The sequence below is a fragment of the Pseudorca crassidens genome, chromosome 15 (assembly GCF_039906515.1).
Source record: "Pseudorca crassidens isolate mPseCra1 chromosome 15, mPseCra1.hap1, whole genome shotgun sequence".
NCBI lineage: Eukaryota > Metazoa > Chordata > Mammalia > Artiodactyla > Delphinidae > Pseudorca > Pseudorca crassidens.
In genome coordinates this window covers 55312987-55457165 of record NC_090310.1, presented here as the reverse complement: position 1 = coordinate 55457165, position 144179 = coordinate 55312987, and the positions used below count along the sequence as shown (strand labels likewise).

Below are 144179 nucleotides of genomic sequence, written 5' to 3'. Positions count from 1 at the left end.
TGATATCAGCTGGGGTGACAGGATGACTTGGTCATATGTCATTCATCATCCAACAGGTTAGTCTGGGCTTGTTTTACTTGATGGTAGAAGAGGCTCCCAGCACCAGAGGTAAGCCCCATTGCAATGTACTTTTCAAGCCTCTGTTTGCATCCTATTTGCAATATAACATTGAACAAAGAAAGTTACATAGCCAAGTCCAGATTCAAAACACACAAAAAAATTGACTCCATCTCTTGATGGGAAAAGTTACAGTACACTGAGACTGTTTTTTTCCCAATAAATCATTGTGTGTGTGTGTGTGTGTGTGTGTGTGTGTGTGTGTAGGTGGGTTGGGGGGGTGATGGGGTGAGGTGATGGTAGAGATTTTCAAGGGGAATGCTGCAGACAAGCCAGCTAGTGTTGATAATATAAATGAACTGAATTCCCTATAATTATTTTGAAACTTCCACTTGGCCTTAGCAATAAATGCACAACCACAATGATGGGGGTATGTAAAGCTATAGAGATACAATGGAATGAGATCATGTATGTAAATGACCAGTTGAGTCCTCCCAGTTTGCCTCAGATGGTCGTGAAAGGTTAGTTAGCCATTTCCTGGTCTCTGCATATTTCCATTATGAACATTGCCCCAGGTTTTGTTTTAGAAGCCCTGGCAGCTTCTGAAAACCAACTGTTTCATTGGAATATGTTGTGCAAATGAGATCCTGCTGTCTGCTAGTCATAAATGTGTCGTTTCCAAGAATGGGCCCTCCAAAACAGTAGGTTTTAATGCTCTTTGGTTAAAAATAACTACAAAAGACTAGAATTGTTGTTTCCATCAATTACTGGATAGATGAATCTAGAACAAAGACCAAATGCATCAGCAATTTGGCCTCTTAGAATTTTTGCTTGGGGGTATGTTTTGTTTGTTTGTTTGTTTTTAAATAAAGAGAGACATGAACTCTCAATAGAATCATTGTGTAATGACTAAGATCATGGACTGTGGAGCCAGAGTTCAGGGTTCAAATTCTGACTTTTCCACTCACTGTGACCTCAGACAAATTAGTTAGCCTATCTGTGCCTCGGCTTTCTTATCTTTAAGTGGGATGCAATAATGTAATCTACCCCTTATAATTGTTACTTGGACTAAATGAGTTAATATTTCTGAAGTTCTGAGCCCTGCTTGGTATAGAACCAATGAGGCACAATCTGAAGCCTTCTTAGAGATGCTGGTGTGTCACGAGGACGATTATTTGTGTCCCTAGGCATCATCAAAAAGACTATCACCAGGACTTCCCTGGTGGCGCAGTGGTTAAGAATCTGTCTGTCAATGCAGGGGACACAGGTTCAAGCCCTGGTCCAGGAAGATCCCTCATGCCGTGGAGCAACTAAGCCCGTGTGCCACAACTACTGATCCTGCACTCTAGGGCCTGAAAGCCACAGCTACTGAGCCTGTGCACCACCACTACTGAAGCCCACACACCTAGAGCCCATGCTCCGCAACAAAAGAAACCACCACAATGAGAAGCCTGCACAATACAACGAAGAGTAGTCCCTGCTCGCCGCAACTAGAAAACCCGCAGGCAGCAACGAAGACCCAACACAGCCATAAATAAATAAATAAATAAATTTAAAGAAATTACATAGATATTGAAAAAAAAAAGACTGTCACCTTTTTTCTTCCTGATTGACAGCAGCAGCAGCAGCTCAGGGAGAGGAGGGTAGTGGAACAGTTCTCAGCCTATTTGCAAATCGCTATCTGCTATATAAGGCTAGGGGGAAGAGGTGGACAGTGTCAATACTGTGGTTTAGGGAATGTCAGAGGATTTCAGTCATCAACTTTCTCAGTTTCCTCTTCCCATAAGCTGTGTTTTTGAGTGACATCAAGCATTAATAAACTGTTATGAAATCACAGTCTGTATCCATCAACCCACACACATGTAAGCCAGCTTTGGCTTTCTTGAGCTATCCATCAAAAAAGTAGTTACATTCAAAAGAATAAGTAGCTGACATTAAAAAGAATAAGTATCTGATATAATTATTCAAGAGACTTTATTAAATAAGCCAATTCTCTACTTCACATTCTTTAAAAGAATTTCAAAGAACACAAGGTAAGTTTAAATGATTCTACAGAGAAATGAGCAAATTCCTTAGTGTCAACATAGGAGCACTTAATTAAATCACACATACTTTGTTTAAGATTGATAAAATCATCCATCTGCTCACCCAAAATGCACATCTCAACCATCATCTCTCCTCATCATCCCTCCTGTGGACAGAGTTAACACAAATATTTGTTGAATGAAAGAATGAATGGCTTCCTCCATATAACTAACCTCACAAAACACTTTATCAGGAACAATTACTCCCTGAACTCAGAGTCTACAGATTTTTTTTTTTTTTAATTTTTGGCTGTATCGGATGTTCATTGCTGTGCACGGGCTTTCTCTAGTTGGGGCGAGCGGGGGCTACTCTTCGTTGTGGTGCCAGCTTCTCATTGCAGTGGCTTCTCTTGTTACAGAGCACAGACTCTAGGCGTGCATGCTTCAGTAGTTGTGGCACCCTGCCTCAGTAGTTGTGGCTCGTGGGCTCCAGAGTACAGGCTCAGTAGTTTTGGTGCATGGGCTTAGTTGCTCTGAGGCATGTGGGATCTTCCCAGACCAGGGTTTGAACCTGTGTCCCCTGCATTGGTAGGTGGATTCTTAACCACTGCACCACCAGGGAAGCCCCTACAGATATTCTTGAAGGGTGGACAGAGTGGAAGGGAGATTTAACCTAGCAAAATAGATCCAAAAACTATCTCAGGAAAGTGCTCTATTCCAACAGATCTGTAATCACTAATATTCTAAGGATGGGGAAACCTCAGAAAAGTGAAAATAAGTATTTTTTTTTCTACTGAATAGCTATCATCATTTGTAACCTCACTGTCTTTGTCTTTTGGTTCTATCCCTCTCCCCTTCGCCCCTCAGAAAAGGAGTTTCCCTCATGCTTTGTTGCCTCACTGACCACATCTTACAAAAATAATTTTTAAGAAAAACTAAGTGTATCCTTTTAAATAAGATTTCTTTCTGGGTTCTGTGAGGTTTCATGAAATCTCTATAGCATTGAGCTCTGGCCACATGAATTTCTTTTCTGGAAAAGATGAATTGCATTGGAGGAAGAAGGAAAGGCTAGCTCTAGACTCAATTAATGGGGTTGAGACTTTTGTTATTTTTAAGAAATAAGCTGTTGCAAAAACAGTAAGATTCAGGCATCTTGTTAAGGTTATTGCATTTGCTGGTGAGAATGTATCTTTCTACATTTGTGTCTAACCTGAGTGCTCCAGTAGCTATCACTGCTCACAGACTGCTCCAAGCTTGATAGCACAAAACAACCACCATTTTTTATAATTATGAATCCAAGGGATCAGGAATTCAGAAAGGGCACAGAGGGATATCTTGTTTCTGCTCCATAGGGCTTGGGGCCCCATCGGGGAAGATTCAAACATAAGGGAGTGACTTGACATTTTGAAGTTGACATTATTTGGGGCTTTTCTTACTCACATACGTGGCAGTGCTTGTTGGCTGAGAACTCAGCTGGGCAGGGCTGGGCTGGGACACCAGCATATGGTCTGTCCTCGTCTCTGGGTTTCCTCACAACAAGAAGGCTGGGTTCTAAGAGCGAGTATCCCAAGAGAACCTGAGCAAAGCTATGCTATTCTTTATGATCTAGCCTTAGAGGTCACACAGAGTTAGTTCCACCATAGTCACATGCTCACCCAGATTGAAGGGCAGGGAACACAGGCTACATCTCTTGAGGGAAGGAGTGTCAGTTACATCGTAAGAACGAGGGAGAAGAGAGATGTTAATTGTGACCATGTTTGGAAAATACAAGGTGCCATACTGGGCATAAAGTGTATCTTAATTTTTCTCATATGGTAGTGTAGAGACTAAGAATATCTCTGGCCTATGAATTTGTTTGCTTAGTTTAAACAAAAATAATTAATTTTTTTTCCCTATAGACTGGTGAAGGGAAAAATATAACCCTTTGTTTATTGATAAAGAGACAAGATAAAGTGAGAATGACTGGTAAGTACACATACTTTGATAATAAAAAGTATCCTTTAAACCTGGAAATATATTAAACCTAAACTGAGAGCGGTTAGAGTGAGTGGGATGGGAAACTTGGTCAGATCAACAGCAGACTTGGGGAGAAGCTTGGGTAAAACAAAATTTGGCAAAGCCAAGAATCACTGAAGCAGGAAGTCTCTCTGAAGAATCACTTCCAAACTAACAAATGAATCCTTAGGTTAAATGTAGCACTAATGCCTAATATCCTTTTTTCCCTCCCAGAACCAAATTTTCTACCTGTTTAGAGGCTCCATGCAACCACTCTTTGCAGCTGGCTGAAAGAGAGTTTTCTGTCCCTATTTCTCCTGCTCTTCTTTCTCCTCCTGCTTTCTCTGGCACCCAACTCTATTCTAAATTCATTCTCAACTCCAAAGGGGCAAGCACCTCTGGTGAGTTGCTGGGTGATGGTGCTTTCTCAGCCCACTGCATTTCCTATAAATTTCTGCTGGTAAACGCAAACACTATAGGGGTTCCTACAATCACCTGAAAATGTGTACAGTGACAGAGCTCCTCCTTCCAAATTAATTTGGGATGTTTATAAATTGTGATATCAAGGGAATAACCCCAATAACAATGTGGTGGGTGGAATTATGGCCCTCCAAGATATCTATGTCCTTATCCCTGAGACCTCTGAATATGTTCCCTTACCTGGCAAAGGGAATTTGCAGGGGTGACTCTTCCAACCTTCTTCCTTCTCATGTCTTTCTTAGCCTAGGGAATGGTGCCAGTGTCTCCCCATTCACTCAAGCCAGAGTCATTCTAGTTTACTCTTTCCTCCCTTACAGGTACTATAGGTGAATGGCTTAATTCCCAAAAACTTTCTCTTCTATGGAGAGAAACACTTTCTAACACTCCAATAAATAGAAATCCACAAGTGGTTTTGCAAAAACTTTTGCTTTCTTGTTAAAAGGAACACACTCCAGGGACTTCCCTGGTGGTGCAGTGGTTAAGAATCTGCCTTCAAATGCAAGGGACAAAGGTTTGATCCCTGGTCCAGGAAGATCCCACATGCCATGGAGCAACTAAGCCCATGTGCCACAACTACTGAGCCTGAACTCTAGAGCCCATGAGCTGCAACTACTGAGCCCACACGCCTAGAGCCTGTGCTCTGCAACAAGATAAGCCACCACAATGAGAAGTCCATGCACTGCAGAAAAGAGGAGTCCCTGCTCTTTGCAACTAGAGAAAGCCTGCAGCCAAGAAAACAAGTAAAAAATAATAAAGTGATAAAACAATCTTTAAAAAAACCCCAAAGGAACACACCCTGTCTTTCTTATTTCCTCTTTCTGTCCCTGAACACAGACAAGATATCTGGAGAGGCAGCAACCATCTTGTGACTATGAGGTGACAAATATTAAGGAAAGGCCAAGAGAATCACAAGGACACCAACCTTGGTATTGCTGAATCACCGAATTGATATTGTTGAATTAAAGGTGGCAGTGGCCTCAGTGTAGACTCCTTGTTATAAAAGAAAAATAAACTCCTCTTTTGTAAAGCCATGTTACTTGCAATCAAAAGAAATCCTGACACACCTTCATACCCTAATCCAATCAGTCATCACATCCTCTGCACTCTACCTCCCGAGGTTTTCTCTCATATACTTCATTCTATCCCTGCTGTCTCTGCCTTAGTTCACACGCCTATGGAGCCACCTCATTAACCTCCCTACTGGCTTCCTTGCCTCTAATCTTTTCTCCAACCTATTCCTGTTTATTGCTAGAACTTGAATCATTCAGAGATCTCCAATTTCCCATCATGTAAAGTCTTAATTACTTAGAATGGCCTCCAGTGATTTTTTTGATCTGGTCCCTACATATCTCCCCATGACTCAGGCAGTCTAGGCTGAGGCCCAAGGCTTTGTATTTCTAACAAGCTCTCTGATGATGCTGATGTTACCATCATCAACAAAAAGTGGACAAACCACTTTTTGAGTAGCACTGGTGCAGGGTACTTTTCCTTCAGAGCATTTACTTCATTTTGTAATGATAGATTCTTTTTTAAAATTGTATTTTTAATTAATTAATTTATTTATTTAGTTGCACTAGATCTTAGTTGTGGCAGGTGGGCTCCTTAGTTGTGGCTCACCAGTTCCTTAGTTGCAGCTTGCTGACTCCTTAGTTGTGGTGTGCAAACTCTTAGTTGCGGCATGCATGTGGGATCTAGTTCCCTGACCAGAGACTGAACCCAGGCCCCCTGCATTGGGAGCTGAGAGTCTTAACTGTTGTGCCACCAGGGAGGCCCCAGGTTCTTTCATTCCTTAATTCAGTGGTTCTCAAACATTAGTGTCCCTCAAAATCCTCTGGAGGGCTTGTTAAAACACAGAATGCTGGCTTCCACCCCAGAATTTCTGATTCAGTAGATTTAGGGTAGAATTTGCATTTCTAACAAGTTCCCAGCTGATGCTGAGAACTTGAGAACCACTGCCTTAGTACAGGGTTTCTCATCCTTCTTTCGATTGATATTTTGAGCCAGATAATTCTTTACTATGGAGAGGTTGTTCTGTGTATTATAGGACATTTAACAGCATTCCTGGCCTCTACTTACTGGATGCCAGTAGCAACTCCTCCATTTGTGACAAAAATGTCTCCAGACATTCTCAAATGTCCCCTGGAAGGCAAAATTGCCCCTCGTTGGAAACACTATCTTGGAGTGACTATTTGATCTATATCCATCTCCTTTAATCTCTAAGTTTCACAAAAGCAGAGCCTGTTTCTTGTATTCCCATTGCCTACTGTAGGCACTCAACAAATGAATGAATCTAATTTCAACCGAGTTTAAGACACTTTAATGCTTCTTCTTTTGTGCAATCCCTTTCTTGATCACCAAAAAGTATGAAAAGAAATATTCCTGCTGCTACCCTACCCTGAACAGCAAGGACATGCTGGTCAAGTTTCCTTTGACCAGGAACATAGAAGTTGAAGACATTCCCCGGTCTCCAACTTTTGTTTAGAAGGGGTGGTCCATTGGGGCATTATATCGATTGTCCCAGAGAGGGAAGAGAAAGAGATTTTCTTTTTCCAGGATAAGATGGAGGATGATGTTGGATTTCCCACTCTGACCACATTAAACTCCACCTTCCCATTGGGAGAAGAAGAGGAGGTGGAGCCAGCCCCTGTCCATGCGAGATTTCCCAAGAGGTGGCAGGACCTCAATGGGACAGATTTGTGTGGATGGACATCTATGGAGGATGGAGTGGTAGTGAGGATCTCAGCCAATAAGCCTGGGGTCACCAAGCTGCTCCCTGGCCTATCCAGAATGGCAGCGCTCAATCGGTAATGACTATGTTTCCAGTCTTTTTCTGTACTCTTATAGTATATCCATACTTTAGCAGTGACATTCTAGACATAATATCTTAACCAAAAGCACAAGTCAATAATGAGAATTTTATGAACCATGATAGGCTTCTAGAAAGAGGATACTTTTGGTCAGAACACTGCTCCTCTCCCAAAATAGCATCATATAGAGGGCTACATATGACATCAAAATGCAGGTGGTCCAGTAGTAGAGATAGAGAGGTTAGGATTCAGAACCCTGTCAGGCAGCAGGTAGGAGTTGGGGAGCTTGCAGAATTGATATCAGTCTGTTCCTGCTCATGCATGTTTGACTTCCTCTGACTTCCTCCTCCTGCCACGTATCACTAAATCTTGGGCAGCTTGGTGAGCTTGCACTGCTCCAGCCAGAGTAATTAGGGAATAAATTGTTCCATGCTGGGTTGCCTTAGACCACAAACATCTTGCTCTATGTGACGGCCAGGTCTTCAGGTCAGGTTTTGTGAATGCCAGAGGGTAGTTGAAGACTTGTTCATTTACCTGTGAAGAGATTAACAATCATTGTGTTTTCAGGACTGTGAGAAAGAAATTCTCACAGGCTGTGTAGTGGAGCAGAACTTTCTGGTTCACTGAGAGTGTGGGTGTGATTTTATGGTACTTTCTGGATTAATTGACTATTTGTAGTATGTTATAGAAGTTACTTGAGCTAACTTAAGAGACAAGGGGGAATTTATACCTATATTATACCCTATATCAGCATAATTCACAGACCCGGAGCCGGATGTAGGAAGGCTTTAGGAAGGGAGGGATTCTCAAGAGAATCTTGTTATTCACATAGCCCAGCACAGATATGAAGAAGTAAATTATTCCGTTTTTTAGTTGTAGGGAATTGTAGGATTTGGGCATGCCCAATTTCACAGTATTACTCCAGAGATTTGAATAGTCTATTGAGATTTGTTATTCATCACCGTTTCATACACCCAGAGTCAGAAGTGTGAATAAATTCCTGGACAAATTTAAAGCTTATTTTGATTTACATAAATATAATCCAGGCCTTTCACAACAAACTTAACCAATTCATGTTTCAAATGTTGTATATTTACATTACATGCCATGTAAGTATTTGTGTCCTAAGCAGAAGGATAGTTGATTTTCCAACAGTGATCTCAGACTGTTGTTCTTCTCAATAACTTCATGTGTTGCTTCCAAAAGTCACTGTCCAGGGCTTCATTTAAACTCCTATCACATTGACCCAATCTTAATCTGTAAATATTTGTAAAAGAATTCTTCCCCAAATGCTTTTACCAAAAGTCTTGTTTAGTTTCTGAAACAAACAACAAAAATAAGTGGTTTTTATCAATTGCTGCTGTAACAAATTACCACAAATTTAGTGGTTTAAGATAACAGAAATTTAGTACCTTTCAGTGTTGGATGTCAAAAGTCTAAAATGGGTCAGCAAGACTGGATTCTTTCTAGAAGCTCTAGGAAAGAATCTCTTTCTTTCCTTTTTTCAGCTTCAAGGGGCTGCCTGCATTTTTTGGTTTGTAACCCCTTGCTCCATCTCCGAAGCCAGCAGGGTAGCATCTTCAACTAACTCTCTTTCTCTCTCATTCTCTCACCTCTGCTTCCATCCTCACATCTCCTTCTCTGACTCTGACCCTCCTACCTCCCTATTATAAGGACCTTGTGATTACATTGGTCCCACTAAGATAATCTCTCCATCTCAAGATCTTTTCAATATAGAGAGTGGTTCCTGAGGGGCAGGAATTATCTTGACCAGGAAAGAGGGCATCATAAAACAAAGAAAGAAAGAAAACAAGCAAAAAACCTAGAGGATAGGTGTTTTCGGGGTGAATGATAGAGATAAAGCTGTAAATATGGGGATGGAAAGCTGAGGTACCCATCCTTGAAAGCGTTCATTTTTTCTGGGTTGACAGAGGTCAGAGAGGTGGGAGAACAGTGGTTTCAGAAGAATGGTGAAGGTTTGGAACAGCCTCTATGGGAGTGAAGGAGGGAGCTGACCAGGCCCCAGTGAAGGATTAACTGGGGTGCTGAGATCCACCTAAGTCTCCTTGAACACTCATTTGGCTACTACCTGTGCAGCTGTGTAGCACCTGGCAGTCGGTGTGTAGGGACCAGAAATGTGAATATTGGCTCAATCCATGAAGTTTCTCCTAATTTCATTCCCAGCAACACAAACTCCTCTTTTAGTTCTTCTGATTACATGCTGGGGAAGAGACTGTTGTTTGACCTCCATTATTCATTCTCCCTAACTTTTAACTGGGCATGTGGCTTTGTTGAGCAAAGATTACATTTCCATGCTTCCTTTGCAACTACATATGACCATGTGACTAATGGAATATGCATGCAAGTAAGTGTCCTTTAAGGATCGGGTATGGCTATCTTTCTCTCTTCTTGTTTCTCCCTGGATGGAATGCAGATACAATGGCTTGAACCCAAGCAACCATTCTGGATAAGGAGGGAGAAGCCTATATGTTTAGATGACAAAGCAACAAGATAAAAGGAGTTTTAGTCCCAGACAATCACTGGACCACCTGCCTCTGGACTTCATTTACATGAAGAAAACTCTTCTATTATTTTTAAATAAATTTTCTGTTATATATAGCTGAAGCTAATACTAGACTGTGCATACTTACTGCTCTCTTGAAGAGCTTCACATACATTTATATACTGTCAATTCCAGATGCATCTGTATTCCTCAACCTCCTGTTTAAGCTTATTCTAATGTCTTTTTTAACAGATACCCATGGTTTGACCTGACATCAGCTCTGCTTGTTCAAATCTCTGACTAATGGTTTATTATATTTGGTGCAATTCTGCTTATATTTTACTTCTGATTAAATTGTAATGGAAAGTCCCTTGATCCTTCCTCAACTATTTTTAACACAGCATTATTTTCACGGTGCTATTCATAACCATGCCATCATATGTTACATTTTATTAATTAAATTATACAACATTGATTTATCACCTTCTATGTACTCTTTAGTGGTGGACACCAGGGAGACACAAAAATCAGTAAAACATGGAGTATTCCATTAAGAATTTGACAATCCAGTGGGAGAGAGGAATACAAAGCAATTAACATAATAAAAAAAGAAGCAAGGATGCCATATTTTGTATGTTTTGTGTAAGTGTGCAATATTTAAAAATTTTTTTCTGAATTCACCACTGAAGTTTATAAGACTGGAATTAGAAGTTGAGTTTCCTGATTCCCAATATCCTAGCCATAATAACAAATTCCACACTTGGCTGCTATCCCATGTTTCATAACAACATCTCAAAAAACAAAATCTTATTTATTTAAAAGTTTCTTGTTTTTTTTGTTTGTTTGGTTGGTTGGTTGGGTTTTTTGTTTTTTTGGGTTTTTTGTTGTTGTTGTTGTTGTTTTGCTGCACCATACAGCTTGCAGGATCTTAGTGAAAGCAATGAGTCCTAATCATTGGACCACCAAGGAACTCCCACTTTAAAAGTTTAAAGTAAAGAAAATAAAGAGTTTGAAAGAATTAGAGTCTATTTATGTTCATTCATTTATTTACCATATGTCAGGCCCAGAGGTACATGTTGGGATAAATTGACAAAAACGACTGATGTGGTCCTGTCTTCACAGATATTAAAAATAAATCTCCCATGTAAACATAAAATTCTAACTGTGATTATAACATTTCCAAGGTGAGGTACATGGTACCCAGAGAGGATATGATGGGAGCATTGATTCTAGTTCAGGCAAGCACGGAAGGGGCTGGGGAAGGGAGTCAAAGGGTGGTGCAAAAGACACAGGCTCACTGAATGGATACAAAAACAAGACCCATATATATGCTGTCCACAAGAGACACAGTTCAGACCTAGGGACACACACAGACCAAAAGTGAGGGGATGGAAAAAGATATTCCATGCAAATGGAAATCAAAAGAAAGCTGGAGGAGCAATACTCATATCAGATAAAATAGACATTAAAGTAAAGAACATTACAAGACACAAGGAAGGACACTACATTATGATCAAGTGATCAATCCAAGAAGAAGATATAACAATTATAAACATATATACACCCAACATAGGAGCACCTCAATACATAAAGCAACTGCTAACAGCTATAAAAGAGGAAATCAAGAGTAACACAATAATAGTAGGGGACTTTAACACCTCACATACAACAATGGACAGATCATGCAGACAGAAAATTAATAAGGAAACACAAGCTTTAAATGACACAATAGACCAGGTGGATTTAATTGACTTTTATAGGACATTCCATCCAAAAACAGCAGATTACACTTTTTTCTCTAGTGTGGAATATTTCCAGGATAGATTATATTTTGGGTCACAAACCAAGCCTTTGTAAATTTAAGAAAATTGAAATCATACCACGCATCTTTTCTGGCCACAATGCTATGAGATCAGAAATCAGTTACAGGGAAACAAAGGTAAAAAACACAAACACATGTAGGCTAAACAATAAGTTACTAAATAACCAAGAAATCACTGAAGAAATCAAAGAGGAAATCAAAAAATACCTAGAGACAACTGATAATGAAAGCACAATGATCCAAAACCTCTGGGATGCAACAAAAGCAGTTCTAAGAGGGAAGTTTATAGCAGTATGATCCTACCTCCAGAAACAAGAAAAACCTCAAATAAACAATCTAGCCTTACACCTAAAGGAACTAGAAAAAGAAGAGCAAATAAAACCTAAAGTTAGCAGAAGGAAAGAAATCATAAATGTCAGAGCAGAAATAAATGAAATAGAAACAAAGAAAACAATAGCAAAGATCAATAAAACTAAAAGCTGGTTCTTTGAGAAGATAAATAAAATTGATAAACGATTAGCCAGACTCATCAAGAAAAAGAGGGAGAGGACTCAAATCAATAAAATTAGAAATGAAAAAGGAGAACTTACAACAGACACTGCAGAAATACAAAACATCATAAGAGACTACTACAAGCAACACTATGCCAATGAAATGGACAATCTGGAAGAAATGGAAAAATTCTTAGAAAGGTATAACCTTCTAAGACTGAGCCAGGAAGAAATACAAAATGTGAATAGACCAATCACAAGTAATGAAATTGAAACTGTGATTAAAAATCTTCCAACAAACAAAAGTCCAGGACCACATGGCTTCACAGGTGAATTCTATCAAACATTTAGAGAAGAGCTAACGCCCATTCTTCTCAAACTCTTCCAAAAAATTGCAGAGGATGGAACACTCCCAAACTTATTCTATGAGGTCACCATCACCTTGATACCAAAACCTGACAGATACTGCAAAAAAAGAAAATTACAGACCAATATCACTGATGAATATAGATGCAAAAATCCTCAACAAAATACTAGCAAACAGAATCCAACAACACATTAAAAGAATCATACACCATGATCAAGTGGAATTTATCCCAGGGATGCAAGGATTCTTCAATATACTCAAATCAATCAATGTGATACACCATATTAATAAATTTAAAAAGAAAAACTGTATGATCATCTCAATAGATGCAAAAAAAGTTTTTGACAAAATTCAACACCCATTTATGATAAAAACTCTTCAAAAAGTGTGCATAGAGAGGACCTACCTTAACATAAAAAAGGCCATATATGACAAACCCACAGGAAACATCATTCTCAATGGTGAAAAACTGAAAGCAATTTCCTCTAAGATCAGGAACAAGACAAGGATGTCCACCTCGCCACTATTTTTCAACATAGTTTTGGAAGTCCTTGCCACAGAAATCAGAGAAGAAAATGAAGTAAAAGGAATACAAATTGGAAAAGAAGAAGTAAAACTGTCACTGTTTGCACATGACATGATACTATACATAGAAAATCCTAAAGATGCCACCAGAAAACTACTAGAGCTGATCAATGAATTTGGTAAAGTTGCAGGATACAAAATTAATGCACAAAAATCTCCTGCATTCCTATACACTAACAACGAAAGATCACAAAGGGAAATTAAGGAAAAAATCCATTCACCATTGCAACAAAAAGAATAAAATACCTAGGAATAAACCTACCTAAGGATATAAAAGACCTATGCTCAGAAAACTATAAGACACTGATGAAAGAATTCAAAGATGACACAAACAGATGGAGAGATATTCTGTGATCTTGGATTAGAAGAATCTATATTGTGAAAATGACTCTACTACCCAAAGCAATCTACAGATTCAATGCAATCCCTATCAAATTACCAATGGCATTTTTTACAGAACTAGAACGAAAAATCTTAACATTTGTATGGAGACCAAAGAGACCCTGAATAGCCAAAGCAGTCTTGAGGGAAAAAAAATGGAGCCAGAGGGCTTCCCTGGTGGTACAGTGGTTGAGAGTCTGCCTGCTGACGCAGGGGATGAGGGTTCGTGCCCCAGTCCAGGAAGATCCCACATGCTGTGGAGCAACCTGGCCCGTGAGCCATGGCCACTGAGCCTGTGTGTCCGGAGCCTGTGCTCCGCAACGGGAGGGGCCACAACAGTGAGAGGCCCACGTATTGCAAAAAAAAAAAAAAAAAAAAAAAAATGGAGCTGGAGGAATCGGACTCCCTGACTTCAGACTATACTACAAAGCTTCAGTAATCAAGACAATATGGTACTAGCACAAAAACAGAAATATAGGTCAATGGAACAGGATAGAAAGCCCAGAGATAAGGGTCAACTAATCTATGGTCAACTAATTTATGACAAAGGAGGCAAGGATATACAATGGAGAAAAGACAGTCTCTTCAATAAGTGGTGCTGGGAAAACTGGACAGCTACATGTAAAAGAATGAAATTAGAACACTCCCTAACACCATACACAAAAATAAAACTCTTAGAGGAAAACATAGGAAGAACACTCTTTGACATAAATCACAGCAAGTTCTTTTTCAATCCACCTCTTAGAGTAATGAAAATAAAAACAAAACTAAACAAATGGGACCTAATGAAACTTCAAAGCTTTTGCACAACAAAGGAAACCATAAACAAGATGAAAAGACCACCCTCAGAAGGGAGAAAATATTTGCAAATGGACAAAGGATTAATCTCCAAAATATATAAACAGCCCATGCAGCTCAATATTAAAATAACAAACAACCCAATCCAAAAATGGGCAGAGGACCTAAATAGACATTTCTCCAAAGAAGACATACAGATGGCCAGCAAACATATTAGAAGCTGCTCAACATCACTAATTATTAGAGAAATGCAAATCAAAACTACAATGAGGTATCACCTGACACCTGTTATAATGGGCATCATCAGAAAATCTACAAACAATAAATGCTGGAGAGGGTGTGGAGAAAAGGGAACCCTCTTGCACTGTTGGTAGGAATGTAAATTGATACAGTCACTATGGAGAACAGTATGGAGGTTCCTTTAAACACTAAAAATAGAATTACCATATGACCCAGCAATCCCACTACTAGGCATATACCCAGAGAAAACCATAATTAAAAAAGACACATGCATCCTAATGTTCATTGCAGCACTATTTACAATACTCAGGTCATGGAAGTAACCTAAAGGCCCATCAACAGATGAATGGATACAGAAGATGTGGTACATATATTCAATGGAATATTACTCAGCCATAAAAAGAAATGAAATTGGGTCATTTTTAGAGACATGGATGGATCTAGAGACTGTCATACAGAGTGAAGTAAGTCAGAAAGAGAAAAACAAATATTGTATATTAATGCATATATGTGGAATCTAGAAAAATGGTACAGATGAACCAGTTTGCAAGGCAGAAATAGAGACACAGATGTAGTGAGCAAATGTATGGGCACCAAGGTGGGAAACCTGGGTGGGGGGTGAATTGGTAGATTGGGATTGACATATATTCACTAATATATATAAAATAGATAATTAATAAGAACCTGCTATACAATAAATAAAAGAACTGGAGCTGTGGGCAGGAAGGAGATCACCTATAGAGAATGTGTAGAAAGGGGTAAGAAGTGAGTTTTCAATTCACCAATCCTGAATGGCCTGGTAGGATAGCATGAACTTGCAGAGGAAAGTGTGCCAGACTGGCCAGGGAAAAAGGAAGAAAACCAAGAGCTGGTAGAGACCTGAAAGCCAATCAGGAGAGCATTTCAAAGAAAGAGTATTCAACAATGTCAAATAAGGTGAGGCTGAAAACTGCCTATAGCGATGACTCAAGCTCAGATCTTTTGATGGAGTGATGAGGGTGAAAGCCAGATTGGAGGGAACTGAGGAGTGAATGGTAAGAAAATGGAAGCAGAGTATAGAAAATTCTTTTGAAAAGTTTATAAAGGGGACGAAGAGTTAAGGCAAAATCTAGAGAAGGATGTAAGGCTGAGGGATGGTTGGTTTTGTTTTGTTTTGTTTTGTTTTGTTATTATGGCAGACATGCATAGACAGAGCAAACAGAAAATCCATAAATAGACTCATACAAATGGAAATTTAGAATATGATAAAGGTGGCATCTCAAATCTCTCAAATCTTTTTAATATAAAGATATTAAAATATCTTTTAATAAATGGTGTTGGGATGCATAAATAGCCATGTGGAAATTATAAAACTGGATCCACATCTCATATCATATACAAGAATAAATTCCAAATGGACTGGATGTAAAAAGGAAAGAATGTAAGTTCTAGAAGAAAACGTGTGTGAATTCCTTTATATTTTCAAGGCAGGAAACGGTATTTGTAACTCAAAATCTAGATGCAATAAAAGAAAAGATTGATAAACAGAATTATTTAAAAAGAAGAAACTTTTGCATGGCTAAAAACACAATAAGCAAGCAAACAAACAAAAAAAATTATAAACAAAGTCAAAAGACTAATGACAAACTTGGAGAAAACATTTGCAACATGTATTATATATATTATGTGTATTACAGGTAAAGGAATGGATATATAGGTGTAGATGTGAAGGATCAGTTGACAGGGAGCAATTGGCCAGAGAAAGGGAGCAGGGAGAGAAGATCGCTAGGGTGACCAACGTCCTGTGAGACTGTGGGAGAGAGGACAGGGCAAAGAAAGACAAAAAGGGACTGTTAGCAACTTCTGTGTTAAATGGAGGGAAAGAGGAGCAGGTGGTCCGGATCTTGATGGTATTGGATGTTTAATAGCATTAGGAAGCAAGTTAGCAGCTGAGAGGGAGAGGAGAGAAATTTGAAATGAAGGGGAGGAGCCTGCACTGACCAGAGAAATGCAAGGAAAGACCACACCCTGTTGGGTGAGTGCAGTTTTTGAAGGTGAATTTACAAAGGAGCCATTGTACTCCATGAGTGACTTTCCCTGGCAGTCTTTGAAAACTGAGTTATTTGACTTTCTGTTGTCTCCTCAGGGAAAAGAAGTTCTTTCTAATTCAACTCCATCTTTGTGAGAAACTTTTTTCTGGAATTTCCTGGTGGTCCAGTGGTTAGGACTCAGCCCTTTCACTGCCAGGGTGGATTCGATCCCTGGTCAGGGAACTAAGATTCCACGGCCAAAAAAAATAAATAAATAAGAACTTTTTTCCTGGAGAACCAGAAGGAGGGAGGAAAAGAAGTACCAGTCAGCAGGAAGCAGTTAATTTACATGAAAAATATTATGTCCAATTCATTAAATTTCCCCAGTAAAACAGGTGAGCAATATCAGCCACAGAGAGAGGCAGAGAAAGAAGATCCTGGGAGGAACGTTAGGGACAACTCTTAGAAGACTAGCAATAAGTTTATCTTATCACTTTTAAATCAGAGCAGGCTCTCACTGCCTTTTTTATTTTTGTGTATGGTCAACTTTATTCTTTTTTTTTTAACATCTTTATTGGAGTATAATTGCTTTACAATGGTGTGTTAGTTTCTCCTTTATAACAAAGTGAATCAGTTATACATATACATATGTTCCCATGTCTCTTCCCTCTTGTGTCTCCCTCCCTCCCACCCTGCCTATCCTACCCCTCTAGGTGGTCACAAAGCACCGAGCTGATCTCCCTGTGCTATGCGGCTGCTTCCCACTAGCTATCTATTTTACGTTTGGTAGTGTATATATGTCCATGCCACTCTTTCACTTTGTCACAGCTTACCCTTCCCCCTCCCCATATCCTCAAGTCCATTCTCTAGTAGGTCTGTGTCTTTATTCCCGACTTAGCCTTATGTTCTTCATGACCTTTTTTTTCTTTCTTAGATTCCACATATATGTGTTAGCATATGGTATTTGTTTTTCACATTCTGACTTACTTCACTCTGTTTGACAGACTCTAGGTCCATCCACCTCACTACAAAATATCTCAATTTCGTTTCTTTCTTTTTTTTTTTTTTTGCAGTACACGGGCCTCCCACTGCTGTGGCCTCTCCCGTTGCGGAGCACAGGCTCCAGACGCGCAGGCCCAGCTGCCATGGCTCACAGGCCCAGCTGCTTCGCGGCATGTGGGATCTTCCTGGACTGGGGCAAGAACCTGCGTCCCCTGCATCAGCAGGCGGACTCTCAACCACTGTGCCATCAGAGAAGCCCTCGTTTCTTTTTATGGCTGAGTAACATTCCATTATATATACGTGCCACATCTTCTTTATCCATTCATCCAATGATGGACACTTAGGTTGCTTCCATGTCCTGGCTGTTGTAAACAGAGCTGCAATGAACATTTTGGTACATGACTCTTTTTGAATTATGGCTTCACAGGCAAATTATATCAAACATTTAGAGAAGAGCTAACACTTATCATTCTCAAACTCTTCCAAAATATAGCAGAGGGAGGAACATGCCCAAACTCATTCTACGAGGCCACCATCACCCTGATACCAAAACCAGTCACAAAGAAACAAAACTACAGGCCAATATCACTGATGAACATAGATGCAAAAATCCTCAACAAAATACTAGCAAACAGAGTCCAACAGCACATTAAAAGGATCATATACCATGATCAAGTGGGGTTTATTCCGGGAATGCAAGGATTCAATATATATAAATCAATCAATGTGATACACCATATTAACAAATTGAAGGATGATCATCTCAATAGATGCAGAGAAAGCTTTCGACAAAATTCAACAGCCATTTATGATAAAAACCCTGCAGAAAGTAGGCATAGAGGGAACTTTCCTCAACATAATAAAGGCCATATATGACAAACCCACAGCCAACATCGTCGTCAATGGTGAAAAACTGAAAGCATTTCCACTAAGATCAGGAACAAGACAAGGTTGCCCACTCTCATCACTCTTATTCAACATAGTTTTGGAAGTTTTAGCCACAGCAATCACAGAAGAAAAGGAAATAAAAGGAATCCAAATAGGTGAAGAAGAAGTAAAGCTGTCACTGTTTGCAGATGACTTGATACTATACATAGAGAATCCTAAAGATGCTACCAGAAAACTACTAGAGCTCACTGCCTTTTGTGACATGGCTGGCTGAGTAAATCCTTGTCCAGAGCTCAAAGTCCTAATTCTTCCTAATGCTATTAATCTCCGAGATGATTCTCTGAAGGGGCTGGTACATGGGGTGTGTCTGCCTCTCAACTGGCTGGATGACTGACTGTGGGGCAGTAAACATCTAAATAAACATCTACAGTTTGCTAGTTCCCGCCTTGCCCGTCCCCCAGCCCCATGCATTCTATAGATTAAATGTGCATTCATGTTTTTCTGTTATGAAAACCTTTTCTCACCCGGGCTGGGGGGAATGGCCCTTAGTTTGGCAGTGTTGGAGCTTAGGGGATGGTAGGCTATATGTCCAGAGAAAGAATGTGGATTTAGTGAGTTCTTTTTGTACAGGGGAAAAGGCATGCTTATTGAGGACCTAATGATCCTTAATCAAAGCAGAATATTGACCCATTGTCTGTGGAAAGGATTAGGAAATCTGTAGTAACAGTATAATTTCAAAGAAGAAAAACAAAACAAAATAAAAACAGTCTTCTGGGGTTCGAAGGAAGGAAAAGCCTCTAAGTGTCCTGCCTGGGAAGCTCAGGTCTACATCTGAGCACTGCCCGAGTCCAGTTCTGTGCTGGGAAACTGCTGTTCCCAGGTGGGGAGGGAGGAGACTTCAGGGGAACCCAGCCAAAGCTGGAGGTTTCCGTGCAGTTGGAAAGCAGCTTGTCAGCCTGTCCTTGTTTATGTAGGGACACGCTGACCTGGAAGGTCTAGAGCCCTTGGGATCCTAGGGTGGCCCAAGGCAAGATGGTCTATGTCTCTCTCCTGGGCAGGCCCCTCACACCTCTGGACTCGAGGACCAGGGGCCTTCTAGGCATTATTCCTAATGATTCAACTTCGAACTGACTGCCAGGGTGGAGAGTTGATGGGAAAGTACTTTCATTCTAAGGAGGGCTCCACATGTTTCAAAGGAATGAATTTCTAAAGGTGGAACTTCACATACAAAGTGATGAAAGATACTCTGAGGCAGAATGTTCTACCTTGAGCTGTTCAAATGACCTAATAGGTAGCCTCCCATTTCACCCTCCTGAGAGGTTGGCTTTGCCCTTTGGAACTTTAGGAACAACTGACTCATTGTCTTATTTGGAGGTTAATGGATTTCAGTCTGCTCAAAGGACATCCTGATAATGGGTATTTATAACTGGACATTATCAGGGAACAGTAGGTAAGAGCTTCTCTTTTTTTCAGAGAGCAGGGAGGGAGCCATGACAATCACTTTGATAGCAAAAGGAGGATATGTTTACCACATTGCCCTAAGGCCTTGGAGAAGATGGGTTTTATTATCTCCTTTTTATACAACAGGAGCATCGGGAACCACAGGAACTGTGAGGCTGCTGATCCTGGAGGGTCACTGCAGATTACAAGCAAACACTGCCTCTCTCACGAAGGAGGGAGCCAATTTAAGAGAGTAAACCCAGTGAAACGGATGTCTTTAAATTTTTATCCTCAACATCAACTGATTTGGAGCATTTACGCTTTGTAATTACGTACTTCTCATTTATGCTTTGTTAGTGATTTTCCCTCTCTTGTCCTTTAAACGGGCCACATTAGCAACGAGGCACTCTGACGTGGGGGATCTATGGCACACACAGGGATGTTTCTAAAACACACAAAGGATTTGGGTCACAGGTATCCAGTACAGGACTGCATCTGCTCTATTTTAATAATGTTTCTAAACAATGCTTATGAGTTCAGTGTGCTCCAGTTCAATTTTGTTTAATTAAAACTTACTTTTAAATTATTCTCTAAAGCTGGGAATAGTAACTCTGGTTCCTTTTAGGATAGTCAATCGCATTCTTCACAGTTTATGTATTTTAAACTGCATCTTTTTAGCCAGCTGTAGGTCGGATCTTAACAAAAGGCACCGCGAAACAGAGGAAAGCTTCAAGTGAGCTTTATTAGGGAGCGCTCCCGGGCGAGGTTCACTGGTCCGAGAGAAAGGGGCCAGAGAAGTCGCACCCGGGCGAGGGTTGGGCAAGATTTTATAGGGGAGGAAGGGAAAGGGGTGTGGTGAATCTGGGAGGGTGCAGGGTATTCCTTATTTGGTGGTCTTTTCGGGTATCCTGGGGGACCGTTAGTCCCGCCCCTCGAAAGGCGGGAAGGCTGGGCTGGGTTCAAAGTCCCCAGGTCAGTTCCTGGAACTGGGTGGTCCGGAATGTCTCCAGGGCAGTTTCTGGAACTGGGTGGTCAGGAGAATTTCGTTCTGATGCAAGCTGTGAATCTGATTGTGTTCCCCTGCCTCGGGCCAGTTGGCCTTACACCAGCTACTTGCGAGCTCTGTCACAAGTTACCTACATTCTCTGTGCCTCAGTTTCCTCATATGTAAAATGGGCGTAATAATAGTACCTTACTCACAGCATTGTTATAAATGATTAAGTGAGGAAATCCATTTCATTAATGCTCAAGCACAGTCTAGAATTCTCTACCAAACCTAGTTATTATTAACACATTATAGTTGTATTGAGTTACCAATTGAAGTTTGTAAAAAGAAATCTAAAAAGTATGGATGTTTATAAAGTAAAAACTGATATTATTCACTCTTCACTCAGCCCCACCCTATTCTGCTTCCTAGAGATACTTCCCAGAGATAACCGGTGTATATTGACTGCAATTTTTCTATGCACGTTCATGCAACTGCCTTAGAACTTTGCTTGTCCCATCTAACAACTAACCACGGATATCCTTCCAGAACAGATCCTGTGGAGCCACCTCTTTACATAACATGGCTATTAGCTCCTTGTCTGATTTGTTTGTGGCTCCATTATGTGTTTAGGTGCCTTTCACATTTCTCTGTAGTCAAATTCTTACTCTTTTTCTCACACCTGATGGGGTTTGTAATGGTTAGGAAGACCTTCTCAGTGTTTAGTGTTTAGAAATACACTTCCCAGGACTGGAAAACAAAGAGTTGCACAACTCAAGGGAACTTTTGGAACGTACAAAGTGGACCATACTGAACTCAGGTCCACTTGCCCGACTCGCAGCAGAGCCAATCTACTGACAGGAGGTTGGGTGAAGGAAAGTACATCATTGATTGCAGGGCACCAAGCAAGGGAGTAGGAAACAAGCCTCAGATCCAGTCCATCTTGGTCTTTGATTTAGGGGGTTTTTTAAAGGGAAAAACAAAAAGGCTGGGACTAATCACTGTTTCGTGATGTTTCTGTGACAGTTCCCAGTTTTGGGAGTCAGCATGTTTCCAGTCTATGATTCTCAGGCCAGGTCATCCATGGCTCGGGGGTCTGTGGGTTCATCTTGCCCTGGAGAAACAACCTGAGTTTGTACATTAATGGTGCTGTCTATAATAGCAATTTTAGTACATTAACGATGTTATTGACAACAGCAATTTTAGTCATCTGACTCTGCTTGATTAGTGTTCAGTTAGCACAGGGCTGAGGTCAGAGGGGACAAGAAAGGGAATAAACTTTTAGATAGAGAGCTTAATCATAAACTTGGTAATGGAATTCGGTTTTAGGGAGACTCAGTTTTGAAACCAAGCAGGGCTCTGCAAGGGTCCCCCAGGTGATGCCAAAAGCTCAGCTTCCCTGTATACCGGTGCCGAATCGAATCTCGGAGACCAAGTTTTGAGTGAGGTAGAAAAGGATAGCTTTATTACTTTGCCAGGCAAAGGGGGACACAGCGGGCTCCTGCCTTGAAAACAATGTGTCCCCACTTGGAGAGGATAGTCAGAAGTTTTACAGTAATGGTTCAAAGAGGGATGATCAGCTCGTGGACATTCTTCTGATGGGTTGGTGGTGAGGTAAGTAGGAGTCAGCATCATCAACCTTCAGGTTCCAACTGGTCTGGGGTCTACATGATTGTGGGCAGCATACCATTGTTAATCATTAACTTCTCCCACCTGGAGGGAGTTTCAGTATCTGCAAAACAGCTAAAAGATATTGTTGTGTGTATCCTTTGATGGGGACTGAGGACCTTGCCCTAAGGCTGCACTATTGCTTCTCTTGACTGTTTGTTTCTCCCTTGTCTCACATCCTCCCTTCCCTAATTAACAACTGCTTGAATCTGCCCCTTGGAACTTAGGGAAGGTCATGGAGGCTGACTGAAGGCTATTTTCTGTAATCAAAGAAATGGAGGACACAGAAAGTCTTTGTGTCCAGCAGCCCCATAGGGCCCTGCTCTGTATCACAGGTACAAAAGCCTTTCTGCGTTCCCCATTCTTTATTGGTAAAAAAAGACCTCAGCTTCCTAGATCTTCCCTGAGTTCCAAAGTGCAGATTCAAATAGTTACTAGTTAGGGCACACAATAGTGCATCAATAAAGCAGAGTCCTAGTTCCTCCTCCGTGGATATACAGAACAATCTGATACAATCTCTATGTTCGACAGGAACTAAGGCCCCCGTCCAGCTGGAGGATGGTAACTTCAAGCCCAGCACAAGAGTTCTGGAACACCACCCTGTTACCTCACCACCAACCAATCAGAAGAAAGTCACACACCTATAGCCCTCACCCCAGCTTTGGTCTTTAAAAACTTTCCTCCAAACCACTGGGGAGTTTGGGTCTTTTGAGCACAAGCAGCCCATACCCCTTGCTTAGCCCTTGCAGTAAACCTCTCTCTGATCTGAACTCTGACGTTTCAGTTTGTTTGCCCCCACTGTGCTTCGGGCACATGTACCTGGTTGACAACAGTTTCAACATTAAATTTTGTGATCCATTAATGTGAGTGTATTTTACTTTTTACTGGAAGAGGGCAAATGACTGAAATGCTTTTTGGTGTCATGGGGAATGCTATCTTCAGCTAAGGATGAGAAATGCAGGCCTGAGGACACCACAGTCTGCACAGGTCTCTGAATTGCACCCCACGGGCTTCCTCTAGGTCATGGTGTTGGGAGGAAGGAGAAGGTCGGTAATATGGTGCCTGATGTTTGAACCTGTGATTTAACCATCATGGTGTGTAAGAAAGTGGTTTTACTTTATCTCCTTATTTCAGAAGGTCATTGTCAAAGATAATGACAAGCAAAATAATTGGAGACTCAAAAGTGACTGATAAAGCCAGCCAAAGCCAGTAGTTCTTTGCAAGGTCCACCAAGTCCACTGCATACTTGCTCACATCTGGGCATTGAGACTTATTGTTGAGAATATCACTCAAAGGCATATGTCAAAAAGACAAGTGGATATTTAATTTTTTTTTTTTTTTGGCCGCCCTGTGCGGCTTGGGGGATATTAGTTCCCTGAAACTGGCCCCCTTGCAGTGGAAGCATGGAGTCTTTATTTTTGTATTTTTTAAATATTTATTTATTTATGCCTGCGTTGGGTCTTTGTTGCTGTGCACATGTTTTTTCTAGATGCAGCGAGCGGGGGCTACTCTTTGTTGTGGTGTGCAGGCTTCTTATTGCAGTGGCTTCCCTTGTTGCAGAGCATGGGCTCTAGGTGCGTGGGCTTCAGTAGTTGTGGCACACAGGCTCTAGAGCACAGGCTCAGTAGTTGTGACACATGGGCTTAGTTGCTCTGAAGCATGTGGGATCTTCCCGGACCAAGGATCAAATCTGTGTCCCCTGCATTGGCAGGCGGATTCTTAACCACTATGCCACCAGGGAAGTCTCCAGAGTCTTAACCACTGGACCACCAGGGAAGTCCCAACAAGTGGGTATTTAAAAAGAAAAAAAAAAGAGTGATTGCTGTATCTTTGACAGTGAGGCATTTCTACTTTTTTTAAAACATGCTTTTTCCTACATTTTTCTTTTTTACTCAGAAAAAAATCATATTGTATCTGTATAAAGTCAGTACAACTAGCTGAAAAATAGATAGTTAAATAATCTTTATATCTGGCTTACAGAGTACCAAATAATTGGGTGGAATTAAAAAAAGAAGGGCTATTTTGTGGAAAGAAATATATTTTTTTAACTCAACAACCATTTATTAATGTCTACTATTTCAAAATAATTTTGTTAGGAGTTGTGGGGTGTTTGAAAATAGAAAATCATAGTCTTGGGACCTCCTTGGCAGGCCAGTGGTTAAGACTCTGCACTTTCACAGCAGGGGGCACGGATTTGATCCCTGGTCAGGGAACTAAGATCTCACATGCCATTCGGCGTGGTCAAAAAGTTTTTTAAAAGGAAAAAGGAAATCATAGTCTCCACTCACTATCTAGTTATTTATATTCTTTGCTATTTTCTAAACCTTTTCAGGGAATAATTTAGAAGAATACCAAGCAATTAGGAACAAATTATTTTATATTTTATGGTAAGCACAATTCTCTGCATGGTCTCTCCTTATTTCAGAAGGTCATTGTCAAAGATAATAAAAATATCATTTGGAGACAATCAAATGTATGCTTCTCAGACATGTTTAAACATACCGTGTGGTTCAGCCTCCAGGGTGGCCTCAGATGATCCTTGCCTTCAGCAGTCTTCAAACCCTCGTGTAGTTCCTCTTCCACAATGAATCAGGCCATAAATGACAACAGAATACAGTGGAAGGGACAGTGTGTAACTTCACAGGCTAGGCTTTTAAAGACGCGGCAGCTTTATCTTGGTCTCTTGGATTGCGTACTCTAGGGCAGGGACCAGCAAATTAGGGCTTATGGACAAAATCCAGCCTGAAGAATGTCTTTTTTTTGTTTGTTTTGTTTTGTTTTGCGGTTCGCGGGCCTCTCACTGTTGCGGCCTCTCCCGTTGCGGAGCACAGGCTCCGGACACGCAGGCTCAGCGGCCATGGCTCACGGACCCAGCCGCTCCGCGGCATGTGGGATCTTCCTGGACCGGAGCACGAATCTGTACCGTGTCCCCTGCATCGGCAGGCGGACTCTCAACCACTGCGCCACCAGGGAAGCCCTGCAGAATGTTTTTGTATAAACTGTGAGCTAAGATTGGTTTTTATATTCTTAAAATATAGTTAAAAAAAGAAGAATTTATGACAGAACCTGGAGGTGGCCCACAAGGTTTAAAATATTTACTATATAGTCCTTTACAGAAAAAGTTTGCTACCCTTGCTTCGAGGAATCCAGGCACTTTGCTGTGAGCACACTCTTATAGCTCTGTGAAGAAGCCAGTATGGACACGACTGCATCTAACCATGCCACTGCCAGAAAACTGGCCCACAGAAACCCTAAGGGATAATAAGCCTCTGTAGGGGAGGAAGACATTTTCTTCTATCCTAGGTTTTTCTGGCTGGTCTAGAATTAAACTGACATGAGACAGAATAGCAGGAGAAAATTAAATACGTTTAATAACATGTGTACATGGGAGAGACCCAGGAAAACTGAGTAACTCACCAAAATGGCCCAAACTCTCACCTTAAAGACTACCCTCAGCTAAAGACAAGAGAGGATGTTGAGTGTGGGGCCAGTCAGTTATGGGCACAGGAAAAGCACAGTAAACAAGGGAAAGCTTGTTATGCAGATTTAAGTCAGTGCCTTCTCCATTGATAAGAGTTTCTAGAGATTTGGTCGTTCTCTTCCTGTTACATCAAGGGAGACACTGGCCTTGCTCAAATCATTAATTTGGGAGAAAAGTGAATTTAGTATTGTTGGCCATCAGCCAGTCAATTACTCCATCAAGCAGTTTTTTTTTTTTTAATAGTCCTGGAAAGGATTTAGAGGTGGGAAAATTAAGGCTCACAGCGGTTAAATGGCTACACTCATAGAATTGGTTAGGTTTGAAGCTCAGTCTCCTGACAGCACATTCAGGCACCTGTTGCTCCACGGTTGAGTGTAGACAGTCCATGGTGGCTCTGGGCTGTTGGTCAGACATATCTGTCCCCTTCATCGTGAAATCATATGTTATTTGTTAAGTCCTCATAGGGTCGAGTTGCTAGGAATAGATGTTTTTCTCCAGTATCATGGAATGTCCAATAAGCAGTATTTTTAAAGTCTTTACTATTTGCCTAGTATTGTGCTAGCACTGATTTTTAGATCTTAAGGTCCAAGCTTATGTTCATTATAATGAGTGAGACACTGTCCAGTGCTGGGTATTCATTGGTAAATAAAACCCACACCTCCACCCTTATGGATCTTCCAGTCTGGTCAGGGAATATCTATCTGATATTCTTTCCTTTGTTATCAACTTATTGCTTAGTTATAGTTTTATAATATTGCATGACTGAAAAACAATAAGATGCCTTGAAATTCATCAGTTACCTAACCCTTGAAGTAAGTTTTCCTTTCTTCTTTCTTAAAGGTAACTCCCCAGATGGAAGAGCAATTAGATCACGGTTCAGAATGACAAAGAGAGATAAGGTCATTGCAAACAATATTATTCTACTTTGAAAGAGCTATTTTGGTCTTTCACCTAAAATGACTTCTTTCTGCTGAAATAGATTTGGCTAAAGTAGCTTGCTTAGCTGATGGTAGAAAATTCAACTCTGAAATATAAAAGTTTCATAAAACTGTGACATAACTCAATTTATACAGTCATTATACAATCAATGGCAAAACAGCATTCCCTTTTGGCCCTTTTGGAATGCAATAAACTGTTTTGCCATCTCTGCAGATTAAAGGTCCCAATTATTAACTATTTTGTTTTGATGATGACTTCAATTAGTTTTCATTTCTTGTGCACTGACCAAGTGAAAGTGGTATTACCAAAAAGGATGGTCTGAGGCATGCTATATGGCAAAGAAAGTCACTCCGGTCTTCAGAAATTGCTCCAGGAAATTGCTCCCATCAGAAAGATAAAACTTATCACAGAAAGGCCACAGGAGAATAAATGAGAATTAGTTTATAAGTAAACAAGCTTGTTTTTCAGGGAAAGAATGCCCGTGGCAAAAGGCTCCAAGGGTTGTTTCACTGATAACAGGTCAGGAAAAAGTCATGTTTTTTACATTTCTTGCAGGTTGTAAGTGTTGAGTGGGGTGGGGAATGGAGGAGACCTGGGAAGAGATTTATTTATTCCTGCATATAACAGAAATTTCTTGAGTACTTCCATGTGAGTCATTAGGCAGGGCTCTAGACTACAAGTATGAAATAGACATGGTACTTGCCCTCAAGGCACTTACAGTCTAGTGGGGGAAACCAAAAAGGCAAAGGAGTTTAGGATAATCAGGAAGAGTGTGAGCTTTCCTGGGAGGGACAACTAACTCTTATTTGACAAGTCAGAGAAGGTTTCCTGGAAGAATTCCCTAAAGCTGAGATCAGAAGCATGGGAGAGACAGAAGAAGAGGAGAGGAGAGTGTTCCTAAGGAGGAAATTGTATGGGTAAGAAGCTCAGAGGTGAGAGAGAGCAAGTGTGGAGTATTTAAGGAAAAGAAAATGGTGCATAGGTGGAGGGTTGGGGGATAGTAATGGGAGATAAGGAGTAGGGGTCCTCTAAGCCTAGTTAAGAGTTTCAGGGAATTTCCTGGTGGTCCAGTGGTTAGGACTCCACCCTTCCATTGCAGGAGGCCTGCGTTCAACCCCTAGTTAGAAAACTATGATCCCACATGCAACACTGCGTGGCCCCCCAAAAAAATATTTTAAAAAATAATTGAAAAAAAAAAGAGGTTTGAGTTTCAGCCTGAGGGAGGGCAAGAGAGTGGTATGATTACTCCTCATTTAAAAAAGAAAACTCTGGGGAGTTCCCTTGTGGTCCAGTGGTTAGGGCTCAGCACTGAGCGGAGGGACCAAAAAAAAAGAAAAAAAGAAGAGAAAGAGAACTCTGGCTTCAGGGGGAGATGGAAAGCTTTTGTCATCTAGGTGGTGAATAATGGTGAGCTGTACTCAGCAAGTTGCAGTGAGGATGGAGAGAATTAAGATCTATTCAGTACATCTTTAAGAGAAAGAATCTGTAAGATTACTGATGGATATGGGACATGCTGACAAAGGAGGAGAAAAAGTTTCTGTCTTTGGCAACCAAACGCTCTGGCTCACTGAGACAGGAGATTTGGGGTGGGGGGGGAGTGTAAGCAGATAGTGTAGGGGTTACTCAGAGAACCAGGCATGGCTTTCTTGACATAAGAGAAGCCATTTTTGGCCTAAGCCAATTTTGTGATCTAAGCCTGGGCACAATGCTTGCCCTTGAACGATTCTCAGTAATTAATGATCTTAAGGGAAAAAAAGAATGCAGGAACAAATGACTATTATCAGGCAAGAGAAGTAACAATAACAAAGATAATAAATCTGTTGTAAATACTCCCAGTTCTGTTTCAATGGTAAAAATTAACCTGAAGCAATTTCTTGAGCTGTTTTGCAGAATTTAACCACTGCTCCCACCAGCACTCAACCACCAGATCAATTGGAACTTAAGGGATGAAGATATTGACATTTACTGACCTTCATGACTACAGTCAATGAAAGCTTGGACTCTGTCAACCTTTGCCCCAATTCTATGCTAATTATCCTCTGCTCAGACCCCTACATGAATATGCATGTATGCTTAGCTTAAAAATTCCTCAATTATGCTGTTCAGGGAGACACTGCTTTGGGAAGACACTGCTTTGGGAGAGGTCCTGATGTTTTTCTTACTTGCGGCAAATAATAAACACTTCTTTCTTACAATTTTTGTGGCGGAGGTTGAGATAAAGGTACTGGAGGATATGTTAACTTGAATCGCAGGAGGAGACTGGCTTAGAGATTTGGGAATCATCTGCATGGGAGGGAAAAGAGAAGACGATTTAAGAACACTGAGAGAGGTCCACGTTGAAGAGAAAGAGTTTGTAAAGGTGATTTAGATGATTGAGAGGCGAAAGAGAAACATTGGAAGAAGGTGGTATCAGGGGAACTCAGGGACAAGGGCTTTCTAGAGAGAGGGAGTGATCAGCAATGTTCAATGCCATTGAGAACCAGGTGGTAGCATCAGACAAACACACTGAGAGACATTCTACAACATAACTGACCTGTACTCTTCAAAAATGTCAACGTCAAGAATACAAAGACAGAAACGGAGGTTAAAGGAGAGTAAAGAGACATGAAAACTGAGAATGCAATGCATGATACAGGATTTTCTTTTGAGATATATATATATATATATTTATTTATTTAATATTTATTTATTTGGGTGAGCCACGGGATCTTCACTGAAGCACGGGGGATCCTTTAGTTGCAGCATGCGGGTTCTAGTTCCCTGACCAGGGATCGAACATGGGCCCCCTACATTGGGAGCATGGAGTCTTAACCACTGAACCACCAGGGAAGTCCTGTAGCAAGTCGTAATTTTTTTTTTTTTTGGCCTTACCCCACAGAATGTGGGATCTTAGTTCCCCAACAAGTTGTTATTTTTAAAGTCAGTTTTAATGGTTGCATAATGAGATAATTAATTTCATTCAGTTATATTTGAGTTTATCATTCCTAAAATGGACGGGAAAATAACTTAATATCATTCCAGGCTTTCTCTAATCACAATCTATCATGCTACTTTGGAAGAGTAGCATGTGTATTTTTGTGAGATACACATGGAAAAAAGAGAAAATCAAAATTATACACTGATTGGGACTTCCCTGGTGGTCCAGTGGCTAAGACAGCACTCCCAATGCAGGGGACCTGGGTTTGATCCCTGGTCGGGGAACTAGATCCCACATACTGCAACTAAGACCCTGTGCAGCAAATAAATAAATAAGTAAATATTAACAAAAAATTTATACACTGATTATCAAAGCATAAAGCTGGAAGCAAAAGTGAAATTTACAGTCGCCTTGTTAGGTTTGTCTAAATATGGGCTTCCCTGGTGGCACAGTGGTTGAGAGTCCTCCTGCTGATGCAGGGGACACAGGTTCGTGCCCCGGTCCGGGAAGATCCCACATGCTGTGGAGCAGCTGGGCTCATGAGCCATGGCCGTTGAGCCTGCGTGTCCGGAGCCTGTGCTCCGCAACGGGAGCGGCCACAACAGTGAGAGGCCCGCGTACCGCAAAAAAAAAAAAAAAAAAAAGAATCCATCTGCCAATGCAGGGGACACAGGTTCAAGCCCTGGTCCAGGAAGATCCCACATGCCGTGGAGCAACAAAGCTCGTGCACCACAACTACTGAAGCCTGCACTCCTAAAGCCCATGCTCCGCAACAAGAGAAGCCACTGCAGTGAGAAGCCCGCACAACGCAACAAAGAGTAGCCCCTGCTCACTGCAACTTATTAGAGAAAGACCACGTACAGCAATGAAGACCCAAAGCAGCCAAAAATAAATAAATTTATTTAAAAAAAAATTTGTCTTCAAAAGGTCACTACATCAGTCAGCTTGCTTGCCATACGCTCAAAGTATCTGGCAGGTAGTTGGCCAAACCTCAGCTAGTGTAGGACTCCTGATTTATGGGGTTCTATCCCAGTGTAGACATCTATAGGAGGCTGTGAGTGTACAGGACGTTTTCAAGAAGATGATGAAATGGAACAATAACCCTTAACTCTTTCGCGTGGTCCTGCAGTTCTGGCAGTTGTGTACAGCTACCTGAATGCAACATGTTGAAATATTAACATTCTCTTTGTTAATTTCACTCTACTTTTTATGTTTATTTAAATGTAGACGTTCGAATTTTTAAACGTTTAAAATATTTCTCTGTTCCCTTTAGTATCCACCAAGCACATTTATCAATAAACCTCTAGAAATTTCCCGAACTAGCCATTTGTGGAAAGCGGTGTTGGCGGGGCCAATGCCCTCAGTCAAGATGGCCGTAACTGCCTTCCCTTGTTCTTTTCTGACCTCAGCAAAGATGGTTCCTGCGACTTCCTTTCAAACTCTGCTTTTCCGGTAACAAACGTGGAGTCACCGCTTCCGGTTTGAGGCGGCTGCCGTTGCGGGGCGGTGAGTGTAATCGGGGCCTGGCGACTTTTCTGGGCCAGTTTTCTCTGCGGACTCACGAGTGGATCGGATTGGGGGAAGGGAGGGGGTCTCCGCGAGGCATCAGGCCGTTCTCTCCTAATTGGGAAGTTACGGCTGCTTTCCCTGGCCTGCTCCCAAACCCCTCCTCCCCCACCACGGGCGGCCTCTGCAGCGAACGCCTTGGGGAAGCCCCAGAATTTGCGTGCAGTGTGTCTAAATGAGCTTCGGTTCTTCTTTTTTTTAAAAACAACTTTCTTGAGACATAATTGACATATTATAAAAAATTCCCATTTAAAGTGTAAAATTCAGTGGTTTTTCATATATCCCCAGAATTGTGCATCCATCACCACAATCTAATTTTAGAATATTTTCATCATCTCGAAGAAAAACCTTGTACCCATTAAAAGTCACTCTCTATTCACTATGGCCTCCCAGTCCTAGGCAATTGATAGTCTACTTTTTTGTCTCTATAGATTTGTCAATTTGCATATTTGATATAAATAGCAGCATACAGCATGTGGTCTTTTTTGACTAGCTTCTTTCACTAAGTATAATGTTTTAAAAGTTTGTTCTTGTTGTAGCATGTATCGGAACTTAATTCCTTTATTGCAGAAAAATATTCCTTGTATTCATATACCACATTTTGTTCATTCATCAGTTGATGGACATTTGGATTGTTTCCACTTTTTGCTTCTTATGAATAAAGCTGCTGTGACCATCTGTGTACAGTTTGAGTGGACACATGTTTTTATTTCTCTTGAGCACATATACCTACGAGTGGGATCGCCTGATCCAACCATTTGTGGAACTGCTAAACTGTTTTCCAAAGTACTTCAGCCATTTTACCTTTCTGTATGTGGATATCCAGCTGTCTTAGCGTTGAAAAGACTGTCCTTGCCCTGCGGAATTGTCTTGGCATCTAGGGAACTTCAGTCGATAACTGTAAGATTTTACTTCTGGACTCTCAGTTTTATTCCACTGACTGTTTTTATTCCAATACTACACAGTCTTGATTATTGCAGCTTATAATTGGTTTTGAAATCAGAAAGTATGAGTACTCCAAATTTGTGTTCTTCGTTTTCAAGATTGGTTTGGCTTGGGCTTCCCTGGTGGCGCAGTGGTTGAGAGTCCGCCTGCTGATGCAGGGGACATGGGTTAGTGCCCCAGTCCGGGAAGATCCCACATGCTGCGGAGTGGCTGGGCCCGTGAGCCATGGCCGCTGAGCCTGCGTGTCTGGAGCCTGTGCTCCGCAACGGGAGAGGCCACAACAGTGAGAGGCCCGCGGACCGCAAAAAAAAAAAAAAAAAAAAAAAAAAAAAAAAAGATTGGTTTGGCTTTATGGGCCCCTTGCATTTCCATATGTACTTTTAAACAGTTTTGTCAAATGTCTGCAAATTTAAAAAAAAAACAACTGAGATTTTGTAAGAACCATATTGATCCATATACCAATTTGGGCAATATTGCCATTTTAAAATAGTAAGTGTTCAATTCCATGAACATAGGATGTCTTTCCATTCATTTGGAGCTTTAGTTTCTTTCAACATTTTAAAATAGTTCTCAGTGTACATGACTTACATATTTTTCATTATGTGTACTTAAGTATTTTATTCTTTTTGATGCTATTGTAAATGAAATTACATTCTTTTTTAAAAAATTTATTTATTTTTGGCTGTGTTGGGTCTTCATTGCTGCACATGGGCTTTCTCTAGTTGCAGCAGGCGAGGGCTACTCTTCGTTGCAGTGCACGGGCTTCTCACTGCTGTACCTTCTCTTGTTGCGGAGCATGGGCTCTAGCCACGTGGGCTTCAGTAGTTGCGGCACGTGAGCTCTGTAATTGTGGCTTGTGGGCTCTAGAGCGCATGCTCGGTAGTTGTGGTGCATGGGCTTAGTTACTCCGCGGCATGTGAGATCTTCCAGACCAGGGCTTGAATCCCATGTTCCCTGCATTGACAGGCAGATTCTTAACCACTGTGCCACCAAGGAAGTCCAAAATTATATTTTCAATTTCATTTTTAGGTTGTTTATTGCTAGTGTATATAAATACAAATGATTTTTCTGTATTGATCTTGTATCCTGCAACCTTGTTTAACTTTAATTATTCTAGTAGTTTTTTTTTAAGTGGATTCATTGGGACTTTCTATACACAAGATCATGTCTTCTGCTAATAGAAATAGTTTTACTTCTCTCTTTCCAATCTGGAAGGCTTTTATTTCATTTTCTTGCCTAATTGTGCAGCTAAAGCTTTTAGCTCCAGTACAATGTTGTATAGAAGTGATGAGAGCAGTTAATATTAAATTGTTCCTGAGCTTAAGGGGAAAACATTCAGTCTTTCACCATGAAATAGGATGCTAGCTATGGTTTTTTTCAAAAATGCCCTTTATTAGATTGAGGAAGTTCCCTTCTTTTCCGAGTGTGCTGAGTGTTTTGATCATGAATGGGTATTTGACTTTGTCAGTTGATTGTGTGTGTGTGTGTCTGTTGTTGTTTCTGTCCCTTATCCTAATATAGTGTATTACATTGATTGATTTTCAGATGTTAAAGCAACTTTGCATTTCTGGGATAAGTTCTGCTTGGTCAGGGAGTGTAATCCTTTTTATATGTTGCTCGGTTCATTTTGCTAGTATTCTGTCAAGGATTTTTGTGTCTGTATTCATGATACTGGTCTATAGTTTTCTTGTTATGTCTCTGTCTAGTTTTGGTGTGAGGATAACAGTGGTCTCATTGCGTAAACTGGGAAGTGTTCCGTCTTCCATTTTTTAGAATAGTTATCCACAAGAGGGAAGGACAGGTGCAGTGGGAAGAAGCAAGGCTTATTGGAAAACCTGATGGAAAGATAGAAGTGGGGTCAGAGGTTGGGGGAACCAGGCTAGAAGTTTCTGGGTGGTAATTAATGTTTCAGAGGAGGAAAGAAGAGGAGAAAGCCTTGGGATATCCTTGAGGAAGTCCAGTTGGAGATGGAAGATGAGCCACAGAGGAGGCAGGAAGGAACAGGCCTAGCTGGGATGTCAGCTGGGTGAGTGGCTTCCTGAAAAGTAAAGAAAGAGTGTCAGAAGAAGGAATTTCTAGAAGTTATGGTGGAGTGATTGAGTTGGTGGAGATGAGAAAATGAGCCAATTCTAGACTCTTGAGAAGTCTGTGGAAGTGAGAGGAGATTGGCTGTGAGGAAGGCAGGTGTCAAAGGTTTTCGTTTTGCTTTTCTTTCTTGACAATTTTCATATTGATATAATTTTATACCTTCAAAAAATTGCAAGACTAGTACAAGGAACTCCCAAATAACATTTTACAGATTCATCAATTGTCTACACTTGCCCCATTTACTTTATCATTCTCTCTCATATATATATATATATATATATATATATACTGCAGACATCATGTCTCCCTAACACTAAATATTTGAGTGGTATTTCCAAAGAATAAGGATATTCTTTTACACACCAGGTTTTATTGAAAATGGGAGTGATTTGGGCCTGTTGAAAAGTGTAAGTGAAGATCCAGTGGAACAGAAGCCAGAGAAGGGATTATCGTCTCCGAAGCCTTCTGGAAAAGTCCAGAGAGTGGAATCTAAAGCCCAGGTGGAGTGGTTGGCCTTTGCCACACAAGGGACAGCTCCCTGTTTTACAGAGAGGTAAAGCAGTGTGCGGACGTGGGAGCCTTTGTTATGTTGAGAGAGCTGAAGAAGTTCCTCTCTGCTGGCTTCTGTTTCCCTTGTCAATTAGGAAGTGAGATGATATACTGAAAAGAGGAGGAAGGTATGTGAGTGATGGAGAGGGTCTGAGTTGAAGAAGAGTGGAGAAAATATGAAAGAGTCGAAGAGGGGGTTGAGAGGAAGTTATGAGATAAACATCTCAGGATCCATTTAGCCAGATAGCCCATTCCAGGTGGGTGCTCAGACACTTAGAGAGAGCCAGTCTGCCCTGACCTGTTTGATGACTCTCATGTCCAGCACACAGAAAATAGGGAGATAGTTGAGGTCGTCTAGGCTCAATTTTGCCAAAGGAGTGTGATGAAAAGACAGAATGGGCAGGGCAGGGAAGTTCAGGGTATTAACAAGACTGTGAACCATAGAATCTACTGGAAAAGAATGAAAGAAGCAACATGGCTATAGGATGGGAAGTAGAGGGGCAAATGGGCTGGTGGTTGGCTGGGAAGAGAGGAGCCTGTGATTTGTTTTTTAATTATTACTGTTTTACTTATTGGAGCTAACCATCATGAGCACAGAGACTGTACTAAGTATTTTACATGCATTAATTTTATATAATCCTTATGCCAACCCTATTAGGTAAGCATAGTAATCAAGCCATTTTTATAGATGAGGAAATTGAGGTTAAGTGACTTGCCCAAGGTGACAGCTAAAAAGTGAGAGCAGTCTCTCCAACTCCAGAGCCCCTGCACATCTCTGGACAGTTTTGCAGAGCTTCTTAGCTGTGTTCCTTACTTCACGTTTACCCTCCTCTCATTTGTGTTTCACTCAGCTGACAGAGTGAGCCTTTGAAGATGCAAATTGATTATATCATACACATCCCCTCAGAAGCTTTCATTATATCAATTTTTAAATGGAAATATGTATAAAAATAAGTGAATTGATGGATGAATAGAGAGTTGGATAGCTGGTTATCTGATAAAGAAAATCATAGTAAAATGTTAATTATGAAATCTAGGAAAAGGCCATAAGTGACAAGCCCACAGCTAAGATTAGGAAAAAGAGAGTGATGCCTACTTTTGCCACTTCTATTTAACATAGTACTGGAAGTTCTAGCCAGAGCAGTTAGGCAAGAAAAAGAAGTAAAAGGCATCTCTATTGGAAAGGAAGAAGTAAAACTGTCACTGTTTGAAGATGACATGATATTATATATGGAAAACCGTAAAGACTCCATCAACAAACTGTTAGAATAAACAAATTCAGCAAAGTTGCAAGATACAAAATCAACACACAAAAGTCGGTTGCATAATGAACTATCAGAGAGAGAAATTAAGAATACAGTCCCATTTACAATTGCATCAAAAATAATAAAATAGGGCTTCCCTGGTGGCGCAGTGGTTGAGAGTCCGCCTGCTGATGCAGGGGACGCGGGTTCGTGCCCCGGTCCAGGAGGATCCCACATGCTGCGGAGCGGCTGGGCCAGTGAGCCATGGCTGCTGAGCCTGCGCGTCTGGAGCCTGTGCTCCGCAATGGGAGAGGCCACAACAGTGAGAGGCCTGTGTACCGCAAGAAAAATAAAATAAAATAAAATAAAATAAAATAAAATAAAATAAAATACTTAGGAATAAGTTTTTTTCTTTTTCTTTTTAAAAGATTTTTGTTTTTACCTAGGAATAAATTTAACCAAGAAGGTGAAAGACCTGTGCAGTGAAAACTACAAGAAATTAATGAAAGAAATTGAAGAAGACACAAATAAATGGAAAGATATTCTGTGCTCATGGATTGGAAGAATTAATATTACAGTGTCCATGCTACCCCAAACAATATACAGACTCAATGCAATACCGATCAAAATCCCAATGACATTTTTCACAGTAATAAAACAAACAAAAAAAAATTTTGAACTATGAAAGGTTCTGAATAGCCACAGCAATCTTGAGAAAGAACAAAGCTGCAGGCATTATGTGCCCTTATTTCAAACTATATTACAAAGCTATAATAATTAAAACAGTATGGTGGCATTAAAAACAGACACATAAATCAATGGAACAGAATAGAGAGCTCAGAAATAAACCTATGCATATATTAATTAATTTATGAGAAAGGAGACAAGAATGTCCAATGGTGAAAGGACAGTCTCTTCAATAAATAGTGCTAGGAAAATTGACAGCATATGCAAAAGAATGAAATTGGACCACCATACACAAAAATTAACTCAAAATGGATTAAAGACTTGAGCTTGAGACCTAAAACTGTAAAAATCCTAGAAGAAAATAGAGGTGATAAAGTCCTTGACATACATCTTTTAAAAAAATTATTTATTTATTTATTTTTGGCTGCATTGGGTCTTCGTTGCTTCTTGCGGGCTTTCTCTAGTTGTGGTGAGTGGGGGCTACTCTTCGTTGCAGTGCGCCAGCTTCTCATTATGGTGGCTTCTCTTGTTGTGGAGCACGGGTTCTAGGTGCAGGGACTTCAGGAGTTGGGGCTTGCAGGCTCTAGAGTGCAGGCTCAGTAGTTGTGGCGCACGGGGCTTAGTTGCTCTGCGGCACATGGAATCGTCCCAGACCAGGGCTCGAACCCATGTCCCCTGTATTGGCAGGCAGATTCTTAACCACTGTGCCACCAGGGAAGTCCCTTTGACATAGGTCTTGATGATGATTTTTTGAATCTGACACCAAAACCAAAAGCAACAAAAGCAAAAATAAACAAGTGGGACTATATTAAACTAAAAATCTTTTGCACAGCAAAGGAAACCATCAATAAATGAAAAGGCAACCTACTGAATGGGAGAAAGTATTTGCAAATCATATATCTGATAAGGGGCTAATATCTAAAATATATAAAGAACCCATACAACTCAATAGCAAAAAAACAACCAATCCAATTAAAAAATGGGTAGAAGATATGAGTAGACATTTTTTCCCAAGAAGAAATATGGATGGCCAACAGGTACATGAAAAGATGCTCTACATCATTAATCATCAGGGAAATGCAAATCAGAACCACAATGAGATATCACCTCACACCTGTCAGAATGGCTAATATCAAAAAGACTGGTGGTCCTGGGCTTCCCTGGTGGTGCAGTGGTTGAGAGTCCGCCTGCCGATGCAGGGGACACGGGTTCATGCCCCAGTCCGGGAAGATCCCACATGCAGCGGAGCGGCTAGGCCCGTGAGCCATGGCCGCTGAGCCTGCGCGTCCGGAGCCTGTGCTTCGCAACAGGAGAGGCCACAGCAGTGAGAGGCCCGCGTACCGCAAAAAAAAAAAAAAAAAAAGACTGGTGGTCCAGTGGTTAAGACTCTGCGCTTCCAATGCAGTGGTGCAGGTTTGATCCCTGGTCAGGGAACTAGGACCCCACAGGCCGCAGGGCGTGGCCAATAAATAAATAGAGACTAGAAATAACAAGTGTTGGCATAGATATAGAGAAAATGGAAACCTCATGGCAATGTAAATTGGTGCCACTATAGAAAAGTGTGGAGGTTCCTCAAAAAGTTAAAAATAGAACTACCATATGATCCAGGAATTCCAATTTTGAGTATTTATCCAAAGAAAACAAGAACACTAATTAGAAAAGATATATGCACCCCCATGTTCATTGCAGCATTATTTATAATAGCCAAGATAGAAAAACAACCTAAGGGTCCATTGATGGATGAGTAAATAAGGAAGATGTGATATATATGTACAATGTAATATTATTCAGCCATAAAAAAGAATGAAATCTTGCTATTTGCAACAACATGAATGTCCCTGAGACCACTATAAGTGAAATGAGTCAGAGAAATACAAATACTTTATATTAAGCTTATAGATACAGAGAGCAGATTGGCGGTTGTCAGAAGTGGCGGGGGGAGAGTGGTGGAAGAAATGGGTGAACTGTTTTTGGTTTTGTTTTGGTGTTTAAGTAAATTGAGTAAGAATAAAGAAATCTAGGCAGTAGCTATATGGATGGTCATTGTATTAAATTCTTTCCACTATCCTTTGTTTGAAATTTTTCATCTAAAATATTGGGAGGAAAGAGCCTTAATTGGAAAAAAAAAAAAAAAGTACATAGTTCCTTGGAAGTCCAGTGGTTAGGACTTGGCACTTCACTGCCATGGCCTGGGTTCAGTCCCTGGTTGGGGAACTAAGATCCCGCAAGCCACATGGTGTGGCCAAAAATAAAGAAAAAGAAAAAAGTCAATGAAATTAAACTGCTTCTTATACATGGACCCTGACTGAGTTGTTTTTGTAGATTTGTAAGAATCTGTAGAGCAATGGCTGCTTTCTCTTGGTAAGCAGGTATTTATGTACTGAGAAACTTCTTGTGCCTGCAGTCACAAGGCATCCTATACTCCCAAGTATTGGAAAATAATATTTAGATTGTGTAATTAAAGCACCTTTAAGAGAAGAAAATAAGCACTTCTAGAGAAGGAAATTGAACCACATATCAAAAGTTTTGGGGCAAAGGATAATCATTGCATTCTACTTGGCCAGCCTAGGTAGTTTCAGATCATTAGAAGGGTCTCACCTGTCCCTATTATTTGATTTCTCCTGTACAAATTCATTGAATCCAAAATAATGTTTTACATGCACAGGTACTTATTTTGTAATAAACAGGATTCTGCCTTTCAGTAGATTGTTTTTTTCTTTTTTTTGTTCAAATAACCAGTTTGTGATGTATTTGACATTTAATATAAGTGATTATAAAAGAAAAGATAGATATCACATCAAGGTGCTATTTGTTTTCAAAAAGGATTCCTTTTGTTCCATGTCATTAATAACGACTTCTGTTGCTGGCTGATTTCAATGCAACTTTGTAGGCAAGCAGGATACGTGGCTGTCATTTATTAACCTGTTTGTTCCCTTCCAGAAACCTCCAGAGCAGTGTTTGGTAAGATGAGGGCAGAAGGAGGAGCCACAGATGCCTGCAGCAGAGGTGTTTGCTGAAACTTCGGGCTTGGTTGGCTAATATAGCACTGTGCAAAGACAGGATGTTCTTGCTTCTTTGGGAATCTTGATCACCTCACTCCTTCCAGAAGCAATCAGCTGATGTCTTGGCTCACTGTCTGCCTGAGCGAATGTCCACAACAGCATGTGACTGGGTGTCCTCAAATGAGAGGTGTCTTGCCAGGTCTCTCTGTTGATTTGTTTTTATACCTCCTATCTTTGCTTGATCAGGTGGTAGTTTGGGCTGCAGTCGGGAGGCTCTGGAGCTGGGTTCATCCTAGGTTGGTACTTTCTGGACGGGTTTCCTTGGGCTAGTTACTCTACTTCTCCTGTGTTTGGGGCCGACTATCTGACTGTAAATGAGGGTAATAATAAGATTACCTGCTTCATAGGGCTGTTGGAGATGAAGCTCTTAGCACAATGCCTGGCAACCAAAAAGCACTTAATAAATGTTAACTACTCGTATTATTATACTGCTCATGTTATTCTGAAATTGCTTCTGTCATTCAGACATAGATCTTTCAAGTTCTGACTGTCATTTTAACAGCTGGATAATATCCCATAATTTGGAATACTGCCTCCTCCCAAACCTATCCTTCTCCGGTCTGCTCTCACTCAGTTGATAATACAAACCTGTCACTGAAGCTACCACTCTTTGTTGACTTCTGGTTCCTCTTTAGCCCTTTTATCCATTCAGTTATTAAGTTTGACTCTTATTTCTGTTCCTAAACATCTTCTTAGTCTGTCCCCTGCTCTTGGCTGCTAGTGCCCTGCCCTGCTCTTCCTCTCTCACTGGGACCACAACAGTTGTCTGAATTCCTGTCGCTCCTGAGATTGCCTGCTGTCCAGCTGCCAAATCTGCAGATCTGACCATGTGTCTCCTCTGCATGGTACCTGGTGGCCTGTGGTAGTCACAGGGTGTGGTGTTGACCATAGTAAGATTTACTGATGACAACTTAAGAGGCAGAGAGTAGCAGAGGGTCCAGGATCTCTCCAGGCCCATAATTATTTTACAGAGAGGTGGGCAGGGCTGGATGTACTGCAAAGAGCCCTCCAGCCCACAGGTAGACATCAACCAGGAGGGATAAGGGACACCTAATTTTTAACAAGAAATGTCCAAAACTCTCAACACCTCTTGCCAGTTGTGGTTGCCCAAGCTGGTTCCTCTGGGGTTCATACTGTCCCCTGGCCATGGCCTGCCCCACACTTGGGGACAGCCTCCTCCAGAAAGCCTACTGCCCCTCTCTGGGCGCCTCTTCATCTTATCATGGTGTTAGCACTGTCTGTCTCTGTGTTTGGATCATCCCAACCTGAGCAACTCAAAGGAAGTGTCTATCACATTCATCTTTGCATCCCTGGGGCCTGGCATGTTAACAGTTGTCTGAAGGCCACAGAAGAAGATGCAAATCACCTGTAATTTCACTACCCAGAAATTAAACCACTGAGTTAATTATCACTGGAATTAATTTGGGATATACCCTTCTAGACTTTTTTTTTCTAGCTATAGGTCTGTATATTTCATACACACACATCCCACACACGATATTTTATAAAATATGGATCAAACCCTACCTATAGTTTTTAAATCTTTTTCCATTTAATATATCATGGACAGTTTCCCATCTCATTAAATATTTGTGTAGTCCTTGGATTATAGTGCTAAACAGTATTTCATCCTTATCAGACATGCAGTTCACTTTCCAGCTGAAATGATTCATGGTTTCTTTCTGTGCTGAGAGTTATTTGTTTCTCATGATGAAGAAACATGGTAAACAAATGCTGGGTCTAAAGCAAAGACAAGGAAGACCATTAATAACAGGAAAGTAAAGCAAAGACAAGGAAGACTGTTAGTAACAGGAAAGTAAATTATTTTGGTTCTACTGTGTTTTGGCCTTTAAGGTGCTTTAAGCCATGGCTGTAATGGAGGCTCCTCTTATGCAATACCTTCTGTATTGAATTGTTTTATTTTTTCCATGGCAGGACTATGGCAAATCAGGAAGCCACTCCAGGAAGCCAATCAGAGGAGAGCAATGCTTTGGACCTGCCATCAGCTTATGACATAAGGGATTACGTGTTGCAGAGACCCAGCCAGGAGGCCAACAGTGAGGCTTTTAGTTCTGAGGAAGCCTTTTCTATTCCTTGCTCTTCTGATACGGATCCAGGTAAGAAGCACAGTTTAAAACAAACTAACATTGAACAAACAAAAAAATCCTGACATATACCTATATGTGATAGTTTGTTTCTCTGTCTTCCAAAGGCAGATCTCATTGTCTCGGGGAGAAAAACATCTTATCTAAGCAAAACTGTTGGGAGAGACTTCAAAGGACAGCCTCCCTGGTGGAACCAGGACAAGGAGCTGTTTCCTGGAGGCCTTTTTGTCTGAGTCCCTTTCTGATCTCCATCCAAATCCATTTAGAGGCAGGGAGCACTTGGTTCACTGGGAGAGGGTAGAATTGGTTTTTTGTTTTGTTCTTTTAAAACTTCAGAAAATAGCCATGTGGGCCTGTTGTGTGTCATAGGGACTTTAGTGTTCCTCTTATGAAGTATACTCTGGATTTAGGTAACAACTTTTCTGTAAGTTTCCCTGACCGAATTGCCGAAAAGTCTGTTTTTTAAGTTTAATGATAATTCTTTGACATAGTTAGTGACCATCTCTGGTTGTAAAGCCCATCTCCTCCCTGTTTATTGCCTAATCCAGGCCTGTAGGTCCACATATTCAAAGCTTTGCCACTTACTGGTTGTGTGACTCAGGTCATATTTCTTAACCCCTCTGAGTTCCAGAATCAGCTACAAAATGGGGATCAAAATGCTTGCTTCATGGAGTAGGTTTAACTCAGGCAACAGTGCAGGGACACATCATAGTGTTTGCCATACATTGGTGCTCAGGCAATTGCTATTACAGTATTCTGGTGCTATTATTATTGTTGTTGTTGTTGTTAATATTAAGAAACCCAAATATATATTTTTAAAGAGCACGCAGGTACTAAGAAAATGTGGGCCTTAATGAAGATGAATTTAACATTGGCAGTAAGTAGGGTGTGTACCTGTCATTATCTTCAAGAATTCTATGAAAAAAAAAATACTTTTAAACTTCCTGATGATTCTTTTCTGATTTTCAGGACATAGTAATCAGGATCAGTCAGATTCCTGTTTAATTTAGTTCCAGAGCAAGAATTAGATCATTTCTTATCCTTTTTCTTTCTAGGCTCAGAATCTTAGTTCATTTAACCTTTCCTCTTCCCCTTCCCATCCTGCTGCCTCTACATTACTTTCCATCCCAAAGAAAGCAACTGTTATTAATTTGAATTGAGTTGACCATTGAAATATTTATATTGGAGTATTTGTTTAAAATCTAGACATTTCATGAAAAAAGATTCTTTTGGAAGCCCTTATAAAGGTCTAAACATGGGAAGGAGCACTCATATCCTGAGACAACCATTTTGCACGGCATGGGGAGTGGTGGTGCTGCATTTGACTGTCTAGTTTGAATTCTGGTTCTACTTTTTTCTGTGGTTTTGCCTTGGACAAGTCATTTGGCCTCCATGTCTTGGTTCCTTCATTTGTAAAATGGAGATAGTAATGCCTACCTTGTCACGGGGCAGCCATAATGAGGGTCAAAGTGTATGAGGTGTAATGCCTGGCATGTGGTGGGCTTTGGAAATCCAGCTCTTCATGAGTTCAGTGCCTGGGCACCTCAGCACACCACCACGCTGACCAGGCTCCATTTTTTTTTTTAATTGAGCTATAATTTATGTGCAATATTATATGTTACACGTGTACAGCATAGTGATTCACAATTTTTAAAGGTTATACTCCATTTATAGTTATTATAGAATATTGGCTATATTCCCTGTGTTGTATAATATATCCTTGTAGCTTATTTATTTTGTACATAATAGTTTGTACCTCTTAATCCCCTACGCCATCTTGCCCCTCCTCCCTTCTTTCTCCCCACTGGTAACCACTAGTTTGTTCTCTATATCTCTGAGTCTGTTTCTTTTTTGTTATACTCACTAGTTTGTTTTATTTATTTATTTTATTTTATTTTATTTATTTATTTAAAAAAATTTTTGGCTGCGTTGGGTCTTAGTTGCAGCACACGGGATGTTCGTTGAGACGTGGGATCTTTCGTTGAAGTGCTTGGGCTCTTCATTGCGGTGCTTGGGCTTCTCTCTAGTTGCGGCCTGTGGGTTTCTCTCTAGTTGTGGTGTATGAGCTTCTCTCTAGTTGTGGCGCACAGGCTCCAGAGCGCATGGGCTCTGTAGTTTGTGGTACGTGGGCTCTCTAGTTAAGGCGTGCAAACTCAGTAGTTGTGGCACGCAGGCTTAGTTGCCCTGTGGCATCTTAGTTCTCCGTCCAGGGATCGAACCTGCGTCCCCTGCATTGGAAGGCGGATTCTTAACCACTGGACCACTAGGGAAGTCCCTAGTTTATTTTTTAGATTCTACATGTAAGTGGTCTGACTTCTTTAACTTAGCATAATACCTTCCAAGTCCATCCCTGTTGTTGCAAATGGCAAAATTTCATTCTTGTTTATGGCTGAACAGTATTCCATTGTGCGTGTGTGTGTGTATGTGTGTGTGTGTGTGTGTGTGTGTGTGTGTATACCGCATCTTCTTTATCCATTCATCTGTTGATGGACACTTAGGTTGTTTCCATATCTTAGTAATTGTAAGTAATGCTGCTATGAATATTGGGGTGCATGTATCTTTTTTAATTAGTGATTTTGTTTTTTTCAGATAGGTACCCAGGAGTGGAATTTCTGAGTCATGTGGTAGTTCTCCTTTTAGTTTTCTGAGAAAACTCCATACTGTTTTCCACAGTGGCTGCACCAATTTACATTCCCATCAACAGTGTATGAGTGTTCCCTTTTCTCCGCATCCTCATGACAAGATCCATTAAATTCATAACCTCCTACCTCAAGTTGAGCCTCTTTGCTGCCCATCCATCACACACTATTTTCCTAGCATGTTCATTCTCCTGCCCTCTTGGATGACTTTGTAGTATCTTCTTCTCTCTTTGCAAACCCCCATTACCTCCTTCAACCTCTTTCTCAGCTGATAATCTTAGTTTCCTATTTAATCAAGAAAACAGAAGCACTCAAAAGAGAATGAGCACACACTCACACTTCACATCCATCAGCTTCCTTCCCTCCTGTTTCTGTGGGAAACCCATCCCTGCCTGTCCTTCTCTTCCAGTCTGCTTTCACCTACTCAAGGTTGTCACTTCTAGTAATCTCCTGCATCGTTGATCCCACCTCTACTGGTCATTCTCATGATCATACAAACATGCTTTAATAGCTCCCATCTTAACAAAATGCCCACCCTAGACCCCAAATCCCCATCTAGTTACAGACTCATTCCTCTGTTCTCTTCTACAGAAAACCCTCAGAAGAGTCATCTACACCTGTTGTCCCCAGTTCGTCTCCTCCCAGTTCCTCCTAAAACCCTCCAACCTGGCTTCTATCTCCATCACTCCATGGAAATAGCTCTTGTCAAGGTCATGACCTCCACATTGTTAAATCCAGTAGTCACTTCTCAAGCGTTCTCCTTCTTGATCTGTCAGCAGCATTGACTTTTTTTCTTCTTGAATTCTTTCTTCAGTGGGCTTTCTGGGAAGCAGCATCTTAATTTTTTTTTCTTACTTTTCTGTCTTATTCGTTCTCAGTCTTCTTTGCCTGATTCCTTCCTCTCCAGCCCCTTAGTGTTGGAGAGCCCAGGGCTGAGTCCTCAGCTCTCCTGTCTGTCATCACACCCTTCCCTGAGTGATCTTATCCAGTCTCGGGGCCTTAAATGCTCTCAGTACCTCGCTCAGTCCCAGATTTCTCTCTCTAGTTTGGATCTCTGGCTTGACATTTATACTATCTATGTATTTCACATCATCACTTAGATTTCTATTAGACTTCCTAAATTTGACATAACCAAATTCCTGATTCCTCTACCGTCTCATATATACATAGACACACCTGTTCTTTGAGGCTTTCTCATCTCAAAAAAGTACTTCCATCCTTCTGTTCACTTAGGCAGAAACCTGGGAGTCATCCTCAACTTCTTTCTTTCTCTTTAATCTCATATCCAGTCTATCAGCAAATCCTGTCAGCTCTCCTTTGTCTCCACTGCCACCACCCTGGTCCCTGCCAGTAGCATCTGTCTTCTGGATTATTGTTAATCTCATAACTAGCTTTTCTCACATCTGCTCTTTATCCTCCTATAGTTTCTTCTTTTTTTTTTTAATTTTTATTTATTTCTATTATTGTCTTTAATGGAATATATAAAAGCAGAGAAACTTCACTCATAAGTTGTGCTTTCACATATTCATATAGAAACTATATGGAAATACATATACATGGGCTTAGAAATTTTACTTTTCATGCAGGAATTCCAGTTCTGTTAACCAAAACTAAAGAAATAATTCATAATAAAAATAAGCTTTGTGTATAGTGACATCTGTAATTGCAGTAAATTGTCACTAAATTAAACATTGAACAGGGACTTCCATGGTGGCGCAGTGGTTAAGAATCTGCCTGCCGATGCAGGGGACACAGGTTCGATCCCTGGTCCAGGAAGATCCGACATGCCACGGAGCAGCTAAGCCCGTGAACCACAACTACTGAGCCTGCACTCTAGAGCCTGCAAGCCACAACTACTGAGCCCATGCGCTGCAATTACTGAAGCCCACACTCTCTAGGGCCTGCGTGCTGCAATGACTGAAGCCCATGCACCTAGAGCCCATGCTCTGCAATAAGAGAAGCCACTGCAATGAGAAGACGGCGCACCACAATGAAGAGCAGCCCTCACTCACCGCAACTAGAGAAAGCCTGTGTGCGGCAACAAAGACCCAACACAGCCAAAATAAATAAATAAATAAACAAACAAATAATTAAATAATTGAATAATAATGGTTAACTAGGTACACCCAGTCAACTAAATATGAATATTCAAAAAAATTGCATTTCTTCCTTTTTTTAAATTCATTTTTATTGGAGTATAGTTGCTTTACAATGTTGTGTTAGTTTCTGCTGTACAGCAAAGTGAATCAGCTATACGTATACATATATCCCCTCTTTAGGTCACCACAGAGCATTGAGTAGAGTTACCTGTGCTATGCACTCGGTTCTTATTAGGTATCTATTTTATACATAATAGTGTATATATGTCAATCCTAATCTCCCAATTCATTCCACTCCCCTCTTTCGTCCTTGATAACCATACATCCATTCTCTCTGTCTCTGTCTCTATTTCTGCTTTGCAAATAAGTTCATCTGTATAATTTTTCTAGATTCCACATATAAGCAATATTATACAATACTTGTTTTTCTCTTTCTGACTAACTTCACTCTGTATAACAGTCTCTAGGTCCATCCACGTTTCTGCAGATTGCACAATTTCGTTCCTTTTTACGACTGAGTAATATTGCATTATATATATGTACCACATCTTCTTTATCCATTCTTCTATTGATGGACATTTAGGTTGCTTCCAAGTTCTGGCTATTGTAAATAGTGCTGCAATGAACATTGGGGTGCATGTGTATCTTGTTGAATTATAGTTTTCTCCAGATATATGCCCAGGAGTGGGATTGCTGGGTCATATGGTAGTTCTATTTTTAGTTTTTTGAGGAACCTCCATACTGTTCTCCATAGTGGCTGTACCAATTTACATTCCCACCAACAGTGTAGGAGGATTCCCTTTTCTCCACATCCTCTCCAGCATTTATTGTTTGTAGATTTTTTGATGGTGGCCATTCTGACTGGTGTGAGGTGATTCTTTACTGTAGTATTGATTTCCATTTCTCTAATAATTAGTGAGTGATGTTAAGCATCTTTTCATGTGTTTGTTGGCCATCTGTATGTCTTCTTTGGAGAAATGTCTATTTAGGTCTTCTGCCCATTTTTTGATTGGGTTGTTTGTTCTTTTGATATTGAGCTGCATGAGCTGTTTGTATATTTTGCAGATTAATCCCTTGTCAGTTGCTTAGTTTGCAAATAATTTCTCCCATTCTGAGGGTTTTCTTTTCGTCTTATTTGTGGTTTACTTTGCTGTGCAAAAGCTTTTAAGTTTCATTAGATCCCATTTGTTTATTTTTGTTTTTATTTCCATTACTCTAGGAGGTGGATTGAAAAAGATCTTGCTGTGATTTATGTCAAAGAGTGTTCTCCCGGGCTTCCCTGGTGGCTCAGTGGTTGAGAGTCTGCCTGCTGATGCAGGGGACACGGGTTCGTGCCCCGGTCTGGGAAGATCCCACGTGCCGTGGAGCGGCTGGGTCCGTGAGCCATGGCCGCTGAGCCTGCGCGTCCGGAGCCTGTGCTCCGCAGCGGGAGAGGCTGCAGCGGTGAGGGGCCCGTGTACCGCAAAAAAAAAAAAAAAAAAAAAAAAAGAGTGTTCTCCCTATGTTTTCCTCTAAGAGTTTTATAGTGTCTGGTCTTACATTTAGGTCTCTAATCCATTTTGAGTTTATTTTTGTGTGTGGTATTAGGGAGTGTTCTAATTTTATTCTTTTATATGTAGCTGTCCAGTTTTCCCAGCACCACTTATTGAAGAGACTGTCTTTTCTCCATTGTATATCCTCACCTCCTTTGTCATAGATTAGTTGACCATAGGTGTGTGGGTTTATCTCTGGGCTTTCTATCCTGTTCCATTGACCTATATTTCTGTTTTGGTGCCAGTACCATATTGTCTTGATTACTGTTACTTCGTAGTATAGTCTGAAGTCAGGGAGTCCGATTCCTCCAGCTCCATTTTTTTCCCTCAAGATTGCTTTGGCTGTTCAGGGTCTTTTGTGTCACCATACAGATTTTAAGATTTTTTGTTTTAGTTCTGTAAAAAATGCCATTGGTAATTTGATAGGGATTGAATTGAATCTAGATTGCTTTGGGTAGTATAGTCATTTTCACAATGTTGATTCTTCCAATCCAAGAACATGGTATATCTCCATCTGTTTGTGTCATCTTTGATTGCTTTCATCAGTGTCTTACAGTTTTCTGAGTACAGGTCTTTTACCTCCTTAGGTAGGTTTATTCCTAGGTATTTTATTCTTTTTGTTGCAGTGGTGAATGGGATTGTTTCCTTCTCTTTCTGATCATTCATTGTTAGTGTATAGGAATTCAAGAGATTTCTGTGCATTAATTTTGTATCCTGCAACTTTACCAAATTCACTGATTAGCTCTAGTAGTTTTATGGTAGAATCTTTATGATTCTCTATGTATAGTATCATGTCATGTGCAAACAGTGACAGTTTTACTTCTTCTTTTCCAATTTGGATTCCTTTTATTTAGTTTTCTTCTCTGATTGTCATGGCTAGGAATTCCAAAACTATGTTGAATAAAAGTAGCAAGAGTGGACATCTTTGTCTTGTTCCTGATCTTAGAGGAGATGCTTTCAGTTTTTCACCATTGAGAATGATGTTTGCTGTGGGTTTGTCATATATGGTCTTTATTATGTTGAGGTAGTTTCCCTCTATGCCCACTTTCTGGAGAGTTTTTAATCATAAATGGGTATTGGATCTTATCAAAAGCTTTTTTTGCATCTATTGAGGTGATCATATGGCTTTTATCCTTCAGTTTGTTAATATGGCATATCACATTGATTGATTTGCATATATTGAAGAATCCTTGCATTCCTGGGGTAAACCCCACTTGATCATGGTGTATGATCCTTTTAATGTGTTGTTGGATTCTGTTTGCTAGTATTTTGTTGAGTATTTTTGCATCTATGTTCATCAGTGATATTGGCCTCTAATTTTCTTTTTTTGTGACTTCTTTGTCTGATTTTGATATCAGGGTGATAGTGGCGTCATAGAATGAGCTTAGGAGAATTCCTCCCTCTGCAGGTTTTTGGAAGAGTTTGAGAAGGATAGGTGTTAGCTCTCCTCTAAATGTTTGATGGAATTCACCTGTGAAGCCATCTGGTCCTGGACTTTTGGTTGCTGGAAGATTTGTTTTTAATATTTATTTTATTTTATTTATTTATTGGTTGCTTGGGTCTTAGTTGTGGCTTGCTGGCTCCTTAGTTGTGGCATGTGGGCTCCTTAGTTATGGCACGTTGGTTCCTTAGTTGCAGCATGCTGGGGATCTTTTTTAGTTGAGGGATGCAAACTCTTAGTTGTGGCATGCATCTGGGACCTAGTTCCCTGACCAGGGATTGAACCCAGGCCCCCTTCATTGGGAGCACCGATTCTTAACCACTGCACCATCAGGGAAGTCCCGTTTGCAGGAAGATTTTTAATCACAGTTTCAATTTCATTACTTGTCATTGGTCTGTTCATATTTTGTATTTCTTCCTGGTTCATTCTTGGAAGGTTGTACCTTTCCAACAATTTGTCCATTTCTTCCAGGTTGTCCATTTTTTTGGCATATACCTGCTTGTAGTAGTCTCTTATGATGCTTTGTATTTTTGCGGTGTCAGTTGTAACTTCTCCTTTTTCATTTCTAATTTTATTGATTTGAGTCCTCTCCCTTTTTTCTTGATGAGTCTGGCTAAAGGTTTATCAATTTTGTTTATCTTCTCAAAGAACCAGCTTTTTGTTTTATTGACCTTTGCTATTGTTTTCTTTGTTTCTGTTTCTGCTCTGATCCTTATGATTTCTTTCCTTCTACTGACTTTGGGTTTTCTTTGTTCTTCTTTCTCTAGTTGCCTTAGGTGTAGGGTTAGATTGTTTATTTGAGATTTTTCTTATTTCTTGAGGTGAGATTGAATTGCTATAAACTTCCCTCTTAGAACTTCTTTTGCTGCATCCCATAGGTTTTGGAACATCGTGTTTTTGTTATCATTTGTCTGTACGTATTTTTTGATTTTCTCTTTGATTTCTTCAGTGATCTCTTGGTTATTTAGTAATGTATTGTTTAGCTTCCATGTGTTTATGTTTTTACAGTTTTTTTCCTGTAGTAGATTTCTAATCTCATAGTGTTGTGTTCGGAAAAGATGTTTGATACGATTTCAATTTTCTTAAATTTACGAAGGCTTGATTTGTGACCCAAGATGTGATCTACCCTGGAGAATGTTCCATGTGCACTTGAGAACAGAATGTATTCTGCTGCTTTTAGTTGGAATGTCCTATAAATATCAGTGAAGTCTATCTGGTCTAATGTGTTATTTAAGGCTTGTGTTTCCTTACTAATTTTCTGTCTGGATGGTCTGTCCATTGGTATAAGTGGAATGTTAAAAGTCCCCCACTATTATTGTGTTACTGTCAATTTCCCCTTTTATGGCTGTTAGTATTTACCTTATGTATTGAGGTGCTCCTCTGTTGGGTGCATAAATATTTACAATTGTTATATCTTCTTGGATTGATCCCTTGATCATTATGTAGTGTCCTTCCTTGTCTCTTCTAACATTCTTTATTTTAAAGTCTATTTTGTCTGATATGAATATTGCTACTCCAGGTTTCTTTTGATTTCCATTTGCATGGAATATCTTTTTCCATCCCCTCACTTTCAGTCTGTATGTGTCCCTAGGTTTGAAGTGGGTCTCTTTTAGACAGCATATATATGGGCCTTGTTTTTTATCCATTCAGCCAGTCTGTGTCTTTTGCTTGGAGCATTTAATCCATTTACATTTAAGGTAATTATTGATATGTATTTTCCTATTATCATATTCTTAATTGTTTTGGGTTTGTTTTTGTAGGTCTTTTCCTTCTCTTGTGTTTCCTGCCTAGAGAAGTTCCTTTAGCTTTTGTTGTAAAGCTGGTTTGATGGTGCTTTATTCTTTTATCTTTTGCTTGTCTGTAAAGCTTTTGATTTCTCTGTCGAATCTGAATGAGATACTTGCTGGGTAGAATAATATTGGTTGTAGGTTTCTCCCTTTCGTCAGTTTAAATATATCTTTCCACTCCCTTCTGGCCTGCAGTGTTTCTGCTGAAAGGTCATCTGTTAACCTTCTGAGGATTCCCTTGTATGTTATTTGTTGCTTTTCCCTTGCTGCTTTTAATACTTTTTCTTTGTATGTAATATTTTTTGTGTATTTAGTATGTGTCTTAGCATGTTTCTCCTTGGCTTTATCCTGTATGGGACTCTCTGTGCTACCTGGACTTGGGTGGCTATTTCCTTTCTCATGTTAGGGAAGTTTTTGACTATAATCTCTTTAAATATTTTCTCAGACCCTTTCTCTTTCTCTTTGTCTTCTGGGACCTCTATAATTCGAATGTTGGTGCATTTAATGTTGTCCCAGAGGTCTCTGAGACTGTCCTAATTTCTTTTCATTCTTTTCTCTTTATTTTGCTCCTCAGCAGTTATTTCCACCATTTTATCTTCCAGCTCACTTATTCTATCTTCTGTGTATTTTTCATTTCAGTTATTGTATTGTTTATCACTGTTTGTTCTTTGAAAGTTCTTCTAGGTCCTGGTTAAACATTTCTTTTATCTTCTTAATCTGTGCCTCCATTCTATTTCCAAGATTTTGTATCATCTTTATTATCATTACTCCGAATTCTTTTTCAGGTAGACTGCATATTTCCTCTTCATTCATTTGGTCTTGTGGATTTTTACCTTGCTTCTTCATCTACAACATATTTCTCTGTTGTCTCATTTTGTGTAACTTACTGTGTTTATGGTCTCCTTTCCACAGGCTTCAGGGTCGTAGTTCCTCTTGCTTCTAGTGTCTGCCCCCTGGTGGGTGAGGTTGGTCCAGGCACTTGTGTCAGCTTCCTGGTAGGAGGGACTGGTGCCGGCACTCTGTTGATTGGAACTGAGTCTTTTGCCTCTGATGGGCTGGGCTGTGTCAGGTAGTGTGTTTTGGTGTGTCTGTGAGCTTAGTACGACTTTTAGGCAGCCTGTCTGCTAATGGGTGGGGCTGTGTTCCTGTCTTGCTGGTTGTTTGGTGTGAGGCATCCAGCACTGGAATCTGCAGGCAGTTTGGTGAAGCCAGGTCTTAGTGTCAAGATGGAGACCTCTGGGAGAGCTCATGCTGACTAATATTCTCTGGGTCTGGGACTTTTCTGGTGGTCTGGTGTCCTGGGCTTGGCACTCTTATCCCAACCCCTGACTGGGGAAGTGAGACCCCACAAGCTGCACAGCCAAGAAAAAAGAAGAAAAGAAAACAAGCAGACAAGCAAAACCCAAGACAAGTGATAAAAGCAAAACCAAACAGACAAACAGAAAAAAAGAAAATACAAACAAACAAAAAAACCCAAGAGAACAACCGAACAAACAAAAGAACCCCAAAACAAACAATAAAAAACTAACAAAAACAACAAAACAAAACAAAAACAGAAAGCAAACTAAAAACAAAGGTGGGGCTTCCCTGGTGGTGCAGTGGTTGAGAGTCCACCTGCCGATGCAGGGGACACAGGTTTGTGCCCTGGTCTGGGAAGATCCCACATGCCGCAGAGCGGCTGGGCCCGTGAGCCATGACCACTGAGTCTGCGCGTCTGGAGCCTGTGCTCCACAACAGGAGAGGCCACAATGGTGAGAGGCCCACGTACCACAAAAAAAAAAAAAAAAAAGCAAAGATAACATAAAACAAACACACAAAGACGATTAAAAAAAAGAACAAAAGGAAAAACAAGAAAAAACCCCACAAAACCACAATAAAGTAAAAATAGAAAAGTAAAAAATATATTTAAAAATTAAATAAAATTAAAACAGAAAACAACAACAGAACAAAGTGAAACAAACAAACCAAAAAAGAGTGCTTGCTTCAGTAGCACATATACTAAAATTGGAATGATACAGAGAATATTAGCATGGCCCCTGTGCAAGGATGACATGCAAATTCATGAAGCGTTCCATACTTTTTTGCTGTACGGTAGAAATTAAGACAACATTGTGAAGCAACTATACCCCATAAAAATTAATTTAAAAATAGAAAAACAATAGTAATAATAATATTTTCCTGAGGCCTCCACTCTCAGTGTCCTTGACCCCACAGTGAGCCACAGCCAACCCCTCCCTCCCCAGGAGGCCCTCCAATACCTCTAGGTAGGTCTCTGGACCTGCTGTGGGCCCTGTGGGAGCAGCTCAGACTCTGACCTGGCCCATCTCCCACATGTACTTGCCCTCAGTTGCTAAAGCTAGACTGGTCTCAGTTGTAGGAGCACATGTCCATTCAGATATTCCTCAGATGCAGGGTTTACCAAGCAGATCACAGGGATTTAATCCACAGCTCGTGCAACTGCACAGAGAGAATTCCGTTCCTCTTCCTTAGTAGCACAGCTCCTGGGGCTCAGCTTTGGTTTTGGTCCCACCTCTGCATGTGGGCTACCGTTAGGTGTCTTTTCCCCACCCAGGCGAGAGGTGGTGAAAGCAGCAGTGATTGAGGCACCCACGCTGACTGGGGAACTTACTCACTCAGGCTGTGGAGGGATAAGGCAGCCACAACTGGGTCGTGTAAAGTGTCTGCGGTGACAGAGACTGGCAGGAAGTTGCAACAGACTGGGACATGCTTGCTCTGGTGGGAGTCCCTCCCAGTGTCCGTGGAGGCAGGGGCCAGCGGTGGGGAAGGGGGTTGCAATGGCGGCTCCTCTCCTTGTGTGCCACTCAACAATGATACCTTGCTTCTATAGCAGCCTGGGTTTCTTCCAAAAACCTTCCCTGTTGTGGAGCTCCTTACTCCTGTCCCTTCAGGCTGTCTCTTCACAGCCAATCGCTGTCCTCCCCGGGTCCACTCTCCAAATCCCAGTTTCCAGCACCCAACCCCCTCCACACCAGGAGACACGTGACTCAGGCTAGGGTGCGCAGGGCTTTGGCATGGACCATGTACGCAGTTCTTACTTTGTCCTGCCTTCCACAGACCGGTTGCTGTGTTCACCTCCAGTCCCCCAAAGGTCCCTTTCTGCCCCAGCTGATTTTCCCGCCATGAATGGGCTTTTCTGAGTGCAGGAACCTCTCCCCACCTTGATTTCCCCGCCAGGGGTGCTGGCCCTTCTCATTTCTTTTCTTCTGTTGTTTCTTTCTTTCTCAAGTTCCAAAAAATCAATCCACTCTCTACAATCAGATGTAAAACTATGACCAACAGAAAATACAACATAAACTTTTGTCATGTTAACAGAGTAAATGGTTTTACTAAAAGCTGTTGACATTTCTATCAGTAGTAGCCATAGGGAGGCCGTTGGTTGTGACCATAGTGTGCATATTGATGGGGATAGTAAGGTTCTTGTCTGTGCTGTGAGTAATTGTTACCCCAGGTTCATCCATGCCATTGATGGATCGATTGTCACTTGGCCACCCCCATCTGCTATCCCTGCCTCTAAACTGTCTGTTATCTTGCAACTGATTGCCTCTATTTCTTTGGTTCCCACCAGCTCTGCTATTCCATTCCTCAACAATTGGAGGGAACTCAGGAGGGCGTTTCAGGTATTCCTGGTACTCTTTGTCATCTTCTATGAATCTACTGGCAAACATCTCCTCAAAATTTGTAACAGCTTCAGAAGTGTCAGTCATTCTGAAATTCCCTGGGATTTGAGGCAACTGTACCGTTTAATGTTTATATTGTTTAGATCTCCATCCCAGAACACCGTCACAGGACCTCCAGACCCCTTCAGCTCTACAAGGTAACAGGGCCACACCTGTAGATGTATTCTTGATGTACTTGTGAGGAAGGGTGAATTCCGCATCCTCCTATTCTGCCATCTTGATTCCTCACTCCTACAGTTTCTTCTTAACACAGAGACCAGAGGATCCTTTTAAAGTGTAAATCATATTATATTAGTCTTTGGTGGCTTCTTATCTGACTCAGAGCCTAAGCCAAACTTAAGAGGTCTTAACCTGGCCCCATGCCCCTGGGGCCCTGGGCCTGGCCTCTCTGACCTCACCTTGTACCATTACCCATCCTTCCCACACCAGGCTGGGCTGCTGCCTAGCATGCTCACCCTTCAGAGAGGCCCAGCCTTGCCTCTCTCCTGCTGATGCTCCCTCATCATGTCCTTCCCTGGCTTTATTCTTTTCCACAGCACTAGTGTCATTGGGCACCCTATGTATTTTATTGTTAATTTATTTGTTTGTCTCCCCCAACTAGAACATAAATTCCAGGATAGCAGGTACTGTATGAAGAATGGATGAGTAAAAATAAAAACAACAACAACAAAACAAAAATTAAAAAGAAAGAATGGATGAGTAAATGCTGTTATTATTTCATTACGAGAGAGGCCCGCATTTATTTAGGGCTGAAGTTGATCACAACATAAAGTGTCTCCATTCCCCTCCCCACTCCCCATGCACATACATAGCTTAAGGATGCTTATGGATAACTTTGGAAGGTTCCAGTATAAGGGTTGGGAGTCATAGGCAGCACTGAATTAGGTGAAGCTGATGCTGAAAGTTCAGCCTCTCTGTACACCAGTGCCAAATCGAATCTTGGAGACAGAGTTTTGGGTGAAGTAGAAAAGGATAGCTTTATTGTTTTGCTGAGCAAAGGGGGACACAGCAGGCTCCTGTCGTGAAAAACCATGTGTCCCCACCTGGGAGGATTTGATGAGGAGTTTATAGCAATAGTTCAAGGGTGGAGTTGCTGACAAGATGAGGGTGTGTGCAGGGTCTCAGGTGATCTCCTAATCTTGATGAGCTTCTTTGGTCTTTAATCTGGCCTCAGGTGGTTTCTTGGCTGCTCCTCCCTTGATTAGCAACAGTTCAAATCTGCCCTTTGGAACTCAGGGAAGGTTATGGAGGCCGGAGTCTTGCTCACAAGAAACGGGGGACAGAAAAGTCTCCATGCCCGGGAGCCCCACAGGGTCCTCCTCAGTTTCAAAGCCTGAATTTAGCCCCATAGCATGTTCAGTGTTGGAGGAGGAGATTGTCAGATTTCCTCTGCCTCCCAAAAGAAAAGTCAAAATGTGTAACTGATGGAGACACGGCAGAACTGTCAGCCATTTAACATGTGCAAAGTGGGACTTCCCTCGTGGTCCAGTGTCTGACTCCACACTCCCAATGTAGGGGGCCCGGGTTTGATCCCTGGTCAGGGAACTAGATCCCACATGCCACAGATAAGAGTTCTCATGCTGCAACTAAAGATCCTGCGTGCTGTAACTAAAGAAAAGATCCCCCATGCTGCAACAAAGATCCCGGACGCGGTAACAAAAATCCCGCACGCCGCAGCTAAGACCCAGTGCAGCCAAATAAATAAGTAAATATTTAAAAAAAATATATCGTGGGGCTTCCCTGGTGGCGCAGTGGTTGAGAGTCAGCCTGCCGATGCAGGGGACACGGGTTCGTGCCCTGGTCCGGGAAGGTCCCACATGCCACGGAGCGGCTGGGCCTGTGAACCATGGCCGCTGAGCCTGTGCGCCTGGAGCCTGTGCTCTGCAACGGGAGAGGCCACAACAGTGAGAGGCCCGCGTACGGCAAAAAAAAAAAAAAATATATATATATATATATATATATATCTCTCGTGTGTAAAGTAAGTTATAGACCCTTGTGCAGCGGCTTAAACTCTGTCGCTTCTGTCAAGGCAAACACACACACACAGATGAGTCACCCGCCTCTGTGCTTTTGGAGTCCCAGTTTTTAAGAGTACTGAGCCTTAACCTAAAAGAGAGGTTCAATTTCTGGAATCAGGGCAGGTAGGAGAGAGATTTGGGGATTTGCCTGTCTGCTGTCCTTGAAAAGCATCCTGTTTAGGTTTCCCACCCCCACACCTTCTCACACTCCCCTCCCCTCCCCACCCCAGAGCTTGACCTTTCCCAGTGGAACTGTCCTTAGCGTCCATCTCCCGCCTTTTGCCCGTGGCTGTGCCTGACCCTCTGCAGCACTCCCAGCACTCCCGCTGGGGTGCACACAGTCCCCCAAGGAAGGTTCTGTGCCTGGGCATTTCTCTCTGCGCAACAGCGTTCTGGAATGTCTTAGAATGGGTGAGCAATGATTGCTTCTGTTTGTGGAGGACTTGCTGCCCATCAGGTTCTGTGCTGCTGGGCTCCATGCTTACTGTTTCACAAACCTTTGCCACTTTCCATTTTTACCACAAACCTAAAAAATGGAAATTAGCCCTACTTTATACTTGAGGACATGAGGCTTAGAGAAGTTAGGAAACTTGCCCAGTGTCACTAATTAAATGGCAAAGCTGGGGCGAATCCAAAGGCAGCATTTTAAGTCATACTTTGAGACAAGTTTGCTTTTTTCTAACCTGGAAAGTAACCAAGGGGCTGATACCCTTGGGACAAGGAGCTACTGGAAATAAATGTAGGCAAGTTCATTAGCTTGACAGAGCAAACAACTCATTTTGGGAGGGGGTAATTTTAGGTAGGAATATTAGGTTTTGATACTATTTTATTCAGACTTAAATATTTTCAAAAATTTTCTTCGGCTGTACACCCGGCCACTCTAGTACTTTTGTAGGTTATGCCATTTATTACTGACAATACTCGTGACTGTTTTAAAAATGGACCAGATCACCCAGAGGTTCCTGTGAACTAAGTGGAAATGGTATGTTTGAGCCATGATGGGAGCAAGGATTATGCTGGGGTCAAATGGGAGGCAGCCATCCGTTTATTTAACAGCCCGCATCTGAGAGTTTATGCTAAATGGAAATAACTGGGGTCAGGTTTATCCACCACAAAAGGACTTCATTCTGACATCAGTAGGAGATGCTTACATGGAAAGCTGTTTATTTTGTTGTAAACATTCTAGATCTGCCTTTGGTGAGAAGATTTTCTACAAAGTAAACTTAGGTGGTCACTTGTAATCTGGCCGTTACCAAGCCATGAACTTGAGATGGACAGCCTTAACCTCTGGGGGAGTCACTGCCCTGAGTGTCCAGCCAATGGGCTCTGCGCTGACCATCTTCCACCACGTGTTTCTCAGACTGTCCAGGAGCCTGAGGGTTCACTTTCTACTTGTAAATTGAGTCGCTTTCCTCCCCTCACTGCATGTTCTAAGGTGCCTTTGGTTACAGGCTCTCTCCCTCACCAGCCGTCTGGAGACTTTGGCCCATGTTTTAATCTAGTCCAATAACTCTGGATCCCTAGTTTGTCAGAGACCCGGCCTATCTGCACATTGGTTTCTGCAGGTGTCCTGATGGTGGCCATCCCGTCTCAGCTTCTCAACACATCCACTTCCCAAGCCAACTTCATTCTTGGTTTGCTTTTTGCTGCTGTGTGTTGTTAGGAAATTGCTCTTCTAGGGGTTGGTGAATGGTCAAAAGTTTCCAGTTGCAGTCACCAGGGTCGCCCAGCATTGGGCGCATCCAACCTGGGACTCACTGCACTTGGCTCCTTTTGTATGGATTCCCCGTGTCACCATGCATCTGCCTCTGTTGTGGGCCTGTCACTGACCCAGCTTCTGGAAGAAGGCCCTGCTCTGCCTCCTCCCTCGTCACCTCACGCAAAACTCTTCCTCATTCTCCGGCCGTGACCTCCACCCCAACTGCTCCTGCTCAGGTGCCGGGAGCGAAACAGATACTCCTCTGCCCTTATCTGCTGTGCCCAGCTGCCACCTCACTGCCCGTGCCCCGGGGGAGGGGATTCGTGGCAAAGGACGTGAGGCTTGAGAGTGCTTTCCAAGAAGTGCACGGGTTGATAAGAATCTGAGAGTATTAGTCAGAAAAACCTCAAAGCCTTGGTCGTTTCTGTCTGGGTACCAAAGGCAGGTGAGGCCAGGCTCTGTCTAAATAAACAGAGCTCATCTGTCCTGAGGTGACCGATTAGCCATTTCCTATGAATTGCTGGGGAGCAAACAACAACTTATCACCTTGGCCAAGCACAGGATCGTGAAACCCCCGCCTTTGCGCTTCCTGGGGAGATCAGGCAGAAGAGCCACACGCCAAGAAGGTCCTCCCGAAACACAGTTGGCTTCACGTCCTCTATTTAAATCCCCTTGAGATGTCCTGGTCCACTTCACTTTCCTGCCAACTCCTCGCAAGTCTCCTGTGCCTCATTTTCAGGACTGTGTAATATGATGTCTGGGGTATTTGTTCAAAATATTTAACAACCAATTCAACAGTATTGCAATATTTTAACAACTGGCAAGGCTGTGCAGGTGCACACCAGCTGAATACAAGCCCCTGCTGGTGTCTAAGTATCATTAACACAGGCCTGCTGTTCCAGTCGGGCCTGTTTCTATGCTGAGTCAGGCCCTGGTGCCTCAGCTGCATGGTTTCCCTCATTGAAGTGTGCTCTCCCCTCCCTGATTAGCTCCAGTCCACTCCAGAGACTGATGAATTCAACCTGTCAATTAGTCCCAAGTACATTTTTGTTGATGGACTTGAACTCCCTGCCTCTTAGATACACATTTCCTTTCTCTTTCATTACTGGGCTTGAAGAAAGCATATAGTAAACAGAATGAAAGTGCAGAGTGAAATGGCAAATAGTCTTGGAGAAACCTCTCAAACTCAAGGTCACAAAGGCTTCCTGGAGGTGCAGTCCTGTGTGTACCATTCTAGCTTGATAAACTCTGGGTAGCTCACGTGGCCTGTCTCATCAGAGCCCTTGCAAACCTTTATCCTGGAGAGCACCCAAGATGTATTCTAATGCAGGACACAGTGTTCCTCTGCAGTTGCTTTGACATTGCAGCGTGGAGGTGGGAAACCTCAGCCCTTTCCTCCAACTTGAACTTCTAAGAGCAGTTGTTGGGGAAATTAGTTGAGTGTATACAGCAAGTTGAATATTAAACACAGTGTCTTAGATGATTAAAGGCCCTGCTGACAAGTGGCTATAAGTTTAAAGTAAATGGTGGTTTGTTGCTCCTTATTCTTCTTTTGGAATCTGTCAACATCCCAATCTTCAAAGGCCATTTTATAACCTGTGTGTTTAGGCATTTCATCTAAGGAATTTATTTTTTAAGAGTAGATAAGTATGTCTTTTTCCTTTCTGCTATTCATGTGGTATCCATTTGTAGTTCTTGAATATTTTATTTCCATAAGAAATTATAAGCTCTTAAATTCAAAATCTCAAAAAGAATTTACATAATAACTGTAGAATTTTGGATGTGGTGTTGTCATTTTAAACAGGAGTCAGGGTATATTTCAGACGTGGAAATAATGTTAAAGACATTTTCTTTATAGCTGCATTAAATAGTACCCAACCTAGTAGCTAATGACAGAGCCTCCTCTAAACTGGACCTAAGATACACTCAGGAAGGGAAAGAAGGAGACTGATGAGCCAATTCTCTGAGAAATCATAGAACAAAATCTGAAACTTCCTATCACATATCAAGTTGATGGGTTTTATTTGGGAAGTTTGAGTATTCTTCATGGCAATGCATCTCTGCATTTTGTTACCACTTCCTGGATTGAGTTATGCAGATTCAGCCAACTAGGCTTAATTTTCAGGTTCTAAACGGGTTTTGAACTCTTTTCTTGCCACTGTTGGAAGGCAGCAATGTGTCCTAATTGTGTGGCCCAAGGAGTGAAGGGTAAACCGTAAGTGTACATGATTAAGGCCCACAGAGTTAGAGAATGGTACAGCTTCTGGGCCAGTGTGCCCAAACTGTGCTCCAGGCAGCTTTTTGAGAGCTACAGGTCAGGACTGGGAGACAGTAGTGAGCCCTGGACTCTCCACTCTTGCTCATCCTCCAGATAATTATTCATTGGAAGAAAGGATGTCAGGGCCAAAAAAAAGGTTTGAAAACTGCCAAGGTCTCCTAGTTGTCTCATTTTCTCCAAGGGGAAGTTGAACCCCAGGATATTGAAGAAAGTCACCGAAAGTCACATAGTGACCTGGCAACTCCTATTTCCTTGGAGACCCTCTTTACAGATTACTTCTAACTGTGACTTTTCTATCCCTTAAAAATATATATATATACATACATACATATAGTTCTGTATTTTAGCCTGCTAAATTGTAGACAATGTTAAATAGTAGAGGTGATAACAGTTTGAGTAGAATTCTTTTTCTAATAAATTTATTTATTCATTTCTTTATTTTTGGCTGCATTGGGTCTTTGTTGCTGTACGCGGACTTCTCATTGTGGTGGCTTCTCTTGTTGTGGAGCACGGGCTCTAGGCACGCCGGCTTCAGTAGTTGTGGCTCATGGGTTCTAGAGTACAGGCTCAGTAGTTGTGGCACACAGGCTTAGTTGCTCTGCGGCATGTGGGATCTTCCCGGACCAGGGATCAAACCCTCGTCCCCTGCGTTAGCAGGCGGATTCTTAACCACTGTGCCACCTGGGAAGCCCGAGTAGAATTATTTTTAAGGCTCAGGAATGCTATTTGTGATCCGTACCATCTCTCATCATCCTTTGAGTGTCAAGGACACTTGCTGTGGGAGAAGAGGCTTGTTTACTTCTGTGCACTCTGCCTGCAGTTACAGGTTTGTTTGTTTTTTTGTTTTTTTTGTTTGTTTGTTTGTTTGTTTTGTGCGGTACGTGGGCCTCTCACTGTTGTGGCCTCTCCCATTGCGGAGCACAGGCTCCGGACCTGCAGGCTCAGCGGCCATGGCTCACGGGCCCAGCTGCTCCGCGGCATGTGGGATCTTCCCAGACCAGGGCACAAACCTGTGTCCCCTGCATCGGCAGGCGGACTCTCAACCACTGCGCCACCAGGGAAGCCCGAGATTACAGTTTTAAGGATACCCCTAAAGACTGTCTTTTAAAGCTATTAAGAAAACTGTATTCCTATATTTTATAGTATTGTGAGTTTTTTCCTGCTTACAAAATAATACAAACGAGTGGAAGATTAAAAGAAATTCTAAAAACAAACAAGGAAAGCGGTTTAACTTCATTGCTTTACAATGTATTCAGTAATTGTTATGTCCAGAATTTTCTTCTACAAAGAACTTTTTGGAAAATATTGGGGCATGTTAAGCACAGTATAGATAAAAAGATGAGGACGTTATCCATGGACCAATGCCATTTTAGAATTAAAGTGTAAGGGGAGAATGGGTTAAAATAATATCCTGTGTTTTTAGCCAGTAATACTTAAGCAGCTACTCTGGGTCTGGAGCCTGGGCACGTGCTTGGCAGGCTCTTGCTATGGGGCAGAGTTTGAGTCTGCTGCCCTCTTGTGGCCACTTTTTTCACGTTCCTTAGCCTTACAGAGAAAAAGAATTTAAATGTACCATATGTGTTAAGCCTTTGTAATTCATTCTTTGCAGAGTTTTTTCATCTTAAAACAAAGATGAACAAAGTTGTTAGAGATTATTTTACTCATTTGAAGTCTGAGAAAATGACTTATTAATTAGGCCTAGTTACTGCACATGTTATATAATTTGAGGACACCTTTTCACATATCTTGCTTGATTGATTACAGGGTAGAATACAGATATAAAAAATGCTATCTGACTTTTTTTTTTGCACATTTGCCAAATAAATGTTATATTTTCTTCTGAAAAGATAAGATCAAAGGATTTAAATATGCCTTATTTGATGAAATTATAGGAGCATTAAAAGGTAAGAGATTTTAAAAATCTTTTGTAATCTGACAAAATAGTGTAGACCTATTTCTCCCTGCTTTTCTCTGCTAAGTACAACTATACACCCTGGAAACGCAAGTGGCATCCAAAGTAGAACATTTGCAGTGGTAAGAAGAAGATGAATTGTTTTGGGGGCCCCAGGACTGAAGGAACAGCATAGAGAAGGTGACCAGGACCAGTGCACCCTGACCTACATCTAGAAACAAGAAGGGGTCACATAGACTCCTCTCACCCCATGATTGACTGGTTGTCTATCCAACATCATCAGGAGAACCCAGCACCCAGCAAGGGGGAGCCTATAGGAGACCCGTAGCAATAAGTGACCAGGGGAAGTGCTCTCCTCCACTGGGCCCAAGATGCCCCTCCCCTACTAAGCCAGACCTAGGCATCCAGGAGGCACAAACAGGGGGATTCTGCCAGCACTGCAAGTGACCCAGCCTGGGAATTCCCTTTATCTTAATGGGCCTGAGACTCCCCTCCTTTACCCACATTCACTCTGGCAGCTGGGGAGCAGCAAAGAGGGGGGCACTGTAAAGGGGAACCCCACCTCAACAAGCAGCCCTGCCTGGGAAGTCTGCCCAGGGGCCTGAGATCTCCCCCTGCCAAGGAACACCTATAGGCCAGGCCAGGCCCTCAGACAATACCAGCAGGGACCTGTGGGAGCCTCAGCAGCACCAGACAAACCACAATGAACAGCAGAGTCTCTGAAAATTAGACCGCAGCCCATGAAAGCAGGCCAGAACCTGAGTGCTGAACCTAAAGAGAATGGCTGCCTGCTAAAAAGAAGGATTTAAATAGGACCAAGATTCTCTAAATGAATCGTCTCTAAACATAGTGGACAAATGTTCAGTATACAACCCCAAATCACCTGTCAAACCAAGAGCTGAAAAGTCACAACTTGAATGAAGAAGCAGTCACAGACACCAACAGTGAGATGAATCACACTGATTTGGAATTAAATCACAAGGGTTTTAAAGCAACCAACATAAAAATGCTTGACAATCAATTACAAATTCTCTGGAAATAAATGAAAAATAGAAAATCTCAGCAAAGAATTAGAAAAAGAAGCAAATGTAAATGGTAGAATGAAAAATACAACAGCCAAAAAACTGATGAATTGAACCTCATCAAAATTAAAAACTTTTGCTCTCTGAAAACCCACATGATGAGGATGAAAAGATAAGATGCACACTGGGAGAAGTATTTGCAAATCTGATATCAGACAAAGGACCAGTATCTCTGGAGTATGTAGAAACCTCAAAACTCAACAGAAAAAAATAAACAATCCAATTAGAAAATGGGCAAAAGACACAAAGAGACATTTCTCTGAAGGGGATATCCAGATGGCAAATAAGCACGTGAAAATATGTTCAACATCATTAGCCACAAGGAAAACTAAAACCATAATGATACCTATCAGAATGCTAAGATAAAATGACAGCACCAAATGCTGGTGAGGAGGTAGAGAAACTGGATCATTCATACATTGCTGGTGAGAATGTAAAGTGGTTCAGCCACTCTGGAAAATGGTTTGGCAGTTTCTTATATAAAACTAAACATGCAGTTACCACATGATCCAGTAATTACACTCTTGGACATTTGATCTGAGAGAATTGAAAACTTAGATTTGTGCAAAAACCTGTACATGAATGTTCATAGCATGTTTATTCATAATAGCTAAAAACTTGAACTGCCCAGTTATCCTTCAATAGGAGAATTGTTAAATTGTGGTGCATTCAGACCATGAAGCACTGCTCTGCAGTAGAGGAATGAACTAGCCATGCACACAGTAGCTTGGGTGAATCTCCAGGGAATTAGGCTGCATGGGAAAAAACAGCGAATTCCCAGAGGCTACATACTGTATTCCATTTATATAATTTCTTTTTTTTTTTTTTTGTGGTACGCGGGCCTCTCACTGTTGTGGCCTCTCCCATTGCGGAGCACAGGCTCCAGACGCGCAGGCTCAGCAGCCATGGCTCACGGGCCTAGCTGCTCCGCAGCATGTGGGATCTTCCCGACCGGGGCACGAACCCGTGTCCCCTGCATCGGCAGGCGGACTCTCAACCATGGCGCCACCAGGGAAGCCCTATATAATATTTTTGAAATGACAGTATTTTTAGAAATTTCAGAACAGATTAGTGGACACCAGGGATTGGGGTGGGCAGAAGGATGTGGGCCTGGTTATAAAGGGCAACATGAGGGATCCTTGTGGTGAGGGAAATATTCTGTATCTTGATGGTGATTATGGATGTGTGAATCTACACATGTGATAAAATCGTATAGATACACATAAATGATTTTAAGTAAAACTGAGAAATATGAGTAAGATGGTTGGATTTATCAATGTCAATATACTACAGTTTGAAGTACAATACATTAGGAGAAAGTGGGTAGAAGTTCACAGGATCTATCTGCATTATTTCTCAGGCTTATTTCAATAAAACTTCCTGTGAAAAAATCTGTTGGACATCTCAAGAAATACTGGTCCTTTTATTTTTTAAATGCCTGTCAGATCACCTTTTCCTTGTTATGCCTTATATTTCTCTGAAACAACTTTTAAAATCATTATACAAATAAACAGTTGCCTTAAATGAACTTATTTACAAAACAAATAGACTGACAGTCATTGAAAACAAACTTATGGTTACCAAAGGGGATAGCAGAGACAAAGGGGGAGATAAATTAGGAGTTTGGGATTAACATATACACATTGCTATGTATAAAATAGATAAACAACAAGGACCTACTGTATAGCACAGGGAACTATATTCAGTGTCTGATAATAACCTGTCACGGAAAAGAATCTGAAAAAGAATATATAGATATAGATATAGATGTATATATATAGATGTGTGTATATATATATGAATCATCTTGCTATACACCTGAAGCTAACACAACATTATACATCAACTATACTTCAATTTTTTAAAAATGGTTTTTAAAAAGAAAGAATCTGGGGAATTCCCTGGCAGTTCAGTGGTTAGGACTCGGTGCTTTTACTGCTGGGGCCAGGTTCAATCTCTTGTTGGGGAACTAAGATCCTGCAAACCTGCAAGCCGTGCAGACAGACGAAAAAAAAAAAAAAAGAATCTGATAGAAAAAATGAAAACTTTCCCCACGGGGGGGAAAAAGAGGGCCTCAAATGTAGCATGCGGTTTTGGGGGAACCCCCGCCAGAAGCCTAGGCCTTGATTTAACATTTAAAGGAATAAAACAACAATGACAAGAGGAGGTGTTGATGGGCTTGCTAACTAGGGGTTGGGAGGCTGTCTCCTTCCTCCTCAATCAAAAGAGGAAGTTGCCTATTCCTATGACTTGATCATTAAAATTAATGCAAAACATTAGTATAGTTCCCGAAAAGAATAATCTATCTTCCACTCAGTCTCTTGTGTGTTTTCTACGTGACTTTAATGTCCCTGCAGGCTAGTTTTGTTTGTTCAGGGTCTGCCACATCCTGTAAAATCTTTCACTGTCTTGGAACCAATCTGGGACTGTACAAGAACATTTCCGTGATGGCCTAACAGGAATTCCATCGCAGACATTGCCCTAGATGAAGGTGTCTGTCACCTACCTAACCCTGTAGACCAGTGCACTTGACATTTTTCCACTGGCATGGATATGTGGATACATGTGCTGGTGCATCTAACAGGGATTTATGTTTAGAAGCCGGATCTTGTTCAGCTTTTTTTTTTTTAATAATAATTCATTTTTTATAAATTTATCTTTGGCTGTGTTGGGTCTTCATTTCTGTGTGAGGGCTTTCTCTAGTGCCACGACCAGGGGCCACTCTTCATCGCGGTGCGCGGGCCTCTCACTATCAACGGCGTCTCTTGTTGCGGAGCACAGGCTCCAGACGCGCAGGCTCAGTAGCTGTGGCTCACAGGCCTAGTTGCTCCACGGCATGTGGGATCTTCCCAGACCAGGGCTCGAACCCTTGTCCCCTGCATTGGCAGGCAGATTCTCAACCACTGCACCACCAGGGAAGCCCTCTTCAGCTTCGCATGAGATGTTTCCTATTGACTTGGTAAACTTGAAGTGTTTGAAGGCAAGGAGAAAAACAACAAACAACCCAAGAGATGCCACATATTCAGATTCTTTGGCAGTTTATTTACTGAAAAGAGAGTATGTGCTGGTGGTGAATAAGGCCTTTGCCCAGCCCGGGAAATCTTGTGGAGTCCGGGCAGCAGGAACCCTGGCAGCATCCCACGGTGATCAGCTGAGGGAAAAACAAAAATCTTACAACACTGTCCCCAAATGCCCCCTTTCCCTCCCAGAAGATAATCTTGTTTGGCCAGACATAGGAAAGCTGTACCTGATGCTCAACTCTTGGACTAACAGTCATGAAGCTACTGTAACATGACTGTGTTTCCCCTGCTCACTGTCCTTTATCAATCAGTTCCCCATCACCCTTTTAGTTTCTTGAAATAAAGAAATTAGACCTTTCTACAAGTGGTACATTTTTCGGTTTCTTTAGACAGGAAAAAGGTACTTTGGGGCAGGCAACAAAGTAAGAATGTAAATATTTGAACTGTCTGCTAAATTTGTGATCAGACAGAGGTGAGCCTAATGTTGTAGGACACATGGCTGGGCCTGGCGACCTCCTTTTCTTTGTTGAATGGGGAGAAAGTACAGCTTTTGGGGCTTAAAGGGTTTTATCATTTTTTACTGGGTGTCCTTAGGCATGTTAAGAACTTCTCTGAGCCTCAGTTTTTTCATCTGTTTTATGGGGCTAATAACACCTAACCAATGGGGTTGGACACACAACAGGTGTCACAAATGACAGTCCTCACCTCTATACTTTTAACTCTTGTTTAAGCATCAGGCTCAATGGTCCATAATGTATAGATTTCTGGATTATACCTTCTTCCTCCCTGTTGAAAATTAAGACACTTGTCTCTTTTTCTTCTATCATATATCCATCTCTTGTGATGGTTAAGAGCACTGATCATTTTCCTATATTACTGTGAGAACGCGTATCATCTGCAATAAATGCCTTGTGCCCATTTCTACTCTTACCAGTCAGGCCTGAGTTTTGATAAACTACTTCCCAAGTTCTGAAGGAATTGGGTTTAGGGCTAAAAGAAATCAAACAATAATCTTGATAGAAGTGGAACAGAGGCCCACAGTGTTGTCCCTGGATCTGTTGAGGTCGCTGGCATCTGCTTCTGGCTATGGACAGAGAGATCCAGCATCACTATGTCTCTTCAGAGTGATGGGAGAATTGACTTTCCTAGCCATCTTGCCTGCCTATGCTGTGCTGATCAGTTAAGGTACCAACATTCCTTATTTGTATCCCCTGTTTTTGTTTCTGTACACCCAGGGGATGTAAACTGAGTGACTTGGGGTGAGAAAGGGTGTAGAGTGGCATTGATGGTTGCCAGCCCTGTCACCATCTTCTCCACTAATACGCCACATATTGTGTCTTTCACTGCAAGACTTGCTTTCAGTACCTGAGAGCAAGTGAGTTGTCCTGTAACCATCACCTGTAATTTTCTGCCTTGAATCCTCATTGTGTTCATGAGCACACTAGCTTAGAAGTCAGCTGGCTAGCAGCCACATGCTGGGACAGTGCCCACTGCTTTCAGCTGCAGCCCCGCAAGGCTGTGCTCTATGTCTTGGGTCCCTTTCCTATGCTGGGCCAAGGGCAGCTCTTGGCCACATTTGATTCTGCTTGAATTGTGATTCAAAATTGGGACAATGATAACATTTTGGTATTAAATAATTAAAATCCAGAAATACAGTGTAAACTCCTGACTTCTGAAAATATTTCTGAAAATAATATATAGGATACTACATTATTCAAAGCAGTTTCATAAGTTAGAGTCCTATTTCTGTGGAATGTTCCCAATTTGGCAAGCCAGATAACCCTAGAATTATTTGAACACTACTGGAAAAGCAGTGCCCTGGAGACTTCCTTTTTAAAGATATAGCCTTTCTTTGTCAGGCTTCAGGATTCGTGCCCTGGAAGCCATTAGTGATTTCAGGCAATGAGCTGTAGAGAAAATCCAACGCATATCTTTCTTGTTGCAGACTTGCTGCTACATTTTTGGAGGAGGTCCCCACTTTGGTATATGTATGATAGTTATGATATTAGTGATGAAGACATTAGTCATCCTTTTAAAAAATTTATTTAAATAAATAACACAGAAGGGTATGAAATGAAATATAAAAGTCTCATGTCTCTTCAGTACTTCTCCCTAGAGATCATCATAAATAACTTCTGTGCATCTTTCCAGATATTTTCTATGCAGTTATAAGCATATACATACATATAGTTATACTTACCCATACATACATATACACACATACACATACACCACATATATTACACATAACACAAACAGCTCATGTATCTGTTTTTTAGAAATGCAAATGGGATTTTACTATACATAGCATTTTGTATCTTACTCTTTTCACTTAATGCTATATTAAGGCATCTTGCCATTTTAGTACATGTAAATCTCATATTTTGGGTGGCTGCAGAGTATTCCACTGTATGGTTGGACCATACTTTATCTGATGTGATGTCTGTTGGTGGATGTTTAGGTCATCCCCACTTTTTAACTCTCACAGACAATCTGGTAGTGGGTTTCCTCATAACATATCTTACCCAATGCATTTGGTGAATGAATACTCTCATTAATAGAATCATATCTTGAGAACTATATTGCTTTATTTTAAATATTAGTGATTTAGTAGATTTTAGTGGAGAATATTTATAATAAAGCCTATTGACTAACAAAAGATCCCTTTAAGAATGTATAAGAAACATTTACAGATGGCGGAAGGGCTATAGAAGTCAGGTTAGTTGGGTTGATCTTACTATTTGCTAGGAGTTAATTCATGGTAAAATATTTGTTTTAGAATGTCAAATTAATATGCCATGAAGGAATTTAAGGGGGGTGGCCTTTTTAAATGAGTTTCCATAGTGGCAGATACAGAGCTGTGGCACATGCATCATTAGAATGTTCTTCCAGAGGTGGAACTATAAAAGAATTTTTCATAAGAGGAGGTGAGAAGTGTTGGGGTGGATTCTTCTTTCTAAAACTGTGTTCATAAGTGATAAAAGTGACAGCTTTATAAAAAGTCACTAAAGAACTAGATGTACAACAAAATAGTAGAAAGGAGCTGAATGTACATGTTTGCACAAAAATGGGCAACCCATTTTAATTCCATGAAATGAATACTAACTACTGTTTAGAGTAAATCTTGATAGCATTAACAGATATGCTGTCCTTGAAGTAACAACTGACACTGCAGAAATACAAAGGATCATGAGAGACTCCTATAAGCAACGATATGCCAATAAAATGGACAAACTAGAAGAAATGGACAAATTCTTAGAAAAGTACAACCTTCCAACATTGAACCAGGAATAAATAGAAAACATGAACAGACCAATTACAAGCACTGAAATTGAAACTGTGATTAAAAATCTTCCAACAAACAAAAGCCCAGGGCCAGATGGCTTCACAGGTGAATTCTATCAAACATTTAGAGAAGAGCTAACACCTATCTTTCTCAAACTCTTCCAAAATGTAGCAGAGGGAGGCACACTCCCAAACTCATTCTATGAGGCCACCATCACCCTGATACTAAAAACAAGCAAAGATGTCACAAAAAAGAAAAGTTGCAGGCCAATATCACTGATGAACATAGATGCAAAAATCCTCAACAAAACATTAGCAAACAAAATACTAGCAAACAGAATCACGTGAAAAGGATCATACACCATGATCAAGTGAGGTTTATCCCAGGAATGCAAGGATTCTTCAATATATGCAAGTCAATCAATGTGATACACCATATTAAGAAATTGTAGGATAAAAACCATATGATCATCTCAATAGATGCAGAAAAATCTTTTGACAAAATTCAACACCCATTTATGATAAAAAGTCTCCAGAAAGTGGGCATAGAGGGAACCTACCTCAACATAATAAAGGCCATATATGACAAACCCACAGCCAATATCATTCTCAGTGGTGATAAACTGAAAGCATCTCCTCTAAGATCAGGAACAAGACAAGATTGTCCACTCTCACCACTATTATTCAACATAGTTTTGGAATTTTTAGCCACAGCAGTCAGAGAAGAAAAAGAAATAAAAGGAATCCAAATTGGAAAAGAAGAAGTAAAACTGTCACTCTTTGCAGATGACATAATACTATACAAAGAAAATCCTAAAGATGCCACCAGAGAACTACCAGAGCTTATCAATGAATTTGGTAAAGTAGCAGGATACAAAATTAATGTACAGAAATCTCTGGCATTCCTATACACTAACAGTGAAAAATCAGAAAGAGAAATTAAGGAAACACTCCCGTTTACTATTGCAACAACGACAACAAAATACCTAGGAATAAACCCCACCTAAGGAGTCAAAAGATTTGTATGCAGAAAACTATAAGACACTGATGAAAGAAGTCAAAGACAATACAAACAGGTGGAAAGATATACCCTGTTCTTGGACTTGAAAAATCAACATTGTGAAAATGACTATACTCCAAAGCAATCTACAGATTCAGTGCAATTCCTATCAAATTACTAATGGCATTTTTCACAGAGCTAAAACAAAAAAGTTCACAGTTTGTATAGAAACACAAAAGACCCCGAATAGCCAAAACATTCTTGAGAAAGAAAAACAGAGCTGGAGGAATCAGGCTCCCTGACTTCAGACTATACTACAAAGCTACATTAATCAAGACAGTATGGTACTGGCACAAAAACAGAAATATAGATCAGTGGAACAGGATAGAAAGCCCAGAGATAAACCCACGCACATATGGTCACCTTATCTTTGACAAAGGAGGCAAGAATACACAATGGAGAAAATACAGCCTCTTCAATAAATGGAGCTGGGAAAACTGGACAGCTACATGTAAAAGAATGAAATTAGAAGACTTCCTAACACCATACACAAAAATAAACTCAAAATGGATTAAAGACCTAAATGTAAGACCAAACACTATAAAACTGTTAGAGGAAAACATAGCAGAACACTGTATGACATAAATCACAGCAAGATCCTTTTTTTTTTAAAGTTAATTAATTTATTTATTTTTGGCTGTGTTGGGTCTTCGTTGCTGCATGCGGGCTTTCTCTAGTTGCAATGAGCGGAGGCTACTCTTTGTTGCAGTGTGCGGGCCTCTTATTGTGGTGGCTTCTCTTGTTGCAGAGCACAGGCTCTAGGCACATGGGCTTCAGTAGTTGTGGCACGTGGGCTCAGTAGTTGTGGCTCATGAGCTCTAGAGCACAGGCTCAGTAGTTGTGGCACACAGGCTTAGTTGCTCTGCAGCATGTGGGATCTTCCCGGACCAGGGCTGGATCACATGTCCCCTGCATTAGCAGGTGGATTCTTAACTACTGTGCAACCAGGGAAGTCCCAGCAAGATCCTTTTTGACCCACTTCCTATAGTAATGGAAATAAAATAAACAAATGGGACCTAATGAAACTTAAAATCTTTTGCACAGCAAAGTAAACCATAAACAAGACAAAAAGACAACCCTCAGATTGGGAGAAAATATTTGAAAATGAAGCAACTGATAAAGGATTAATCATCAAAATGTACAAGCAGCTTATGTAGCTCAATATCAAAAAAACAACCCAATCCAAAAATGGGCAGATGACCTAAATAGACACCTCTCCAAAGTAGACATACAGATTGCCAACGAACACATGAAAAGATGCTCAACATCACTAATCATTAGAGAAATAGAAATCAAAACCACAATGAGGTATCACCTCACACCAGTCAGAATGGCCATCATCAAAAATCTAGAAACAATAAATGCTGGAGAGGGTGTGGAGAAAAGGAAACCATCCTGGACTGTTGGTGGAAATGTAAATTGATACAGCCATTATGGAGAACAGTATGGAGCTTCCTTAAAAAACTAAAAATAAGGACTTCCCTGGTGGCACAGTGGTTAACAATCCTCCTGCCAAAGCAGGGGACACAGGTTCCATCCCTGGTCTGGGAAGATCCCACGTGCTGTGGAGCAACTAAGCCCATGCACCACAACTACTGAGCCCGCACACCGCAACAAAGAGAAGCCACCACAATGAGAAGCACACATACCACAGTGAAGAGTAGCCCCAGCTTGCCACAACTAGAGAAAGACCGTGTGCAGCAACAAAGACCCAACGCAGCCAAAAATAAATTTACCATATGACCAAGCAATCCCACTGCTGGGCATATACCCTGAGAAAACCATAATTCAAAAAGATACATGTACCACAAAGTTCATTGCAGCACTATTTACAATAGCCAGGACATGGAAGCAACCTAAATGTCCATCAACAGAAGAATGGATAAAGAAGATGTGATACATATATAAATAATGCAATTATTACTCAGCCATAAAAAGGAACGAAATTATGCAATTTGCAGAGACGTGGATGGACCTAGAGACTGTCATACAGAATGAAGTTAGTTAGAAAGCGAAAAACAAATACTGTATGCTAATGCACATACATGGAATATAAAAAAAAAAATTAGTACTGATGAACCTAGGGGCAGGGCAGGAATAAAGATGCAGACGTAGAGAATGGACTTGAGGACACAGGGGGGAAGGGTAACATGGGACGAAGTGAGAGAGTAGCATTGACATATATACACTACCAAATGTAAAATGGATGGCTAGTGGGAAGCTGCTGCATAGCACAGGGAGATCAGCTCGATGCTTTGTGATGACCTAGAGGGGTGGGATAGGGAGGGTGGGAGGGAGGCTCAAGACGGAGGGGATATGGGGATATATGTATACATATAGCTGATTCACTTTGTTGTACAGCAGAAACTAACGCAACATTGTAAAGCAATTATACTCCAATAAGATATTAAAAAAAATAAAAATAGATAAATAATTTATGGGGGTGGGGAACAGATATGCTCTCCTTAAACAGATCCTTAGAATTAGATTTATTTGTTCTGTGTTCACACTTAAATCCCCTTTTCCCTTTGTGGGCACATCCCTTCGGTCAGGTGTCTGATTAGTGGCGTCCATGTTGGGAAAGCTGTGTGTCTCATGTGAGGTGGGTCCCCAGTGCCACACTCCAGCTTGCTCCTGAAGGGACTGCCACTCTGCCACCAAGAATGGCCCTCGGCAGCTCCAGCTACAGGCCAGGACAAATTTTCTTCTAATTACTGTTATTCTATGTCTTACAACAATGCATCCATCCTCCCTCACTTCTGTAGATAACTCAAGTTTTCACTCCATACCAGTGATTCTCAACCAGGGGTGATTTTGCCCCCTGGAGACATTTCGCAGTGTTTGGATACAGTTTGGGTTCTCCTCCTCTCTCACCTCCTCCTCCTCCTTTTTTTGAGGCCCAATAGAGATTGGCCCAACTTTTTATTTTGCCAACGAAAGATCTTAAAAACAGCCTAGGGCTTCCCTGGTGGTGCAGTGGTTGAGAGTCCGCCTGCTGATGCATGGGACACGGGTTTGTGCCCCGGTCCGGGAGGATCCCACATGCCGCGGAGCGGCTGGGCCCGTGAGCCATGGCCGCTGAGCCTGCGGGTCCAGAGCCTGTGCTCCGCAACGGGAGAAGCCACAACAGTGAGAGGCCCGCGTATGGCAAAAAAAACCCAAAAACAAACAAACAAAAAAACAGCCTATACCAGTCATTCCACAAATCCCCCATCATTTTGTGAAAGACACGATATTTTAATATCCAAAATGGAAGAAGAACCTAATCCCAAAATCACGATCAGGCTTCTCTAGTCACAAGTTTTCTCACTTGGCCGTGGACTGGTGAGAATTTCATCATGGCCCAGCATGAGTTCATAGGCCAGCACTCAGGATGCTTTGATGTACAGAGCATATAAAGCACTGCTTACTGTGCCCTGGTACTTAATAGGCAACTGGGAAATGGTAATAAATACTATTAATAACTATTTCTTAGAGATTATGATGCATGAAATTTGATTCCTTCAATTTTTAAAAATTCTGATATCTTTGAACAAGTGAATGGGTGGCTGGCTATTCGTTTCTGTTGATTAAATTTTCTGTGGTGGAGAGATTTCTGTAAAGTTTGTAGATCATATTTTTAGTAGATTATACCAAGATTCAAGCTCAGTTAAAATGTCTCTCTGCTTTCTAGAGCAAATCATTAGGTTAATGAGAAGTAATTTTTCCATGTGTATCTCTCTCACCAGGTGTTAATGCCTCACCAACACGCTGAGTTCTCTTCTGTTTTCTCCATATTGTAATCAGTTGTTTACCTGAACCCCTGATGACTGGATTTTTTTAAATGCAGTGGATGTTGTTCATTTATCCATTCAATAAATGTTTATTGTGCATCTACTATGTGCCAGGCCCTGTGCTTGGCACTGGGCATACATAGTGAACAAAATAGATGAAGACCCTGCCTTCAAGGAGCTTTTATTCTAGTTACCAGGGTCCTGTTTGGAGGTGGTACAGAAGGGGTAAATATACAACAAAACAAATAAATAAATACTGTATCAGCTGGTGCTATGAAGAAAAGGCATGCAGCATAAGAGATGGGGTGCAATTTAAGCACCATGGCCAGGAAAGTCCTCTGACAGGTGACATGCGCATAGAGGCTGGAAGAATTTTAGTTTTAGTGGAGTAAATTAGTACATTTTTCCTTTGCTTGTAAAGTTAGTTCTGTGATAAAGAGCCTCTTCTATACTTTTATATGGAAGAGGAGAAAATGCAAATATCAGAAAATAACAATTAGAGAAATAGTAATATATTTACAGCACTATTTCCTCAAAGTACAAAGCAAAAAGAAACAAACAAAAAGGACTGGTGGTTGTTTTGGACTTATCTAGAAATGAGCCAGGTTTTTTCAGAATACCTATTACTGCTTCTTCTCCATCAAGTTTTACTTGATGGTTGGACTTCATGATATTACATTGTTAAGTGTCTGGATTTTGCTGTCTTTAAAAAGTACTGAAGTTTGTTTTGGCAGGCAGTTAAGTTACTTGCTTATCAACTTGATGGTTTCAGGCTTGTTTTTAAGTTCATTAGAGAGATTTTGGAGTATCCTTTACTCTGTACTTAGTTTAGCTTACTACCAAGGTGTGCCCGTTCTGGGTCTCTACTGAATACGCTGGATGTTCAACAAGGTCTCTCCACTGTGGCTGTCAGAACATGGAGGTCTCCTAGCCCTGTGCAAGTTCTTGGAGTTGTTCAGCTCAGCTTCCCTCCCTGGCTTTACCTGGCTTTATGGAGTTTAACCATAAATGTGCACAGCTTAGTGTTCAGTGGAAGACTCAAAAAGAATCCTTGTTCCAGTCTCTGCATCTCTTTCTCTGTGTAGCTCCCTTCTCTCTAGAACTTAGCCTCACAAATTCTAGGTACCTTAAGCTCGAATCTGTGTCTCCTCACTGTGGAGACTGCTGTGCTCTGCTTGGATCCCACTCCCTGCACTGTGGTCCAAAAAGTGCCTCCAGGCAGGAAGCTGGGGCAGTTGTAGGCACATCTTGTTTTGTTTCCCATTTCTCAGGGGTCAAAGTCTTATACTACCCGTGTCCAATATTTGAAAACAGTCGTTCCATACATTTTGTCCTGTTTTCTAGTTGTTTACAGCAGAAGTGCAAGTCTGGTACCACTTAGTCTGTCATTGCTGGAGGTTATTTACTTAGATTTTTTTTTCTACTATTCTTCTGTAGTAAGTAAAGGCAGAGATCTTGTCTCCATTTTATAAGTTAGATGACAGAGCTGCCAAGAGTGACTAAGAGGTTTGAGATCACACACTGAGTTGGCAGGATGGCAGGAACTGTGGACCACATTATCTGGCCCTGCCTCACTAAACTACAGCCCGCCTGCAGACCTAAGCACCCCAGTGAGTGTTACTGGTTCCAACTGGCAGAGACAAAAGCAGCGGAGAAAAGAGAAGAGAAAACAGTAAAAAAGAAAAGTGGTAGAAGAATGGGGTAGGAGAGAGCTCTACAGCTGTGTATCAGGAGAGAAATCTGGGGTTGTTATAGTAACACCAAGAGCTGTATCAGATATCACTCACTGTCACCCATAATAATATAGAAATAATAGCCACCATTTACTGAGTTGAGATCCTTCAGTGTATTATCTCATTTAATCTTCATTCTCTACCTAAAGAAGACACTATTATCCCTATTTTATAGATCAGGAAACTGAGGCTTAGAAAGGCAAAATTACCTCCCCACAGACACAGCTAATATTGCAGCAATGCTGAGATTTGAACCCAGACCTGCAGACTCCAAAGCTCGTGCTCTTCATCGTAATGGTTCACCAGCAGAGGTCGCCTTTCCCTGACTCATTTTTGCTGACTTGCCTAATATTTTTCCCCCTTTCACCTGATTCCACCCCTTCAGGAATACCATTCATTTTCTTCTGATTTTTAAAACCAATACATGCTAATTTTAGGACACTTTGAAAATACAGAACATTAGAAGGAAAAAAATCATCTATACTCTTACCTTTATCCATTATTTTCAATCTCAAACTTTGCTTGTTAACTGTAATGCTCACCTTTGTAACTGCTTTGTCTTCATTACATATAATAAGTACTCAATGAATGTTTATTGATTTCAGGCACCATAGCAACTCTATAAACTATTTAAATAGCAGGTAATTTGCTAAGAAAGTCACACGTTTGTGTTTATGCCTAAAGAACTACTGGATTCCAGTGGACACACATGGGGACCTGATAGTATTTTTCAGTGCCTCAGGTCTATGCCATGTTAAGTTTCATGGCCCTTACAGCTCCTTCCACCATGCTGTACCCATAGGTACTCAGCAGATACCCTTTGACTGATAGACCTTCAAAGATGGAAAGTAAATTCATAGTTGGTGAATAAATGCACTGTGCTAGCTCCTGGGGAGAAAGTGTGAACTAGATACAGTCTCTGCTGTCTTAGAATTTAAATTTACCCTTTAGTGATAGAAAACCCAAGCAACCCATTTCTGAAATGTCCAGATTAGAAGACATTTTCCCACAGTGATATATTTATCAGCAAACTCAGAGTTGTTTGTCATGGGTAGGTTTAAAAAAGAATGGCTGTGGAAGTCCAAGTAAAGTTCATAAAATAAAGAGAGGAAAATGTTACTGCAGGCTGATATTAAATGATCGCTTAGGCTGCTGTCATGCTGTCTCACAGGGGAAAGGTTTTATTTATGTCTCCTTTTGTCTTGTCTTCTTTTCATCTCTGGGTTTTATGGGTAAGCTTTAGCCTGGGCCTTTGATTTACCGTGTCCTGGAGAAAGGGACCAGGGATGACAAAGCCAGCCAGGCCATACCTAAGAACCTGATGTATTGTCCCAGATCCAGAGCCATCTGAGAGGCACATGGAGGATTTTAGCATCCTGCTGAGGGGGAGCCTGCTGGGAGGCAGCATCCTGAAAACCTTTATGAGAGAGTTTCCCAGTCCTACTTTGAAAGGCACAGTTTGCTCAGGTATTGGGTTATGGCAACAATCTGTAGTCCTTTGAAACATCTTTTACTATCAGAGTTTAATCAACTGAGAAAATAAGAAATTATGGGGACTTCTGGGTGGCTCATGGTTAAGAATCTGCCTGCCAATTCAGGGCACACGATTCGAGCCCTGGTCTGGGAAGATCCTACATTCCACTGAGCAACTAAGCCCGTGCGCCACAGCTACTGAAGCCCGCGTGCCTAGAGCCCGTGCTCCGCAGCAAGAGAAGCCACCGCAATGAGAAGCCCGCACACTGCAACGAAGAGTAGCCCCTGCTCGCCACAATTAGAGAAAGCCCGTGCACAGCAACGGAGACCCAGTGCAGACAAAAATAAACAAATAAAAATAAATAAATAAATTTATATAAAATAGACAACTAATAAGAACCTGCTGTATAAAAAATAAATAAAATAAAATTCAAAAAAAAATCTTGTGGAAGTCTGTGACCAACATTTCTTAACCTCTAAAATATAATTTGGTAAAAACTTTGTTGTAGCATACTGGGTATTGAGGGACAGTGATCTCAGTTATCTATTGGGAGTGATAAAAAATTACCCCAAAATTCAGCAGCTTAAAACAACAAACATTCATTACCTCACAGCTTCTGGGGGTCAAAAATCTGGGAGTGGCTTAGCTGGGGGCTTCTGACTCTAAGTCTCTCATGAGGTTTCAGTCAAGCCAAAGCCTTGACTGGAGCTGGAGGATCTGGTTCCAACAAGATTCACTCATGTCACTCCTGGCTGGAGTTTTCAGTTCTCCAGGCCCCTCCACAGGGCTGCTGAGTGTCCTCAAGACAAAGCAGGTGACTTCTCCCCAAGTGAGTTAAGAGAAAGAGAGAGAGAGGTGGAGGGTGCTCAAAACAGAAGCCACAGTGCCTTTTATAATCTAATATTGGAAGCAACAGACCATCACTTCTACCATGTTCTATGCGTCACACAGGCCTACCCCACTACAGCATGGTAGGAGGCTATTCAAGAGTGTGAATACCAGGAGATAGGGATCATTAGGGGTCATCTTGGAGTCTTGGCAACCATGTGGGCTATTGGTCAGGTGGTCATTTCATTTAAAAGTCCATCATGTTGGGTCAGGTGAATTGATGTTTACTGCTTCTGTTGTTCATCTTCTTGAGACATATAAAGTGAAAATCCAGAGCTGTGGGGCTGTGAATGTGTGTGTTCATGTGTGTGTCCTTAAATCCCAACAATGAGGCCAATTATATAGTTTCTTATCATACAGTAGGGCCAAAGAGCTGATACCTGAGAGGCACAGATTGATCACCAAGCAGACTTTTGGATTTGGATGAACAATCTCAACCTGAACAAGACCAGGGACCCAGTACAAGGGAAAAGCCCCTTCTCTTGTGTCCACTGAAGGGGGCACTGACCAGGCTCAAGGTGTGGGAAATCTGGAGGGAACCTATTTTCAGTGGAACATCCTGGGAACACCTTCTCAAAGCTATGGTGCCTTTTAGCCCTCATTTTCCAAAAAGGGAAAGAGAGATCCAGTACCAGGCTGCTGGTAGAGCCCTTCCTTTATTCTCCCCTATATGAGTTCCTGGTCTGGTCTTGAGCAAGTCACATGCTTGCTCTAGAACTTAAATTCTTCAACAGTAACAAAGTGGTTGTACTAGAAAGAAAGGTAATCAGCACAGGCCTTCCTTCCGGCTCAGTCATGTTGCAACTGCTGTTTCACCAGGTACTGATCCACTGAAGAGTTACCTGGGCGTTCAGATGTGAAATCTACTGGTTTCTAAATGGCATTTTGTTTCCACTCAGAGACCTGTAACTAGCCAATCTTATGGCATGCAAGTGGAGGTACCTGACAGTACCCCAGTTTCTCCAATAACAGAGGGAATTACCGAGGTCTCCCAGGCATTCTGAGCAGTGTGCAAATGATTTGCTTGTTTCCACTCAACGCTGCTTTTCTAAAGGTTCGTATTTGTTATAACGGTAATAGGTTAACATTGTAAAATACAAACAAACTTAAAGAAGAAAGCTTAGAAAGAAGAAACTCTAGGATGAAAAGGATGGAAAGAAGTTGGGATGGTCTTCAAATATATCTGATGACTTATTTTCTCATAACTGTTAACATCACTTAACTATGGTTGCTGGGTACATGGAGGTTTGCTGTTTTCAGTTTTGTATGTTTCCTGCTTGTTTGAGTATTTCATACATTTTTAAAAGCAATGCTGAGAAGAAAACCATCTCCTTTTAAAACCTGGTGATAATCCTTAATCATTGTCACCATTTTTGTGATTTACTTGTAGCTCTTTTTTTTTCTTTAACCAAATAAGGGTCATTCTCTATGTATAATTTTGCATGCTGCTTTTTTTCATTCTGTAGAATAGGTGCATAGAAGGTGGAATTACTGCATCAAAGGGCATGCACATTTCCAAATTTGTTACATAAGTACTGCTAACACTCCAAAAGCCTGTACCAAAAATGTCTGAGAGTGACTGTTTTCCCACATCCTTACTGATATGGGTGAAAAACAAGAACTCATTGTTCTAATTGGCATTTCTCTGATTACTAGTAAGGTTTGAGCATCATCCTATATAATTTTCTTAGATATTTTAATTTATTCTGTGAATTATCTGTCCATATCACTGGCTCTTTATTTTAAATTGGGTTATTTGCTTTTCTAAAAAATTATACCCTGCACTCATATTCTCCCATTGAGAATATTCTACCACATTTGCTTCATCATTCTCTTATTCATTTGAGAATTATATTATTTTTTCACTTAATCATTTGAGAGTAAGTGTAGACATAATGCTCCTTCACTCATAAATACTTTAGTACAGTGTGTACTTCCTAAAATGGGACATTCTCTTATACAACTACAGTACAATTATCAAAATCAGAAAAATCAACATTTATACAGAGCTCCACTGTGGATTATTCCACAGACCTGATTCAGTTTTTGCCAATTGTCTGTTTTCTTTAGACATTATACTATGAGCCTTTTCTGATATCATCTAAATTCAAAAATATCATTTTTAATTGCTGAAAAATATTGCATTATATAGATATGCCATAATTTATTAACCATTTTTGCCAGCTACTATTAATATTTTTACTCTTACAAATAATGTCACTGTGCACATCAGTGTCCCATGCTTTTCGTGTTGCATCCTGCTGACACACACCGGAGCTGGCAGCTCTGAGAAGGAACATGTTTATGGTGTGTGACAGGGGAGACCTGGCTCAACTCTACTGATCCCTTTAAATAATATCCAGACAGACCTCCTCCTCTTCCTTTCCCCACACTTTCTCCTTCCAGCTCCTCCTGCTCTTACTGCAGGATCATTTCAGATTCTGCTAGAAAACTCACTTTTTGCATTCCATTTTCTTTCAGCTGGTTGGGGTGTGGGTGTCCCGCACCTTTGAGTTTTATGGTCTATCTTGCCCATTGTGCTTTGTGTCTTCCAGACACTCCTCCAAGTTGTCATCCATTGGTGGTGCCCTCCTGGCCTTCCAGCATACAGTGGATGCATACATATGCACTTAGATATTCTGAGCCTGGCTACTGATGCTTTCTTTAGAATAGACTCTTGACAGCCAAATTACAGTGTCAAAGCATTTGAGTCCCATAGCCCGCTGGGAAAGTGACACTGCTTATCCTCCACCCAGCAAGCTGGGAGGGGGCTGGTCTACCTGCATCCTGGGTAACATCCACCTCTTCCACAGGGGTCTTACCCACCCGGTGACCTCACTGAGGATAGAGTATGGGTGCAAACTATCATCTCGGGGTTTTTTTGGTTTTTTTTTTTTTGGCTGCTTTGGGTCTTCGTTGCTGCACAGGCTTTCTCTAGTTGCGACGAGCGGGGGCTACTCTTCATTACGGTGCGCGGGCTTCTCATTGTGGTAGCTTCTCTTGTTGCGGAGCATGGAGCTCTAGGCACGTGGGCTTCAGTAGTTGAGGCACACGGGCTCCGTAGTTGTGGCTTGTGGGCTCTAGAGTGCAGGCTCAGTAGTTGTGGCACATGGGCTTAGTTGCTCCGTGGCATGTGGGATCTTCCTGAACCAGGGCTCAAACCCGTGTCCCCTGCATTAGCAGGTGGATTCTTAACCACTGCGCCACCAAGGGAGTCCCCATCTTGTTGTTTTAATTTGCATTTCTTTACCAATTAAATGCAAATTCTTTTTAACTTGTGGTATATAACATATAACATAAAATTTACCATATTAACCATTTTTTAAAATGTATAGTTTACTGGTAATAAGTACATTGTACCATTCAGGACTTTTTTTTTTTTTTTTTTTTTTTTCCAGTACGCGAGCCTCTCACTGTTGTGGCCTCTCCCGTTGCGGAGCACAGGCTCCGGACGCGTAGGCTCAGCGGCCATGATTCACGGGCCTAGCCGCTCCACGGCATGAGGGATCTTCCCGGACTGGGGCACGAACCTGTGCCCCCTGCATCGGCAGGCGGACTCTCAACCACTGCGCCACTAGGGAAGCCCATCCAGGACTTTTTATACCACCCAAATCCAGAATTTTTTTTATGTACTGTCCAAATCCAGAGCTTTTTCTTCTTCCCAATCTGAAACTCTGTACCTTTTAAACACTAACTCTCTATTTCCCTCACTCCCACCCCTGGCAACCACCATTCTACTTTCTGCCTCTATGGATGAAATGCAGTAATTGTTTCGTATGGATTGGCCATTCACGTTTTTTACCTATGAATTCTTTGTAAATGTCCTTAGCCTATTTTCCCTATTGGAACATAAGTATTTTTCTCACTAAGTAGGCAAGGTTCACTAGGGAAATTGAAAGCAAATGGATCAAATATTTTTAATGTTTTAAGTGTTGCTGAAGGATTAGTAGTTTTTCCCTGCCTGGTTTTGATTCCTCAGAGATTTGCCTTCTTTTGCCTTCTCCTGGCTGCTAAGTCAGGTTCTCACAACTGTTTCCTCTTCTTAGAAATGGGCTCATCATTTTTTTTTTTACAGCTTTATTGAGGAATAAGTGACAATAATATAATTGTATATATTTAAAGTTTACAGTGTGATGGTTTGATATACTTATACACTGAAATGATTACCAAGATCAAAATAATTAACACATTCACTACATCACAGCATTAATTTAAATGTTATACACTGTATTATTTTGCTAAAACTAAATTGTAGCTCAGTTTACAACATGAGTAAACTCCGCAATGGGAATCAATCACAAAAAAAAAAAAAAAAAAAAAGAGAGAGAGAGAGCGAGACAGAGAGAAAGAAAAAGAAAAAGAATTGGGTTTGGCAGTTGGCAGTTCTCACGTGGGGAGCTGGGCTGCCCAGTGGGCTTTGGTGTCCCCATCGGACCATCGGCTGCTTGTTGCCTGGGTCTAGAGGAAGCAGGGTCATTTCGGCCTCTATTAAGGATCACCCTATGAGCAATAAACCTTGCTTCTTGCTTCTCATTTTACTGAGAAAATTCAAACAGCAGAAAAAGAACTCTCTCATCTCCTACCATCTGCCTCTGTCCCCAGAGGCCCATGTCTGTTACAGTGACTAAGTTTGTGCTCCTGTTTAAGGCCATTCTCTCCACTTGTACGCAATTCCCACTCCTCTCTCCTGGTCACGGACATCACACCTCCAATTATCTCCTCTCTCCTGCATTATTGATTTTCCCCTCTTGACTGGGTCATTCTTTCCAGCATAAAACCTCTCATCTTGAGAAAAAGAAATCCTCCCTTCACCCCATATTGCTCTTCGGCTACTGCCCCATTTCTCTGTTCCTTTTTATAGCAAAGGGCTGTGAAAGAGGAGTCTAGCTTGTCTGACACACTCTCTTCATTCTTCCTAATTTCTCTCCAACCCACTCAGTCGGGCTTTTGCCTCCCCTCCCCTACCTCCACACACTGCACCCCTGCTATTATTGTGTACTTGTGGTGCCTTTTGTCTCCCAGCTCCCATGGTCAGTTCTCAGTCCTCATCGTGTTTAACCAAACAGCACAGTTGATGCAGCTGGTCACCCCCTTCCTGGACACCTGTTCTTCACTTGGCTTCTGGGACACCCCTTCCTCTTGCTTCTCCCTCCTCTTCATTGGCTGCTCTTTCTCAGCTTCTTTTGTTGGGTTCTGGCTCTTCTAACTGATTTCCAACCCCTGGAGCATCTCAGGCTCAGACCTCAGGCCTCTTCCCTTCACCCTCTGCATCAGTCCCTCGGTGATCTCTTTTAACTTCTTTGATGTCAGCTCTCCCTGAGCACCAGACATGTACATTCAGCTACCTACTCAGTTGCTCTAGATGGCCATCTGATAAGCACCTCAAACTTAAGTTCAAATAGAACTCTTGATCCCCCTCAAACAAACAAACAACTCAGCCTCTCTTCTAATTTTCTTCTCTTCACCCAGTTCTTCAGGCCCCAAACCTATTCTCTGTGTCCAGCGCAAATAAGTCCCATAGGCTCTATCTCCAAGTTGTGTTCCAGGTATGGCAGTGTCTCACCACCTTCATCACTCCACCCAAGCCCAAGCTGCCATTTTGCACTAACTCTGTAGTAGCCTCCTAACTGGTCTCCAGTCACATTCTTGCCCTCTTTGATCTACTCTCCAGCAGCAGCCAGAGCAACCTCTTTGTAAACTTTCAGTTCTGCCACTTCACTCTCCTGCTTAAACCCCTCCAGTGTACTTAGGACACAATCCAAATCTCTTCCATTGGTCTCTGGGCTCCACGTGATCTGGCCCCTCCCTGCCTGGCTATGCCCCCTCCTCCTCACCCACTTCTCACCAGCCACACACAAGCTTATTCCCACCTCTGGGGTTTTGCACTTGCAGGTCCTTTAGCCTGGAATGTTCTTCCACTGGAACATTGTTTGTTCCCTCTCTTCCTTCAGATCTCTACTCAAATGTGACTCCCCAGAAGCCTTGTTGGCCTACCCCATCCAACCTGTCTTCCCCATCCGCATCATTCTCTATCGCCTTCCTCTACTTTATATTCATCATGGGATTTATCACTGTCTCTAGTTAAAGTCTCTATTTGTTTGTTTATTGTCTGTTTTACCAGTGGGAACATAAGCTCCATGAGAGCAAGCTGTTTGTTTCCCTTATTCACTGCTCTATCCTCAACATTTAGAATAATGCCTGACACATAACAGCTGCTCAAGAAATTTGTGTTAAACAATGAATGAATGAATTAATATTCCTCTTCCACCATAATTGAAGAACTATCGTTTAAACACTGCAGTAGAGATCTGGGATGAAATATTAACCTGTGTATCTACTTTTTGCCTTGATCTAAAGTTTTATTTCCCAAATGAAGCAGTAGCAATGTAGAATCTACAAGATTCAGCTCAAGTTACCATCTTGCACAAGGATCTAAAGCCTACAGCTATCTACTGTCTACTTTTACCCTTTAGTCAAGAGGACTAGAAGTGCTACTCTTTATGGTAGCTATCAAACATAGTTTAAAGTGGACTAGAATTTTGACTATGAATTTTACCCATGATCATGGTTTGAGTGAAGTGAACCTCTCCTTCTTGGAAAAAGGAGGGGGCTTAGGGAATTGAGTGAGCTGAAAGCAAATGGTAACAGGGAGAGAAATATTACCAGTCATTGGATAAATCATATTAAAAGAAATCTGGATTCAATGTTTTAAAATAGATCAGAAACATAAGAAATAGAACTAGTTAAAATTATATACATTTGTATATAAATTGACCATATCCAGGCTAAAAAAATTTATCTTTCCCAAACTGGCATTTTTAAGGGAAATATGTTCCCATGGAAGAATTTAATGATGAAATCTCCAGTTTTCTGCAATGTGGATTGAAGTCTGTGTCTTCCTAACTGCCACAGTCATCAGAGGCGTTAGCTTCCTTTTCAGAACCACTAGATTGCTTAGTGTGTTGAAAATGGGGAGCTAGTGCCCCTTGTGGGGTCCTTAAGGATGCTGTCAGCACAGCCGCACTTGGAGAAGCATACGAAGTGAGAGGGTTTATTATATTCACAGGTCCTAGAGGAGGGAGGCATGCAGGCTAGGCAGGGGGCCTCGTGGGAGGAGCACAGGAGGAACAGACTCAGCAAGAGGGTCAGGAGCTGAGAGAGAGTGAGCACCCAGGTTCAGGCACGATCCCCACACAAGCAAAAGGTGTGAAGGGATTTTTACTGGTGTGTTTGAATGTCACTCAGTCACAGTCAGGGAAGGGCAAGAAGGGACCAGCCTCATCACACTGCGCATCTGGTCGCCTGGCGGGTGCTCACAGCCTCTGCTCAGGGGTGTTGAGATATCAAGAAAATAGGAGGTTTTAAAAATTGGCAATACACTCAGCTAAACCATATCCTTTTCAAAGTCCTTTATTGACTGTCTCCTGTTATACGGCAAATAGAGGGTGTCCTCCTATAAAACAAATTAGCAGTTTGAACCTGAAAGGATAAATATTCACAGTAGCGTAGGTTTTCTTGGCTCCTTTTAATATGAGTGTATGGAACAGTACTGATTAACAAATGTCATCTGCCAGCTGCCCCCTCTTGCAAAAAGAATTTAAGTGTACACACAGTCATGGCAACCTGCCCTGATGTCGAGGGAACAACCGCAGAAACGGACCATTCTCTGCAGCCCCCGTCTTTCCTGTACCTGGGACCCCACCTGAGGATGTTCAGGAAGAACAGAATAAGGCAGAGACCCTTCAGCACAGTCAGCAGCTAAGGTCAGCTATCGTCAGACACCCACCGTGCGGCTGCAACCCACCCCACCCCCCCGCGACATTTCTAAGAGCTCGTTGTTGCATTCCTCATTACAACCTTGCAGTGCACCGGGCAAATGAAGAATATACGAGTCTGGCTAGGGAGCATTTTCCCTTCCTCTCTTTCTCCTTAAGGAAAGGAAAGTTGTTGCTATGGAAGTTATTTGAGTTAAGGTAGTGAGTTGAGATGCCGTTTAAAAGAAGTCACGGGACATGCCCTGCTGTAATTACACGTCACAGAGCCCTGTTGATTTCATGACTTTACCTGCTGCAGGAGACCCCACACAAACATTATTGACCAATATTTTCCTTACGGTGTAAGTTCATTCTGTGAACTGGTTATTATGCATCTGAGTGTGTTGGAAGCATGTTTTGCATTTTCTGGACCAGTAGGGGTTGTGATGTGAGTGCCCTCACAGGCTCCCCTGGGCTGGAGAAAGGAAGCGGCTGCCCGTGGAGCACAGGGCACTCGGCCACACTATGTGAGTGGCCCGAGGCCCCTTTTCTTTGTCTTTGTTGGTTGTGAACTTGGATGCAGGTTATTTTTCTGTGCTGTTCAGGTTTTGCTTGTGGTTCTCTGTTGGTCTGTGATCAAGTCATTTATTTTTTTTAGATGGTAACAAAATATAATTAAACTTTATTGTCGAAGCTACTACAGGAAAAATTATCTAGTCTTGCCAGCTCTCACCACCATCCTCCTTTTTTTCCCATATTGAAATAACTATTTATGTGATATGTGTTTTGATAGTGTGAGGTTTCTTAGGAACATAATTATGGTTTTATGGTAAATCTGTGGGTTTTTTTGTTTCTGTTATTGGCCACACCTCGCAGCTTACAGGATCTCAGTTCCCCAACCAGGGGTTGAACCTGGGACCTCAGCAGTGAAAGCCCAGGATCCTAACCAGGGAATTCCCAACTGACTGTAATTTATTTGGACATAGTTTTTTTTTTTTTTTTTTTTTTTTTTTTAGATTTCTGCACAAGATTCTACATTGTCACTAAGGCAGAGTTTGTATAGGGTAGCAAGGTTTTCTTCAAGTAGCCTTACTTCAGCAATCTACACAGATGGTTTTCCCCAGAGTTGTTGTCACCATTGCCTTGCCTCCTCCAAGATCTTGAATTCTGAAGGGCCCTTCTCTGCCCAGCCAGAGCGGTCAGGCTAGCACAGAGGTTTCAGGACATGACTCTGGTACTAGACTTCCCTGGGTTTAAATCTGAGCTTCACCACTTACTAGCTTGGGACCTTAATCAAGTCACTCATCCTCTCTGTGCCTCAGTTTCCTCATCTGTTCAACGGGATGCCTCATTAGGAAGCTGTAAGGGTTAAGTGAGTTTTGTTAGAGCCTGTGGCATAGTGCCTGGCACACGGCAGTTTTCACATAAGTGCTGTAGTCTGTGGCTAGTCTGGCATTCCACCTCCCCGATGACCCACTCTTCTCTGTCATCATGACCTTCCATCCCCCAGTTCCCTCCTTCTCCCACAGGCATCTCCCTCTCTGCATTTGCCTCTAATGCCTTCCTCAGCCACCTCCTGATTTCCTTGCTGCATGACTACATCAGTTCAGGTCTTGGTGGGGAACAGAGAACACAGTCCAACCAGGTAATTTGAGGGAAGCTTAATAAAGAGATTATGTACAAAGCTGTGAGCAAGAGTGAGAAAACCACAAGGGGAAGCATGGCCAGGGCCTGAGAGAGTGTGCTTCCAGGAGCTGTGGTGAGTGGGCTGCCTGACGGGAGTCGTGAGCTTGGAGGAGGGATGCAGTCATCCCATGGCAACCACCCAGGAAGGGAGCCAGGGGAGTAGTCCCACCTTACCTTTCTCCCTCCTTGCATCTCCTGCAAGGCCTCTCTTTGGTTCTCAACCCCAAGAGAGAGGGCAGAGGTGCCCATCTGTGCAGTCCATGTGGTCAGCCTCCCAGGGCAGAGCAAGGTGGAGCCAGGTAAAGAGTGGATCTAGGTAAGAGGGTGGGTGGAAAATGTCTGCATAGTGCCCTGTGGTACCCCTGCTTTGCAGCCCCCACTCGGCCTTGAGTCATGGCCCCTTGTAGTCTGGCCCACACCCATCTCTCCACCCATAAGCCCTCCTGTCTCTGCCCTGGAATCCACCACTCTGGTCCCCTCCCCTGCCGCTCAGACAGTCTGCAGGCTGCCCATCAAACATGCCATGACCTGTGTACCACTTTAAGGTTTTTCATGCCCATTCCCTTTCCCAAGAGTGCCCTTCCCTCCTTCTAGGCCTGGAGAAGTGCTACATTTTCACAGGGTCCAGCCTGGATACCCTTGTTCTCTGCAGTCTTCCCCTGCCTTCAGTTAGATTCCCTCACAGCTTCATTACAGTGCCTTTCATGTTGTGGTCTGGAGGGTTATTTGTGGGGCTGCTTCCTCTGTAGACTTGATCATCCACTCTTTGAAGAGAGACCTCACCATACTCAACTCTGTATTTATTTGTGGTTGAAATAAAAATAAGTGCCCCCCAAAAATAGTTATATTGAAATGACTAATGGAAAGATGCGGTAAATATTGATATCACTTACCTGGCTACAGATGGTGTTAGTTATGAATAATGGATTCAGCATATTTAACACTTGGTTGACACTTGGTATCACATGTCGTATGTAACTAAGTCACCCCCAACTGCCTCTCCCTAAAATATCCAGTATTTAGTTGCTGTCTGGGGCACCCTATATGTCACTTACTAGAATTTATCTGTGGAGTTATCTATTTCTTGTCTTACCTCCTCTTCTAGATCTTTAGCTCCATGAGGGCAGGGACCATAGCTGTGTTTTTCATCACAGAATCTCCAGACTGTAGAACAGTGTATGGTACATAATTGATCCTTCATAAATATTTGTTGAATGAATAAACATATTGGTCTGTGTCATGTCATAACCTCAGGAAGCCAGCAGAGTAGGGATTCTAGGTGCCATGGAAGGGCCCATGAAGTTCCTTTTCATGCCTTTCAAGTTATTCCTTACTGCTTTAAGGGGTCATTTCTTTATGACCCCACTCTCCCATCAGTAGAATAACCACCCTTTCTACTTGAATGGGAGTAGATCTTGTACCAAGGGCAAATTCTTTTTTCCTTCCATCTCCATAGGGGATATACTATTGGGGGAATTTTTTTCCCTGAAATTATTCTATTTCTCATTTCTCTTTCCTTATTGTGTTTATTTGTAGTTTCTTCATCTGATGGTACCAAGCAAAATATATTTGATTGTTATTTGGATCATTTCAAACCTATTCAATAATATTGAAGATGTGTAATAAGCATTATTAGGTCTTATAATTGAAAATTGGCATCATTTTACATTATTCATTATTGTAATAGTCTAACCAGATTTTATTATGAATGAATGACTTCAGGGAGTTCTTTTTAAAGGTCACAAGTGATGTTTGATAACCTGAAAAAGATTACTTTTTGCAAACAGCAGCAACAACACAGCCTGAAAGCCTTAATTTGTTTCAGCCCTACCATTGCTCAATAATCTTGTCATCTGCTGTTTTTCTGAGGTTTAATATTATGAAAAAAATGTCCTGGAAAAGAAATTAAACTTGGAGTTTGAGATAACAGGGCTAATGTGAAGCTTATATACTGGAAATATTAAAAAAAAAAGACCCCGATCAAAAGCAAAACAAACAAAAAGCAATTAGTTTGGAGGGACTATCTAAGTAGGATTGTCTAAAGTGAAAACCTGAAAAAATTGGACAGATGGACTTCATAAATTTGGAAACTATTAACTCTGGAGCCATATTGTAACAGGTTTTTACTGATACATCTGTTACAAACTAATTGCCTCTTTTCTGCCTGATAACCGAAGTTTGGGTTTGGGGGTTTTGCAATAGAAGCAATTAAAAGCTCAACACTGTCATATTTTTCATTAATTTACCAGTGAGTCATTGGGTTTATACAGATAATTTGATTTATTTTGAAGATAATTGTAATTATAAGTTGTGTTTTACTAGACAACTTTTCCTTTATAATTTGCCTTTAATAACAATGTAATTTCTTCTGCCCTTCTTAGTTAACAGCCTTTTCTTTGGGAAAAAAATAAGCATAGGCAATGTCTATGAAGACAATATTTTTAAGGTAGATGAAAATAGAATGGTTTGGGGGCTCCCCATCTTTGGTGATAGATCAGATTTGGACCAGGCCTGATATAGGACTCCATCATTAGAGCCAGGAACAGGAAAAAGCAGAGATGGGCCCTTAATTCTCAGATAAGCTATGACACCTACTTGCAGGATTTCTAAAAACTGAACATTTGTGTACCCTGTATCCCATCAGTTAATGCACCCATATGTTCATGGAAAGGCATGCACTGAAATAGTCATAGCAGCACCAACTATAACATCCCTAAGTGGAAACCACCCACGTGCCCATGTTCAGTAGAATGGATAATTAAATGGTCATGTATTCATACAATGGTACACATACATCATTGAAGATGAACTAACTGCTACTCTCTACAACAACATGGATGAGTCTCACAAACAGAAGGTTGAGTGAAAGAAGGCAGATATCAAATGTATCTACTGTGTAATTCCATTTATATACACTATAAAAAAGACAAAGCAACCTAGGTGTTAGAAGTCAGAATGAGAGTAACACTTGGAAGGGTAGTAACTGGGAGGGGGCACAAGAAGGGCTTCTGGGGTTCTGGTGCTGTTCTGTTTCTTGATCTGGGTGCTGGTTATACCGGGTATGTTCAGTTTGTGAAGATTAATAGAGCTATGATTTAGGCACTTTCATATATATATAATTTATAAAAAGTTAAAAATATATCAATTTGAAAATATAACATTGCTATAATTTTCATGCCAGCTCATTAGAAATGGTAGAAGTTTACAGTGACACTTTGACAAAAGGTCCAGGCACACAAGCCCTGCATTGTCTTTAAACAGGACCATATTAATTAACTACCAAGAGAAAGCAGAGACACTTCAACCTAGCCTTGATCATTTTGTGGAGAACCACGGGAGTTTATCCAAATCTGCATTTCCTTTAGGAGCCAGGTCTGGGGTCCCAGTTCAGTGAACTCTTTATGGCATCTCTGACTCTGTTCTCTATAAGCTCTGAGTATAACTGTCATCAAAAGAACATGGTTTAGCATTTTATAGTGCTCTTGGTGTTTTATTTCTTTTGAGTCTTTCTTGACTGCAAGTTTGTTGAGGACAACACCCCCACCTTTCATTTCTCCATCCAGGGTCAGGCGTTTGGTGCACATTTAATAAATATTTGACAAATGACTGTTGTCCTTGAAGAAACAGGAAGATGAACAGAGACACTGCCTGAGACAGAGCAAGCATTTGCTTTTTTTTTTTTTTTTTTTTTTTTGCGGTACGCGGGCCTCTCACTGTTGTGGCCTCTCCCGTTGCGGAGCACAGGCTCCGGACGCGCAGGCTCAGCGGCCATGGCTCACGGGCCCAGCCGCTCCGCGGCATGTGGGATCTTCCCGGACCGGGGCACGAACCCGTGTCCCCTGCATCGGCAGGCGGACTCTCAACCACTGCACCACCAGGGAAGCCCAGCATTTGCTTTTAAGTGGCAATAGTTGTGTCGCTTCCTTTGAGTTGTCTCAATTTGATTTCTCTAGTCCCTTTGATCTCTCTCTCTCTTTAAACATTTTCTTGTTTACATGTTTACTGTAGAAGATTGGAAAATATAAAAAAGCACAAGAAGAAAAGGATAAACACCCATAATCCTTCCACTCAGAGAGAAACTCTTACAATTTTGTTATATTTTCTTTTTCTTTTCTTACAATGCATTACTTTCATGCTCCTTGTCCTCCTCTCCCCCTATTGTTTTCTTTTTTTCATTTCGTAAGAGTAATGGAAGTGAGCCTAGGAGAGACTTCTCCACATTTTTGAAGGATTCTTGGGTAGAGTGGAAACTGCATGTGTTCCTGCCTTGGTTTCCTTTACTCTCCCTGTGTGAAGGGGGAGCTTAGATGGAGCTCTAGGCCGTAGAATAGTATTTCATGATATTTAACTGAAGCTTCTCTTATCCACTGCTTACATTTTTGAGATTAGCATGGCTGGTGGGTATATTATACTCCAAATCACTGAAAAGACTTAGAATTCTTCCAGCATAGAGCCATTCTGTTTACTAATAGTATTGTTCTCAGTCTCATCCTGAAAGCAGGATGAGATCTTTTAGATCTCTTAGACTTTAACATCTTTTAGACTGTAACATCCCATTAATCCTAGGTCTCTGCTCAAGAATCTTACAGAAGATCTGCTTCTCCAGGAGGAGGTTTCTGGGCAGCTGTCCAAGGCTGTGCTGTTCTTTACATTTCTGGAACAAGGTGGTCATTGCCTTCCTGCAGCAGTGCTATGTGGCTGATGGGTCTGTCCTCCTGTCACACCCGGAGCTCCCCATCTGTCGTGCCCTTGGGTGCACACACCTTACAGTGTTGTACTTTTGCTTTTTCCTCTTAAAGTAGTCCTAAAATAGGCTCCTCTGCTTCTCCTCTTCCTTTCTTCAGTTTTTTGCTCCAGATTCCTCTGAGTTTTGTCCCTAGTTTCTCTTTAGAGTCTTAAAGGATTTAAATGATACTCATTTAAATGAGATTTTTCATTGGTAAGAAGAAAAATCACCCCTGTAAACCTGAAAAACTGTTTCTCTTGATCTTTAAAATACCTTAATGGGAACATTGTTTGTTCAGCTCAGCTCTGGTTGGGGACCTCGTGACATCTGCATTATCTCTAGGCCTCTGCTTCACCATGTTATTATAAATGATTGTCCTGAACAGAGTCCATCTAATGCAGATCCTGTGCTGTGTGTGTGTGTGTGTGTGTGTGTGTGTGTGTGTGTGTGTGTGTGTGATATGAGAGAGAGATAGCGACAGAGAGAGAGAGAAATACACACACACATACACACACAGAATAGTTATATAAAACCTAGCTGTACAAATAGTTATAGAAAAGAGAAAGAGGCTAAAGTTTGGATTTGCATCTTTATCATTTCCATTTTGTCTAAACCTTGGCCTATGTTCAGTTACCTGAGTGGTCCTATAATTCTCTTGCCTGGAACCCATTCATCTAAGAAGTGCCTGCTGTCCTTGGCATTGAGGAGACAAAACTTCACGTGTGTTTACATTTGATTCCCTTCATCTTTGTGACCCTTGGAATGCAGATATCTGCTTAAGCGTGTGTTCATAGATGTGGTATTTATGCCCTCATTGTCAGGAACGCAGTGCCAGTTTTGGGGAAAGCAGATCGGGAGCTACCCTCTAAGCCCAAGCCTTCAGAAGGCCGGAACAGAGCTGCCTGCCAGGAGGAAGGTTTATGGTGGAGGCTTCCCGTACCCAGGGTGAGAGTTTCTCCTATCCTGTGAGTGCTTTTCTTCAAATATAACTTTCCAAAGTTAAAAAAAATTATTTTGATAACGAAACTAATAGAGTGTAACTTTAGAAAAAGGGTCATTTCTATAATAATACAGGAAAAATAAATACAGGCTCATCCAACTAGGTTACATTCTAATTTGACTCATTATTTTAGTAAAATAGCTTTTTTTTAATGAAAAATAATCTATCGTCATTATGGGAAAAAAAAAATCTACAGAGTGTAGATGGATGAGAAGAGCAACAGTAATGAAAATGAGAATCAGTGTTTTCAGGGGCTTGGCCTGCTCCGCTTCCTTCCATCCTCCTCCAGGTGAGACACTATTGCACAAAGGCCTACGGTAAAAAGACCTGACTTATGCTTTTGACCCCACCATCTGGAACTTATTGGAAAACTGAGTCCCTTTTTCATGGAACACCTGCTACCATCTCTCAGGACACAGGAGGCGTTCTGCAGACTCAGTTTGGAAAATGAGAGAGGTTCAGCAGTCACACGGCTGGCCAGGGCCAGGGCCTGAGCTGGGGCCAGACACAGTTGCCTCCCTCTACCCTCCACCAGCTTTCCAGATTCTTCCCGCTACTTGTTGATGGTGTTTTGAGATTGTTCTTTAGCATTAAAATCTAGAGCAGTATATTAATTAATTCTGTCTCATTCGCTAAAACTACTTTCCCCAAGCTCGTGTTGGGCCCAGTGTCTCACTGTAGCTAGGACAGGGTCCCTGTCTCGAGGAAGCCACAATCAGATCTAAGAAAATAGCTGTGCACCGGCCTTCAGCAGGATGTGGAAGAGACACTGGGTGCCGTACACTGGACCCTGCGGGGCATGGGGTGAGCCAGTCAGCTCTGTCTGGGGACCTGCGGGGGCTTCATAGAGGAGGGGCCACAGGGACCCCAAGAAGCACTGGAGCCTCCAGGTGGAGAAAGCTGTCAAGGGGAGAGTCTGGACCGTGTTTGGCAGCCTGCGGGCGGCAGGGCTTTTAGCGGGGTGGCTGGTTGAGGAGCACAGATGGTGTTTAATGTCAGCTCTGAGTCACCCTTTGAAATTATACAGGTTCAAGGGGAAGGATCTGGAAATCCTCCAGCACATTATTTGACCTTCCACTCTCTCAATAACCATTTGGTGTCTAGCTCATAAGTGGAAGTTCTCTGCAAAATTGTGTCATACAGGAAAAGTCGCAGAATAATTTCAAGTAAAGAAGGTAGTTCTTATGCCTTAGCCTGTGAACCAGAGGGTTTATTCCCCTCCCCTTACAGTGCTTTTTACTAGTGTGTTGCCCACCCCCCAGCTTTGGCAGAGGCCTGGGTTCTGTGGATTCTCAATTCTTCCACCATCTCCGGAAATGACTGAATAAAGGTTAAATAAAACTTCGAAAGCAGGGCCAGAAGATACTCAGCTTTCGAATGTGATAGTGTTTGAGATGGAAAATTTATTTTCTGTCTAATTTTTTTTCTTGTTGCCTTGGCAACTGGTTGGTTTTTTTTTTTTTTTTTTTGCTTTCGATTCTTCTCAACATGAACTGCTTCCTTTGATTTAGCTAAGATGTGTGGACAGATTTATATCTTATTCAGAGTCTCTAGTGTAAGTGTTTATGAGGTATAGATTTTTCATTTTTCACAATCTTCACAAGGTTGAACAAGGATAAACAATTTCACATAACTGTAAGCTTGCCTGATTAACCAAACAAAGGCAAGTTACCGTGATCTTTTTTGTCTGATGTCAAGTACCATAAACATGATTCAGATTTGTTTTTATAAACTGTCACTAAATATTTTGATATTAGGCTTTTTAATGTCTCTGACAAGGTCTCTGTGAAAATTGTTTCCATAAATTATAAATGCACGTCGTTCCTTCTGTCTCCCCGTTGCTTCCTCTGCTCTAGCCACAGGGCCTCCTGGCTGGTCCTCATCCTTGCTAAACCTGTTTCTATCTCAGGGACTCTGCATTTGCCATTTCCTCTGCTGAAACCCGTCTGCCCCAGATATTCACACTGCTTCTTCCCTCGTTGCATTTAGGGCTTCCCAGTTAAATGCCATCTCCTCAAAGAGGACTGTCTGGACCTTTCTGTCTAAAACAGGATCCTCGTGCATCACTCCCTGGCCATTGTGGAGATGAGAGGATCCATCTCTGGAAAGCCTGAATGAAAATCAGTCACCCTATATGAAGTACACCAGCCACCAGTCTATAAGCCCTACCCATGGCAAGAGCTTCCAATTAGTGTTTTAATACCCCACCCTTAAATTATGAACTCATAGCCAAAGATCACCAGGTATTTGTGGAAATCCTCCATTGTAAAATGTAGAAACCAAGACTAATATGAAATAAAGAACTCAAAAGAGGGGCTTCCCTGGTGGCGCAGTGGTTGAGAGTCTGCCTGCCGATGCAGGGGACGCGGGTTCGTGCCCCAGTCCGGGAGGATCCCACATGCCGCGGAGAGGCTGGGCCCCTGAGCCATGGCCGCTGAGCCTGCGCGTCCGGAGCCTGTGCTCCGCAATGGGAGAGGCCGCAGCGGTGAGAGGCCCGCGTACCGTAAAAAAAAAAAAAAAAAAAAAGAACTCAAAAGAAACAGAGACAATGATGGAGCAGAAGAAATCTACAAAAAACAAAACAAACAGTGGGGCAGAGGAAGTCATCATAGAAATAATATAAAAAATTTAGGAGAGCAACAAAGGGGAGACCCGGGTCAACAGCCGTGGAGCAGGCCTGGAGCTGGAGGGTGGAGAGCTGCAGAGGCAAGTGCTCAGCAGGCTGGGGAACTGAAAGCCTGTTCTGCCAGGTGGACATGTGGACGTTACACTGAGAGGCTCTTGGGGGGTGTGGGTAGAGTTAGGGATAGTTACAAAGCAAAGCAAGCAAATGCAAAAGAGAAATAACTATTAAGCACAGAAACAATAATATCGTACAATAAAGCAGTGATCAACTTTATATAGTTATAATAAGTTAAAAACTGAATGTTGATTTAATTTAAAAATGTGACATAATTGTATTTAGAGAACAGGGGAAGGTAAGTCTCTATGCACAGGGGCATGTGTAAGTGTATGTGATGAGGCCTAATGATATCAACATATAGTGTCTAAGACTGATAAGTTATCATACAGGACCATGGTCATTAGACATAAAAAGATTTTAAAAACCAGGAGGAACAGCAAGTTGGAATGTAGACTCTGAGAAATGGGGAGGAGGATGGAGGAGGCAAGGAAGTATTGTGGGTTTTTTTTTTTAGTTTATTTATTTATTTATTTTTAGCTGCGTTGGGTCTTTGTTGCTGCGTGCGGGCTTTCTCTAGTTGCGGTGAGCGGGGCTACTCTTTGTTGCAGTGTGCGGGCTTCTCATCACAGTGGCTTCTCTTGTTGCGGAGCAACGGCTCTAGGCACACGGGCTTCAGTAGTTGCAGCACATGGGCTCAGTAGTTTTGGCTTGTGGGCTTAGAGCGCAGGCTCAGTAGTTGTGGCACACAGGCTTAGCTGCTCTGTGGCATGTGGGATCTTCCCGAAGCAGGGATCAAACCTGTGTCCCCTGCATTGGCAGGCGGATTCTTAACCACTGCGCCACCAGGGATGGTCCAAAGTATTATTGCTCATTGTCAGACTTTTATCCTCATCTGACTTTTAAAAGCTCTGAGCACATATTACTTTTATAAACATAAAATTTAGTTAGGAATTATCAATAAAATATAAGTGTTGAGCAGTCCTACTTCTGTGCACGTCACTGATTCAGTCTGATGTACGTTTGATTAATAAATGAATTCAGTCCAGTATCTGGCTGATGTCTTTGGTGGGTAGGCTCATTTGTTTAACCAGATCCATTTGCACTTGCACATGGAGTAATTAATTCACACTCACTTTGTTGGAAGTCATGCTGAAAACATTTATCATTTCCTTCTGCACCGTGGAGATAGATTAGACTACAGCTCATGGTTATTGAGGCTGTGTGCTCATTAAAGATGGAGTATGTGTAACAAACTGAGCTTTTTAATCACTTTAGATTTAATGACGTACCTTTGCCATGTACTTAATCTTCAGCAAATATTTACCCTTCCCAAACTGACAGTTTTGTGATTTATAACTTGTCATGTCAGATGAAGCATTTCCTCTTTCCCCCACCCCAGAAGGGTCTCTGTTCCAAATTATAGTCTTTAAAAAGTAGCTGACACATTCTCCTCTGTGGGGAACTTTCAACATTTCCATCCTATGACTTGGAAGTGACCCTTCTCACTCCTCTCAGCCTTAGTCCGTACTTATTGATATATTTATTTTGGATACAGTTTAATGTTTTTATTCTGCTATCTGGGTCATTCTCATAGAGAGATGGATGGGTGGGTGAATAGATGGAGAGAGAGAGAGAGATAGGCAGACTGACAGATGGAACTGTGTTAAGGATGTGTGGAAATACAGTTCCAGATAACAGAGAATACACCGCAGGTTTTAGTCTCAAGGTTTCCAGTCCATAAGAGCTGTATAATGGTCAGCTTTCCAAGCAGAAGCTAAACAACCATCATTCTACTGCATGCAATATAGTTTCTCAAAATTTTTGATGAAACTAGAATCAGTAAGATGTTCCATTAGAAAGTCCTAAATAACTTCAAGATACTTTTAAATGTTCTTTTAATTTGTACCATGGAAGTAATATGAGGAGCTGGAGTTGGAGGTGGTCATTGAAGCCTGAGTATGGATGTTTTCCATCACTAGTTGGTGCCATAACCTTTTTCAGCTTTCTCCCCTGCCCCCTCCCCACCCTGAAACACTTAAGAACACTTTCTAGACCAAAATTAAAATGCAAATAAATTAATGATATATTTTTGAATTTTGAAGATGAGAAACTACCAGACTTAAAATTCTAGAGGTGATGTCAGGATTAATAGGTATAGTAAATTAGAAGTTGCTCTTCTTTATAAGCAAAAAAGTTTGTATGTCAGGACTGGAAACCTCACACCCATGAGCCTGCCTGTGCACTGAATAATTATCATTTTCTCCAATGCCTTATTAGTCTTTGGGGCCACTTCCTGAGTTTGAATCCTGGCCCTGCCACTTACTAGCTATGTGTCTTTGACCAAGTTTCTTAATCTCTGTGCCTCAGTTTCATTATCTGTGAGTCTATTAATTAGCCCACTTAATGCCCATTCCTACCTCCTCCTAGCATCATTTCTTGTCTTACAGAGAGTGGCAGTTTTCATTTCTAGAACTTGTTGCAGCTAGTGTTCTGGATGTGAGTTAGATCTGCTAATCAAATGCATTCCCATAAACCTCTGAATTCAGGCTTAGATTATGTGGGAAGAGAGATGGGGCTGGGACCTTCATTTCTAGCTGGTGTGGATAATGGCAGAGGCAGCATGGTTCTGAAATTGGCAACTGTAGTAATAGCTTCCTGACTTGACAGGCAGCTTCCTGATTGAGAAGCTTGGATCAGCATCTGTAGCAGCAGCTTCCTGGTTCTTTAGGTTCCAGCAGCCCCTTTGGCTGTTCAGTTCTACTTATTGATTTGAGGAGTAATTCCTAAAAGTTTAGCTTAGAGTCTGTCTCTGCAGTTCTCCTAACAGTGATGTGAATTATGTTATACTTCTTAATACCTCTCTTTCTGCTTAAGGTAGCCAAAGTGATTTATGTTGGCTGCAACTAAAGATCAGGAGCAGTAAACTTTGCTCACGGAGTTGTTGTGAGGAAAGATAAGGCATTTAAAGTGCTTAAAATATGTGGCATGCCTTTTTTTTTTTTTTGGACATTCTTAGGGTTTTTTCTGGCCTCAGTCAATGGTATACCTACAACCGTGAATAACATAGATATTTATTAGTTTGTTGGTTCATCATTCACTCATTCATACATTTATTGAAACAAATATTTGCGAATGGCTATTCTAATCAAGACATATTCCAGCTATCTTAGGGCAGCTGATCCTAACTGAACATTAGATGAACATTAGAATCATCTGGGAATCTTTAAAAAAAAAAAACTTAACGTCTATGCCACATTCAAGACTTATTGAAGACAGGGAGTGTGTGTGTGTGTGTGTGTGTGTGTGTGTGTGTGTTTGGTTTTTTTTTTTTTTTTTTTTTTTGCGGTACGCGGGCCTCTCACTGTTGCGGAGCACAGGCTCCGGACGCGCAGGCTCAGCGGCCATGGCTCACGGGCCCAGCCGCAACGCGGCATGTGAGATCTTCCCGGACTGGGGCAGGAACCCGTGTCTCCTGCATCAGCAGGCGGACTCTCAACCACTGCGCCACCAGGGAAGCCCGTGTGTAGATATTTTTAACATTGAGATACAATTCTTATAAAGTGCACAAGTCTTATGTGTTACAGCTTGGTGGATTTTTACATATGTATACCCAATTATCTATGACCTAGGTCAGGGTATAGGAAAACAGAAATACGCATGGGGCTTCCCTGGTGGCGCAGTGGTTGAGAGTCCGCCTGTGGATACACGAGTTCGTGCCCCGGTCCGGGAAGATCCCACATGCCGCGGAGCGGCTAGGCCCGTGAGCCATGGCCGCTGAGCCTGCGCGTCCAGAGCCTGTTTTCCGCAACGGGAGAGGCCACAACAGTGAGAGGCCCGCGTACCGAAAAAAAAAAAAAAAGAAATATGCATGAAAGATTTATTGTGTGCATGGGGTTTGGGGGGCTCCTTTTAAAAGAGTTGAAGTTTCAAATGCATTTGAGGTTTTGCCACTCAGAGGTCAAAAAATTTTAGTTATCTGGAATGACCAGTATAACTAGGTCATTTTCCTCTTTTTCCTTCTTCATAGTCCCCTACAAATTTGTACCCCTTTCTAGGTTTATGCAAGAAAACGGTTTCATTTATATGTGAAATGAAATGAATTTAAGAAGGATCTTAGGTAACAAAAAATCAATAAGGCAGTAAATGTTACCGCTAATAAGTTTGTGAGTCATAACCTCTGTTCTGTTTATCTTCTTATGATTGGCATAGTTCATTGGCTAAAAGAAAGTTTGCTTTCTTAAAATTAAGCTATATTTCTTCTTTCATGTGATCTCTTCAAAGAGAGTGAATATCATGAGAGAGTAAAAATAATTATTTTCCTTTTTTTCCCAAAGAGTGCTTGGTCTGTAGGCCAATGGCTGCACAATTAATATTGCAATACTGAGGGCACTAGAGTAGCAGCATGAGCTGACTTAGGAAGATCAAGTTAGTAATTTTTGAAAAACATATGGAAACAGTTGATTACAGAGAGAAAATGACATCTGCAAAACATTAAAAGCATCTACATTTTTAATAAAACCAACTAGAACAACTTTGAAGTTGAATGATTTTGCATAATTAATTCATTACAGAATGAAACTTTTGGGAAACAAAATGTAGAATAAGCTACACTTTTAAGGTGATCACCTGTGATTTGGGATCAAAGTCTAGCATTGGAATACCATTTCAAGTATAGCTGAACTATATTAGTGAATCACCAAAAGGAATAGAAAACATGAAAATTCTATGTAGCTCGTTCCTCTGCCTTAAGATAAAACCTCCATAAATTGACTGAGGTGGTATGAATATTGTACATTTTAAGCACTCTTAGAGGATGAGCTTTGGATGTGAGGGAAGTCTGGCTATGACATTTATGATTTTGTTAAATGGCCAGTTAAATGTCTTAATTTCCTCATTTTTTCCTGAGTGGCCCTGGGTTGGCAGTCATTTTCTCTTAGAACTTTGAAGATATTATTTCACTGCCTTCTTGCTTGCATTGCTGCTATTGAGACATCAACAGTCAACTTAATTATCATTCATTTATAGGTAATCTGTCTTTTCTTTATGGCTGGTTTTAGGATTTTTATTTTTGCCTTTGATAATCTACAGTTTTATCTGGTACCTAGCCACAGAATTCTTTTTATTTATCCTGCTTGCAAAACACTGTGATTACTAAATTTGAGAATTCATGCTTTTATCAGTTCTAAGAAATTCTCACTCATTAACTTATTGTCATTGCCTTTCCTACAGTCTCTCTATTATCTTTTTCTGAAATTCCCATTAGATGCACGTTAGAACATCTCACTTTGACTTACACATCTCAGTTTTGTTTTGTTTTGTTTTCTCCATCTCTGTTTCTGTGGTAAATTATGAGTAAATCTTCAAATCTGATTTCCATTTTCTAATTTTCTGTCCAGCAGTGTCTAATCTTCTGTTTTACCTATCTACTGAGGTATAAATACCTATTATTATAATTTGACATTTTTCTAAGCTTTTTTTCTCTTTTTCTAATTTACCTGTTTATTTTTTGTAGTCTCTTGTTCTTTAGTCAAACTTCTGAATCCCTATTTTATTTCGTTAACAAAAACACATTTATTTTATATTCTATTAACTCCAATAATCTGTTTCTGTGAGTCTCATTCTAGTGCTGGTGCTTTTTCTTTACTCCCTCTCAACAAAGGTGCCTTGTTTAAATGGGTATTTTGTGAGTATTGTTTTTATTGTAAACTCATATTCCATGGAACTTTGTGTGTAGGGTTTCTTTTGAGATTTGGAGTGAGAGTACAATCTTCTAAAAATGGTTTGCATTTGCTTTCTCTAAACATATGAGAGCACATTAATCTGGAACCATATTAAAATAAATACCTGGCATAGAGGATTTTAGATCACAGAATAGTCTCAACTCAGGCCACAAATATATGTGAGGTTTGGCTCATGGTTATATTTCTGGAGAGATGGTTCTTTTTTTTCTCTCCACTCAGAGCAAAGCCAAGACAGACAAGTTTTTTTAGTGCAACCCTTTTCTTTATTTTTATTTTTTTTATTTTTTAAAAATATTTTTAGCCTCGCCACATGTCATGTGGGATCCTAGTTCCCCGACCAAGGATTGAACACATGCCCCCTGCAGTGGAAGCTTGGAGTCTTAACCACTGGACCACCAGGGAAGTTCCTACAACCCTTTCCAAGGCACATTTCTTTCTAGTCCATCTTTTCTCTAAGGGTGGAGCTACAGGGCTCTCGGCCTTGTGCAGTGAGTTTCCTTTCAAGCACCCCATCTGGCCATGACCTAGACTTTGTGTCCTGAATGCTGTGTGGCCATTAAAGCTGATATGCTAGGTTTAGGCACCAGCTCAGGATTCACTTACCTCTTGGAACACCCACTCTTGTTTTCCTTTTGGTCTCTGAGGACTTTCTTTACTTTATTCCAGCTTAGTCATGCACAGTAAGAGATTTTTAAAAAATATCTTAGCCAGCATTTTTAGATATTTGGTCACAGGGAGGATTTGTCGTATCCTTATAAAGGTGGAAATTTAAAATTCCATATTTGCACCCACTTCTAGCCCTTCTAGCTCATGTTTCCATGTTAGAAACATTTTCAACATAAATACATCCTAAACCCCTCACAGCCCATATTTTCTGTCATTCAGGCAGCCTTAGCTTTCACTTCTCTGCTGTTTATAGGCCTTTTCTGCATAGGTTGTATATTACGCTATTTAAAAATTTTGTTTATGGCTTTTTTCCCACTTCCACTGAGTTTTCTGTGTTCTCTGAGGTTATTTGTTACAGAAGAGAAGGTGCAAAGCTTTGCCTTTCTTCAGATTCAGCTGTTAGTGAGAGAAGGGAGAAGAGAGAAGGAAATTAAGAATTATCTACTATAATTGTTCTCATTGTATTTCCCAGTCTCATCTTGCCTTTTAAAATTTAACTCAGCACTACAATTCTGACTCAGCCAGCAGTCATTCTGTGAACCCAGATCTTTTCTTCCTAGTTTCTCAATCTTTTTTTTAATTTTTAATGTAACCTGTTTCTCTTTCATATGTATTTATTAACCTAAACTTTCCCTGAAGCTCTTCACTTGATCTCCATCTACTTCCAAAACAACCACCCCCACAGACTCCCTGGAGGTTGAGTCATTTCAGTCCCACCCACACTCTGGTGCTGGTGCTCCTTAGGGGGACAGATGAGGGCTCCACCAGCCTGGGCTTCTGTGTTTGACATGCCCACACGCTGAGGAATCTGCTGTTTCCACCCACAGTGGGATTGTGTTTGCTTTGCAGAGCATGCACTTGGGACCTCTCTGTAATCATAGTCCTACTGCTGTGAGATGGGCAATGTTCACTAATGATTCATCCCACTAACTCTGACACCAGGATGGAGCAGTAAGTAAAAGTGATGTTCCTTTCAGTCAGGAATGAATGCTTGTTCATCTAGACTTTGCTTATAATGTTAATTTATCACTGCAGAAAAGACCTACAGGAGCATTTACAATTCACTTTTTTAAATCCTGGATGCTGGGACTTCCCTGGCAGTCCAGTGGTTAAGACTTCGTGCTTCCAATGTAGGGGACTCAGGTTCAATCCCTGGTCAGGGAACTAAGATCCCACGTGCCTCATGGCGTGGCCAAAAAACAAAAAAATAGTCCTAGATGCTAAATGGCAAATAGTTTAATACCTACATGTAACAACTCTGCTTCTGGTACTACTCTTGTCACTGTGATAATTATAAAGTAGCTTATATTTGTTGAGCCCTTACTACATGCTAGGTTTTATACTAATAAATCATTTAATTCTTACAACAGTCCTATGAGGCAGAGCTATTATTCCCATTTTACAGATGAAGACATGGAGATTCAGAGATGTAAAGTAACTTGCCCATGGTCACATAGGCAGTAAGTGGCCATGGTAGGACTAAACTCAAGTCTTCTAAATACAAAGTCCACGCTCACCAACATCTTATCTGTCAGGACAAAAATATTCAGACTTCTAATCTATGACTATGAGCTTTTTTACAATAGTCAGAACTTAAATCCACATTAGCCTGTCCTTTAAGGTAGCAAATTTGAACATATATGTATATTGAAACCATGCTGCTTGCTATTGCATAGAACTGACTTTGGAATTCCTTTTTGAGAACTACTTTCAGAACCAGCATGCAAAACAAAAGAAAAGCAATTTCCTTTTGGAGATAAACCTTGCTTTTTAACCCATGCCCAGTTACCCTGCAGGATCACCTACATTATTTATCAGATTTCACTCCTAATGCCTCTTTTTTCCAAAAGGGTAATTCTGTCTTCTGTGGATGGAGATTTGCCACCAATGAGGACATCCAAAAGAAGTTTCCTTCAATTTGTTAATATGGTTGATTGTATAACATTGTATACATTGTATAACATTGTATACATTGTATAACAATGTATTACATTGATTGATTTGCGTATACTGAAGAATCCTTGCATTCCTGGGATAAACCCCACTTGATCATGGTGTATGATCCTTTTAGTGTGCTGTTGGATTAGCTAATTTCATCTCAATAGATGCAGAAAAAGCTTTCAACAAAATTCAACACCGATTTATAATAAAAACCCTCCAAAAAGTAGGCATAGAGGGAACTTACTTACCTCAACATAATAAGGAACATATATGACAAACCCACAGCCAACATGATTCTCAATGGTACAAAAATGAAACCATTTCCACTAAGATCAGGAACAAGACAAGGTTGAGCACTCTCACCATTATTATTCAACATAGTTTTGGAAGTTTTAGCCACAGCAATCAGAGAAGAAAAAGAAATTAAAAGAATCCAAATCAGAAAAGAAGAAGTAAAGCTGTCACTGTTTGCAGATGACGTGATACTATACACAGAGAATCCTAAAGATGCTACCAGAAAACTACTAGAGCTAATCAACGAATTTGGTAAAGTAGCAGGATACCAAAGTAATGCACAGAAATCTCTTGTATTCCTATACACTAATGATGAAAAATCTGAAAGAGAAATTAAGGAAACACTCCCATTTACCATTACAACAAAAAGAATAAAATACCTAGGAATAAACCTACCTAAGGAGACAAGAGACCTGTATGCAGAAAACTGTAAAACACTGATGAAAGAAATTAAAGATGATACCAAAAGATGGAGAGATATACCATGTTCACAGATTGGAAGAATCAACATTGTGAAAATGACTCTACTACCCAAAGCAATCTACAGATTTAATGCAATCCCTATCAAACTACCAATGACATTTTTCACAGAACTAGAAAAAAAAAAATTCACAATTTGTATGGAAACACAAAAGACCCCAAAACGCCAAAGCAATCTTGAGAAAGAAAAACGGAGCTGGAGGAATCAGCCTCCCTGACTTCAGACTATACTACAAAACTACAGTAATCAAGACAGTATGGTACTGGCACAAAAACAGAAATATAGATCAATGGAACAGGATAGAAAGCCCAGAGATAAACCCACACACATATGGTCACCTTATTTTTCATAAAGGAGGCAAGAATATACAATGGATAAAAGACAGCTTCTTCAATAAGTGGTGCTGGGAAAACTAGACAGCTACATGTAAAAGAATGAAATTAGAACACTCCCTAACACCATACACAAAAATAATCTCAAAATGGATTAAAGACCTAAATATAAGGCCAGACACTATAAAACTCTTAGAGGAAAACATAGGCAGAACACTCTATGGCATACATCACAGCAAGATCCTTTTTGACCCACCTCCTAGAGAAATGGAAATAAAAACAAAAATAAACAAGTGGGTCCTAATGAAACTTAAAAACTTTTGCACAGCAAAGGAAACCATAAACAAGATGAAAAGACAACCCTCAGAATAGGAGAAGATATTTGCTGATGAAGCAACTGATAAAGGATTAATCGCCAAAATTTACAAACAGCTCTTGCAGCTGAATATCAAAAAAACAAACCACCCAATCCAAAAATAGGCAGAACACCTAAATAGACATTTCTCCAAAGAAGATATACAGATTGCCAACCAACACATGGAAGGATGCTCAACATCACTAATCATTAGAGAAATGCAAATCAAAACTACAATGAGGTATCACCTCACACCAGTCAGAATGGCCATCATCAAAAAATCTACAAACAATAAATGCTGGAGAGGGTGTGGAGAAAAGGGAACTCTCCTGCACTACTGGTGGGAATGTAAATTGATACAGCCACTATGGAGAACAGTATGGAGGTTCCTTAAAAAACTAAAAATAAAACTACTGGACGACCCAGCAATCCCACTACTGGGCATATACCCTGAGAAAACCATAATTCAAAAAGAGTCATGTACCACAATGTTCACTGCAGCTCTATTTACAATAGCCAGGACATGGAAGCAACCTAAGTGTCCATCAACAGATGAATGGATAAAGAAGATGTGGCACATGTATACAGTTGAATATTACTCAGCAATAAAAAGAAACGAAATTGAGTTATTTGTAGTGAGGTGGCTGGACCTAGAGTCTGTCATACAGAGTGAAGTAAGTCAGAAAGAGAAAAACACATATATGTATGCTAACACATATATATGGAATCTAAAAAAAAAAAATGTTCTGAAGAACCTAGGGCCAGGACAGGAATAAAGATGCAGATGTAGAGAATGGACTTGAGGACACGGGGAAGGGGAAGGGTAAGCTGGGATGAAGTGAGAGAGTGGCATTGACTTATATACACTACCAAATATAAAATAGATAGCTGGTGGGAAGCAGCCACATAGCACGGGGAGATCAACTTGGTGCTTTGTGACCACGTAGAGGTGTGGGATAGGGAGGGTTGGAGGGAGACGCAAGAAGGAGATATGTGGATATATGTATATGTATAGCTGATTCACTTTGTTATAAAGCAGAAACTAACACACCATTGTAAAGCAATTATACTCCAATAAAGATGTTAAAAAAAATAAAGTTTCCAGAGCAAGCAAAGACACTTTCTAAGAGGCTCCAAAATGTTCTCAGCAACATCAACATTTTTAAAATAAGAGCTTGCCCCCCACTCCCCAGGGTGATTACTTTGAAGGGAGAACACTCAGCTATATATTTACATTCTGGTGTATTTGTTTCCAGTTCAGTCTGTCACTTCATAGATGTACTTAACTTTGATTTGATGTGGAGTGAAATCTGTTTACACAAATATGTGTCTAACAAAAATACTGCTATGTGTAGAGAAATATCAGACTTTCCTTGTCTGTCACTCTCAGAAAGTCTTACTGCTGGTGTCAACACTGGAACTGGCTCAGTTTTGACAGGAATTCTGTTCTGTTCCTCTTTAAATCTTAAAAGTAGGAAATACTGGGGCTTCCCTGGTGGCGCAGTGTTTGAGAGTCCGCCTGCCGATGCCGGGTACACGGGTTCGTGCCTTGGTCCGGGAAGATCCCACATGATGCGGAGCCGCTAGGCCCGTGAGCCATGGCCGCTGAGCCTGCGCGTCCGGAGCCTGCGCTCCGGAACGGGAGAGGCCACAACAGTGAGAGGCCCGCGTACCACAAAAAAAAAAAAAAAACTAGGAAATACTGACTTGTGGATTTGGACAGATTGTGAGTAGGCCCTCATTCTTCTTCAAGGAAAATGGATTGGGTTTCTGCTTCTCCAGCAAAGGGGAATGATCTTCTTGCTAAATATGTCTCCAGCAACACTTCAAGCATCATTTTTAAAGTGCTTACTTTTTTCTTACAGTGAAGGTTAAAGTTTCAAGCATCATCTTAATTAGCGGCTCACATTTAAATCAAGGCTGCTGAAGTAAACAGCCGTATTCAAAAATGGTAATGTTACCATAGCAACCCAAATCCAAATCATTTGCTTTTTCTGCTCACAATTGTTCCTTACTATCTAGGCCAGGATTTGAAGCAAATCTGCTGAAACATCCCATGTAAATGCGATTTTAAAAACCACCTGGGGGAAAAACACTTTAAAACACAGGCTTTAAATGTTACTGTGAAGCTCCTAATTTGCAATGGCTCCTGAAGGAGCTTAGGTCCCTTGTCTGATGGCCTCTCCTGGTCATCCCTTCTCAGGGCTCCTCGTACCCAGATATGGACGGGGTCAATGGATCACAGTTCTTTTTTTTAACAATCAGTGGATCACAGTTCTTTTTTTCTAACAATTTTTTAATTGAAAAAATTGATTTACAATGTTAATTTCTGTTGTACAGCAAAGTGATTCAGTTATACATATATATATATACATTTTAAAAATATTTTTTCCGTTATGGCTTATCTCAGGATATTAAATATAGTTCTCTGTGCTATACAGTAAGACCTTGTCGTTATCCATTCTATATGTAATAGTTTGCATCTGCTAACCCCAAACTCCCAGTTTATCCCTCCCCCACCCACCAGTCCCTTTGGCAACAAGTTTATTCTCTATGTCTGTGGGGACCACAGTTCTTGTTCCAACTGGAGCTAAACAGTTCTGGTCCAGAAAGTGAGAGAGTTGAACAAGGTAATTCCCCATGGATTTTCCAGCTGTGAAAGGGTCAGGTTCTCTGTCCCATTAAGTTGGGCTAATCCTCAGTCTCATAGTAAAAAAGGGAATTGTTATGCATTTCTAGGATCCAAGCCTGTGGTCTCTAAATGTCAATTATGAATCAGCTCGGGAGGCTCTTGAACCCCTTGCCTCACCAACCCCTCACCAACGTGTAAAACCAGCAGCCATCCTCATTATGGCAAATGATAGTTACATGAAAATGATTTTAATTAAGAAAATTATTGAGCAGATTAACCTTTTTTGTGTGTTCTAGTTGCCAATCCCTGCATTAAATGACTCTGGAGACTTGGTCCTATCTTAATTTTCTTGCCTGGAAAATGAGACTCAATAAGCTGGATGTGATCCCTGCCCCTGGATCAGGCTTGGTGTATGACTTTATTATTAAATCAAGTAGAAACATAATATCACTTTTTGGTAGTGATAAGCTGACACCAAGAGAATTGTTTTGCTTTAGAAGGTTTGCCATTAAAACAAAAACAGAACTTGAGGCTTCTCATGAAGTCTTTATTTCATCCTCACATTTTTTTTGTTTAATCCCCTTCAGACTGGAAAAAAACTAGTCATGAGATTAATTGGAGAAAAGTCAGAGAAAGATATTGTTTTCTTTATAATTCATTTTCTATGCCGTTAAAAAGAATATAGAAAAGAGACAAAAAACCAGAAAGAAAAATGGTAAAGAATATGAACAGGCAGTTCACAGTAAGGAAACTCAAGTGACCAATAAGTATATGAAGAGCAGCTCAGCCATGCAAGTAATCAGGGAAATGTGAACCCAATAATGAGATACCGCTGGAAATGTCTGACAATATCAGGGTTTGGCAAAGCTGTGGAGAAACAGGAAAATCTAGACAGTGCTGGTGGGACTGTAAATGCTGCAACCACTTTGGAGAGTGATCTGGCAGGATCTAGTGAAATTGAAAACACGTTTCCTTCAACTCAGCAATTCCACTCCTGTATGTATTTCCAGAGACAGTCTCACAAGTGCTCAAGGGCTCACTAAGGCCTTGTTTGTGATAGTGAAAAATTAGGCACAACCTACATGTCCTTCAGCAAGAGAATGGATGAAAACTAATGCAGCCTGTCCCTACATTCATTCATATATATATATATATATATATATATATATATATATATATCAATCAATAATGGCTAGAAGTAAAACATCATAAGGTTGGGTGAAAAAAAGCAAAACTTTGTATATTGAAAATAAGATTAAAAAGATCATCACACATAAAGCAACACTCTGTCTTGCTTATGGATACATATATATGTAAGGTATAAAAATGGGCTGGAAGGAATCAATTTCTATGTAGGAATTTCTATTTCTATGTCAACTTTAATTGAATTGTTTAATTCTTCTTTAATAGGAAAAAGACTTGAAGCAAATATGACATATGTTAATTGTCAATCTGGAGTGGTGTGAACTTGGATATTATATAGATCCCTGTAATTTTCAGAACATTTTAATTTCTTTAGATAAAAACATAAAATGCCAAGGTAAAAGTAAGATAGCTTATGAATCAGACAGTAGAGATTGACCTTATTAATTGCCCTGGGCACCTACTATTAGGGCTCTTCACCTATCACACATATTTTTGTATTTTTCCAGCATTCATTTTATTTCTCACCAGTTGCCTTTTAGAGGTCTCTGTCCTCTGCCCATTGCATCTGTTCGTCATTAGGATGAAAGGTGACAGCATGGGTGATTCATCCAGTTTTTACTTTCAGATGTAAGTAAGTACAGACCTAGACTGTGGTTTCAAAAGCACCTGACCAGACCATCCATCCTTTGAGGTGTTAACTGGGATTAAATATCTTGATGTCCACACCTCCTTGGGCTCCCTTGTATGTGGTTTTTGTCCTTTAAAGGAACAGCTGCAAATTCTAAAGTGTATAAACCATCAGGCAAAAGGAGGCTTAAGCTGATTGATTTTTCTTGTCATTAATTTTACATTATTAATAAGATAGGAAGTAAGTAACAGGGCTGGTGTTATACCTTAAGGGGAGGGGGACAGTCAGATGAAACCAGAAAGAGGAATCTAAGCAAGCTGCTGATGGGGTAGAGTGAACTGAGGCCCTTCACTTGCAGGGCAGTAATAAAAAGGTTCTTGGACAGCAAGGGGGTAGGAGAAATACCAGGTATGAAAAAGAGGAGAAAGGAAAAGAGGATGGTCTTGGAGTACAGTAGAACAAATCCACAGAACGTTTAGCAAAAAAAAAGAAAGTCTGTAGGTACATTATTTATACCACAGACTGGGATTATTTCTGGCATCAAACTCAACCCCCCTGCCCCACCCCAGGTATGTGTGGTGGAACGTCTCACTGTTGACCAAGATATATCTGCCCCCTCCTTCAGCATCAGCTTATGTATGTAATTTATCATGATTCATGTATTCACACAGTGGATTGTGTAACCCAAGGCCCTTTAGAGAGTGAAAAAGTGTGCTATTAATAATTAATCGAGACAATAGGCACAAACTGTGGATTTCCTGGACAAACACCCCAGTCACGCTAGTGAATAGGGGTCACCCTAGTAATACACACATTTACATGTGCATTTGAAAGTAAAACTCATCAAATAAAACAAAGCATCAAAATTTTTAAAATGTATCTACCATGTGCTGGCCCTGGAGATACACCAGGTAACAAGAGAGACAAAAAACCTTGAGTAGGAGAAGATTGACAATAAACAAACAAATCATATATTATTAGGTACTAGTAGGTTTATATGGAAAGTATAAGGCAGACAAGGGAGATAAGGACAGCCAGGGTCTAGGGAGTGAAGGAAATGTAATTTTAAATAGTGTGCTCAAGGAAAGTATGGCAGACTGAATTATTGCTCACCAGTAATCTCTGCCTCTCCCTACAGGAGAATTTTTCTTCCTCATTCTTTTGAAATCAGGTTTGGCCATACAACTTAACATTGGCAATGATATGTGAACAGAAGTGACAGAGCTCTCCTGGTGACTGTCTGCTCCACCGTGCTCTTTTCCCTCTGCTATAGTCACTAAGCAATATTGAGGTAGTGGCTGCCCCAGTGGCCTGGCTTCCAGGGAAAGGGCAAGGATGATACAGATCCACTTGTAGTATGACACAGAGTGCAAGTAGTAAGAAACAATCCTTTGCTGTTTTATGAGGTTTGGGGCTTGCTTGTTAAGTAGTATACCCTAGCCCATCCTGACTAATATAGAAGGCCTCACTGAGAAGGTAACATCTGAGCAGAGAACTGAGGGTTGTACGGAAACCAACTGTGCAGATATGTGGAAAAGGCATGTTCCACAGGGAGGAACAGCAAGTGCAAAGGTTTTGAAGAGGGAACATTCTTGATACGTTCCAGGATCAGGAAAAAAGCCAGGATGCAGAGGTATCAGCATCCTGCAGCCTATGGGGCTGGAGGTAGGACTTATTCTTGTCCATCCAGTGATCCTGTTCAATCCTCTATTCCTCCACAAAGTATGGAGTGGGGAGGCAGGAATGAGAGGCATAGGAGAGGATATGAAGGAAAGGTAGGTGAGATCTGGAGCAGGAAGATGCAGCCTAGCAGAGTGGTGCCCCACATCCTTGGACCACAAACCCTAATATACTAAAATTGGTAGCTCACCCATGTAGAGACCTTGGGAGGCCTCTGACTGCTGTCATGAAGAAGATGAGTCAGTGCATCCAAAGTGTGCCCTCCTCCCATTCACCTTGTTCTCATGCCCGTGACTTTTTCTTAGAGCCTCCAACAGACAAACCAAGGCAGCAGGGTCACCCTTAGGAGTGTGCCATGCAGTGCCCTGAGAAAGGGGCAGCTTCCCCTCCAAGCAACATAGAAGACCATACAAACCACATGTTCCTTCTTTCCTTGAATCCTGATAATTCGCCATATTTTTATTGTCTTAGAGTAGATTTCTTTCAGCTGTGTACAGCCTTGAAGCCACAGATCCCCCCAATTAGCAGTTGCTGGTAGAAGAAAGTCTGGACAAATAGGCAGAGTGGGCGGCTATTGATGCTGCTGCCTGAAGGAGGCAGAGTTAAACGTCAAGCCCATTTAAAGGGAACCTGTTAAGGATGGAAGCTAAAATGTGCCGCAGAGGTCAAACCCCGCTGTGCACTTATCAGCCGCAGGAGTAGGCACAGAAGAGTCGCTGGAAGAAACCCCCATTAAATATCCGGGTTTCTGACGGCCAATGGCATTAATCTCAGAACACAGCCATTAATCTCAAATGCTCCATGCTAATTGACTGTCTCGGATTACTAAACTCAAATAACCTCTATAACTCCTCAAGATATAAAAATAGTTTTAGGTTTATAAGAATCTCAAATATCTATACGTTATCTCTTCTCTCCTTGGTAAAAAAAAAATTTAACAAATGGATGTTCTGGTGAATAGATGACCTGGAAGCAATGCATGCAAGAGCATTGTGGCGTCAAGCCCCATCCTTCTCTCTTCTTGCAAATCCTAAAGAAATCTATTCATGATGGAAAGCATATTGAAATAAAAAGGGAAATTCCACCCAATTTATATAATGCCAAAATCATTAGGACTGGGGCCCTTACTGAGGAAAAAAAAAAAAAAAAAGCCATCTCAAGGTCTGAGAAGGAAGGAAAGCATGGTGCAAATAGGTGCCAGCAAGAAGGGCATTCACTATGCAGGGATCAGTAGCAAAGGTGCCTCGGGGAGCTCAAGGCAAATCAATCTATTACAATTCAGTGGGATTCAGCATTCACTTCCCACTCCTTCCAGAATCCTTTGAGCCAGTGTTGCTCTCTGTGGGTGGAGGGCACTACTGGCATTTGGGGGAAGGATGATTCTTTGATATATGGGACTGTTCTGTGCACTGTAGGATGTTTACATCCTTGATCCCACTCACTAAATGCAAGTAGCACTTTCCAATCACTGACAAAATAACGTCCCCAGTCTGTCCCTAGAGTAGAGTGCCCAGTTGAGAGCCCTACAGGTCTGAGCTCTAACAACAGGTAGAATGAAGTGGGGTTTGAATATAGCTGTGAGGATGCTCCACTGAGCAGGAACTGACCAAGTTATCAGAGATCCATCTTCTGTCCATGCGTAGGTGCATCAGGAAAAGAAGTGATTGGCTTTGTATACTGGTGAAGAAACATTTAATATGTTTGGGTAAATTTAAATAATTTTTTTCATGATATAATGTTTTTTATTTGTACTATAAATGTTAATTAGAAATTCTTTAATGAAACGTTTACCTTTTTTGGAGATGGGTCAAGGGAATGGTGGGTACAAATAGCTAAGAAATAGTATGAGCCAATGTAAAAATAAGGAGTTGTTTGAAAGCCAAAACTGATCCTTGAACTATCTGAGAAATGAAATATCAGGATCCCAATGTCAAGTGTGAGCCTCACTACTAACTAGCTGTGCAACTTTTTAAACCCCTGTATCTCTCTGCCTGTTTCTCATCTGTGAAATCATTGCAGCAGGTTTCTTTACACATAAATAAAAATCAAAGCAAAACAAAACCCTTCAACTGCAACAGCAACAGGATAGAGCTGACGGAAAAGTTCATGTCTTAGAGAACAAATGGATTAATTTATATTAGAATAAAAATATTTTAAAATGATTTGGATGCCTTCCTCCCAGGATGGAGTGAGGAAGACAGCCTAGATGCCTCAGAGCCTCATTCTTGGTTGGATTTACTCCACCAGGACCATGCTTCACACCCAGTGGGAGCACAGTAAATGCTGAGTGAGTGCTGACACCTGCTTTGTGCGGCATGCATGAATGGCAGTGCATTCCCTAGTAACTGAACAGCGTACAATAACTCTTAAGAATTTTTAGATTAAATTTACCCAAACATATTAAATGTTTAAATTTAACTTAAATGTTTTAAATTTAAATAATTTACCCAAACATTTAATATGCCCAAAAGGCCACAACAGCCACATAATTAGAGAGATGGCTTTGTAGTTGGAAGTAAAGCAAATTTTAAAAGGAAATCAAAGTCTGAAATGAACTGGAGGCAGTGTTCAAAAGAACTGATGTAGTAATTAACTCAATGCATATTGTCATTACTCTTCTGGAAAGGGGAAGGAGGGTTTCTTTGAAGATGAGCTGCTGTCTGCTTGACATTTGCATGTAAAATAGAGGAGACAGGCTAGTTTTTTAGGTTCTTTCGTGGATACTGAATTTCAAAAATTAAATGAAATATAACAGTGAGACACAGATGAAAAATTTTAAATCTGCATATCAAAGTTATTGACCAGTTACTTAATAAGTACACGCCCTGCTACTTGGAGTGTCACTGCTGAGCTCTCCTTCTCTCTCCCACTCTTCCCATTGACATTTCTCAGCCTCTGGCTTCCTGCCTTACCCCCCAGGACCAGATCATCTGTGGGGAAGAAGGTGGGAAGGAACACCTCATCCTGCCATGGTGGGACCCTTCCCCTTCCCCTTTCCTCTCGCCTCTCTAATGGCAGTACATTCGTTAGGTGAGTACATTTGCCAAGCCCTGGACTAAGACTGTTTGGTTTGTTTTAATGTTCAAGTAGGCCACCCAAAGAAATTTTAACAATTATTCCTCCAGAGGTTTGTTTTAATTTTTTTTTCTTGAAACAATCTCAAACTCAGAAAACTTGCAAGTACAAGTAACATTTTTTTTCATGAATTATTTGAGAGTAAGCCACCAACCTGTTGCCCACCATCCTTGATTTTCCTACAAACAAGGACATTCTCCTACAAAGCTCAACGAAACCATCAAAATCAGGAAATTAACAGTGACACATTACTACCATCTCATCCCCAGACCCCGTTCATGGGGCCCAAGAATGTTCTGTAGAGCAAAAGGAGCCAGAGGAAATCATGTGCTGCATTTAGTTGTCCTGTCTCTGTAGTCTCCTTCAGTCTGGAACAACTGCTTAGCCTTTCCTTGGTTTTCATGAACTTGGCACTTCTGAAGAGTACAGGCCATTTATTTCATAGAATGTCTCTTGATTTGGTTTTGTCTGCCGCTTCCCCATATTGGTTCAGGTGATGCACCTTTGGCAGGACTATCCGAGAAGTGATGCTGGGTCTTCCCATTACACCTGGTCAGGTGGCACATGATTTTGATTTGTCCCGTTACTGATGGTGCTCATTTAGATCACTTGTGGATGGTGATATTTGCCACGCTTCTCCACTATATTTAAAGTTATTCTTTCTCCCTTTGTAACTAATAAGTATCTTATGGGGAGGTACTCTGAGGCTGTAAGTATCCCATTCCTCTTCAAACTTTCAATTATTTTATGGATTCATGGTTTTCTGTTTTAATAAATGGGTTATAATCTGTTAACTCTCATTATTTTGATGCTCAAGTTGTTCTAGATTTGGCCAAGGGATCCCTTTTGAGCCAGCCTCAGCTCCCCCTTGCTGTGCCCCCATCATTCTTCGAGCATTAGAAAATGGTGAGATGTCCAGGCTCATCTTGTACTTTCCCATCACCAGCCTGGAATCAGCCATTCTTCAAGGTGGGCTAAGTGCTTTGCATATATTATCTTAGCTAATTCTCACAACATGAGAATCATGAGCTGATAACTGGTAGTGTCTCCATTTTGCACACCAGGTGACTGAGTCTCAGAGATGTTAAGTAACTTAGTGTTGCACAACTTGAATTTGGCAGAGCAGGGATTTGAACTTGGGTCTGCTTGACTTTGGAGACTGTGTTACAGATCACTCTGCTTTAGATGATCCCCAGCTTTCCACTCTGTCTATCCACATCACCTTCCACGTTGTAGAACCTATTGACCTATATGGATAAGAAAGTTGCTATTGGAAAGTGTGCTCAGCATTCCAAGTGAGGTGGCCAGGAAGTCCTCTCCTGCAGTTTCTCTGACACAAGAACTGGAAAGAGGCCAGCCTCTGCCTCCCTCACCCTATGCCCATCCAGGAGGCTGCAGTTCAGCAATGGGCTTGTTGGGAGGAACTTAGGCAGAACTAAGCAGAAGCTCTTGGCATAGCAGCAGCAAAGGAAATTTATTTTCCTTTTTTAAAAATTTTATTTTATTTTTTAGGCTTGAGGGGCCTGGGACATAAACTAGGCTTGCTGAAATCCAGTGTAATGGAAGCCATCCCTGCCACTGAATTGTTTAAAAAGCATGGTCGCTGTTGTCTGTCCCAGGAGCCTGTCTGGCCACTCTGTGAATTCTCTCTCCTTCTGCCTCCAGGCTGGGTCTTAGGCTGCTGAAGGTACAGCCAGCTGGTAGAGGGGGATAATGACAACCAGCCATGGAGTAGTTTAGTTTCTGCTTCTTCTTGCCACATGGCCTTGTTCATTAACCCTCCTGTTTCCACAGTTTCTGATTCTGGTCCCTTCCTAATAAGAGTGCACGTAGCCTTCTCCAAAGAGGCACTCCTCACTAATTCTGCTACATGCTGATCCTTCCCTTACTCTGCATTTGCCTTTGCATCCACACTGTACCCAGTCAATGTCATCACATCTTTGTGTATTTATGTATATCCTGTGAGTATTTTCCAGTTGTTTGATGTCTAGAAGTATGTCTCCTCTTCCTAGTTAAGGTCTAACTATCTCAGGTGAAGAACATGGTCTTCAGCATCCTCTGTTTACCTTGTAGCAACTTGTAATGAATTACATTTATATCATCACCTTTCTGTAAATGTGTGTTAAGTCAATGAATGCTTGTCCACGTGTGGCCCTGCGTGTGTCTCACAGAACGTGTGTCCACATTTTTTTGGATACTCTAATGCTTTGGATTATACTTCTCCATTCCCTGTATTACCATAGAAGTTCTAGGCAAGAGATCATTTAGTAAAACTCCTGTTTTGTAGATGAGAAAGCCAAAGCTCAGAAAGGTGTCATATCTACCTGGTAGTAAAACTAGAGTCAAAACCCCAAATTCTGCCTCCTTTTCTAAAACTTCACCCACTGCATCATTCAACATTCTTCATCATTAGCAAGTACAAATATTTTTTATTATAACTACTTGTTGAATTAGCAAGGGTGGGGTGTGTGTGGAGTTAAAGTTAGTAATTTAATAAAGCTTATATCAGAGTGAAAAAAGGAAAATATACTTTGATTTAAAGTATGAAATTTTAAAGAATAAACCTGGTAGTTTTATAAGGAATTCTACAACTTGCAAATTAAAAAAATATACATATATATATATATATTTAAAGAACAAAGATATGATATTGTAAAGAATATGTAATGCTTTTTTTTTTTTTTTTTTGTGGTACACGGGCCTCTCACTGTTGTGGCCTCTCCCGTTGTGGAGCACAGGCTCCGGACGCGCAAGCCCAGCGGCCAGGGCTCACAGGCCCAGCCGCTCCGCGGCACGTGGGATCTTCCCGGACCGGGGCACGAACCCGCGTCCCCTGCATCGGCAGGCGGACTCTCAACCACTGCGCCACCAGGGAAGCCCTGCAATGCTTTTTTATTAAGACTCACATAATAAGATCTAGTGTCAGAACTAATAACTATGGTGATTTCAGAGTAGTGTGTCTTAGGCTGCTCGGGCTGCCCTAACAAAGTACTGTAACCTGGGTGGCTCACACAACAGAAATGTATTTTCTCACAGTTCCAGAGGCTGAAAGTCTGAGATCAGGGTGCCACCATGGTCATGTTGTGGTTAGGACTGTCTTTCTGGCTTACAGAAGATCACTTTTTCATTGTGTCCTCACATGTTCACATGGCCTTTCCTTGGTTTTTTGCACATCTGGTGGGTAGTAGGAGACAATAAGGAGAGAGAGGGGTCTCTTCCTCTTCTTATAAGGCCTTCAGTCCTATCCGATTAGGGCCACACCCTTATGACCTCATTTAACCTTAATAACCTCCTAAAAGCCCCATCTCCAATTATAGTCACATTAAGGATTAGGCCTTCAACATATGAATTTTGGAGGGACACAGTTTGTTCTATAGCATAATGATAAGCATAAATGGTATTTTAAAACATCTTCAACAAGCTCTAATATGAAATGAAAATAACTGTGATCTGTTGGCAACAGGATCACAGGTACTGCTGCTAATAAGTTTGTTGCCTACATTCATCATGGACGGAAATTCCTAATTTCAGGTAGAGGTTAATGAAAATAAGATAAGATTTTTCCCCCATACTAGTTCACAGCCACCCTGAATTTCTATATAAGGACTCCCAGGTTAAGAACCCCTGATACATGCAAGTATCTTACTTTGAGCAAACAAGTGGCATAATCCCAGGATAGTGGGAACAGGTTCTGAAATCAGCTGATTCTGTCCATTGCCAGTTACCCAGGAATAGTGAGTGTGTTAAATTGAAAAGAAACATCATCTGCTCCTGCCTTGCTTTCTGATATTTTAAAATATGTGTTTGAGTATTGGAATGTGTTTTGTCTTGCAGACGCTAGTAACTTAAATACTGAACAAAATGATTCCTGGACCTCTGAGTACTCCTGGCTTGACTCTTCTGGGAAGGGCCCACCAGAGACAAACGCAGAGGATGCCGGACTTCGGAAATCTCTGGACACATTCTATGAAGTATTTGGCCATCCACAGCCAGCCTCTGGAAATTCACTCTCCACATCTGTCTACCAGTGCCTTTCTCAGAAAATCAATGAACTGAAGGGCAAGGAGAACCAAAAGTACACCCTCCGCAGTTTTCAAATGGCGCAGGTCATCTTCAACCGGGACGGCTGCTCCATCTTACAGAAGCATTCCAGGGACGCCCACTTTTACCCAACCAGAGAAGGAAGTGCGTCTCTGGAGGATGAAAAGCTGACCCCAGGACTTTCAAAAGAAATTATTCATTTCCTCTTGCAGCAGAACTTGAGGAAAGACCCATAACTGTTGCCTGGTGGTGAGAGCAAGCATATGGGGGGTAGCCCTGTGGCTGATACTGTTGGTGCATCACCCAGAACCCCTCAGGTGTCTTGCCAGCTCTGTGTGCCCAACCCCCAGCTAAGTGCTTTGCAGGCAAAGGCTGGCATCTGTGATCTGGTCCTGGAGCCAGTTCAGCCCAAATGGAGAGCCAGCAGTGTCTGGGGGTTTTATTGCCTCCATGGCCACCCCATCCTAAGGCTGGTGACCAACTGGTTTGCGAGTCTGAAAGTCCAGCTTCCTTGTCCCCAGGAAGGACATGCTCTGAGGCATGATTCAAGTTCCAGAGCTCTCCTCCTGATCAGGCCAAGGCTGGGGCTTCGCATGAAATCTCACTCTTGCCTGGCTCCTTCCTTCCCCTGTCCTTCTCTTACTCACTGGTGTCTCCTGGGAGCGTTTCCTTAATAAATCTCTTGCACCTGAACCCTTGACTCAGATTCTACTTCTGGAAGAAGCCGACCTAAGAGAATAGGCTTCCGTTCAATGAGGTTTTTTTCTTGTTTTTAATTTATTTATTTTATTTTTATTTATTTTTGGCTGTGTTGGGTCTTTCGTTGCTGCATGGGGTTTTTTCTCTAATTGCGGCGAGCGGGGGCTACTCTTTGTTGCGGTTCGCAGGCTTCTCATTGCGTTGTATTCTCTTGTTGTGGAGCATGGGCTCTAGGCACGCGGGCCTCAGTAGTTGTGGCACGCAGGCTCAGTAGTTGTGGCTCACGGGGTCTAGAGCGCAGGCTCAGTAGTTGTGGCGCACGGGCTTAGGTGCTCTGCGGCATGTGGGATCTTCCCGGACCAGGGCTCAAACCTGTGTCCCCTGCATTGGCGGGCGGATTCTTAACCACTGCACCACCAGGGAAGCCCTCAGTGAGTTTTTTTGAAGGGAACAAAGCCTTATGCTGAATCAAGTATAAGAATTTTACCAAATTGTAAAACTGTGGCCATGTGATTGGGAACGTATGTCCCCCAATAATACAAAGATTTAAATATGGTTCCAAAACGTGCATCACATCTTAATCATACCTTTGCCTCTCCAAAACCAGAGCTTCCTGTTTTATAACATTAACTGGGTATGGAAGGAACATTTGAGCCATCTAAAATAACAGCTAAGATTCGCACATTTTTTTTAAAAAAGGCTTTTCATCTCCACCAGATTGTAAACATGAAAGGTGAGAAAAAAAAAATGTGTACCACCCACCAAAGTATGTGTAAGATCACTTATGATAAGCTAGGCTGATGGATGCAAGCTTGTCAATTTGTGGTGGAAGAGAAAAAGGAATCCTTTGCCCAAGTGGACTCCTTCCTCTCATTATTTTTGTCTTCTGCCTGCCTGCTGCCAGCACCCTCTGTCACCCTCTGAATGGCTGGCCCCTCACCCCTGTCCTTCCCTTGCTTCACCAGGGAGCAGCTTTATTTATTTATTTATTTTTAATTTAAAAAAAATTTTATTGGAGTATAGTTGATTTACAATGTTGTGTTAGTTTCAGGTGTACAACAAAGTGAATCAGTTATACATATACATATACTCCCTCTTTTTTAGATTCTTTTCCCATACAGGCCATTACAGAGTATTGAGTAGAGTTCCCTGTGCTGTATAGTAGTTCCTTTTTAGTTATCTATTTTATATATAGTAGTGTGTATATGTCAATCCCAATTTTCTAATTTATTCCTCCCCACCCTTACCCCCTGGTAACCATAAGTTTGTTTTCTACATCTGTAACTCTATTTCTGTTTTGTAGATAAGTTCATTTGTACCCTTTTTTTATATTTTTAATTTATTTTTAATTTTTTTATGTTTGGCTGCGTTGGGTCTTCATTGCTGCACTTGGGCTTTCTCTAGTTGAGGCGAGCTGGGGCTACTCTTCGTTGCGGTGCACAGGCTTCTCATTGGGGTGGCTTCTCTTGTTGTGGAGCATGGGCTCTAGGTGCACGGGCTTCGGTAGTTGTGGCACACGGACTTAGGTGCTCTGCGGCATGTGGGATCTTCCCGGACCAGGGATCAAACCTGCGTCCCCTGCATTGGCAGGCAGATTCTTAACCACCGTGCCACCAGGGAAGTCCCCTTACCCTTTTTTTAGATTCCACACATAAGTGATATCATATGATATTTGTCCTTCTCTGTCTAACTTCACTCAGTATGACAATCTCTAGGTCCATCCACGTTGCTGCAAATGGCATTATTTCATTCTTTTTTATGGAGCGCAGCTTTAAATAGCCTGAGCAGGCCTGTGCTGGCAGGTTCTCTGCTTCTCAGCTGTGTCCTGAATGTTCGTTTGAGATTTGGTTGGTAGAAGGACATCTCCTTGCACTGAGCTCCCTGAAATTGTAATCAGAAGCCTCGCACTAATCGCTGCGCTAATCCCTCTCTCGAAGGTCCTTCGAACAAATTGTACTGACAGAAAGGGCTCTATCACTTGACTGGGGAACAGTGAGAGAAGCTGGAAATACTGAAAAATTAGATTTTGAGAAACTCTGGATGAAATTTAATTGGCATAAGGCTCTGTAAGGTTTCCAGAAAGCAGATTATGCAAATAGATCAGCCTACATGTGTATGTTAAGAATGAGGGCACCCTCTCAGGCCAGGTCTCTTAGGGACTCTTGACTGGAGAGAGAAGCCCTTTTAAAAGTCAGGAATTACATAGTAAGGCTTCCAGCTTTGGGATGATTAGAGGTAGGAAGAATATCCACCTCGAAGGGCAGGCACCACTGGAAGGAGACCTAACAGAAAGGAAAGAGGAAATGAACATGTCCTTGAGAAAACAAGACTCCAGACCTTCCTCTGACAAGCAATCATCTGCATTTTCTCCAATTCAATTGCCCCCCCCAATAATTTTGAAACCAGGGAGACTTATAATTGAAAATCTACAGGTTGAATTTTGAAGTTGCTAGTTTTATTGTTTATTGATGTGTAGCAAATCCATAGATGCCCTTGAACGCTGTAGTCTTTAGCATTATTCTGTCACCAAAATATTGGACTTTAGTTTCCATGGCTACCAACAGAAGGAAACTAGATTATTTTCTACTGTTTTTGAAGGACAAAAGATACAAGCTATTTGAATTTCCATGCTGGGAAGCAGCAGCTTCTGTTTGGCAGTGAGATTTTAATATCAGCGAATTTGTAAACTTTATTAATATCAGTGCTGTGGCTGTTCAGAAAAAAGGTAAACTCTGAAAGCAGAGTATTTAGAAGTCTAAAAACCAGAATCACCTTAAGGTAAAAAAAGACTGTGGTGTGTGTTTACTTGTTTCTGAGTAAGTGCTTGTGACAGGTCAGTACAAAATATTTGATTCCCTGCAATCTCGCTCCTTAATTTGATCTTCATGCAGTTAGGATGGCATTTTCCATTTATCACTGTTTACCTTTAATGAAGACTAAGAGATAAGGATATTAAGGCTCTGGCCTCTGGCATCATTGTCTAATTCTGCCCTACAGATCACTTCACTGACATCATCCTCTGAACGTTCTATCTAAGATATCATCTGTGACCCATTTCAGAGATGTATGGGAGGATGGATTTGCTTGCAGGAGCCTCAGAATTCTAAGGAAGAGAACTGCTACCAGTGTTTTAAGTCTGTGTAACTGTTATTCACTTCATTAATCTGTTTCTTTGCATGACCTATATATGTAATAGATTTTATTACCGGTAATTAGCACAAAACAATACAGTGATACTTTTAAAACTTTTAAAAACTTACTTTTTAAACTTTTTATTGGTTACAATCACACAGAAAAGTGTTTATAAGTGAACATCTTGAAGATTTTTGCAAACTGAACCCACCTGTTAACCAGCGTCCCGCTCAGGCAGCAGACACTATCAGCTAGCCCAGGCTGAGTGGAGATTTTCAAAGAACTGATCAGAATGGTTTGCTCAGATCAACGTTTCTCAAACCACTGGTTGTACACAAAAGAACTTTAGGTGCTAGATGGACAATGTTTATTTTCATTGTTATCTATTCATTTATAACTATAAAATATTATAACTACTATGTCTGATCTATGCTTTTACAGATATTACATAGGATGCACCTAATGTAAGTATGTAAAATTTTAAAATGAATTGAAGTAGTGAAAAATTAACTTAATAATAGTGTAGGTAACATTTAGATATATCAATAATTATGAAAGGTGGTATACTGGAAAATGATTAAAATTTGGAATACAATGGGGTAATCTATGGTAACTTCTGTGTTCTAGTCTCTATTCTACCATCTCTCTCCTGGAATACTACAAGGAAGTTCCATCAGGTCAAGACACATCCACCTTTTCCATTCTCTTTACCCTGCAGCCATAGTGCAAATCATTTTATTTTATTTTTTAGCCATACCACGTGGCTTGTGGGATCTTATTTCCCTGACCAGGGATGGAACCTGGGCACCCCCACCCCAGCAGTGGAAGGGTGGAGTCCTAACCACTAGACCACCAGGGAATTCCCAGTGCAAATCCTTTTAAAAAGCAAAATATGCATCAATAGCTAGCAAATTAAAGAGAAGGAGCTAGCCTTGTCAAATGTGAAAATGTTTCTAACTCTACAGTGATTAAAGCAGCTAGAAAAGAAAGATAGATGAAGAATAATAGTTCAGCCCATAAATAGATATAAATGTAGATGGAAACTGAATATATGATGAAGGTAGCATTTCAAATCCATGAGGAAAAGTGGATTTTTTAGCAAATGGTCTTAGCACATTTGGCTCCCCACCCTGGGGGAGGAAAGGAAAAAAGGTTAGATTCTTCACCTCACTCCTGATATCAAAATGAATTCCAGATGGATTAAAGATTTCAAAATTTAAAAATAAAATCATAAAAATGTTAGAATAAAAAATGAGTGTATACATATACATATATGGAAAGAGCTATCTAGATATCTTGGAATAGAGAAGATCTTTCTAAGAATGGCACAAAACCTGAAAATCCTAAAGGAAAAATGTGATAAATTTGACTTTTTAGAAATATTAAAATTCTGCAGGCAAAAAATATTTAAGGTCATAAACAAGATCAAAATGAGGAAAAATACTGGGAACACATGTAATAAAGAGACTTTTTTAATAAACAGAATTGTTACAAATTATTAGAAATAAACCAAATGAAAAACCTGACAAAGGATATGAACTGATAGTTAAGAAAAAAGAATATATAAATGGCTAATAAGCATAACAACCGTACTCAAACACGAAGAACTGCAATTTATGAGGTTAAATTTTAATTTATTTAAATAAGATACCCTTAGTTGTTTTGGGTTTGTCTGTTTTTGTTTCTTGATTTTTGTATTTTGGAGGTGGTAAAAAATTGGAAGGACTCTAGTTCTGGCAAGAGTACAGAGAGACAAGTGCTCTGATTGACTATCAAGGGGAAAGTAAAGTGGCAAAGCTTTTCTCAGGGCAATTTGGCAACTTCTATCAAAATGATGAAAGTCTACTTTCTTTGACCCAACAGCAGGGAACCAGACCTGGAAGGTCTCCTGCTGTCATGGAGTTTACCCTCTAGTGGGTGACGGAACAGGCAAGGTAACTTCAAATAGTGAGAGGTGCTTTGGGGCAATAAAAGGGATGTAGTAGTGCCTGGGGTGGGTGCTTAGACTGGGTGGTCTGAGAAGGACTCTGAAGAAGTGCCATTTGAACTAAGAGCTGCAAGATTCCCCAGAGCCAGCCACACAGAGGCTGGAGCATCCAGGCAGAGGGAATGGCATGTGCGAAATCAGTGTGAAACAGCCTGGTATGAGCTCTGAGTGCCCAGATGGAAGAAGGTCCCTGGGGCTAGAGCACAGTCTGCAGAGGGCAGAGTGGTAGATGAGTTTCGTAAGCAGGGGGAGGCCTTTTAAGCCCAGATGAGGGATTAGAATTTTATTCTAAAGACAGTGGGACTTGAAGATTTTAAGCAAAATTAAGATAAGTTGCCATATTCATGGAAGTTTTTAAAATTAATTTATTTATTTGGCTGCATTGGGTCTTGGTTGCAGCATGTGGCATCCTTCCGTTGTGGCGCACAAGCTTCTCTAGTTGCAGCTCACGGGCTTCTCTCTAGTTGTGGCATGCAGGCACCAGAGCACACGGTCTCAGTAGTTGTGGCACGTGGGCTTAGTTGTCCCTCGGCATGTGGGATCTTAGTTCCCTAACCAGGGATCGAACCTGCATCCCCTGCACTGGAAGGCAGATTCTTAACCACTGGACCACCAGGGAAGTCCCCATGGGAATTTAGTCTGTGTTAAGGGCAACATTTCAAAACGCTGGTAAATGTTGAATCACCTAAATATTCTATAAATGGTGAGATCTCCACCTCACAATATACACAAAAATAAAGTCCAGATGATTAAAGATCTAAGTGCAAAAAAAAAAAACCTCTATAGAATTGCAGATGACAATAAAGATAAGTTTTTTAATAATCTTTGCATGAGAAAACACTTCCTAAAACAGATAGCAATGCAAAACAATGAAAGACTGACAGTTATGACTACATAAAAGTAAAAAACTTTGAAAGATATCATAAATATGTGATAATGGTATTATGGTTTTGTAAAAAAAATAGAGATGTATACTGGAAGATTTAGGGTAAATGTCTTAATGTCTATAATTTTCTATTAAATAAAAAAAATTATAATACTTAAAATACTTTATCAGAAACAAGATAATGAAACAAATATGACAAAATGTTATCAGTTACCACATCTAGGTAATGAGTATACGGAGATTCACTAGTCTTTCTACTTTTCTATGTATGAAATCTTAATAATAGAAAAAAAAAGTTTATTTAAAAAAGAAGGAAAGAAAGGTTGAAAGACAAGAGACAGATTTGAGAAAAAATTTGCTCAGATATTAACAAACAAGAGTTTAATGTTGTAATATATGAAGAGTTTCTGTAAATAAATGCTAAAATGGCAAATGAATAGAAAGATGAACTAAGAGTATGAACAGGTACTTCACAGAAGAAATGCAAATTGTTAGTAAATATTGTGGGCAAAAAGCATTGCCTGGCATTTCAGTGAACAATGACTGTTGCAGCCATCACGCCCTCAGCCAAGGCAGCTGCCCTGATGGTGCACCCTGAGGGGAACTCAGTACAGAGAAAAACTAGATGCTGGCCCTTCATAGTTAAGGTGCATATCAAAGGAATAATTTCAATGAGCCCAGACTCTTGCATCTTCCCATACTAAAGCACTAAAATCATTAACTTGAAATGTCTGGTTTTGGGGATTAGCAGTAATCTTTTGATGTTCAACTACATGTTTTGTTTTGTGTTTTTCAGCAAAAACTCCTATATATCCTGGCTCCTCCCTTAGCTCTTTGGAACAGTTCCCCAGAGCTATCTGGGAGGCTGCCTTCCCAGGCTATAGTCCTCAGTAAGTTCCCTGAATAAAACATAACTCGCAACTGTTAGGTTGTGCATTTTTTTCTCAGGGGACAGTATGAATAGCCGCTTGATGTAAGTTATCACAGAAGTGCAGTTTTTAGGGACTTCCCTGGTGGCACAGTGGTTAAGAATCCACCTGCCAATGCAGGGGACACAGGTTCCATCCCTGGTCTGGGAAGATCCCACATTCCACAGAGCAACTAAGACTGTGAGCCACAACTACTGAGCCTGAGCTCTAGAGCCTGTGCACCAGAACTACTGAAGCCCATGCAGGGCAACTACTGAAGCCCGCGCGCCTAGAGCTCACGCTCCACAACAAGAGAAGCCACTGCAATGAGAAGCCCACACCTGCAACAAAGAGTAGTCCCTGCTCGCTGCAACTAGAGAAAGCCTGTGCACAGCAATGAAGACGCAATGCAGCCAAGAAAAAAGAAATGCAGTTTTTGGGCTTCCCTGGTGGCGCAGTGGTTGAGAGTCTGCTTGCCGATGCAGGGGACACGGATTCGTGCCCCGGTCTGGGAAGATCCCACATGCCATGGAGCGGCTAGGCCCGTGAGCCATGGCCGCTGAGCCTGTGCGTCTGGAGCCTGTGCTCCGCAATGGGAGAGGCCACAGCAGTGAGCAAAAAAAAAAAAAAAAAAAGAAATGCAGTTTTTAAAAAGTGTTGCCATTTTAGAATATATATGATTGGTAAGAAATTGAAAAGATCAATCCCGTGAAGTGTTAACAAAGGTGTGGGGACATGGCAATCCAAAATGAAAGCATGTATTACCTTTGCAATGAAATAGATAACTGAAAAATTAAAAATATAGACCCAACCTTGCCACTTGCCTTCCATGCTTCTCGCTGCCCTTGGTCTAGCAGTTGGTCCTGCCCATCCCAGGGCTTCACCCTTACTCTCTTTGCTGCAGCCACAGTGGCTTCTCAGTTGCTCAACATGCCATCTCCTTAACCAACAGGTTTTGGGTAGGGCTGTGGATGCCTTAATAAGTGTCAACCATCATTTCAAACACCCCTGTTACTGGCCCAATTTTACAGATGGGGAAACAGAGGCACAGAGAACTAATAGGTAGTGGAGGTGGTGTCAGAGCCCATACCTAACCCCAAGCTATCCTCTGCTCCCTGCTCCAGAATGCTGACCTTCCTCCCACCCCAGGGTCACCCACAGTGTGCCTTCCTCAGAGAAGCCTTCTGGGACAGCTCCCTCCCACCTTCCCTTATGGGAGGGGCTACCTTCCATAGGTGATGGATACAGCACAGAGCATCACCTTCATAACTTGATTACACCAAACAAATGTAACGATGTGGTACATGGTTTAAGTCTCTTCCCACCTCTCCATCTCCCACCCCCACCAAAGGAACATGAGCTGTATCTTGTTCACCCATGCCTAGCACGTCCAGGCTGGCAAACAGCGATACTTATTTATATTTATAAAATAAAATGTAGGAAATGTCTGTATTGTTTAGAGATGTGTACTGAAGGATTCAGCGGTAAAACATTTTGATGGTTGTAATTTACTTTAAAATACTTCAGTGGAAGCAAGATGAAGCAGACATGATCAATTTCATTCACATGTTGGTTTGTGTACATCCAAGTAAATGACAAGCCAGTTTGCTTTTGTCTGCATTTTTACTCAAAACATTTTTTTATTCCTTTCCTCTCTCTATTCCCATTCTCCCAGGTTACTTTGCAGTGGCTGACTCTCTCAGACTCTACTTTCTTTTCCAGGGGAAAACCACTTTCCCTATCTGTCAGAGAGCACAATCTCTATGAGCAAGTTTACATTCAGAGAAAGCCCATGTTTTTTGTTTTTTGTTTTTAATTTTTACTTTATACTGGAGTATAGTTGACTTACCATCCACAATATATTTTTTAAAATGTATACAACTTAATAGAAAATTAAACAAACAACCCAATTAAAAAATGGAGAGAAGATCTGAATAGACATTTTTCCAAAGAAGACATACAAATGGCCAACAGGTACAGGAAAAGGTGCTCAACATCACTAATCATCAGGGAAATGCAAATCAAAACTACAATAAAATATCATCTCACACCTGTAAGAATGGCTATTATCAAAAAGACAAGAAATAACAAGTGTTGGCAAGGACGTGGAGAAAAGGGAACACTTATGTACTGCCAGAGGGAATGCAAATTAGTGCAGCCACCATGGAAAACAGTGAGGAGGTTCCTCAAAAAATTAAAACTAGAACTACTATATAACCCAGCAGTTCTACGTCTTGGTATCCATCCAAAGGAAACAAAATCCCTATCTTGAAAATATATCTATAACCCAGTGTTCAATGCAGCACCACCCACAAAGCCAAGACATGGAAACAACAAGAGTTCATCAAGAGATGAATGGGTTTTTTAAAATGTGGCATATATACAGTCAAATATTAGTCATAAAAAGAAGGAAATCCTGCCATTTGTGACAACATGGTTGGATCTTGAGGGCATCACACTAAGTGAAGTCAGGCAGAGAAAGACAAATACCAATACTGTATGATCTCACTTATATGTGAAATCCAAAAAAAAAAAAAAAAAACCCAGAAGTGAGACCAGAGCCATAGATAGAGAACATATTGATGATTGCCAGAGGCAGTGGGTGAAATGGGTGAAGGTAGTCAAAAGCTACAAATTTCCAATTACAAAATAAGTCATGGGGATGTAACATACAACATGGTGAGCAGAGTTAATACTACTGTATTACATACTTGAAAGTTGCTGAGAGATCCTTTTTTTTTTTTTTTTAACCAGTCATCTTTTATTGTTAATTTTCCATTAGGACATGAGAGGATTCAGGGCTGCCAGGCAAAGGTCATGGTCAGGAATGTAGAGTGTGCCCTCTTCAGTGGTAGTCATTTGGCTACTCATGTTTATGGAAGATTTCTTTTCTTTTTACCTTATTCCTTCATCTGCAGCATATTCCTCTGTCATCTCATTTTGTCTAATTTACTGTGTTTGTGGTCTCCCTTCTGCAGGCTGCAGGGTCATAGTTCCTCTTGCTTCTGGTCTCTGCCCCCAGTGGGTGAGATTGGTCCAAGGGCTTATGTAGGCTTCCTGGTGGGAGGGATTGGTGCCTGTGCTCTGGTGGGTGGAGCTGGGTCTTGTCCCTCTGGTGCGCAGGGCCGTGTCAAGGGGTGTGTTTTGAGGTGTCCGTGAGCTTAGTACAACTTTAGGCTGATGGGTGATGGGTGGGGCTGTGTTCTTGTCTTGCTGGTTGTTTGGCATGAGGCGTCCTGCGCTGGAGCTTGCAGGCTGTTGGGTGGAGCTGGGTCTTGGTGCCGAGATGGGGACCTCCGGGAGAGCTCACGCCAATTAATATTCCCTGGGGCCAGGAATTCTCTGGTGGTCCAGCGGCCAGGACTGGCGCTCCCACCACAGGGGCTCAGATTTGACCCCCAGCTGGGGAACCAAGACCCCAAAATCTGGGATTGTAGTTCCATGAGCAGAGATCGAACTCAGGCCCTAGCCAGTGAAAGTGTGGAGTCCTAACCGTGGGACCGCCAGGGAACTCACATGTTTAATTTCCTTGTAAGAATGGCAGTAGTTGAAAAGCACGTAAGCTGCCAGCACCATAGAAAGCCCAGCAACACTCCCCTTCTTCACATTAAAATACTGTGGTAATACTGGTAATAACCTCTTTGAAATGCTCCAGCAATGTATTTAGGGATGAAATCCTGCATTAGTATCCAGTGTGGCAGCTCCCCTAATTTGACATCCAGGAACTTCTCCTTCAGTGGTACGACTGATGCCATCTTGGAGTCCTGGCTGTCTGCTCCAATATGAACTCTTCCGTGTTGAGCAAGGTTTGAGGCATAACTAAAGGCCTTCCCACATTCTTCATCTTCATAGAGTTTCTCACCACTATGAATTCTCTGATGCAGAAAGAGATGAACATTTTCCAGATATAAAAGTTTTTCTATCGCTGATTATTTTATAACTTGAATACAAATCTGTACTCCAGCTTCTTGTTTCTTCCCTCACAACCATCCAGGGTTCTTTCCCTGGCTCCAATAAAACAATTGTGTCTGGCTTATAAATGGAATGGCCCACTGAGACCAAGTTACTATAGTTCTCCATCATCACATCCCAGTACAACTTCTTCTGAACAGGGTCGAGAAATTCCCACTCATGCTGACAGAACTCTATGGCCACATCCCTGAATGTTATTGGTCCATGGGCCATGATTTTAGACCTTCCAGAGCTGATCAGTTCTCATGGTTCATTTACCAGAAAAACACAGTGTTCAGAAAACCCAAACTGTCCCTTGTGGGCTTGGGCTACCTCTGCACAGTCGTTTCTGTGGCGACCTATGCCAGTTTCTTGCTTGGGTGGAGAAAGTCCATGTTAAGGAGACCCAAATGACAGCCCCTTTGGGATAAATGATTCTCTCAGGAAATAGGCTTGTGGACCAGACTCAAGCCTGCTTACCTGCTTGCAACCCACTGGCCTTATTCTCTCATTGCTTTTTTCTTAAATACCTGAAAGCTGTGCATTGGAGAAAGTGGTTTTAACAGCAGCTGAAGCAAGAATTCTACAAATCCACCCAAGTGAATCCTTTCCAACTGCTGTCTCTCTGGGTAGTGCATTCACAGAAGACACAAGACTCAGGACCCCTCTGTCACTGTTATTTTTTCCTCGGCCTCCTTCAGCATTTGCAGCTTAATGTCAGATGCCTTAAGCACACTTTATTATTTTATGAGAATATAGTTCATGTGTATTCGAGCTGTGAAAGCGTTCTGGTTACCTTTGCCAGATACCCCTGGGATCCTGATTAATGCTTGCCCCACTGACTCTCTAGAAGGTGTGTGGCCCATTTGGATATAAGGTGTGGAATTCTCAGATGCTCTGGTTCAAGAACTCCTGGCAGCAAGGATGCAGTGCCTAACCCTCCTGTGATTTTTCACATTCTCTCCCCACTGTCTTGTATCCTCAGCCTTCTCCCATTTCCTCTCACTTTTCCATCATGTATTTCCAGGTTTCCTTTATCTTAAAAAAAAGAATTACACACACACACACACACACACACACCCACACACACACACACACACACACACACACACACACACACACAGCAAAAAAAAAACCCTTCATTTAATGATGCTAGCTCTGTCCAGCTCCTCTTCTTCCCTTTGCTTCCATCTTCTGGACCAAGGAAATAGCTAAGACACAGGTTGCTGGAATTTGGAAACAGAGAAGACCCTGAGATGGCTCTGCTGCTGTTCACCCCCAAGCATGTCACTTAACCTCTCTGGGCCTGAATTTACTTATCTGCAAATTGTGGATAATAGGTGATTGTTATGTCTCAAAGTCTTTATGAGGCTCTCATAAGTTAATGAATATTCAACATATGTTAATATAAAACATGCCTGAAAGCCCTTTGTAAATTATAGAGCACAGTGAAATTGTGAATTTGTAAGAATGGCAGTAATGTTCTGTGCTCACTAGTTCATCATCCCTTTCTAATCTGGCCTCTACCCTACTGCTGCTCAGTTGAAGCCCCTTTCAGCCATGACTGTGACTAGCACCCTCCCCCCTTGAAAGTAAGGCCATTTTTAATCACCCCCTCAAATCCCAGCGGAGGCTTTAATGTCCCATAGTAAGGAGTGGTTAGATAGATTATGGCATATCCACATTATGGACCACTATGCAGCTGTAAAAGAATGAGGAAGTTCTTTTTATTCTGATGTAGAAAGATCTCCAAACTCTATTATTAACTGGAAAACAAAAGCAAGGAGAAAAAGAGTCTATGCAGTAAATTACCATTTGTGTGGGGGAAATGGAGGCAAAAGAGAATTGTTTGTGGATGCGTAAAATATCTTTGGAGACATGCACAAGAAACATAACTCTTGCTGCCTCTGTGAAGAAGAGCTGGGGAGCTGGGGAATCTATATCCAAAAGTACATCTATTAGCTTTGTAACAAACAGAAGACTGGTCCCCAAAGATGTCCATGACCTAATCCCTGAAACCTGGGAATATGTTACCTTATGTGGCAAAAAGGACTTTGCAGATATGATTGGTATGATGCAGTTAAGGATCTTGAAATGAAAAGGTCATCCTGGATTGTCCAGGTAGACCTGATATCATCACAAGTGCCCTTATATAGGGGAGGCAGGAGTTTGAGAGTCAGAGAAGGAGATGTGATGATGGAAGAAGAGGTCAAAGTGATGCCATTGCTGGAAGGGGACCACAGATAGCATTCTTTGGAAAGGCAAAGAATGGATTCTCCCCAGAGCCTCTGGAAGGAATGCAGCTCCAAGATAATATATTTGTGTTGTTTTAAGCCACTAAGGTTGTGGTAATTTATTACAGCAGCAGTCAGCAGCTAATACAGTGGCTTAAACAAACACATTTGCTCAAAATCCTGAGGCAGCTACCAGTTCCAGGAGAAGATGATATAGACTCATTTTTCCTGGCTCCTCCCCTCTAAAAACAGCCAAATGCCATGGAAAGAATTCGACAGACAATCCTACTCTGAAGGACTCTTAAAGATGGAAAGAAGAAAAAGGACTGGCTGGGGACCTCACGTCTTGAAGAACAACACCACGGTGAATTCTCTGAGTGTTCTTTTATCTTCCATAGATCCTGAGTACCAGCCAACCTGCAACCTGAAACCAACAACAGACAACAGATTTTAAAAAAAACAAAAACAATGGACAAAAAGAGAGAGAGAGAGAGCGAAAGAAAGAGCAAGAGAAAGCAAGCAAGAAAGAGACGGAAGGAAGGAAGGAAGGAAAGAAGGAGAGGAGGAAGGAAGAAAAGTCTGTTCTCTCTGGCTAAAGGACCAGGAAAAGAGAATGATACCAAAGCCTTAGTGGGGAGACTCATACCCTGTGGTAGCAGCGGGACCAACCCGCTCACAGCAGCAGCAAGAAGCAGAAATGAATTTCCAACCCATCCCTCACCCCACAGTCACAGTCAGCAGCAGACTGATCTGCCCATAGTGGTGGTAACAGCAAAATGCAGGTTGGCCAACCCATCCCATGCCCTACCCTCCCACCCCAAACAACAGTCGACCCAATCTGCCCACATCGGTGGAAACAGAGAAACCCAGGAACCAAGCTCATCCACTGCCCCACACCAGATGACAACAGGCAAGTCCCTCCAAATTCACTAGTAGTGCCAGCAGGCTCAGTGTCTCCAGCCTTCTATGCAGTGACAGAAGGTAACCCAGGGCATCTCCCTTCATCTGCCTAATGACACCAAGCAGCCCAGGGAAGCACCTTTAACCCATGTAGGCATCATATGTAGGGATCCAGTTGGAGCTTAAGCAGAGCCAGAAGAACAAAGTGGATCAGAACAACATTGCAAGAGCTCAGAAAACTAAACTGTCATTGAAATGATAGCCTACAAAAGTAAGCCTTAAAAAAAAACTAAACAGAGTGGCTGCCCAGTAAAATAGAGGATTTATATAAGATCGAGTCTCCTAACATTATATGCAAAATGTCCAAATACTATTAAAAAAAATCACTTGTCATACCAAGAAGCAGGAAAATCACAACTTGAATGAGAAAAGATAATCAACTGACACCACTAGTGAGATGAATCAGTTGTTGGAATTATCTGGCAAAGATTTTAAAGCAGCCACTCTAAAATGGTTTCAGCCAGCAATTATGAAATCCCCAGAAACATGAAAAAATAGAAAACCTCAGCAAAGAAATAGAAGTTACAAAAAAGAACCAAGTGAAAATTATAGAACTGAAAAGTACAACCACTAAAATAAAAAACTCACAGGATAGGCTTAATGGTAGATTGAAGATTACAAAAGATGGAATCACTGGACTTGAGGACTATTCAATCAAATTCACTCAATCTGAAAAACAGCTAAGAGAGATTAGGGAAAAAGAGGGACCTGTGGGACAGTAACAAAAGCTCTAACATATATATCATCAGAATCCCAGCAGGAGACAAGAGAGACTGTGGGACTAAACAAACATTCAAAGAAATAATGGCTGAAGTAATGGTGAAAGACAGAAACCTACAGATACAAGAGCTAAATGAACCTGAAATAGGATAAATCTAAAAAACTCCTCGTCAAAACATATCATAATTAAACTTCTGAAAACTAAAGAAAAAAATCTTCAGAGCAACAAGAGAGAAATGATGCATTACTTACAGGCAAATATCAATTCAAATGACAGCAGATTTCTCATCTGAAATCATGGAGGTCAGAATGAAGTGGCACAACATTTTTCAAGCGCTGACAGAAAGGAACTAACAACCACATCTCTCCCGAGTTCCTGTCCTATAGTTCTAATTTCCCACAGGACATTCTACTCAGATGCAGCCTTGTCAACTTAAACAAAACATATAAAAAACCAAGTATATGTATCTGCTTTCCCCCAGGCTAATATTCTCATTTAATGTATCTAACTTGTCAATGGCATTAACAGTTTCTAAGTCACTTAGTCATGATGGAGTCATCATGACTTTAACCTCTAACACCTTTACTTCACTATAGCATGCAGTGGTGAAGAGCTGAGATGCAGCAGCCAAACTGCCTGGGTGTGATCTTGACTTTACCATTTATCAGTGTGTGTCCTTGGGCATGTGACTTAACCTTCCTGTGTCTCAGTTTCAGGAATAACAATAATACTAGTTCAGGGTGTTCAAATAAGTTCAGATTTGTATGGTATTAGAACAGCACCTGGCACATCACATAGTCTTGGGGGGATTTTTGGTGTTTTTTGGTTTTTTTTTTACTTAAAAGTCAAAGTTCTCACATCTGCCTTTTCTCTCTCTTCCCACTGCCATCACCTGCTCTACGCTTTCATCTCCTTAGGCCCTCGTCATGGTTCTCTCTGCTGCCAGACACTCCCACACACTGTTGCTACCATATTGGTCTTTCTAAATCCAGTCAGTGTTGGATCCCATCCTGTTCCCCACAGAAACCTCCCAAGCTCTTTAATACCAACAGGGTGAAGCAGAAACCCAGGTCTGTGTGATTCTAACCCTAGGATTCTTCCCTCTCCTTGGTTCTCTGACCTCATGCCCAAGCTCTATGGCCTCCAAGATATTCCTCCCTTCTCCAGCCCCACCCCCCACCCCCGGCTGTACCCAGCTACTCATTTATGCTTTAATCCTACACATCAGGACCATCCTCTATTAATATGTGTACATCTGCTTTCCCCAAATAGACAGAAAGTTCCTGAAGGCCAGAGGCACAGAGCAGTGCTGGGCAAATACTGACCATTACATGAACCTATTCTATAGTCGCACCTCTTGTTCAGCCTCCTGGTGGAGTCCGCTTGACAACTTCTTTCTCTTTCCTACAACTGAAACCATATAATTTTAAATGAGGAGCAAGGGGCAGGGGGTGGGAGGTGAACTTGTACGTTCTGAGAAACATCATGGCAGAAGGAACAGTCCAATTGTAGGCATCAGAGGCAACAGCACTGGCACTAACAAGCAGAATATCCAGTGAAGCTCATATAACTTCTCTGGCCCTCATTTCCATTTGCAAAATGAGGACATTAGCAAAGCTTGAAGTCCTCCTCAATCTCAAATGTTCCGTGACAAATCTCTGTGAGGGTGGATTCAGGAAACTGATTTTCAAATTGATTGATTGAGTGGTGTGTTGTTAGTGCATGGAGAGTTAAACCACTCTTCATAACAATTCAGTTCCTGAGTTTAGCCTATCAGCCAGGGTTTATTAGGGACCATTAACTCTGCAGTACTGTGGGTTGAGTGCTGTGGAGGAACAGAAGTGATATCTCACAGGTTCCTTGGCCTCAAGGTGTTTATTATATAATCTGTTTATTATAATTATATAATAAAAGCTCACCAAGCTTATGATCCAGGAAATTACTTTGTTTACCTAAGATTTCTGTAAAATAAAGTTACATATGTTATGTAAGCTGTGTGAATTCTGTGTCATTTTTATATTATTTGAAATACACACATACATATATACTATATGTTTAGATATAAATATATGCATTGAAAATGTATGTATTTAAAATAGCTCCATTAACAGGCTGGGTGTTTAAAAACTATTTAATAAACCAAATGATGTAGATTTTCAAACCTTCACAAAAATAGAGAGAATTGTACTATGTGCCCATCACCTAGCTTCAACAGTCATCAACTTTCTGCCATTCTTTTTCATCTATCTCTACCCACCCCTGCCCCTCTTTGTGTGTGTGCTAAAGCAATTCTTCTTAAGCTATCAGTGGTGAAGAATCCTTCTGTTTAATTTCCAATCTGTCATGGACCACAGGCAGTTGGGCATGCAAGTTCAACAATACCCAACTGGGCTCTGCGCTGGTCAATGAGACAAGTCCACTCATAGCTGCTTGGATGCCATGACAATGCAAAGTGCTGTCACGGTTTCTAAACACTCATTGTCAATGTCTGCACTTACCACAGACTAATAGCACACAATTGGCAAACTGGCACTGATCCACAGACCACACTTTCAGTAATACTGTGCTACAATATTTTAAGGCAAATCCAAGACATTCTTTTATTTCACCCATAGATTCAGCATGTATGTCTAATGGATAAGGACTTGGGAAAAAAAACACACCACAATACCACTAATACCTCCAAGATAATCATCAATAACTCCTTAACATCATCTAATAGTCCATGTTCTTACAGTTTTAGTTGAATCAGGATTTAAACAAGGATCTACCATTGCTTTTGGCTGACATATCTCTTAAGCCTCTTTTAATCTATAATAGTCTCCCTTTCCTTCAAAAACTGTTTTGAACCACTCTCCAGATTGGTTTATCATTAACTACAAAAGTTTCCCTGATTCATAATGTTTCAAGTGGGTTTTCCCTGAAATTGTTATAGTGTGACCATGGGAAGGGCTTAAAAACAAATGACCTCTACTCTCCCAACCAAACTCCATGATCTATGCATGTTATGACCACACTGCCCACTCTCCAGACTGTTTTCATGGCTACAAAGTCATTCATATTACTGAGTACGTAAAAGTGTCAGTCACTCTCCCTGTCTTAACATCTCTGATTCTTTGTCTCCAATGGGACCATTCATATAACAGACACCTGTGAACATTGTTAATTGAACTATGGGTTTCCTTTGCCTTGATATGCCCCAAACAATGTTTACCAGATACAATCATATGCACGATACAGAACTGAGATATTTGGGGACATATACATAGTATAAACTTGAGATACTCTTTGATTGTTTGATATGGGCCAGATTGGGTGATATGGGCAAAGCAAACCCAAACCACCACACAATGGCATTTATTTTTCCAGAAACCCTCTTCTTACCACTAAGGATACAGAAGTTCAAGTAGTTTTGTGTCTTCACTGTCCAACACTCCATGTAGAGTCATAGACTTTTAGAACAGGAAAGGAAACTTAACAATTATGCAATCAAGCCCCCTGCAGTGAAGGAGATAAGGCTCCTTTGACTAGTTATCTAGACATCTAGATGTCCCCTAGACAAGAGCTAGGTCTCTGACCTACAGGAGAGACTCTGTACACTTGGGGATATCACTCTCTGTGCCCCTCGGGGTTCTGGATGACACATAACAGGAGTAGACTCCAGCTAACTTTAGTAGAAGGATAATGGGGGCTAACAGAATTGACCAGAAGCCTGGATAACTAGGTTTTAAAGACAGGCAGGATCTGAGAGAGGCTAGGCCACAGGAACACAGCTGAGGTCATGCTGCAGGGACAGCCTGATTTGAATGTCCCTAACCCTGGCCCTGATGCCTCTCTGGCCGATGGACACCACCACAGCTGAGGCCAAGAGCCCAAGTGCCTCTGCTGCCATGGAATTCTGAACTGTCCCTGAGTCTAAATTAAAAATCCAGGGTGGGAACACCTGAGTTGCTGAGGCTGGATAATGTGACTGTCCTCTTCAGCCAGGGGTCAGGGAAAGGGCCATCTGGCTTGGCTTGCTTCTACAGTAGGAAGTGAATCCTGCTTCCCACCATGACCCACATCATAGAGGAAAGAGCCTTAGGATGCTAATTATCCTCCCATGATAGCAGATGACACTTTATCTCCACGATTGAACTTCTGTTAGTGTAAGGACATAGACAACAGTAGTTATTTTAATTCTACGAAATATAGAGATATTTCCTACCACCTCCAGAAAATGGATTACATCCCCAGACAAACATCACTATTCTAAGTGCTGATTTTTCAAAGGATTTAACCTCATTGAAGGAGAAACAGTTTCTTTTGTGTCCTAGTAGTTCAGTGACTGTCTCCTGGCCTAATTTCTGGGGGAAAACTGAAGATCGATCTGTCCACCTGACTTTCACTCAGATGCTCAGTGTGAGCACAGTGACTTCCAAGGGCATTAAAACTTCTCCTACAAGGATTCCATTAGTGATTAGATTTGCATTTGAAAATATTTCATGTTGCTACATATCAGATTGGGGCAGAGATGAGCTGGAACATAGATTTGTTGAGGCAACAGCTAGGATTCTGTCACTGTTCTCTCAGTGTATTTCTGATGGCTCTCAAATTCTATAATGGAAGGTAGTATCGTGTGGGTACGTAATATGAAGCCAGAGCTGACACTGTGACAGCTGTTCCCAAAGGCAAAGAATTTTTTTGTTACCAGGAAAAGATGTCCTTGCATTTCCTGGGCTGAGGTAAGAGTGCTTGGCAGTCCCTGTCTTCTCTGTTTTCTGATCGTCTTAACACATTACAAGAGAGAAAATAATGAGCCAGAGGGATCTTCAAAGCATTTGTCCACTGCCTGTGTGTCTTAGTTTAGGTTCCCTTAGAAGCAGACTCTGAGGCACAAGTTCAAGTGCAAGTAGTTTGAGTAGGGGAGTGGGGAACTGAGACAGGAGGGACGGAAGCCAATAGGAGGTGCTTGCTTAAGGAAGATGCCACTGTGGACAATTGGAACTTAACCCTATTGGGGAACTCTGGGGGGCCAGTGCAGAATGTAAGCCTCAGTTATCCTGAACAAGGAGTTATGGAGCTGGGGTATAAAAACACCAATTCCACAGTGTTTGGTCGAAGGCTGCTGCTGGGAAGGCACTAACTCTCCAGCACTTCTGGCCTGCTGTGTGTCTAGGCAAAGCAAACCCAAACCACCAGAAAAAGCCCTCCGGCAGTTGCAAGTCAGGCTGCTATGCACAAAATGTCAAGGCCCAGGGTGATACGGGCAGGGTATCCTCAGCATCTGCTACACTGTGTTCTCTCAACCTCCAGACTAGTGGACAAACTTTCTGCTCCCCATCCATTCAGAGCCCAGAGTAAATCTTCCCAGAATCAACTGGTAGATGCACATCCTCTGCCTCCCCCAAACCAAATTTCCAATTGATACAGATTGCTTACTTCACTACTCATTGTTCAGTAGCTCTCCACCCATGTTACAGGGTCACTCTGTGGTTTAGTCCTCTTTCCTCCCTGTCTGGTAACACGCTAACAGCTCAGACCCTGACCACAGCTCTGGAATAACTGAATAAATCTCACTGACTGACTGACTCCAACCTCCATCCATTCAGTAACATCCTAGATGTTTGGAAATGCCACAGTCTACAGCCAATGCACTTTAGACAGGTCCCTGTCAGCTTTGATGTTTTGGAGAGATTTACTATTTGCTAAACATGGTAAGTTTGGGGTATGTGATCTTGAGGGGATATAGTATTTCTCATCTCCAAAGGAAAAGATCAGTTTCTTTTAGGACTATGGATAGCATCAGTGTAAACTGTGGGCCAGCCAGCTGTGAGTTGGCAACTTGGCGATGTCTGGGAAGAAAGGCTGGGGACCTCGGTGAGAGCAGAAACATTTACTCAGTTGTTGTCTGGTGTATGAACATCCTACCAAGATTCACTGAGTGAGTTGAAAGGCCATCTGAGGCTTGATGTATAATCTTATTTAATGAAGGGATAGCTTGAATTTGATGTCTTTCTGGTTTTCATCATTTTTTTTTTCTTCTTCCACCCTGATTATCAACCTTTAGTAAAGACTGGGAGATCTCAGTCAGTTGGCTCTAATGAAAAGGACCTTAATAGATCACCTGGGAAGTTTCTCTGCCTTCAGGCAACACTACACTAAACCATTCCTGACAGAAAGCTGCTTACCCTTGGTCTGAAAACTCTCCCAAAAGAGAGGTGGGAGAAATGCCATAGCCTCCCTGTTCTCGGTGTCTCTCCTTAATAAGCTCTGGGCTTATCCTTGCTTGAATTTCAGCTTCAAATTTTTAATAAATGTCATGGTGACCTTCTCAACACTACAAAGATTTATTCTGCAGAGTATCCCAAGTGACCTATGACCATCACAAGTAAAATGATAGTATTTAAATATATGAAGTAAGTAGTTTTTCAGGAATTTAGTCTTCTAAGAAATCAATTAAAAACATAAGTAGGACTTGCTTTGAAATACATCAAGAAGTCAGATGAGGTGATGGATGGATGGATAGATGGTGTCTAGATGGATAGACATGAGATAAGTAAGGATAGTAAATGTTAATGGTAAAAGCTGGTAGGTATACAGCTCTTATTTGTAAATTTTTATTAAGAGACTTCCCTGGTGGTGCAGTGGTTAAGAATCTGCCTGCCAATGCAGGGAACACAGGTTCGATCCCTGGTCCAGGAAGGTCCCACATGCTGTGGAGCAACTAAGCCTGTGCGCCACAACTACTGAGCCCGCATGCCACAACCACTGAAGCCTGCACGCCTAGAGCCCGTGCTCCGCAACAAGAGAAGCCACCACAAATGAGAAGCCCACGCACCGCAACGAAGTGTAGCCCTCACTCGCCGCAACTAGAGAAAGCCCACGTGCAGCAATGAAGACCCAGTGCAACCAAAAATAAATAAATAAATAAAAACTTTTATCAAGTTTTCTGCATGTTTCAAATTTTTTCATAATAAAATGTTGGGAAAATATATGAAGGATATTTTTTAAGTGTATTAAATGTCTACCCACATACATTTGTTTATAAATTGGGGTTTTAAATTACCACAAACTTTCCTAAAGATAATCTTTTCTTAATAGAAAGCATACTTGAAATACTAAAGAGAACTCTATTGGCTCCTAAGTGGTAGAACTAGTTAAACAATCAACAGATCATTAATGAACACCTCCAAATTACTCTTGGAGATATGAATATATACCACCTTCAAAGAACTTAAATTCAAGTTGGGAAACTTACTTCTATATTGATCTGTCTAGATATCTATCTCATCACCTATACTTAATCTATGTCATCTGCATCATTAACACCTACATTTTCCTGCCCAGATCATAAAATTTATATTTATGCCATCTATCTATATCAAACACATCATCTACATCTATGTTTAGAGCTATATCATTCATATCTACTCTTACATCATCACCTACGTCCATGTTTACATACACTTTACCTACATCTGTGTTTACATCTATATCATCTACAGCTACATTTTCATGTTCATCATATGCATCATCTACACTGATGCTTAAATCTACATCAGTATCTACGTTGGCTACATCACTGGTTCTCAACCCAGGCAACTTTGCACCCAAGAGGCATTTAGCAACATCCAGAAACATTTTTGATTGTCACAACTTGTGGATGGGGGAGACAGTGCCCCTGGCAACTAGGACAATACCCAGAACAGCCCCTGACAGCAAAGAAATATCCAGCCCAAAATGTCAATAGTGCTGAGATTGAAAAAATTTAATCTACATCCATGTTTACAGCTATGCCATGCACATCTGCACCTATACTGAAATCTACTCTGTCTACATCTGTCTTTATATCTACAGCATTTACATCTATGTGATGGACAACAACATCTACAATACCTACATAAACCACATCATCTATATCAGCACCTGCATCTACGTAACCTACATCTTTTACATCTGCATCTACCTGTGCATCTAATTAGCAGCTCAGAGCATGTTTGTTACATTGGAATGAGTGATCCATTTAATCTAAAATTAAAATTTAATCTTAATTCTCCCCTCCTCTGACCATAAAGATTCTGATGAACCAATTCAAATGTGTGGAGTGGGGTGCAGTTTGGGGTTTCCCTAAACCACCAAGCAACTGTAAGACAGCAACTGGGAGTCTTACAAGTCAACTCAATTCTGACACTGTCAACCCAGAGATAGCATCAGATGCCATTGGTTGAGGGCTCAGTTCCACAAGACTGCCCTCCACTTCAGGTGCCAATCACAAGTCCAAGACTGACTGACTATAAATGAAGGGTTCCCATGAC

General features: G+C 41.3%; 1 protein-coding gene and 1 non-coding gene across 19 annotated transcripts; both read left to right on the top strand.

Moving 5' to 3' along the window:
* The first annotated feature begins 31256 nt into the window (after positions 1–31256).
* On the top strand, positions 31257–142674 carry SHLD1 (shieldin complex subunit 1). 18 transcript variants are annotated; one of them, XR_010935153.1, is made up of 5 exons: positions 31288–31385; positions 39899–40159; positions 41956–42137; positions 117190–117332; positions 120198–120331. XR_010935153.1 is itself a non-coding variant. In XM_067707530.1 (5 exons), the coding sequence occupies exons 2-5, from the start codon at positions 40107–40109 to the stop codon at positions 120202–120204; spliced, it is 366 nt and encodes a 121-aa protein (XP_067563631.1). In that variant the 5' UTR covers positions 31288–31385; positions 39899–40106; the 3' UTR covers positions 120205–120340. The 18 variants fall into 18 exon arrangements, 16 of the variants coding, with proteins under 16 accessions (XP_067563625.1, XP_067563626.1, XP_067563631.1 ...); XR_010935154.1 differs by lacking the exon at positions 117190–117332 and adding an exon at positions 104649–104750 and having other exon boundaries at positions 120198–120320; XM_067707530.1 differs by lacking the exon at positions 117190–117332 and adding an exon at positions 94531–94654 and having other exon boundaries at positions 120198–120340.
* On the top strand, positions 53598–53704 carry LOC137208269 (U6 spliceosomal RNA). Its single transcript, XR_010935583.1, has one exon. It is a non-coding gene; the product is annotated as a U6 spliceosomal RNA (small nuclear RNA).
* Positions 142675–144179: the final 1505 nt, after the last annotated feature.

Bases quoted from the DNA above. Each gene is read 5' to 3' on its own strand.
- SHLD1 (XM_067707523.1), top strand. From the start codon at position 40,107: ATGTCCACAACAGCATGTGACTGGGTGTCCTCAAATGAGAGGTGTCTT. The intron at 40,160-41,955 runs GTCTCTCTGTTG...TTTCCATGGCAG, and splicing joins AATGAGAGGTGTCTTGCCAG to GACTATGGCAAATCAGGAAG. The intron at 42,138-120,197 runs GTAAGAAGCACA...TTTGTCTTGCAG, and splicing joins CTCTTCTGATACGGATCCAG to ACGCTAGTAACTTAAATACT.